This window comes from Alnus glutinosa, chromosome 1 (genome assembly GCF_958979055.1).
Source record: "Alnus glutinosa chromosome 1, dhAlnGlut1.1, whole genome shotgun sequence".
NCBI lineage: Eukaryota > Viridiplantae > Streptophyta > Magnoliopsida > Fagales > Betulaceae > Alnus > Alnus glutinosa.
The window spans coordinates 40,811,990-40,922,004 of record NC_084886.1 but is presented as its reverse complement, the minus strand read 5'-3'; the positions used below and the strand labels follow the sequence as shown (position 1 = coordinate 40,922,004).

At 35.5% G+C, this 110,015-nt stretch overlaps 10 protein-coding genes and 1 non-coding gene across 12 annotated transcripts; 5 read left to right on the top strand and 6 right to left on the bottom strand.

Annotated features, from left to right (window-relative positions):
* Positions 1-2,547: 2,547 nt before the first annotated feature.
* LOC133881497 (serine/arginine-rich SC35-like splicing factor SCL28) lies at positions 2,548-8,047 on the top strand. 2 transcript variants are annotated; one of them, XM_062320443.1, is made up of 7 exons: positions 2,548-2,866; positions 3,102-3,179; positions 4,394-4,558; positions 4,694-4,755; positions 4,907-4,946; positions 6,976-7,203; positions 7,637-8,047. In XM_062320443.1, exons 1-7 carry the CDS (start codon positions 2,682-2,684, stop codon positions 7,644-7,646), a joined length of 768 nt encoding a protein of 255 aa, XP_062176427.1. In that variant the 5' UTR covers positions 2,548-2,681; the 3' UTR covers positions 7,647-8,047. The 2 variants fall into 2 exon arrangements, with proteins under 2 accessions (XP_062176427.1, XP_062176422.1); XM_062320438.1 differs by having other exon boundaries at positions 2,550-2,866; positions 4,691-4,755.
* A 902-nt stretch (positions 8,048-8,949) lies between these two features.
* On the bottom strand, positions 8,950-15,455 carry LOC133881476 (NADH dehydrogenase [ubiquinone] 1 alpha subcomplex subunit 8-B). Its single transcript, XM_062320420.1, has 3 exons — positions 15,315-15,455; positions 14,959-15,165; positions 8,950-9,182 (listed from the first exon to the last, which is right to left on the bottom strand). Exons 2-3 carry the CDS (start codon positions 15,144-15,146, stop codon positions 9,050-9,052), a joined length of 321 nt encoding a protein of 106 aa, XP_062176404.1. The 5' UTR covers positions 15,147-15,165; positions 15,315-15,455; the 3' UTR covers positions 8,950-9,049.
* A 48-nt stretch (positions 15,456-15,503) lies between these two features.
* Positions 15,504-19,191, top strand: LOC133881486 (uncharacterized). Its single transcript, XM_062320427.1, has 2 exons — positions 15,504-15,617; positions 18,767-19,191. The coding sequence occupies exon 2, from the start codon at positions 18,769-18,771 to the stop codon at positions 18,943-18,945; it is 177 nt and encodes a 58-aa protein (XP_062176411.1). The 5' UTR covers positions 15,504-15,617; positions 18,767-18,768; the 3' UTR covers positions 18,946-19,191.
* Positions 19,192-24,352: 5,161 nt separating this feature from the next.
* Positions 24,353-28,729, top strand: LOC133881468 (probable 1-deoxy-D-xylulose-5-phosphate synthase, chloroplastic). Its single transcript, XM_062320410.1, has 10 exons — positions 24,353-24,767; positions 24,980-25,114; positions 25,217-25,381; positions 25,497-25,647; positions 26,078-26,349; positions 26,450-26,723; positions 27,089-27,396; positions 27,548-27,829; positions 27,927-28,211; positions 28,337-28,729. Exons 1-10 carry the CDS (start codon positions 24,651-24,653, stop codon positions 28,484-28,486), a joined length of 2,139 nt encoding a protein of 712 aa, XP_062176394.1. The 5' UTR covers positions 24,353-24,650; the 3' UTR covers positions 28,487-28,729.
* Positions 28,730-46,870: 18,141 nt separating this feature from the next.
* Positions 46,871-47,491, bottom strand: LOC133871511 (heavy metal-associated isoprenylated plant protein 19). The gene is made up of 3 exons (XM_062308953.1): positions 47,459-47,491; positions 47,257-47,338; positions 46,871-47,154 (listed from the first exon to the last, which is right to left on the bottom strand). The coding sequence occupies exons 1-3, from the start codon at positions 47,489-47,491 to the stop codon at positions 46,871-46,873; spliced, it is 399 nt and encodes a 132-aa protein (XP_062164937.1).
* Positions 47,492-51,020: 3,529 nt separating this feature from the next.
* On the bottom strand, positions 51,021-62,443 carry LOC133860145 (uncharacterized). Its single transcript, XM_062295816.1, has 10 exons — positions 62,173-62,443; positions 61,909-62,100; positions 61,565-61,730; positions 60,423-60,826; positions 56,297-56,485; positions 55,817-55,904; positions 54,398-54,636; positions 53,049-53,240; positions 52,740-52,905; positions 51,021-51,696 (listed from the first exon to the last, which is right to left on the bottom strand). The coding sequence occupies exons 1-10, from the start codon at positions 62,386-62,388 to the stop codon at positions 51,284-51,286; spliced, it is 2,265 nt and encodes a 754-aa protein (XP_062151800.1). The 5' UTR covers positions 62,389-62,443; the 3' UTR covers positions 51,021-51,283.
* An 11,317-nt stretch (positions 62,444-73,760) lies between these two features.
* LOC133858917 (uncharacterized) lies at positions 73,761-76,093 on the bottom strand. Its single transcript, XM_062294367.1, has 3 exons — positions 75,948-76,093; positions 75,731-75,827; positions 73,761-74,135 (listed from the first exon to the last, which is right to left on the bottom strand). The coding sequence occupies exons 2-3, from the start codon at positions 75,819-75,821 to the stop codon at positions 74,011-74,013; spliced, it is 216 nt and encodes a 71-aa protein (XP_062150351.1). The 5' UTR covers positions 75,822-75,827; positions 75,948-76,093; the 3' UTR covers positions 73,761-74,010.
* A 4,556-nt stretch (positions 76,094-80,649) lies between these two features.
* On the top strand, positions 80,650-89,211 carry LOC133881462 (uncharacterized). The gene is made up of 8 exons (XM_062320398.1): positions 80,650-80,933; positions 81,966-82,367; positions 82,866-82,986; positions 83,421-83,733; positions 84,471-84,543; positions 84,938-85,028; positions 85,160-85,239; positions 88,793-89,211. The coding sequence occupies exons 1-8, from the start codon at positions 80,877-80,879 to the stop codon at positions 88,922-88,924; spliced, it is 1,269 nt and encodes a 422-aa protein (XP_062176382.1). The 5' UTR covers positions 80,650-80,876; the 3' UTR covers positions 88,925-89,211.
* Positions 89,212-89,581: 370 nt separating this feature from the next.
* On the bottom strand, positions 89,582-97,503 carry LOC133881454 (uncharacterized). The gene is made up of 10 exons (XM_062320387.1): positions 97,378-97,503; positions 97,025-97,165; positions 96,110-96,535; positions 95,659-95,715; positions 91,612-94,280; positions 91,258-91,527; positions 91,090-91,170; positions 90,636-90,747; positions 90,477-90,543; positions 89,582-90,072 (listed from the first exon to the last, which is right to left on the bottom strand). The coding sequence occupies exons 2-10, from the start codon at positions 97,143-97,145 to the stop codon at positions 89,976-89,978; spliced, it is 3,900 nt and encodes a 1,299-aa protein (XP_062176371.1). The 5' UTR covers positions 97,146-97,165; positions 97,378-97,503; the 3' UTR covers positions 89,582-89,975.
* A 68-nt stretch (positions 97,504-97,571) lies between these two features.
* Positions 97,572-97,643, top strand: TRNAP-AGG (transfer RNA proline (anticodon AGG)). Its single transcript has one exon. It is a non-coding gene; the product is annotated as a tRNA-Pro (tRNA).
* A 5,254-nt stretch (positions 97,644-102,897) lies between these two features.
* On the bottom strand, positions 102,898-106,103 carry LOC133881444 (protein DETOXIFICATION 41-like). Its single transcript, XM_062320377.1, has 8 exons — positions 105,758-106,103; positions 105,035-105,579; positions 104,859-104,945; positions 104,304-104,360; positions 103,945-104,183; positions 103,728-103,846; positions 103,552-103,638; positions 102,898-103,227 (listed from the first exon to the last, which is right to left on the bottom strand). Exons 1-8 carry the CDS (start codon positions 106,064-106,066, stop codon positions 103,156-103,158), a joined length of 1,515 nt encoding a protein of 504 aa, XP_062176361.1. The 5' UTR covers positions 106,067-106,103; the 3' UTR covers positions 102,898-103,155.
* Between the last annotated feature and the right edge of the window lie 3,912 nt (positions 106,104-110,015).

The following is a 110,015-nucleotide window of genomic DNA, read 5'->3' as shown; positions in this document are numbered from 1 at the left end:
TTCTAAGCTTCTAGCTGAGCAAATGAACGTAGCTTTCTCTAGACCGGGTGGTGATCATTTTAATAATTCTTATAACCCAGGTTTGAGAAACAATACTAGTGTGTGGCGGCCTAATGTTCCACAATTCAATGAACTGCAAAACCAAGCTTATCAGCAGTCCAACCATCAATTTTATCAGCTGCCACCTAATAGTCGTCCTCCCAACCCACAATAGCAATTAGCCTTTCCACCTCCTAGAAATTCTACGTTTGAGGAAAAGGTGTTGATCAGTCTCAGTAAATTCGAGTCTTAAACTCATATTCTAAATTGCCACTCTCAGTTTATAGCAAAGCTAGAAATCCAACTTGGACAAATAGCTAAGTCATTTAATGAGAGAGAGCCAGAAAAGTGCTATAGTCAGCCTGTTACTAATCCTATGAGTGGGGGGATAGTCATTAAACCACAAGTGGGATAGATGATGACCAAATCAGTAGGGCAATTAGAAAAGGAAAAACTTGCCAAGGGCAAGGGAGTGCAAATTGATGCACCACATTCAAACACTCCCTTCCTTGATACCCACTATAAAACTGAAGAGCCTTATCCACTATGTCTCAAGTATCCGAATGGGCACGAAACGATAAATTTTGCCCAACCACTACTAGACACAAATCCATTCATTAGCAGTGAGTTTTGATGGGTCTGGCTGAAGACGTTAAACTTAGCGCTCCTGGGAGGCACCCCATTCATTTTGTTTCATTGTTTATATTTCATGCTTGTTAATATTTGTTATCTTTCACTTTCTTTTTAGTTTTGTTTTTCAGGTTAAGTGTTTTTACATCTAAGTTTGGGGGTATGCTATGAGCCATACCTTTCCATTCAGGTTTTCCTTATCCCTTAACCATGCTCTCGTTTTGTACACATTGGGGACAATGTATTATTTTAAGTTTGGGGGTATAGAAGTACACTTAGTCCGAATTTTGTACAAAATTTTTTAAAATTTCTTTGTGAATATCTTTGTTGTTTTGTAGAAATTAGTTGGTTTATAACTGTGATTTGCTTTTCATCGACAATTTTGAAATTTTGAACACATGATCACATAATTAGAGAGTTTAAATATGCTTAATTACTTTTGGATATGAATTTCACATGTAGAAATTTGAAAAATCATGAAATACATTGACATATTGTTTGTGGGGTATGAGCTTAAGTCAATACTCTGCATGTTTGTTTTTAGTGTCTCGGATGAAAATTTAAAGACTTGTTAGATGGATGACGTGGGCATAGTTAAAAAAAAATTGAATTTATTTTACACTTTTTTACTTGCACATCAACTTATATGCAAAGAAATTGTACATTATTGGCACATTTATAAATGTCATAAAATGCTTTCACATTTTTCGTGACACAAAAAATTATGAGAAATGCTATAACTCCTTCTACCGTCCTTTTGGTATCCTTCTGGATGGCATAAACTTAATAAAAAAAAAATTATCTCAAAAGTGACATAGGAAATGCAATTTTTTAAGCAAAAAAATTAAATTTACGCCATCCAGAAGGACATCAGAAAGACGCTAAAAGAAGTTCTAGCATTTCTAAAAAATTATATGACAAGGAATTGTAACATTCTTGGCACATATATAAATGCCAGAAATGTTTAGTTTGTTAACTGGCATTTTACAAAGATAAGCCATAGAACAAAAAATTAACCCAGCGTTTTTATAAATGTCAGGTTAAAAACGTCAAGAAGCGCCACTTATTTTGTAGTGCGCTTCAACAAGATTGTGATACACTCTTAGATAAGCACAACCAGGCAATTGGAGTTGTAAATTAGTGACCACGTCATTCAATGCGAAGATGAAGAGTAGAATTACTCAATTAACAAACATACCAAATATAGTGACCATTTACGGATCAAAATCATTTTGAAAATTTTAAGGTATTTTATTACGTAACTTTTATCAAAATTTAACTATGTTTTAAATTAGTTAATATTTTGCTACATTAATATTTATTGCTTTTGAAATATCATTAAATATACTGAGTTTATAAGGAAATAAAATGCTTAGGAAGTATAAAAATGTTTTTTCTTTTTCCCCCAGAAAGTATAGAAATGTTAATATGACTAAGCAAGTGCTAAAACGAAAAAAGCGGGCCTCTGGCAATGACAGTGCCCCTACTGCCGATTTGGGTTGATTTTTCTGTTAGATGCGTTTGTGTATTCATTTGTTACTATGTATAGTCTGCCTATGTATGACTCAAAATTTATTAGAATTTTTTATTGTAAAGGGGTTTAAATGTAATTCTAGTGAGATTTATAATTCTGCCTAGACAGTTGTTTTTTAAGTCAGATTCTTTAATTTCTTTTGGCTTAGAGTGTGAGGGGGGTCTGTCTCTCATTTCTCAACTTGTATGCTTTCGGGTTGTTCAGAATCAATGATAGTACATGCTATTTGTTCAAAAAAAAATTAAAAAAGAAAAAAGAAAAAAGTGGGCCAATCAAAGCCCATGGGTTTACTGTTTACAGGCCCCCAGTATGTACATTACCTTCTCTAGTTTCTGACTTCCTTATCCCTCTCCCTCCAAAACTTTGGTAACGCACAAACACGCATAGAGAGTTAGGGTTTTGCTTGTTCTCTCTGCTCCAGGCCTAGGGTTTCCAAAAACGTTCAAAATCGAGAGAAAAAGCGATAGATTCTGCAGCAATGGCGAGGTACAGAAGCCGGAGCAGAAGCCGCAGCCCTCGCCGGCGGAGCAGAACCCCTCCGCGCGGCCGCAAGCGGTACGACGACGAACCTCGCGATCGATACCGCGAAGGCAGGTCGTATAAAGACCGTCGCTCCCCTGCTCCTTCTGGCTTGCTCGTTCGCAATCTCCCTCTTAACGCTCGGTCTCTTCTCCTTCTTCTCCAAGCGTTTTTTTTTTTTTTTTTTCTGAGAAAATTTTGTATTATTATTTTTATTGTGTTAATTGGACTGAATTTTGAATGTTATAGATGTATTTCTCTTCGAATGTTTACTCTAATTATGCTGAGCCTATTTTGTGTTTAAAACCTTAATATAATAAAATTTTTCTCAATTATTAAAAAAATTGGAATATTTTGGGTTTTAAACTATGGTGCGCAGGCCCGAAGATCTAAGGATCCCATTCGAGCGGTTTGGCCCGGTGAAGGATGTTTATCTACCGAAGAACTACTATACTGGGTATGTTTTGCCATCTGTAATATACATGTCCACACGGTTGGTTTCGAATTTTTGTGTGTGCATCGCATGGCTAGACTAGTTGCTTGGTGATTTTTTCTCCATTAGATCATGATAATTTGAGTACTTAGCTGTGTTATGGAAATCTTGTTGAAATTTGATTGGTGGAGGTTGATTATGCCTGCGTGTTCTTATTCTAACTTAATAGGAGCTATTGAGTTACTTGTAATGAGTAAGTTCATGAGGCTAGAAATGTATCTGATGCTGTCCATATGTTTTGGATGGTAATAAAGCTACTCAAGGCAAATACTTTCCAATTCTTCAGCTCAGCCTTCAATTTCCGGAGCAACCCTCAGCAGTAATGCCTTGCGGTGGAGACTTTGGATAACGGTGGCATTTATGGTGCAAGCAGTACACTTTAGCATTTACAGATCTCTTTATTCGTATTGTTCTTGTAGATTTTATGATTTGCATTAATTGAGACTATGCCTTAAGCTCTGGGTTGTTTCTATTTGTACACACATTGTATCTATGTATCTTTATGTAACACTAACACTAATTGCCCAGAATAAAAAGCATGTCTAATATTTAGATATTGGTTACAAGCCCTGAATAAAACACAGGGGAAGTCAAGTTTTCTTCAGAAATGGATGGTGATATTGGTTACCATCCGCTTGGGTGTGGTCTAGTGAAGGAAGTTTGGAGGTTAGTTCCGTTGTGTTTAAGGTGGTGTCTTTGGCGTGAGAAGAATGCTTGGCACTTTGAAGATGTTGGAGCTACTAAAGCTTTTGCTTAACACGTTATATATATGGATAGCGGCACATCATAGCTTGAGTATTTTTACTTATTCAAATTTATTTATTTTCTGTTCCCACCTATTAGGGGTTCTCTTGTATACTCTCTGTGTACTAGGGTTGCCTCCCTCTGCGCTTTATTAATGAAATGACATTACTTATAAAAAAAAGGTATTGGTTACCAGCCCTAAATAAAATACAGTGGAAGTCATGTTTTCTTCAGGAATGGGTTACGGTAATGATACGGATTACTGTGTGTTTTGGTGCTAAAAACAGTAGAATTCATTAAGTAAATACTTCTGTGAAAATGGAGATTCATTCACTTTGTAAATTTGTTGATATTATGGTTCCATTACTATTTCCATTACTATGAGAGCGTTAAATCTCATGATGTTAAATTGTGTTCTTTTTGTATATATATAGGGAGCCACGAGGCTTTGGATTTGTCAAGTACCGTTATGGTGAAGATGCTGCTGAAGCAAAACAACAACTGAACCATACAATTATTGGTGGACGCGAGATTAGAATTGTGTTTGCTGAGGAGAACAGAAAAACGCCTCAAGAAATGCGTACGACTTCCCGCGGAAGGTATAACAGCATTTGAGCAACACCTTTTCTTTCTTGGAATCTTCCCTTAATTGGAATTAACTATTTACTTGATCAATCAGTTCTTGATTCTGTTTTTCTTTTCTTCTCTCTTCACCCCTGAAAATAAAAAAGTAGTCGACATGGAGGAAGCCATAGAAGGAGAACTCCACCAAGGTCTCCTAGACGCCGAAACCACTGTCAGTTTGAACCTTCTCTTGTGTTTTTAATTTATTTGTACAAATGCCTAAAAGTAGATTTGTATTTTTCTTGGTGTAATGAAACCATGTTTTCTCCTCTAAATTTTCTGTTAAATTATCCTAATTTATTTATTTATTTTTTCCCTCACAGCTTTCTCAAGGTCACCTTCACCAGCTAGGCGTGACTCAAGGTTTGGATATTAACTTTTAGAAGAGCTTCACTAATAATTAGGGATTTTTGTTTTTGTTGTTGTCATTACCTCTCTTGATACTTCAATGCTGTATGATTCGAGTACAGTTATAGTTCTTTCGTATTGTTTATGTTCCATGAACTATGCACAACATCTTATATGTTTATGTGTCTGCAAATCTTGTATTGTTTTATTTCATTTGTTTTTGGGTTTAGAAAAAATGTTTGGAGTCTTTTAACTCTTTTAAATGGGAGTATAGATTCAAGGAGCAATGCCTTTGTTCTGCTAAATGACAAGAAATTGTGTGACACCTATAAAAATTTAACAAGAAGTTCAGAACATTGAGAGTGATGGCATTTCACTAATTTGGTTTTATTATTGCCAATGTGATAATAATCTCAACGTAACAAAGCCATACATTTGACCAATGGTGTTGTTTTGGTTGTCTATTTGGCGCAACTCTTTTCCTTTCCTTATGCTTTGTATTGGCTGCGTATTGCACAAAATTGCTGGGGAGAACCAGTGTACTTGAGTTTAATCATTGTTAGCAGTAATGAGACAACTAATTTTATTTCATATTTGGCATTCTGACGCATTTACTTGAATTCTAGCAAATTGTTACCTATTATGCTTGTCTCTTTGTTTTCTTTTGTTATGTTTCTTGGAGAAATTGTAAGGTTGGTTATACTTCAGAAAGAGAAATATACATTTTGTATAAAGAATTTCTGACATATTCATTTTTTTGTTTGTAGTTGGACAGTAGTATATTACGATAAATTTGCTCTTGTATCTTGGCGATATCTTCACAACAGCGAGAGCTTATCTATTGAAGTTGTAGAAGGGTTTATATAAGAACTTTTATTGACTGAGAATTGCAATTATTTTATTTTTCCCTTTTGTTTTGAGGTCGAGAAAATCTTGTAGGTTTACTGCTTGGTATCTTGGATTTTTTTTTTTACTTAGAAAAAAAAACCTTGGAAAAGTTAAAAGTAATATCCAGTCCTTTAACCTTGATGACCTCCTTTGTTGTGACTTTTTGATGTAAAGAGGTGGTTGTTATCTCTTAGACGCAATGTAGCATGTGTTCCAATGAATAATGTCTGCAGGTGGCCTTGTTTATGCAGATATTAAAGTGAAAAGGGAGACTTTTAAGGACTTCTGGATTAAAAAAGATTAACAAGAAAAGAGAGCATAAAGTGATGGACAACTTGCTTACATTTCTATCAAAGTCTCTCCATAAGTTTATCTATAACCTCACCTTCTCAAGCTATTTCCTACAACTTGCATGTGCTTTCCTTTCCTCCGACTTTTGGTTTGTGAGGCTTGCTTGACTAGCTAAAGTTGGTACAAGAGATGATTTGAATCATTAGAGTACTTTATATTTTCCTTTTTTTAAACTGTTCAAGTAATTTTTTCGTAAGAAATTTGTTAAGTTTGATATCTTGTTTTGCATATACCATCCAGTTAATAAAGAAATATAGAGCATATATTTGGCCAAAGAAAGAAATCATCTTCAAAGAAGGGAAGCAATTCAAAGTTTTTACTGGTAGAGATATGATGACATTGTCCAAGAAAAAGATAGTGTGAGGTTTTAGAAAGTTGGGGCCAAGAGAGCTATGAAGTTATCAGATGCTGATCATCCAGTACATCATTATAGAGCTTAACTCACACTGTTTGGATCCAAGTTTCATATTTTTGTGCAGAAACCCTTGGAAAGGTGCAGGTAAAGGTCATATTTTGATCAATTAGATTTTGAAGAGGATGTAAGTGAATTCTTCTATCTAAAACCAAATGTTTTAATACTTATCAATAAAAAAAAACCAAATGTTCTAATTTTAATTTCAATGACTGTGCTGAAAGCTTTATGGATATATGATATAGACTGGTTTCTGGTTGTGGAATATAGAGTTGCTTCTAGTTGTTGTGATTTATTTAGTATTAATATATCTATTATCTATTATTGTTCCATGTGCTGATTTATCAGCTTCTATTTTTTATTTTTAAAATAATGTCTTTGCCATTGAGACAGGGACCATGGGGCTAGGGATGATTATCTTTCTCCAGTGCGATCTAGGTCAATTTCACGATCTCCTTCTCCACGTGATGAAAGGGACTACAGAAGGGACTACAGAAGGTCCTTGAGTCCAAGGGAAAACGGTCGGAGTCCCCATGATGAGAGGAAATATGCACCAAATAGGTCACTGAGTCCAAGGGGTAATGATCGCAGTCCTTCAAGATCTCGGTCACGATCCTACAGGTAGAAGCATTTTTCAGTTTGTATTCGTGATTGATTTCTCAATGAGATGGCATTGAAATACATGTTAATGCCATCTAATAAACATCTTTTTTTTTTTTTGTTTTTGTTTTACGCTCATCATCATCATCTCTGGTCTTTTATCGGTTTGATTCAGTAACTTATATTTGTGTAATTTAATCTACGAATAAATTCAATAATTTATTATACTAAACATGGGCTTATGCTGGCGATTGAGGGCCATAAAGTTTTGCATATTCCTGAGTGTCTAAATACTTTTGATTTAAAAACATGATTCGACCTACTGATCTTTTGAAGTCCTATCAGCATGAATGATATAATTGAATATCAATGCTTTGGAGAGAACTTTTCTATATCTATTTTGCATTGGTTAATTGAAGAAAGGTGACTGTTTCTTTTGATTTTTTCTGTGCAGTTCTCGCTGATGGTTGTCCTATGTTGCTCTTCGCTGGTTCAGAGCTTACTTTGAGCATTAATTTGGCAGGATGAAAATGTGTTTTTGTATTTTGGAAGGGCATGAACAGTGTGACTTATGTTACTATATGGTTGTGTTTTGTCGGATTTAGTCCTTTAGTTTGTTAATTAAATGACTGCTTTTGACTTTTGGAGGAGCATCAAAACGTTTATATGGTTGGTTTGGTTCTTGAAAATCATTTCCTGTTTGACCAAGCCACCGTTAGCAGCTTTAGGGGAATAGACCAATTGTTGTACAAATTGCAAACTGTAGTTTTTATTTTTAGTTAATATGTTTGTAAACTATATACAATTTATCCCCTATATAAGTGGAGTGGTGATTGGTGCTGCCACAAAACCATCCTTATGATTATTTGATTGGGTTGTGATGTTATGCCTTCTAGTTACATGGAAATGCTCGTTGAAATAACTAGGTTCCAGGTTGTTAGTTGATGCATACAAGGTGGTACCTTCATCCCGAGATCTCTACCACGGACCCTTGTGATTTTAGGTCAAAGGATGTTTTTATGGATTCTTTACTTGTATACCTCTAATATATTATGATGTTGGTGCCCATTTGCATGTATATATTTTGTTGACCTCAATGTTTATTTGTCATTGGTGCCAATATTGCCCGTCCTTCAATTTTGAATCACTATATTTTCTGAGGACCATTGACCGAATGACCAATGGTAGCGTTATCTTTTGAATACAAAAATTGCTTTCCGTTATATACTCCTATGCTGCACCGTCTCTGCAAGCCCAACGAATGAGAGCAATCTATCTTACCTGGAGGGGGACGGTGCATTTATGAAAACCAGCCTAATGAGATAGAACAAAATGTTGGTTGATTGTAGCTTCCATTAGAGACAAAGACAGAAAAAAAAATATGAAGTTTTCGCTTTTATGGCAAGCAAGAGATGCAATTCTCATCATTTTATTATAGTTAGTTGATGCGAAACAGTAAAATAAGGACATTTGAGTTCATTTTGATACCACGTAAAGCTAATTGTAAATATCTTATTTTACATTTTTCCCAAATCTTAATATTGTAAATGTGCATTAGCTTAGGTCACTTCCTGGTTTGTGCTTTTGTTGATTGGCACCAGAAGTCTACAGTAGGGCATTCAGTTATTGTAAGCCATTCTCAACAAGCAGAGTACTTATAAAATATGCTTCCCCGCCGGATACAGGAAAAGAACAATTTTGAATCATCAATAAATTATGCTTGAAAAGAGGGTGCTTGGAAAATCTGAACAGTTGGATGCAAAATGGTTGACAAACAAATAAATTCCATTAAAACTGTATGCAACAACAGTTACTTGCTCAATGCAAACTGTCTATTATTGTGACCTCGAGATTAGGCTTATTTGTCTCATTCCAAAGGGCAGGCTTTCTCAAATGCTTGCTGCTCTTTGCGACATAAATCAAACTCATTTGTGTGGTAATACATGCATCCAACATATGCATCCATCTCTTTTGTGCACCTCTGGTGAAGATCTTTCAGCCTGCAGGGCCAAAGGTTCCCAACATTAGCAATGCAGATAAGCATACCGCTGTGCACGAATTTGTGCACGTGCATGAGCGAAGCAGCAAAAGGTCTAACAAAGTTCCATGCAAATGTTTTGATGGAACTCTACATGGAGATGTTCCATAAAATTGTAACAGAGCCATAAATACGTCATTTTTTTTATTAAAAAAAAATCATGCAACCGGAACTGTGAATTATGTAATTTTTTGCCTGTGAATTATAGAGTAAATAAAATGAATGTCTAAATACAAACAAGTAGTTACATGGCAATAAAATTATAACCTAAAAGAATATCTACTATCTCGTAGAAGGCTTAGTGGAAAGGTTGAGTTCCAATATCATGTTCTAACTTCTAATGAACACGGATGAGAAACAAAATGGGAGAAAATTGGAAGTACTAGTCCAGCATACAAAAGAAACTAAAACATGATTTGTGGAAGATATAATGCTCAACTGTAAGTTCCACTACATGAGATTCAGAACCCTGCAGCTCAGTAATTTAAAAAAGTTCAATTATTTGAAAAGAAAAGGTTAACAGAGAGAGCTCCACAATAACTACTGACAATTGGATAATTTCATTTCAAGCTACAAGGATTTCCAACGAGCTGCAACAAGCACTGGCATTAGCTGAATAAAAGGCATGAGCACCTGGTCGTAAAGTGGTAGTCATAGCTACAACTTAAGAATGAAGAATTCAGATGCCTAGAATGAATAAATTAAGCAGATGAGCAAAGTGAATGTTCAAATAGAAAAAGCAGGGCGTCTGCATAATCAAGTCACGTCATCATGATAAAGTTCTACTGGATATATATTCTGAGAAATGCTAGGTTTTCCAAATTTTTTGGTTTTCAAATGATGTGTCAATCCCATGTGATTTATTGTTTTAGTAAATAGAGGCAGGATGGTGATTGGTGACACATCATTTGAGACCCAAATTTTTTCCTATTTGGGAAACCTAGCATTTCTCATATATTATTAATAACACTGCACACCTTAGTTCATGTTACACATCACAGCTATTGCAAACATGTTATCTGGAGTTCTAATTAAAAAAAGCTGTCTTCAGTGTTATGCTTTATATGCCTTGGTAGTAAAAGGAAAAAGGTTGAAGATGAAAGATTAAATGTTGAGTAGAAAAAATTATAGACAAATAAAAGTAAAAGGTAAAAGGTTAAACAATAAGATTTGAAGATCAACTCTGGTTGAAAATTCATCTTGTGAAGAGTCTATACAGGCTCATCTGCAATCAAATTTCGCAGCAGGAAACTACATGCCAGATATTTTTGCAATTCCTGATGATATTTAAGGTCAATTTAATCAACTAAGCCTTAAATCCAATCAAATTGGGCTAGAGATAGACAAATAATTTGAATCATATTGTTTAAGAAGAAAACTTGTTATTTTTGACTTACAGCCATGATAGAATCTGTCTACCAACTCAATATTTCTTATTCCGAGATGTAGTTAGAAGGACAATACAATTGACTTTTTTTTTTTGATAAATAATAAATGAATCTCATTAAGTGTAAGGCGCCCCTAAGTACACAAGAAATATATAAAAGTATCCACCTAACTAGAAAGAGCACAACGAACAAGGAAGTCACTATAACTCATCATCAAAGAAGACATATACGCCGTTGTCCATATATACAATGTTTCGAAAAAAAAAGATATAATTTCCCCAAGTGTCCTTTCCCTGTCCTAAAAAGTCGGTTCCACACTATAGTATTCCTTGGCCTGCTCGAGGGACCACCAATAGTCATACAGATCAATAATGTGTCTAGGCATAACCCAGAACATCAAAAAACAATTGAAAAAAACACTCCAAATAGCGGATGCCGCATCACAATGAAGAATAGGTGGTCCATAGACTCCACATTCCTCTTGCACATGCAATATCTGTCCATCACGATGACGTGCCACCTCCTAAGATTATCTAAGGTGAAGATCTTGCTTAGAGTTGTCAACCACGCAAAAAGGGCCGCCCTTGAAGCAGCTTGAGTCTGCCATACATTCTTCTAGCGGAAGCAGCTACCTTCAGAAGAAGTAGAGAGCAATAAAAGGATTTGACCTTGAACAATCCTCTTTTTGGGAGGAGTCCACCACAACTGATCTACACGTCTTCTTCTCACTCTAACTGAATGTAACACTAGGAGAAAAGAGACAAAGACATCTACCTCCCAATCATGCACCGCTCTAGAAAAGCTTACGTTCTAGTGGTTGGAGCCGCCAAAAACTCCAAATTCGCCGCAATAGAGGCTCCTTCGCACTAGCGAGACCATATAAAACTGGGAAAGCTACTTTTAGGGCTGCTTCCCCACACCATAGGTCATGCCAAAAGTTGATCTTGAAACCATCCCTCATTTCAAATCTGGTAAAGCTAGAAAGTTTTTCCCACCATTTCCTGAAATTCTTCCACAACCCCATCCTAAAGGCTCATGCAAGCTCAAGAGAGCACCACCCTCCCTATAAACTGCTATTTTTAGAGTCCAGCGCTACTCTCCACCAAGCCTCTCTTTTAAGCCCATAGCGCCAGAACCATTTATCTAAGAAAGCGCGATTAAACACCATCAAATTCCTAATACCCAACCCTCCATTAGAGATTGGTGAACAAACTTTGAACCAACTCACTAGGTGGTATTTGAACTCTTCATCTACCCACCCTACAAGAAATCACGTTGGATCTTCTCAATGCGATTAGCAACACTCGTCGAAAGAGGGAAGAGAGACATGTAATACGTAGGTATATTTGCGAGGGTACTCTTGATGAGGGTAACCCTGCCACCCTCGGACAAATACATCATTTTTCAACTGGCCAATCGATATTCCAGCTTCTTAATAACGCCGTCCCATAAATGCTTAGCCTTAGGCCCCCAATAGTAAACCAAGATACTTGATTAGTAGAGTGGAAACCCCACACACTAGAATTTGGGCCAACCTTCCCACCTGAGTAACATTCCCCACAGGAACCAATTATGTCTTGGCCAAATTCACCTTTAAGCCCAACGCAGCTTCAAAGCAAAGGAATAAGCTCCGCAAATGAGTAGGAAGAGCATAACAAAAGATCAGAGTATCATATGCAAACAAAAGATGAGAGAAGGCAATATTGCCCACTGAGAAACCATCCAACAACCCCCCACTAACCATAGCAAATATCATTCTACCAAGAGCCTTCATCACAAAAAGAAACCGTAGGAGTGATATGGGATTCCCTTGTCTCAACCCACGAGATCTACTAAAGAAGCCCGTAGGAGTGCCATTTACCAAGACCGAGAAGCACATTGAGGAAACACAATGGGCTGTCCATGAGCACCATTTTTCTTGAAAGCCACACCGCCTCAACATATATAACAGAAAATTCCAATTTACATGATCATACGCTTTCTCCAAATCCATTTTACAAATGACACATGGCTCACCAGATTTGAGTCTACTATCAAGACATTCAGCGGCAACAAGATTCGGATCAAGAATGTGCTTGCCTCCAATGAAGGCACTTTGAGACTTGTAGATGATCTTCTCCATTACCATCCTAAGCCTGTTAGCTAAGATCTTAGCAATAATTTTGTAGATACCCCCCCAATAAAACTAATCGGACGAAAGTCCTTGAGTTTGATAGCACTTGGAATCTTAGGAACCAGCGAAATAAACGAAGCATTGAGGCTCTTCTCAAACTTACCTCTAGCGTCGAAATCACTAAACCTTCATAATATACCCTCTCAGCACATCCCAACAAGCTTGGAAGAACGCCATAGAAAAACTGTCTGGGCTCAGCACCTTGTCACCAACCATTGCTGTCACAACCTTCCTCACCTCCGCCTCTCCAAAATCTCTCTCCAACCAACAAGCCTCAGATTCTAGATTGGAGTCAAAAGGAAAGACCATCCACCAACGACCTCCAACTACATTGCTCGGTAAATAACATTTGATAGAACTGGCCAATGTGCTCGTTGAACTCTGCCTGATTGGTAGAGAGTCTACCGCCAATCATTAAGGAGTCTATAGAGTTATTCCTTCTATTTGAGTTTGCAATGGAGTGAAAAAATTTAGTGCACTTATCCCCCTCCTTCAACCACAATACCCTAGATTTCTGTTTTCAACTCACCTCCTCGATGTGAGAAGGGCTTACTAACTCACTGACAACTTCTTCCTTCTTCAATGACATCAAAAACCCGTAATTCTTCTAGAAGATTCCTCTTTTTTTTCCTTTCAACATTGCCAAACACCTCCTCATTCCATTTCTTCAAATCAATTTTCAAAGCCTTGAGCTTACGAGCTAAGACATAACTTGGTGTACCCTGGAAATGGTAAGAATCCCACCATTGTTTCACAAAGCCCACAAAACTTCTCCCAACAAGGGCTGCACGCAACAAATGCCAAAGAATCATAGTAGGACTTAAACCAATTGCATAATCGTATCTCCCATCACCTTTTCTAGTTAGAATGTATACATTCAAATAGAAGTGTTATTTATCTCGATGATTGAACCACCATGCCCCCTGTCCTACATGTAGTGTCCTTATATGAACTAGTCAATAGAAGTGTAGTATATAATGAACATTTTCAAGATCAAATTAGAAGATTCAAATGAAAGTTTGAATCAGAAAGTTGAAAAAACATACCTTTTATTTTTAAAAAACTGAAAAATATGAGAAAAAGAAGTTAAGAGAACACATAAAAAATTGAGGAAATGCATCTTGTAGTAAAAATATTTTTGGAAATTGAGCATAGTTTCATTAAATATAAAAGGAGCAAAGACAAAATGTATTAAGGAAAACAACCCAAGAATGGGTGAAGCTGTTAAAAAATGAATTCGTACTTTCAACAACATTGAGAGAAGTCGAAAACATTTCTGATGAAGAAAAGAAAAATCTCTTTTTTTTCAAAAAGAGTATTCCCATGACTTGGTTCAAGGTTTGTTTGCCATGAACGAAACTCTACCAAATGCAGAATAGAATAGTTTGAAATTTTGGCAAGAGTTATCTAACTGTTTATTTCACCAAGAAATGCTGATACCAAAGTGAAACATAGAAAGAAACAAAGTCCAATGTAGCTTTTAAAAAATCATCCAATCTTGTTCATACTTTGAGAATTTGAATAAACTGTGACGACAGTTAAGTAAGAAGGAGAAGCAACCCGAACTAATAAGAAGACATATGGGGATGAGCTTAGGGCATTGCCTCAACCAATATAGCGTGGATTTATATTTATTTAGCTCAAAATCGAAGCTGCATTAATTGAAAACTTAGTTAAAACAATTTGATAAATATTTAAGAGTCAACTATGACACTATAAACTGAAAAGTCAAAATGCAATAAACAGAAGAACAATGAATGTCTTAGCCAACATAACTACATGGCCTTGCATTGAAATGTAGCCGTATTATATAGACCAAAGAACCTCTATTCGAAAGGAAGAAAGCAATTACAACAAAACTTTCAACTTCAATTTTCAAATAAGAATGTAATTTCGATACCAAAAACCCTATCTCACTTAATTGCCAAGCATTACGAAGAAAATAAAACAAATTATCACAAATATCTGATCTTTTATGTTCAATTTTTTTTTAAAAAAAATTTGTTTTCTGCTGTAATCTGAGTCTCGAATCAGGAAAAATCCAACACTCAATACTCAAATTTCCTATCTTCTTCAACATTTTCTCAGCATCCAAACCAAGCACAGAGTACGACAAATCAGGGAACCAAATCAAATCAAATAATAAAAAGAAGAAAAGATAGAGAGATTGATTTTACAGGCCAAGGACGCAGCGAGTGACTTGCTGGCCTTTGTCGAGGCACTTCTCGGGGTTAGGGTCCTTCTTCTTGCACTTGAGGAACTCCACGTTCTCCGCTTGGCACCTCAGCCCTATGTGCTTCGACGACGCAGTCAGCACTGCCGACGTAGGGATCGGATCTCCCGCCGCATCCACTGCGCTCGCCATATCCTCTTCCGATCAATCTCTACGTACGCCACCCAAAAAAAAAAAAGAGGCGTAAATTCTTGAGAAAAAAAAAAAAAAACCACTCGCATTCTGTTTGGTTCCCGAGAAAAAAGAAAAGAAGAGAAAATCCCATAGGAAAATGAAAAGAAAATAATTTTTTATTATTACCTTTTACTCTGACCTGAAAGATTTTTTTCTCAGCTGAGGAAGCAAATATGAGCTCTGGAATCAGAGAACTCTGTCTGTCTTGTGTGAGAGAGGGTAGACTGTGCTAACGTGCGCCCGGGAGATAAGTTGAGCTGCTGGTAATTAAATGTAAACTTTGAGGTTATTTTTGTCTTTCTGTATTTTTTTAAATTTTAATTTTTTTTTGGGGGTGGGAGTATTAAGTCTACAAAAGCCCTCGTTGTTTAGCTAGGGTTTTAGGTGGGATTTCCTTCGAAAAGCGAGGTTTTTGCAAAGATTTAAACGGTATGTCCTTCAGATTTTGCCAATTTCTTTTTTTTTTTTTTTTTTTCTTCTATGTTTTTGTTTTCGTTTTTGTCATGTTCTTTGGATGAAATGAAGAAGCTACTTGGTAGTTGAAAATTTTTTATTGAAGAAAACCTTTTATCTAGGATTTGAAAGTGTTTTTGTTCTTCCATTTCTTTCTTTTTGACAAAGCATTCTCTTTGATTTTTTTTTTTTTTTTTCCTTTTTTTCCCTTGATTTAATCTCTTTATTCATTCAATATTCACCGTATTCATTTAATTAATATTCAATTCACAAGCAACTTCAAGGGAATGCTGCTTCTATTCTAGTGGTTAATCCCTAGGGCGTTTGGGCGTGCGGAAGTGATTGCATGGTTATATAGGATTAGTTAGTTCGGGCATTTTGTCGAACAGGTGGAAGCCCCCACGGTCTCTCGTCCCAAATCTTGAGATGTTGTCGTCGTCGTCGTCACATGGGGAGCAAAGGCCTAATTAGGATCGGTGAATCCCCAGTTTAGCTGTGCCCCATGTCGTGTGCAGGGTATGGGCTCTTCACAGTAGGAAATGCCTATTGAAAGTTTCGCCTCAAATGGCGTTCTTATTGCGACCCAATCCATTTTGATTCACGGGTTCATGTGCGCATGGAAGAGCTTGCTTTCTACGTTTGTGTTGCGAAGCCTTTCGAGGAGCCATGTATCCTTAAGTGACTGTAGATTATGGTGGAATGGGTTTGAGGCCGTTGGAGCAAACCGCTCTTCTTGGTTCTTGGGTCACTATGATCATCGGCTGAATCTTGTAGGTCCAAAGAGCTTTGTTTGGATATGTGCCTATATGTGTGACTTACCCAGGTTTTTTTATGCATACATCTTTGGTGTCCTCTAGGATCTCTAGCTTTCAGGGCATGTCTTTGTTTCTTGTTTATTTTCTCTTTCCTCCTCAGTTAAACTTATGTTTTAGAGTTTTTGCTTGTTATTCATCGATCTACGCGTGTTGGCTTTGTGAAGTTTCAAATGTTTGTGTGTGCAAAATGTGTTCCATTGAGGTTTTTGTAAGAGTGGACAAAATTTTGTGTTGGGTTACTGTATAGTGTCTGATAACGGATTTGTTCCCCGGATGGTTGTTTATGTTTGCGTTTTTCGATAACCTCTCTCATATTAGCATCCTCTAGATTTTTTAGGTTAATTCAAAAGAACAATGAATTAAAGAAAAATTAAGGATTCTGTTAGAGGTGGTAAGAGTTGAGATGGTAAAATTTGAACAGTTTATTAAAAATAATGATTTGAATTTTAAGAACTTTAGAGTTACCTAGAAACTCTAGAGGATCTTAATTCCCTCCCCTCTCTTCCTTTTCTTGTGGAGGAGGAATTTCTATTTTCAAGAAAATAAGTGGTGGGCTAATTTCTTATGTAGATACCGATACTTTCATTTATTATTTATAGAGGAGATCACAATTCAAGATTAACACAATGTCTATCAACAAGATAGACTACTAAACGGTTAGATAAGATCAAACTATTTTATCAAACTTTTGGGAAATTGAATCGTTGGATTCTTTTCTCTTCGGGTGGGCGTCGGTTCGGCAGGCGGTTAAGTCGGTTAATTTACCGACTTCATTCCGACAAACTATATTTTCGAAAATTTCTGTTAAGTCGGTTAATTCGATTATTCAATTGTAATGAAACGATGTCGTTTTGAGTTTTTTTATGTCGGTTCGGTTAATCGGTCGGTTAAAGTCTTACTCAAACAATGTCGTTTTCGGATTTCGGCAGTTTGATTAAACGGTCGGTTAATGGGCGGTTTGGTTAAGTCGGTTAACCGACCAGCTTTCGGTTAAATTTTTTTTTCTACCGACTACCGAACCGAATTTTGTCAGTAGGCGATTGATGTCGGTTCGGTTGCGGTTCGATAAGCGGTCGGTAGGCGGTAGTCGGATAATTTGCCCACCCCTACTTTTCTCACTCTTTTATACTCTTTGAACCGTCTTCCGGAAGCTATGGATAGCATAGTGTGAACTTCTTCGAGCCGGCATGGTTTTGTAGTAAAAAACTACTATACAATGTTAACTTCTCCTAGCAGTGAAGAGCCTAGTTCATTCTCCTGGAAAAGCATTTGGAAAGTGAAGGCCCCTCCGCGCATTGCTTTCTTCTTATGGGCCACAGCTTTGGGTAGTATCCTCACGGTGGACAATCTTAGAAGGCGGGATTTCAGCTGATTAATCGATGTTGCCTTTGTAAGAAGGATGAGGAAACTATTAATTATCTTCTCTTCCATTGTGAGTTTTTTGTGAATATCTGGCACTTAGTGCTTAATTGTTTTGTGGTCTCTTGGGTCATACTTCGTAACGTGCCTCAACTTATCCATTATTAGAAATTTCTTGGGCATTGACACCTTAGAAGCTATCTGAAAAGTTATTCTCGCTTTCTTAATGTGGAACATTTGGAGAGAAAGGAATTGTCGGCTCTTTGAGGATAGCGAGTCCAATGTGCTACTTTTTGAATCCTCATTCCTGAGATCTCTTCTGGATTGGGCCCTCGCTCATATTCCTAACTTCTCTTCAGGGAATTTGGTAGATCTAATTTGTTTTATAGATTGTTACAGCAGCTAGTTCTTGGTGCTCTTGTTTCTCTTGTATAGTAGCTAGTTTTTTGGTACTCTTGTTTTTTTGTATACTCTTCGTGTACGGGAAATTTCATTTTCTTTAATAACTTATTATTATTCATCAAAAAAAAAAAAGTTGGAGAATATATATGTTCATTTTAGAAAAACCTCAAATGATCAGCCCATTGAATGTAATTGCTTCCATTAAGTTTAGTGGGAAGTCATCTGTACTGTAGTCCAATCAGAAGACACAGAAGTAACATCTGAAACGCTTGCACTTCAAACCATGTATGGTGAAACAGTAATGTGCATCTAATAATTACATAGAGAGCTGTTACACATCAATCTTTTGCTTATCTCTTGTCCATCTATTTTGCAAATTCACCATTGAATCTGTGGATTCAATGTAGATTTGCCCATCTCTTGGATGATCAAAAGATGAAAACCAACATTTCTCAATTACATATTTCTGAATCCTCTTTACATCATCCTGGAACATGTCTTCTCTGGTACTCAAATTCATTGGCTTTCCTTTTTTTTGTGGATGGTAAGGAATGGGTGACAAGAAGAAGAAGGCTGCTGCTATTTTCATCCGACTTGTCTCGACTGCTGGGACTGGGTTCTTCTACGTCAAGAGGAAACCTACCAAGATAACTGAGAAGCTGGAGTTTCGCAAATACGACCCTCGGGTGAATCGTCATGTTCTGTTTAAGGAAGCCAAAATGAAGTGATCATAGGCCCCCCCATATCATAAATCTATGTTTTCTCATCTGCTCTCGTCATAACTTGTGCTGAATGCCTGAATCAGTATAATTATTGTTGATTGATTATGCTTTTACTGCAGTAAATGTTCCCTCCTTCCCTTTCTCTCTCTCAATGTCATTAATTTTAATCTTTTGATGACATGAAGTGAGAGAGATCTAACTGGCATCACAAAGTCCAGGCATGAATTGAATTAATAGGCTGTTGCAAGGTTATTTTTTTCTCAGTAGGCTTTACTGTTCCTAAAATTTATGTAAAAACTAAGGGGAAAAGTATGCTCCGACTAATAATTTTTAAGGAATGCTAGACACTTTTTTTTTATTATTTATTTATTTATTGTTTTTTAGAAATTTGATTCCAACTTAATGTGTTACAATCTTATGAGATCTATCATTTTGAAAAATATGCCACAATCTCATAGGATTGTGACATATCATGTTGGAATTAAATTCAAAAAAAAAATGTTGGGATGTTAAGCATTTCTCATAATTTTTACTTAATGGACTATCTCTCACATTGTATATGATATTTTTCTTTGGGTACATTATTGTAAATAACTAAAATAGAGTAATGTTACATATCACCCTTATGTCTCCCTTTTTGTCAATAATGATCTACCATAAATTCAATGGTGATTTTAAGAGTCACGTCAATTTTAAGAGGACAAAAGGTGGACACAAGGGTAATATGTATCATTACTCTGTAAATAGTATTATCTATTAAAATATTATTTTATTTTCATAATTTTGAAGTGCAAGTTTAACTTCAATTTGAACCCAGTATCAAGGTTGTCTTCATAAATTTTGAAGCCTCCGACTATAAATTTAAGTGAGGGGTTTTTCTTTTTTCATATTAACTAATTAATATATATATATATAATTTAAATTGCACTATAAATTATTGTTCATCTTTCTTTATTTGCATAACATTACCAAAAGACATATATTAAAGTTTCACTTTACGAGGTAATTAATGTTGTTTTTATCATTAATAAAAAAAGAGAAAATTATAATTTAACCTTCTAAACTATCAATTATTTTACAAGTAGTCTTACAAACTGGTAACGCTTGAACTCTGGCCTCCCAAAAAGTTTTAAAAAGACCAATTTTATCGAAATATGCCTATAATACCCATGCCACCTGTCATTTTTCAATTAAAAAATTAAAAATTAAGAAATAATAATTTTTTTTTCAAAAAAAAAAAATGAAAATAGGTGTTTGGGGCCACATGCCACCTTTGGGGTGGCTTGCGCCACCTCTGGTTTGGCTCACGGCCACTGGCTGCTACCCTCCAAACATCAATTTTTTATTAATTTTTTAATTTTTTAATTTAAAAAAATAAAAGAAAAAAATTAGTTTTTTTTTTTTTTTTTTTAATTAAAAAATGACACGTGCCAGATGTATTATATGCATATTTCGACAAAAATGGGCCTTTTGAAAACTTTTTGGTAGTTTGGGAGGCTAGAATCCAAGCGTTGGTAGTTTGTGAAGCTACTTGCGAAACGGCTGGCAGTTTGGGGGGCTAAATTGTAATTTTTCCAAAAAAAATGTTATTTTTAGGGAGTCTATTTTTCAAGAAAAACATAATCGAGCTGAAAATAAAATTGAATAGCAGAAAATACATGCTATTTAGTATACTTTGGTCATTCTTCCATCATTTCATTTTGAAAATTAATCATTGAATCTGTAGAATTCATATGTGAGATAATATAATAAATTATTTCTTATAACATAATAAAAAAAATAAAAAAATACAAAAGATGAAAGAGGGAAAAAAAAGGAAGAGAAATATAAAGAATTACGTGGTTTAGTCTATAATCTAGATTCACATATTAAAGCCTTAAATTTTGAAGCCGACCTTGGTATTGGGTTCAAATTGAGGTTAGGTTAAAAAATTCTGCATGACTTGAAATGTCCTGGCAGAGAAACCATTTTCCTTAAAAAAAAAATTGATCAATTTTAAGAACTCATCCAATACAACGCAAGGCTTTGGAGAGTAAATTACTTCTATTGATTGATTCAATGGTAGGTTTACTTCAAATTTAAGTGAGGGGTTTTCGGAATACAAACGCTATGTTCTCTCTCCCTTTTTATTTTGAGACCTACTTTTTTCTTCATTTTTCAGCCGACTCAAGGAGGAGGGAAGGGCCTCATCTCCTCACTCTCTCTCATTTATGTCCTCTTATTAACCGCCTTGTGCGGTCTCTTGAGAGGATCCGATCACTTGTTGACTAGTTTCCTACCATTTATAATTATTTCAGCATTATTATAGTTTGTTTTGTGTCTATTGTTGAGGAGCTCACCCATTTTTCGTTTACAGTATTGCTTACTTCTTCTTCTTTTTAGATCAAGAGTATGAAGGATTCTCCCCTATAACTATTTTCCATGTTCAATTAAAAATAAATGAGGTTTTTTTTTTTTTTTTTTTTTTTTTAATTTTTTTAATTTTTTTAATTTTTTTATATTAATTAAATTATATATATAAAAATTTAAATTGCACTATAAATTGTTGTTCATCTTTCTTTATTTGCATAATATTACAAAAGACGTATATTAAAGTCTGACTTTATGAAGTAATTAATGTTGTTTTTGTCATTAACTAAAAAATTGTAATTTTTATGGAGTTTTTAATTTTTAAGAAAAACATAATCGGCCGAAAATAAAATTGAATAGCATAACAAGGCTTGCTATTTAGTATATTTTGGTCTTCTCCCTTTATTTCTTTTTGAAAATTAATTATTGAATCTGTAAGACCTACATAAGACCCACGTGTAAATCCTATAGATTTAATAATTGATTTTTAAAATGGGAGAATGATGAAAGAATATAAGAAAACATTTCTTATAATAGAATAAATGAAAAAAAAATTACAAAAGATGAAAGGGGGAAAAAAAGAAGAATAAATGAAAAAAAAATTACAAAAGATGAAAGAGGGAAAAAAAGAAAGAAAAAGAAATAAATACAAAAAATTACTTGGTTCATTCTATAACTTACATTCATAGATTAAACCGTTAAAGCTCTAAGATTATATTGTGCCCTTTATTTCTTAATGAAATTTACAATAAAAAAAAGGCTCTTATTTATACAAAATTGTGATAGGTGAGTATAATACAAATTATGGTATATGTAGATTATATCAAATAAGATTTGAATACAATCAAATTTGTTTACGGTAAAAAACTTATTGTTAAATCTAAGGATCTGGTTTCATTGCGGTAGTTTAAGTGCTGTAGTGGAAAACGGTACTGTTTTCCACTTAAAAAAATTTGCAAAACTTAAATTTAATAATAAAAAATTTATCAAAACTTAAAAATTATAAAAATAATAATAATTAAAAAAAAATATAAAAGCCTAAAATAAAATAAAAAGGGTGGCCGGCATTGCCCAAGGGGGTGGCCGGCCACCCCTTTTTTGGGCCAAGGGGGTAGCTTCCTTGGTCGATTTGGGGTGGATGAATCACCTCAGTCGGCTTTGAGGGTGGTCCAGCCACCCCCAAAAGGCCAAAAAAGAAAAGAAAAGAAAAAGTTAGGGGTTTGGGGGGTGGCCGGACCACCCCCAAAGGCCACCCCCAGATTGGCCGTATGGGGTGGTCGAAACCACCCCCAAGGCTTTAGGGGTGGTCCGGCCACCCCCAAAACCCAAACCTCTTTTTTTATTATTTTTTTGTTGGTTTTTTGGGCTTTTAGGCCACCCCCCAAACCCCTAATTTTTTTGTTTTTTGTTTTTTTTTTTTTGGCCTTTTGGGGATGGCTCCACCACCCCCTTGGCCAAAAATGAGGTGGCCGGCCACCTTTTTTTTTTTTTTTTTTTTTTTTTTTTTTTTTTAGGTTTTTATATTTTTAGTTTTTAATTATTATTATTTTTATAAATTTTAAGTTTTAATAAATTTTTTATTATTAAGTTTAAGTTTTGCAAAATTTTTTAAGTAGAAAATAGTACTGTTTTGTGAAAAAAGCACCCATGCGGTATACCGCATGGAAGCTGGATCCTAAATCTAAAATCAATTAAGATTTGAATTCAAATTTGATCACTTATTCTAACATTTTTGACCCAATGCCATCACATCCTGACACTTTTCTGGCTCTCTTACCAAGCAAAAGTATATATATATAAAATCAGTAGTTTTTTTTTTTTTTTTTTTTTTTGAAGAGATAAAATCAGTAGTTAAGCCAAATAATTGTGATTGGACGGCCAAATTAAAAATATAATAAACACAATTTAAAATAAAAATTAAGTAATTTGTCACATAATGTGTATCACAAAAGTATATTAGAAAAGTTCATAAATATGTGTCAAAATTAATATATTAGCAATAAAACATGTTGGCACTAGTACAACAAAATAGAAATATAAAGTGTTTAAAAATTTAGTTTACGTCTTCTTAGATGAACAAAATCATCAAGTATCGAATCTAAATTAAAACTTTTAACAATTTCCCTTTCAATATAGACAACTAAACTATTAGTAAGAAATTCATTTTCCATTTTGTTGCGAAGTTTTGTTTTAACAACTTTTATAGCTCAAAAGGCTCGTTCGGTAGTCGCTGTAAACACTGGAAGAGTCAAAACAAGACGAATCAACTTATCAATAAGATGGTATGTCTTTGATTTTTTTTGTCCCTACCAATCCTTGACATTATTCTGCAACGGAAGGCAAATTTTATAATTTCGAATTATTATACACATCAAATTTAAAATACTTCAACTGAAATCTCAAATTAATTTTCTCATGTTTAGAAAAATCAATAGGATAATCTCAGTGTATTTCTTAGTCCTACAAAGACTATCTCAAATTTTGACTTTTCCATTTCATTTTCTTATGCATTTCTTGGCTTTTACCACACGATCGAGATTTTTTTTTTTTTTTTTTTAAATTTGTTTTTTATTTTATTTTCTATGTAAAGTCTTGACACTTGTAGACTAGTAGTAGCTTGAGCCTATTGTAGACTTTTTCTTTTTCTTAGGTTATGTCCTTGTACGCAAAGTTTGTCTTACAGATTTACAAGAAAAAGAAAAAAAAAGAAAGTAGTGGGGCCAAGTGGGCTGTTAGCATTGATAAGAGGTAGGACCGTAGGAGACTAGGAGCCATTGGCCCATTAGCTCTAGCAATGAAAATTTGCCAAGAATTCTTTTGTTTTCTTACTCCAGCAGGCGGCCACGGCTTCTGCGGTGGCCCCTGCTGCCTATGAAATATGAATGCATCCGCCACTGTTAATATAAATCATTTTATAATTATCCATATATCTATATCTATATCTATCTCTATCCCTCCGTTTGTGATTTCGGATGACGTGGCCCAATGGGAATTGGCCTTCCACGCTGGTCCTGGGACGTTGGGTGTGGTAAGAGTACAAATACGAAGTTGGGAGTTTAGGCTCCAATTTGTACTTAGACTTGGGACTGTCCATGCTTTCCACTCATTGTCAGCCACATGCTTTCAGCTCCTCCCCTTTTTTATTCAAGTCCACCGCCACTTTATGAAGCACTTCGTTTTGTGTTTTTTCCATTGTATCTAACACTATCATTAGCACTAATTAGTTTTTCCACACTCTCTCTCTCTCTCTCTCTCTGTGTCAGAAAGTGATATGTAGCTTATTTTCTTTTCTGGGTCATCTTCTATATATACTTTGAGCTTCTTGAGCTCTCTACTCTGTTCTTGTTCTTGTTATAGGTGCAATGGCTCTCTCTGCATTTTCATTTCCTGCCCATGTCAACCGGGCGACAGCTTCTGGTTCCCAAAAATCCTCATGGGGAATGGATCTGCTGTGCCCATCTCAGCACAAGCTCAGTCAGGTGCGAAATTATGTATCAGAGTAAATACGCTCATTACATGTTTGAAAGAACACCCGTGTTGTGCTGAACTGTGTTAGGAAAACTGGGTCTTATTCATTTCGTCAAAGATTGAGTTTTTCTCTCTTTTTATGTTGTTTGATTTGGAATTTCAGTTATTTTCAAGTTTGTAAACAACATACGCATAAAACAACTGGTTGTTTTGTTCCGATTAGGTACATGTCAGGAAAAGGCCAGCTGGGGTTTGTGCGTCACTATCAGAGAGGGAGGAGTATCATTCACAGAGACCACCAACTCCTCTCTTGGACACCATAAACTATCCAATTCACATGAAAAATCTATCAATTAAGGTACAAAACCGCAAGCATATGGCTAGTAGAAATTCATTCCAAGAGGAGCTTCCTTTATTTGTATAGAACGTATCTAAATCTTCATACAAATCCTTGATGCAGGAGCTGAAACAACTCGCGGATGAACTGCGGTCTGATGTCATCTTTAATGTTTCTAAAACTGGAGGTCACCTAGGCTCGAGTCTTGGTGTTGTCGAGCTCACCGTGGCTCTTCATTATGTCTTTAACGCCCCTCAAGATAAGATATTATGGGATGTTGGTCACCAGGTACCAACCTCACCTTTCTTAGGTTCTTCTTTGTCGTAGCTTTCGTTGAGCAAACTTGTTTATCCTAGCAAAAACACTAAATATAAATTTTATTGTACCTTTTACTTATTTGCAGTCTTACCCACACAAGATCCTGACTGGAAGAAGAGATAAGATGCACACTATAAGGCAGACAAATGGGTTATCAGGGTTCACAAAGCGCTCGGAGAGTGAATATGATTGCTTTGGCACGGGTCACAGTTCTACCACCATCTCTGCAGGACTTGGTAATTCTTTGTTCTGCTCCAATTAAGTTTTAGAATGCATTAAGTTCAATTGAAAAAATACTAGTATTAGAACATTAAGTTTAACTGAGCTGGATATGTTCCAGTTTATGGCTGTGTTTATCTTATTGTAAGTTGTGACAACAATTATATGATTCTTCAAAATGAAGAAAAGTGGCTTCTTTTAATGTTTGTTTTTTATGGTTATTTGTGGGATGCTGAATGTTTTACATACCTCGTGAACTGATATCATGAAGCTTCTTCATGATATGACGTGCTAACTTCCTTCATAAAATTACCCCACCTTTTCCTTGAAAATACAAACCAATTGACTGTGAATGCTTGCTGATCTCTCAATCTCAATTGCAATTGAGAGAGCATAAAGTTTGGTCTGTTCTTGGTTTTAACTTTTGATATGTTATTGGGCAAACAGGAATGGCTGTAGGGAGGGATCTAAAGGGAAGAAAGAATAATGTTGTTGCTGTTATAGGTGATGGTGCCATGACAGCTGGGCAAGCTTATGAAGCCATGAATAATGCAGGGTACCTTGATTCTGATATGATTGTCATTCTTAATGACAATAAACAGGTTTCTTTACCTACTGCTAATCTAGATGGGCCCATACCACCTGTAGGAGCTTTGAGCAGTGCTCTCAGTAGGTTGCAATCTAACAGGCCTCTCAGAGAATTAAGAGAGGTTGCCAAGGTACACAGAAATAAACATGAGCAACAACAAAGAAAGCACTTTGAATCATAATATCTGATTGAAACTGAGATTACTTTTATTTTGACTGAGATTGTTGCAGGGAGTTACAAAACAAATTGGTGGTCCCATGCATGAACTTGCTGCTAAAGTTGATGAATATGCTCGTGGAATGATCAGTGGTTCTGGATCAACACTATTTGAAGAGCTTGGATTATATTATATAGGTCCTGTTGATGGTCACAACATAGATGATGTTGTTGCCATTCTCAAAGAGGTGAAAAGTACCAATTCAACAGGTCCGGTTCTGATCCATGTTGTCACTGAGAAAGGCAGGGGATACCCATATGCAGAGAAAGCAGCAGACAAGTATCATGGTAAATACAGAACAAAAAATTCACGATAATTTTTTTAATCATGAACAAGGGGGTTGGCTGAGGATCTGGGTATTTACATTAAACCTGATATCTTTTTGATTTCATTTTTTTGGCATTGTTTTTTATGGGGATTTTCTTAGCATTTGAGTGCACAAAGTGTCACTTGTTGTTCTTACTTGATAGGAACAGACTTGGAAGTACCAAAAAATAAAAAAAAATATATAAAAAGTTGTTTATTTCAAATTCTATGCAAAGCAAAAGTGACCTCCTTTAAATGCTTTATAAAAGACTTTTCGTGTATAATAGTGACATAAGAGTGAGTTTTCTTGCCTAGCAAATGAATATCCTTGGTTCTGCTTTTGCAGGAGTGACCAAATTTGATCCAGCAACTGGGAAGCAATTCAAATCCAAGGCTCCTACACAGTCTTACACAACATACTTTGCGGAAGCTCTGATTGCAGAAGCAGAAGCAGACAAAGGTGTTGTTGCAATCCATGCTGCAATGGGAGGTGGAACAGGCTTGAATCTCTTCCTTCGCCGTTTCCCAACAAGATGCTTTGATGTTGGGATAGCAGAGCAGCATGCCGTTACTTTTGCTGCAGGTCTGGCCTGTGAAGGCCTTAAACCTTTCTGTGCAATTTACTCATCTTTCATTCAGAGGGCTTATGACCAGGCAAGCCACATAACTTCTTTGCCTTTTTTTCTTATCATTGTTCTGTTGAGAACTTGATATAATGACATTGGTGATAGTAGTACTAACTCGTTATGCTAATTCAAACTTACGATCAGATTATAAAAAATTTATGCTGTGTATTCATACACAGGTAGTACATGACGTGGATCTGCAGAAGTTGCCTGTGAGATTTGCAATGGACAGAGCTGGGCTTGTTGGAGCAGATGGTCCCACACACTGTGGGTCTTTTGATGTCACATTTATGGCCTGCCTCCCCAACATGGTGGTCATGGCTCCTTCTGATGAGGCAGAGCTCTTTCACATGGTTGCCACTTCTGCTGCAATAGATGATCGGCCCAGTTGTTTCCGATACCCGAGAGGGAATGGGTTTGGTGTTGAGCTACCGCCAGGGAATAAAGGCATTCCTCTTGAGGTAACTTTCAACTGAGTTTATGCTGTCTCAATAGTGAAGAAATATTTCAATGCACATCATCTGAAAAAATTGGAAATGGCTGGCCATTTTCTTACAGGTTGGAAAGGGCAGGATACTGATAGAGGGGGAAAGAGTGGCACTCTTGGGCTATGGAACAGCGGTTCAGAGCTGTTTGGCTGCAGCATCTTTAGTGGAATCCCATGGCTTAAGTCTAACGGTTGCAGATGCGCGCTTTTGCAAGCCATTGGATCGTGCCCTAATTCGCAGCCTTGCAAAATCACATGAGTTCTTAATTACAGTTGAAGAAGGATCAATTGGGGGATTTGGGTCTCATGTTGTTCAGTTCCTGGCCCTTGATGGCCTTCTTGATGGAAAACTAAAGGTATGAATCTAAACACATATTGTAGAAATTGATTGAAACACCAAATTATGTTTTTTTCTCTGGACTTACAATTGAACTTAGCTTCTGATAATTCTCTGTGTGCCCCCCTAATAATACCTTTGCAGTGGAGACCTTTGGTACTGCCTGATCGGTACATTGACCATGGATCGCCTGCCGACCAACTGGCTGAAGCTGGTCTTACACCATCTCATATTGCAGCAACAGTGTTCAATATACTGGGACAAACAAGAGAGGCGCTGGAGATCATGTCATAAGAAAATTTAGAAAGTGGGGTTCAGGTCTCACTCCCCCCAACAATGTACAAAACAAATCTGTATTATCTATCTTTCATGTTTCATTTTATGTATAATAGTAGTGTCAGCATAGAAATGTAAGCTAGCCAATCCAGATTACATCAAACCAACTAGTTAAAAAGAAACAAGGGTTTCAATTATACTCTAATAGCAAAAGCATTAGCGTGTGAAAACAAAAGCTGTTGATGCCTCTGCTTTTTGTTCGATTTATTGATCAGGTGTGAATTGCTTGACAATCCAGTTCTTCTTTGTTCTGAAAGTCCTTGCAGCCGCATTGCCTAAAAGTCATGTCAATTTTGGAATAAATACTGCCCGATGATTGTGGATTGAAAAGATATATATTGGCATATTGCCATACGTTTGCATTTTAGGTATTGGAGGTATAAATCAGGTGAATATTCAGATACAGGCCTAACACAAGTCTGACCTACTTCTTTCAATATCTCTGCCGACTTTCCTCAATAATTCGGCGTTCAAAATAAGTACCCTGATAGCTACCTTAATTACGTGCATTCTATGAACTATTACTTTTGATTAATGAGGCAATCAGCTATTGTTATGTACCTGTACTGCATGTTAGATTATAAGCTTTTGAGATAGGTAGTGATTTAATATGATATTAGAGCTAGAGTTCAAGAGTTCAAATTCTGATTTCATCATTCACCTTTTATTTCAATGAAATATTTCACGAGTTGGGTCTCACCAACTAAAGGAGAGCTTGAACCCGTACATGAGGGAATGACATCTCTTCTTATCGGCTTAAGCTTTTAAAATACGTGATAAATTAACAAGAAGTTGGCTAGCATTATTTTAAGTGAGAGAATAACGCTTCTATTGCTTTTTCTTGTCTTTTTTATGGTGGAGTGGATGAATAAATCCATAGAAGAATGGTGTTTGTTGGCAACACGGAATAGGCAATAATGGAAAGATGTTGCTTGGCACAGAAAAAAGGTCATTTCAGGTTGGGCGAGAGGGGCACAAATTGGGTACAACCTTTTTCACGCGGTGGATCAATCGATTGACACATGTATAGCAAAAGAAAGAATGGGAGGCTTATTAGAGCCAACAAAGAAAAAGATGTCACGTAAGTGGGATTTGATTTATGTATATATATATATATATCGAAGCAATTAGTTGCCTTTTGTCACACTCAGCGTCCAAATTCATGTCAACTATTTAGACCAACACAAACGTTCGACGCGTCCCAAAAGAATCCTCCCCAAACTGGCCACGCGGCCTTTTCCTTTCCTTTCGTTTGTAGTTGAATGTGTCTCATCATTTTAAGTAAACGTGTTACGTGGTAGTGCGTCGTTATTTGCATGGTTGGTAGCGGGGTCAGTTTGTTTCATGGTGGGCCGGCGGTTAAGTTAGAGATAAGATCCCTGCTCAGCACTTTCCACAATACTATTCAAAGTTTTTTTTTTTTTTTTTTAAGTAAAAGGAAAGAACAACAAATTAAGGAACTAAAAAAGTAGAAGAAAGAGTGGGAATGCAGTCAAAATAACTTTTAGTTGCGGTCCAATTTGCCACATGATGAGCACAGAAGTTTGCACTTCGGTTAATATGACTAGCCAGTCAAGTAGATGGAAGAGGAATTATGAATAGAGTTTCAGAGATGATAGGAGCAATATGCTAGTCTTTTGTATGTTATGGTTTTTGAAGAGCCAAAATAGAATCACCTTCTAAAACAAAAGAAGAGAGTTGTAAAGATAAAGCCAGACGAACAACCAATAGTGCAACAGAAGCTTCCCCATAAATAGCTGTGCAAGGAGGACTGATAATAGAAGAGCACTGTATAATAGAACCAGAAGAATCTCGACAAATTGCGGCCTGAGCAGAAAAAGAATCCCTTATAGCAGTTTCATAATTAATCTTTAAAAAAGGAGCACAAGGTTTCAGCCAAAGAGCAGGAGGCTGTGGGCGCCGTGAAACCCATGTAGAATGATGTTCCAAAACAGTCCTGTTAATAGTAGCAGATAGGACAAGAGCATTTGGAACAATATTATCATGATGAGCTTTATTATGTGCAAACCAAATACTATCACAAGCAATGGCAGCAAATATTTGAAATAGATGAATATCTGAGTCAAGAATACTAATAATACAAGGATTAAGTATAAGCTGAATCCAATCAATCATATTAGCAACAGGTAAAGCAATAGCATCTAAAGACCAAAAAGATTGTTGCCAAACAATGCGAGCAACATGATGAGTAAAGAAAAGATGATAGAGAGAGAGAGAGAATCCACTGGATAGGAACACAAAGAGCAAGTAGTATCATAGATAGAATTTGGAATGGAAAGGGAGATACGCACTTTAGTAGGAATAATATTCCAAACCATTTTCCACAAGAAAAACTTTAATGATTTAAATTAAGCTTCCAAAGAGCTTTCCATCAAACTTTGGAAAGAGGGGAGGGGAAAGAAGGAAATGCAGGAAGAGAGACGGTGATGAGCTGATTTTGTGGAAAAAATACCTGTAGTAGAAGGAGTCCAAAGAATGGAATCAGACAAAGGGTGAAGTCTAATTTTCATAATTTCAGAGACAGTGGAAGGCGTAAAAAGAAACTGCAATAAGCTCTGCCTCCAAGTCAAAGAGGAAGAATGGATAAGATTTGCAATGGCTAAAGCATAAGAAGAGCTAAAAGAGGGCAAACAAGGCTTAGGTATAACTTTGAGTAAAGTAGGAACCCAAGGAGAATACCAAATAGAAAGCTGTGAATTAAAATGAGGAATGCTCCAGAAGAGAGAAAAGACACAGTAGATCTAATGCCATTCCAAATCTAGGATCCAGAAGAAAGAGGAGTAGATAAGATATTAGCATATTTAATATACTTCTTCCTGAAGAGAGAAACCCAGAGGCAATCATGATGTGATAATAACTTCCAGCCAAGTTTAGAGATAAGAGAAAAATTAACATCTTTCATAAGACGGAAACCCAAACCACCTTGATCCTTAGGCAAACACAGAGACTTCCAAGATTTGAGGGAGAGATTTCGAGATTTGTCCTTTGGAAATTCCCACTAAATTTTTTTGAAAGCTCTATCCAACTGATGACAAAGTCCATTTGGAAGAAAAAAGGTACTCATCACAGAAGAGAGAATAGCAGAAGCCACCACCTTAACCAAAACCGTTTTCTCTACTTGTGATAGAGTTTTAGAATGCCAGCTTTCAATTTTCCCTTGTACTTTATCCAAAATATCCGAAAAAGTAGCCATTTTGGATTTACCAAATAACATAGGAAGTCCAAGATGTCGAGCAGTAGCAGGGGTGCTAGTATAAGGAAGAATAGTCTGGATAGCAGAGATCATAGCAGTAGTAGTATTCTTACTAAAAAGGAGATTAGACTTTGTGACATTAATAGTTTGCCCAGACCAATGACTATACTTATCCAAGCAAGTCTAAATAATAGAAGCTTCACTAGCAGTTGCAGTTGTAAAAATAATCAAATCATCAGCAAACAACAAATGGCTTAAAGGACCACAGGAATGAGCAATTTTAAAACCACGAAGACTTCTATAGAATAGACGGGAAATAACTTCAGTCCCAATAATAAAGAGAAAGGGAGATAGTGGATCACCTTGCCGCAAACCCCAAGAGGGGGAAAATAAGCCAAAAGGACTACCATTGAGCAGAACCGAAAATGAAGAAGTAGTAATACACAACTGGATCCAGTTAATCCATTTTTCATGAAAGCCAAGCTTCTGAAGAATAACCAATAAAAAATTCCATTCCATTTTGTCAAAAGTCTTTTTCATATCAATATTAACAGCCATAAGACCGCCTTTGCCACGCTTAGATTTAAGAGTATGGAACATCTCATGCGCCAAGATAGAATTGTCCTGTATATGACGGTCAGGAACAAAAGTTGTTTGAAAAGGAGAAATAATATTAGACAGAAGAGGCTTGAGCCTATTATCCAGTAGCTTGGAAATAATCTTGTAAATAATGTTATAGAGACTAATAGGACGATAGTGATGAACAATATAAGCTCCAATCTTTTTAGGGATAAGAGCTATAAAAGTATGATTCTGCTCCTTTAAAAGCTGATTATGCTTGAAAAAAATTCCATATAGCCTGTAGAACAGTATCTTTAATACAATCTCAATATTTCATGTAAAAAAGAGCAGTAAAACCATCAGGACCAGGTGCTTTAGAGACACCAAGACTAGCCAGAGAATCATAAATTTCAAATTAAGAAGGAATAGAACATAGCATGACATTATCAGCATCAGAAATAGAGCATTGAAACAGATCTAGAAGTTCCTCAAAAATAGTAGGAGTAGAAGAAGTAAAAATATCTTTGAAGTGAGAAACAAAACAACCACCAATATCAGTCCGATCAGAAAGCCAACCATCATGTGAAATGTGTAGAAGATCAATGGCATTTCTCCTACGACGAATTAAAGTACTAGTGTGAAAAAACCTAGTATTAAGATCCTTACAGGTGAGCCAAAGTTCTGTAGATTTAGATTTCCAAAGAGATTCTTCTTGAATAAGATATTCATTAATCAAAGACTTGAGATGAAGCTCTAAAGATAAATTATAATCAGAAGGAGAAGCTTGTTGGGTAATATCAAGTAAAAGGAGAGTGAAATCCAACTTACTCCTAATATCGCCAAAATGATACTTATTCCAATATTTAATAGCCTTTTTAGTGATTTTGAGTTTTTGAGCCAAACAAAAAGAAAAGGGACCATAAACAACAGTAGACCAAGCCTCATTAATCACAATACCACAAGTAGGATCACGAGTCTAAAATTCTTCAAACCTAAAAGGTCTCGAGAGGGAAGGAGAAGGAATAGCAGTATCGAGAAGTAAATGATTATGATCCGAAGTGTAATATGGTAAATGAGTAACCGAGATGGCAGGGAAAGCATGCAACCAAGTACTAGAAACGATACCACGATCCAAGCGTTCCTTAATCAAATCATGACCTTGACGATGATTAGACCAAGTATAAGGATTGCCAGAAAAACCCAAGTCTATCATACCAAAAGAGTTCATAAATTGTCTAAAATCATTTTGAGATAAACCATTGAAAGGCTGGCCACCCAATTTATCCATAGAAGAAGTAATAGAATTAAAATCACCAATACAAAGCCAAGGGACCGAGCAATCAAAACCAAAATCAGCAAGCTGTGACAAAAAATCAAAACCACTTTTTTGATAAGGAGGTCTATAAACAAAGGAAATCAAACATTTCACATCAGGAGAATTAGAGAAGAAGTGAACACATATTAGATTATGAGAAACAAACAAACTAGTAAGCTTAATATCAGAGTGCCAAGCAAGCAAAAGTCCTCCTCTAGAACTAGAGGAAGGAGCCTGGACAAATAAAGAGTAACCTAGCTGAAACAAAATAGAGCTAACCAAGTTAGTTTTAGTCTCTGACAAAAAGATGATATTAGGGTGATTACTCCTGATAATAGCTCGTAGTGCACAAATTGTAGAGGATTGAGCTAGACCTTTATAATTCCAGGAAAGTAGAATCATGGGACTGGAGGGGGCATGGTTGAACCAGCCGCCTCTGAAGTGGAGCTAGCAGGAACAGAGCCTGCACCAAGATTAGTATCATCAAGTAACACAAATTGAGTAACACTGCGGGCCTTCCGTGCCACCTTATGGACTTTGCGAGCAACAACTGGAGAAACCATAGTTGAAGAAAGAACCCCCATAGGAGCCAAAGATTTCGGTGAAGAAACAACACTAATAGAAGAATGAGAAATCGGAGCCAGGGGGCTATTTGCCATGCAGATGGGAGAAACAGAGCGAGCCACAGAGACTTCCAAAATCAGAGGCAAACTCACCGTAGCTGGAGCAGAATGCCGAAGAGCTGTCAGAGATGAAGCAGCCAAATCCATACGAGCTTGAAGACTCATTGGAGGACTAGCCGGAGGAGAGAGACGTCGCTTCAGGGGGGAGATGGCATCTCAGCAGCCCCAGGGCCAGGATCACGATTCTGACCAAAAGAAACAGAAGCACGGCTTGGGAAGAACTGCACAAACTCATCTACAAACACCCACTTCTGGCCGGAGATTGCAGGAACACAACCAGAAGAGGACCCAGAGGAGGGGACTAAACCATGAACTGGACCAGTTGGAGTCTTAGGTGGACAAGGGTGAGAGCGAGCTAGGGAGGGGATAGATCCAGAGGGCTCGTGTTTGGGTCGGGGGATAGGGGTATAAACATGAGGGGTAAAAGAGTGGGCTGGGAGAGAGTGAGAAAAAGGAGATGGGTCATTTAAAACTTGAAAAGGCCTAGGGGGAAAAGAAGCAGTTGGGCTATCAGGAAATGTTGATGGGCTAAAAGGATAAGAAGGAAAGGGGCCAAAGAACCGAGTGTGAGAGGAAAGAGGGAAGGATAGGATAACCGATAAGGCCCAAGAAGGTGGATAAAGACTAGGGTCCAAATAAGATAGTTCAGAAAAATCAGCATCAGAACAAAAACCCTTACCTCTGTCAGACACTAAGGGCGAGGGATCCAACCCATACACCGACGTGGCACGTCCAGAACCAAGTGTAGGCAAATAGGAATTTAGAGGGGGCACATGGCTCGTTTTGATCGGTGAGGCAGAGGGCCCAGAACCAGAGACATCCACAACCGAAACTTGCGGAATAAGCTTGCTCTGCAAAGGTCGGTGACTAACCGTGTCATAGTTTGTGAAGAGCACCGGAGAAGCAGAAAGCACAGGAGGCATAGGAGGCGCCTGAATAGCCAAATGAGGAGCCGAAAATGAGCATGGACCCGAAAGAACAAAGGCCCGCAGAAAAATGCCGTACTTATCTTCAGGGCCTTGAGGAGGAGGAGCAGGGTAAAAATTTCGCCGATGACCAACCAGACCACAGAGCACATAGTAATCAGCCAAGCGTTCATACAAAAATTGAACCCAAACAGGAGAACATCCAGGATGAGGGAAAAGAAACCCAGGAGCCAAAGGTTTTGAAGTATCAACCTTAACCTTGACCCGAAGATGATGAGTGCAAACAGTATCCCCATGTTCCACATCTAATAGAATTCCAATATGACTACCGATTTGTGCATCGTTCTGGGCATTCATATTATGTTGAGGCAAACCATGAATTTGAACCCAAAAGGGGCATAAGGTGAGCTCCACCTCATCAAAAGAGAGCTCCGAAGACCAAGTCTTCAAAATAAGTAAGGAACTCTTGACGTTCCAGAGACCTTGATCCAGGATCTTATCCATATGAGAATGTTGAGAAAGCTTGATAAGATATTTCTCCTTTGGCAAATCAACAACCTCAAATGGACAAGCAAACTTCCAAACTTGCGTCAAAATCTCATGCACCCAGTAGGCAGATGGAGGTTTAGGAGACAAGATTCGACCAATAAGACAAAATGAATCCTGCTATGGGTAGTTTAAAGGAACAGTTTCCAGAGAAGAAAGATCATCGCAGTTGAGCGCAGCAGTACTAGCAATCAAAGCCTGAATATTCAACGAAGGAGAAGACATACTTGAAAAGGAAGAAAGCAGTAGGCCTGAGCAAACAAAGAGAAAGAAAAGGTTTGTCCAAATAAAGAAAAATGAAGAAGACACAGAGAGAGAACAAAAGGAATAAAAGACCTTTCACTAGAGAGCACTTGTTGATTTTTCATCATAATACTATTCAAAGTTTAATTTGTCTAAACAATACTTAATAGTAAACCTTGCTATTATCCTTAAAAAAAAAAGCTTTGTAGCGGTTATTTGCATAAAGAGAGCGAAAATGAAAGCTTTGGTTGTAGAGGAGGGTAGGGTTTCGTTTATTTAGATTACGGTAGGTGTTCTTTCTATCCTAGGGCGTCTTCAGCACCTTGGAGGAGAGGGTTTTTTTTTTTCTCATCCTGTTTCTGGGATGGAGAAATTGTTTTTATGTTGTGCTTCTTCTATTGGTTAGTTGGGGCATACTGACGGAGGATCCCGATTTGATGCATGGAGTCCAGTGCCGATGTTGAATCAGAGGGGGTTTTTTTTTCTCGTCCTGTTTCTGGGATGAAGAAATTGTTTTTATGTTTTTTTGTTGTGCTTTCATCTATTGGTTAGTTGGGGCGTACTGACGAAGGATCCCGATTTGATGCATGGAGTCCAGTGTTGATGTTGAATCAAAGTGGGTCTCCATAAAAAGTCAAGATTTGTGTTTCGGTGAAATCTAGAAGAGCGATGAATTCCAAGGATTTGGCGGCTTTGCTTGGTTTTGCTGGATCTGAAGTTATTACAGGATGTGGCTATTGGATTTGTTGGAACCAATGGAGCTGATCGGTGCACAGGTTTTCTCCATGGAAGCCTGCAGCGACGACGGCAAATGGATCTTTGATGGGATGGAGGTTTGGGTGAATGAGCGGTTGCGTTTCTTCAGTAACCGCTCTCTTGCACAAGGGGCCCCAGGCCGAGGTTTTCGAAAAAGCTACGGTGTTGAAACCGTCCGATTTTATGGAAATTATTTCGGTGTTTTAGCAGTTTGTGCACCCAAACCGTCGAGCATTAAGGGGAAGTGGGGGAATTGGTTTTGGCCCCTCTGACCAGTACAATTGAAGGTGTTTCTGTTTCTTTGTTTGTAGTTTGTTTTCCTTTGCAGTCTGCTTTGTTCTTTTAAGATATAACCTGGTCTGTAAAAGCTATTTTATAGCTTTGAATGTATGTCCTCTCCTAGATCAAGTAGAGGTTTATGTCCTATAGAGGCATTTTCTGTTGTCTAGATTTTTTAGTAGCTGTGGTCTGTTATGGTCTAAATCTGACTTTGCCTGGGTGGATGAAACTCTACCCTTTGTGCCTTTGACTTAGTTTATTAAGGAATCTTTGTAACCCTGGACATTTGACCGATTTATTGGAAGGGATCTTTGAATCAAAAAAACACTTACACAATACTGTTGACTTGTATGTTATTTTTAATTTTTTTTCTTTTGGATCGAAAAATGAAACACGCTCTCTCTCTCTCTCTCTCTCTCTCTCTCTCTCTCTCTCTTTGTGTGTGTGTGTGTGTGGAACGGTTCCCGGCCGGTTTGCCTCTGCAACTTCCGTCCAGGAGGAGGCCGTCCTTCTCTCTCTCTCTCTGGTCGGCAGTTTTGTTTCTCCGGCAGATTTGGCAGCCGGATCTGTCTCTGGCGAAATCAAAAAAGGTACTCTCCGACTCTCTCTCTCTCTCTCTCTTCTTTTTCTTTTTTCCCTTTCGGTGAAGATGTCTTGGTTAGGTAAAGGTACCCTTAAGGTCGACCAAAACCAGATGTTGCTGGATGAATTGCATCAAAATTCCTATGATGAGTATGAGCAGATTGCCAGGATCACTTTACAGTCTTTACTTAAAACTTAGAATCAATACACTACCTTAATTAGAATCAATCCCAACAAAGTTATAGCCTGTTGTAAGGGTCTTATAGCCTTTATAACGAGCACCTAGTCTAGTGTTTCTTTTTCATATTTTGAAATTTATTTAAAAGATGCCCATCACTTAGCATGCATAATGGTGATTTGATGTTATGTGATGATTTCCAAGAATTTTCTAACAATGGAATGTGTACAATGAGGAAAACAAATCATGTGTGCATTAGGTGAATTTGCTGATTGATCCTAAAAATTTGTTATCCATATTGGTAAGCCAACACAAATACCAAGAGGCTTTCATTATAGCCCTACAAACTCGTGATGTATCAATTGTGAACAGGCTATGCTCCCAAGTAAATTTTTAGAATGACTTGATAGTATTGTGTTAGTTATTGAAATTTATCCATTTTAGAAGTCTGGATATTGAAGTTGATATTTTTAGGTTGATCTAACGATGGGTCTTGACTATGGATCCTCTCCCTTTGATCCAATAAGTATTGCTCCAACTATTGTAGCTATTACCCTATTGTATCAATACCAACCCAGCCGAAATAATTGCTTGGATGATAGATGTTTTTAATTCCATAACCCCAACTGACCCTGCAATTGAAATACATGTGTGGCCCATCTTCAATGAAATCTATGCCACACTCAACTATCTAAGTGTCCTGCCCATAATTACCGATGCTGTGCGGTCAATTATCCGCCTTCTGATGAAGTCATTACTTCCACGTTGAGACCAATGTAATAAATAGTTAATGGTATTTGATGTACATTTTGGTTGTCATTGAAGATGTGTGTATATTGATGTACATTTTGATAGGCATTTTGATATATACATTTTAATATATATTTTAATATATATATATATATATATATATATTTGATGTGAATGTATATTTGATGCTGAATGTATATATATTTGTACAGTTAAGGTACTGAATGTATATTTAATGTACATTTTAATGGGCATTTTGATATCAGTATTTTGATATACATTTTGATGGGCATTTTGATATCAGTATTTTGATATTCATTTTGATGGGCATTTTAATATATACATTTTCATCAATGCTGCCATATTTGGTGGAAGTGACTACATATTTTTGGGTACTTTATTCCTCTCATGTGTTTTCCTTATGTAGACATGCATACAGTATGTCATCTCTGCACTTGGGATGTCTCAGTAGGTGCCGATAAGCTATACCGACTTACTGAAGCCTTTTGCCACATATTCCAGTAAATGTTGGATCAAGTAACCTATTTGGCATTACTTTTGTGTAAAGTAATGAAAACATGGTTTAAAAGTTTTGCTACTAATTGCTTGTTTTTGGAGTAGCTGAATTCTCTCTCCCATACAATGTGTTTTTTTGTGTATGTTTCTGGTGTACAATGGTTGTTAATGGTGTATTTATAGAATTTACTTTGGCACTAAATTTCCAGTTTGACTTGAGCCTTAAAGGTGTATTATGATAAGCTCAGTATTATAGAAACCAACCATTTTGTTGGCAATCCAACTTGAGCTGTATACTTTGGAATGTGAATCACAGATGCAAATTTTAGTGCATAATTCAATTCTTATTCTTTTCAAACATCAATAGGGCACAAAATTTTGGCATAATCCACTTTGTTTCACTCAAGCACTCTAATTTGGCAACACATCATCAAACTTGACACCAAATTTAAATAATTTACTAAGGTCCATTTAAACTCTGAGGTTCAAATAAAAATTTACTACAAAGACAGAATTTTATCAAAATATAACATAGTAAATAAATTAACAATGAAAAAGTGCACAAGTTTTCATCTTTAACATATTTACATCCATTTACCCGCGGTTCTGAAACCAAACTTCAATCTTTTTGGGCTCAATGTTGTCTTCGTAAAGAGCTAAAACATTACAGAACAAAGATTACAAGAACAAAAAGAAAAAGAAAAAAAGCACAAAATAGTGCCAAAACAACAACAAAATACATTGTAACGTTGTTTGATCTTTCTTTTTTTTTTTTTCTTTTTTTTTTCTTTTTTCTAATGATTATAATAAGCATTGGGAATGCTATAATTTTACCCAATGCGTTTGGTAGAACGGTAGCATTCCTATTGTATAAGGAATTTACAGGGAATCTGTTGTAGATGATTTTTAGTATTTATTTATTTTTTAACATTTTTCCAATATTTAGGGAAAATAATGGGTTATAGGGTATCTGCTAGGAATGATCTTAGAGTCGAACGACTAGGATGTGGGTCTATTATATTGTTAATGCATTTGTATTTAAAGTCCATTCTCCACTTCAATGAGAGTCAATTTGAGAGTCCATAAACATTACTAAGTGTGGAGGCCTGGTTCTAAAGTCCCTCGAAAAGGCTTGGTTTTAATTCCTAAAAATCAAACATAAAATCGGTTACTCAAAAATACATAATAGTTTATCCTCTTCCTCATCCCCTCCCACATGATGTCTCTACCACCAATCTTTTTTGACTGGGTTATCCTTTACTACTTTTTCCTTTATTGTTTTTTTCTTCGAGTTTTGGAGGTAAGATCTATATCCATCCATCCACCTCGGTCATCCATGTGTCTAACTCCTCTCCACCTTCATCGGTCTGCCTTCTTCCTCCATATGGCTTTTGTCCCTGCGGGTGTACCGCATGCACCTCCTTAGCACGCATGGGCTGCAGGTGCCACCTCTACCTTGGATCTTTCCCAATAGATCTAAGGTCTCCTTGCTCTTTTCTAAAAAGCGTTTTTGGTTCCCCAAATTTTTCTAATCTGGATCTGAGCTCAAACAACTTTTGATTTGGTTGGACATCAGATTTATTGTCTTGGTAGGAGATCCCTTAACTGTTGTATATGTACCTCTTAGCCTCTCCTTTTTTATGGGGTTCTCTTGTTAGCACCCTTGGTCAAGCGCCACCATTAGCTTCTCTACCGGCATTCCTGCTCAACCTTTTCTTTTGAAGTCTCCATTTGGAGTAGTGAGGTGCTAGATGTTTGTCTAGATTGGGTTTCTCTGATGTTTGCTTTAATAGTCAATGAATTTGCGAAATTTTGAATAGATCTCACAAAATCAATTGTAATTACTCCATCGGTGTGTAATTGCCTTACATAACTATGCCTTAAACCAATAAGCCTTGATTTGCCATTATAAATATGACTATAAGCCCGTGATAATGTTGTCTGAATATCATAATGTAAAGAAGCAGGAGGCATAGGTTTAGGCCACAAAGGAATTTTCATTAATAAATTCCTTAACCATTTCGCTTCTTTGATACAAGAATCCAATGCCACAAACTCTGCTGTAACGGGAGAGTTCATAATAAAGTTTTGTTTCTTAGAACTCTAGGAGATAGCTCATCCACCGTACCAAGAGTGAATATCCACCCATCGGTTGATTTGTGATCATCGTTATCCGTGATCTAACTAGCATCTGTATATCCTTCCAATACTGTAGGATACCGCTGTACCATATTCCATAATTAATGGTTTTCTTTAAATATTTAAGAATCTTTTGTATAGCAATCCAATGAATATGACTAGAGTTACTAGTATATCTACTCATTTTATCAACTGCATATGCAATATCAGGTCTAGTACATGTCATTGCATACATCAAATAACCAATAACTCTAGCAAATTCTAATTGGTCTACAACTTTACTAGTATTAGGATATAGTTTCATGCTAGCATCAAAAGGTGTAGTCACATATTTACAATTAAATTGATTAAACCTTTTAAGAACTTTTTCAATATAATGTGATTGAGTTAGAATTAAACTTCCATTATTTCTAATAATTCTTATACCAAGAATCACATTAACAACACCCAAGTCTTTCATGTCAAAATTAGAAGACAAAAAAATTCTTAGTATTAACAATGCTATCATAATCAGTACAAAAAATCAACATGTCATCAATATATAAACATATAATCCTTGATTTTTATAAAACTTACTATAAACACATTTATCAGAATCATGGATTTTAAAACTATTTGCAATCACAACTTGATCAAATTTTTCATGCCATTGTTTAGGAGATTGTTTAAGATCATAGAGAGATTTAACCAATTTACAAACTTTATGTTCTTGATTAGGCAAAACAAATCCCTCTGGTTGATGCATATAAATTTCTTCTTCAAGCTCACCATTTAAAAATGCAATTTTAACATCAATTTGATGAATATCAAATTTATAAGTAGATGCTAAATCAATTAATGTTCTAATAGTAACAATCCTAGAAATAGGAGCATAAATATCAAAATAATCCAAACTTTCTTTTTGTTTAAATCATTTAGCAACTAACCTTACTTTGAATTTTTTTATGGTTCCATCTACCTTCAATTTCCTTATAAAAATCCATTTACAACCAATAGGAGTGGAACCAGGGGGTAAGTCTACTAAAATTCACGTGTTATTACCTATTATAGAATCCATTTCATCATTAATGGCTTCCTTCCAAAATGCAGAATCTTGAGACTTCATAGCATCTTCATATGTCAAAGGATCTGATTCCATATTAGGTGATATCATCTTTTGTTTACAAGATGAATCTCTAGATCCTTCAACCAAATATACAATGAAATCTGGTTCAAAAGATTTTTCTTGTCTCATTCTTTTGCTCTTTCTTATTTCAAAAGGCTCATTTGGCTCACCAGATTCATTGTTATTTCTTATAGGTTCCACCATCTTATCATTAATAGATGGAATTGATGTGAACCTATTTTCATAGAGTCCTGCATCTCTGGATTCTATAACAGTATTTACCTCAATAGAAAGATTAGGTTCAACAGCTAACCTTTACTATGTTGTGCATAACCCAAGAAAATGCACTCAATATCTTTTTGTCCCAATTTCTTGATTTTTGACTCAGGTAATCTCACAATAGCCCTACACCTTAAAATAACTAATGTTGGGTTTTCTTTTCTTCCATAATTCATATGCAGTAATCTTGGATTTCTTTTGAGTTATTCCGTTTAACATGTAACACGTAGAAAGTATAGCTTCTTCCCAAAAATTTTTATTTAGGCCATAATTATATAGCAAAGCATTTATCATTTCAACTAAAGTTATGTTTTTCCTTTTTGTAACTCCATTTTGTTGTGCAGTATCTACAATTGGTGTTTCATGAATAATGCCTACAGATTCATAATATGAAGGAAAATAATATTCTCATTCTCTATTGGATCTGAGGCATTTAATTCTAACATCACATTGATTTTTCACTTTTGTTTTGTAAACTTTAAAATTTTCCAGAACTTAATCTTTTGAAAACATAAGATAAATATAACAGTATTTTGAAAAATCATCAATGAAGATTACAAAATGCTTTTTGCCTCTTGCAGGATTACTATCACAAACGTCACCATGTACAAGTTGTAACAAAATAGAAAATCTATCAATTTTTGGAAAAGGTTTTCAAGTAATCTTTGTTTGCATGAAAATTCTACAATTATCAAATATATCATTTACAGATTTGGGAATCAAATTTAAAACAGTTATATCATGCATTCTTTTAGTATTAACATGGCCTAATCTATTATGTCATAAAGAAATTGAGTAAACCAATTAAGTAGAATTATTAACTTTATTAATACGGTTCAACTTAAACATCTATTCAAACAGATAATCCTTCCCAACAAAAGCACATTCTTTAGTCAGCACAAATTGATCTGACTCAAAGACAGACTTAAATCCAAATTTATTAAGAAGACCTCCAGACGCAGGGTTCTTCCTAATTTTTGGTGCAAAATATACATCAGTTAAAGCCAGAACTTTTTCATAAGTGAATTCAAGATTCATTGTTCCTTTGCCCTTGACAACAACAATGGAAGAATTCCCCATAAAGAGTACACATCCATCCTCCATTGTTTCAAAGGTCTTAAAGAGACTCCTATCCTTGCATATGTGCTTTGTTGCACATGAGTCAATCTAGCATGAACCATCTTCCTCAAGCATAAAGACCACGAAAATAATTGCCTCAAACTCTTTCGAGTCAGAAGCTTGCTCATTTTTATTTTTTTTATTTTTTATTTTTTTTCAAAAAACAACAGTCCTTCTTAAAGTGGCCCGGCTTGCCACAATGGTTACAACCACCCTTATTTTTCTTCTCATGGTTCTGGTTCGGCTTTTGGTTCTTAAAGTTCTTCCTCTTCTTCTGATTGGGCTTTTTGAATTGAGAGGGCTGCTTTGAAGGAGTCCCTTCCTCCACCATATGCACTTTCGATGACAGAATTCCTTAATCTTCATTTTCTTTGATTTTCAATTCTTCATTAATTTGAAAGTGCTGGCCTAACTAATCAATAGTTATCTCCTCCTTTTTGTGTTTCAGAATCTTTCTCTGTTCTTTCCAAGAGGGAGGAAGTTTATCAATGATAGATAAGACAACAATTTTCTCATTCATTTTCATGTTATGCTACCCAAATTGACTCAAAATATGCAGAATTTTGTTAAATTGTTCAACAATAGGTCTAGCATCAACCATTATGTAATTCATAAATTTATAGGCCAAGAACTTCTTACTTGTAGCATCTTCTAAAAGATACTTAACCTCGAGTGTATCCAAGAGATCTTTGGCTTTTGATTTGCTTTGGGAGATGTCAAACAGAGAATCCACCATAGCATTGTAGATGTGGCCCTTGCAAATGTAGTCCTCCTGCTCCCATTTCATCCTTGCTCGAGTATCAGCAATCGTCTCGTTCTCATGTGCTATAGGTTCGGGAGTTGTAAGCATATAAGCCACCCTCAATACAGGAAGGAGGATATGCATATTCTTCTTCCATCACTTGAACGAGGATCCATCAAACCTTTCAAGTTTGATAAAGTCAGCAACAAGTTCTTTTAGAGATTGTGGTGCCATTGAAGCAACAAATAATTTCTTAAGATTGTTAGAAAAAAGTAAAAGAAAGCATAAAAACGAAATGCTCCTAAGGCGCGTTACAATGTGGCTTTCCTTAAGAAATTATTTGCCTCAACAGAAAGGTATGCAAAGGGTTACATCAAACATTTTTCTAGGATACAATGGAGCATAGAATCCTCTGTTTGTTTAATTGCGTTTTGCACAAACAAAAAATAAACCAGAATACTTTTAGATTTTTCTATTATAGCAAGAAACAGAGACTCAAAATTTAAATACAGAAGGTATCAGGAAAAAATAGCTGAAGATGAAAGAAAAATTGTTATTTTTTTAATAACTGGACAACAGTTACTTCTGTATTGTGTTGAATAACTACTAATCCAACCGTCCATAACTGCTTAAGTAATAGTCATAAATTGCTATTTTAACAGATACTTAACTCTGACCATCAGATCAAATAACTATCAATGATTATTTAATAATAATCATTAGATCATTATTATTTAATCTCAATCGTTAGATAAAAGGTGATTTGACCTTATAGTTTACTTTAGTGACGGTCCAGTAAATCCAACCATTGGATCTACTTAGATCACTCCGATGCTTCGTGCCAAGTGCGCCACTATCGCCCTACAGCCCACTACTATACGCGTGTCCAGTGCTTCGCACCGTACTAGAGTATACACGTAAGTGCATACATCTAAGCATATATTACTTCAAATGCTTAAAGTGTGTTGAGCCTTATAAATGCTAACTACACTTTTTCTTTTTTCCATGTGGGACTATCTTTATTTAATGTTCTTTAATACATTCTTTTTAAAACATTCCTAAAACACAAGATAAATATATATACATATTAATTTTGAAAATGTTTTAACAATAAACTCATTTGAAGATTCATCATAATGTACTTTTGTGATGGCTTTAATTCATTTAAGTATATATGTGTGTAGCCAATATTGTAAGAGAGAACTTCACTTTTAACCCCTAATCTTTTATTACTTTTGAAAAAATGCATCAAAATTTTAAAAAATGTCAATTTAGGGTATCTATTTTTCAATTTCAACCTTCTGTTAGAATTATCCGTTAAATCCTGTCAAAATTTTCAAAATACCTCTTTTTTTTTTTGAAAAATAAAAAAATTTTAGGTATTGGTAAGAACTTAACAGAATTCGCAAAAATATCCATGTTTGAATCTTTGAAAATTTTAAATTTTTTTTTTTTTTAAAAAAAAAAAAAACATAGGGGTATTTTGGAAATTTTATTGGATTTAACGGAAAATTCTAACGGAGGGTTGAAATTGAAAAAAAAAAAAAATTGAAAGATAGATACTTTAAATTAATACTTTTTAAAGTTTGGGTACATTTTTTGGTTAAATACCCTTTTAGTACCTGAGTTTTGACAACTTTATTTTTTGGTACTTAAATTTCAATAAAGACGGACTTGGTACCTCTATCTATTTTTCCGTCCAATATTTAACGGCCCGCCACGTGTCAACCGCAGCGGTTGACACGTGGCACTATATAAAAATAATAAAAAATAAAAATCTTTAAAAATTTTAAAATTATAAAATTTTAAAAAAAATTGAAAAAAGGCAAAAAATGAAAAAAGAAAAAAAAGAAGAGGGGTGGCCGAACTACCCCCAAGGCATTATTTATTTATTTTTTTTTTTGCCATGGGGTGGTTCGGCCACTCCAAACCGGCGAAGATGGTGGCTGAGCCACCCCTCCTTTTTTTTGTTTTAATTTTTTTTTTTTTAAAAAGTTTTTACTATATTTTATTAAGAGTTTTATTAATTTTAATTTTAATTTTTAATTTTTTTTATATTGTGCCACGTGTCAACCCTCAGACACGTGACAGACCGTTAAATATTAGACGGAAAAATAGACGGAGGCATCGCATCTATCTTTTTTCAAAACCCAAGTACCATTTGCGATACGAATTGAAACTCAGATACCAAAAAATAAAGTTGTTAAAAAAACTCTGGTACTAAAAGAATATTTAACTCTACATTTTTTTCAAAACTAATGAAAGATTTGGGGTTAATTTGTAAATGAATGAAACATACGTTAAAAATTTGCTAACCCCCACCCCTCTTCCCCAAAACATATGAACTATACATTCTGGTACAAATAATTAACCTCTACAAATAGTACTGCAATTTCATCTGTGAACCCTCTACATAATGGAACACGCATTTGGGTTCTCATCGCTAAACATAACTAGCAGTCCGTTGATCTCTTTGCAATAATCAAACGTTTGTGGGTCTGAAACAAGTTTTGAAACTTCTTCTGGAACCAGATCCTCTCCGTTGGATGCAGTCGGTGTCTTTTCTTTGTTCACTACCATCTCTACTCTCTTCCCTGTCTTCTTTTTTAGTTTCTTCAAAACTTTTTGAGGATCAAACCGACCCGTTACCACAACCTTATGCTTGTTCATGTCTGTTATAAACTTCTCCACCCCTTAAAAAAAACAAAAATTATACGACTATAATATTAATTATTGGCTTTGTTAATTAAAAGAGAGAGAGAGAGAGAGAGATCATGAGATGAGAGAGTACGTACCTTTAAACTTGGAGATGGCTTTAGCAACGGTTCTTTCACATGCATTACAATACATTGAGACTTTAAATTCTGCAGTAACAAACTTAAACATAGAAAAGAAGGAAATGTGATTCATTTCGTGAATCTAAATCTTTAAAAATTAAGAAACAAAGAAAAAGAAATAATGGTGTTAATTATAAATAAAAACTAAAGAAATATTTACTTTTACTTCCTCCTTTTTCTTCTTCTTCGCCATCGGAACTGTTATGGTATTTTTTATGTTCAACTTTCCCAAAGGATATGATATATATTTCTTCTAAGGAGATAAAAGCAACGTTTTACGCGCACATTTGTCACAAAAACTGCCTTTAATATATAGCCAGCCAATTTGATTGGCAAAGACCACTTCTTACAGTGGTGATAATAATAGACAATATTCGAGACAAAATGACTATGAAACGACCATCCAATTTAGGCGTTGATGACTTGGCAGTTCTTTCTAATCTGTCCGGTACTGTCCCTTAAGTAATCCAATCGATGGCACCCATTTGTATCAACAAGTGAGCAAAGATAATTAAGGGTGCATTTGGAATTGCGATTCCGTAGATAAAAAATAATATTTTAAACAAAATTGTGTAAAATGAACCGTTTAGAAATTGCGTTTTTAAAAAATTGCTATTTGAAAACGCAGAAAACTGTTTTTTCAAATCGCAGGCAAGTGAATATTTTTTTGAAAACGCAGAATTTTAAAGGCTAGCTTGCGATTTTGAAGGCTAAACTGCAATTTTCTCAAACGTTTAATTGCGTTTTTAAATATCACTATTTTCAAATCGCACATTTTAAAATCTTTATTTTTAAATCGCACAAATTCAAATGGACCCTAAACATGAAGATTCTGAAAAAAATTTGCTATATGGGCTGAACGTGGGTCGGTGAGTAGGTCTTGTAATAAATAATATTTGTAGATTGATATATATCAAAGATGCATGCATATGTTGAGTGGCTTCATGAATGATAAAGCCTTTTTCTAATGAACTTAATCAGGAGGTTTAATTTAGATCGAGCATTGTGTACGTTTTCAAGAAATTTAATTTGCATAAGCTGGATCAAGAGTGATAAAATATAACTGTACTAATAGTGTAACGCCCTGACCCGTTAGGGTTATTAGGTTCATCTACTTCATCGATCTCTCAGAGATGCAAAAAAATTATAAGGTCAATTAGAGCAATATATCTAAATGAATGATTTTAAAATGCACAATAAAAGATACCATTTATTAAAATTTCAATCAATTAATGCCGAAACGCACAATCAAGTTCTAAAATAAATAACAAAATTATTAAAAATCCTTCTTTCTGCAATCACACTTATTTAAAATAAAACTTAGGTTCCATATTGGACATGAACCCTACTCCCACATCTTAGCCGGCCTCCTAATCTTTGCTGTTCATAAATTGAAAACAAAATATGAAAATGGGTGATTTTCGTGGTTTAGGGATCAAAAAATGACTAATTGTTTTGCCTTTTCATTTAATATATATCCGACTCGAAGACTTGTGTCGAGAAACAAAATTTTCTCGTCTTTTACGAGTATACGAAGTAAATTTTTTATTGTTGTTTAATTAGAAACGATGCTAATTTAAAATTCAATTTTAAAGAAAACGACATTAATTTAAAAAATAAAAAAAAAGAAGACATAAATGTTGGTAAGAAATTAAAAACTGGTAAAGCTAGTTGATGGTCTGTAAATACATGCACTAATACTGCCACTTTGACTCAGAAAACAAAAAGAAAAAAGAAAAAAAAAATTGTAAACTAAAAAAGAGGAGAGATGTACACTCCACTGCTTCCTTACTTGATTATCGAGGAGTTGCGGTTGCCCTTGGATCATTTACTTGTTAAATGAGTTGGGGTTGCGCCAGTGACACTTCATGGCTATTTATAAATACTTAAATAGTTTGGGGACGTAACATGGTCAATCCTTTGACCAAGCCAATGGAGAGAAGATTGGTAAGTGAAACATTGAAATTGGAAGAAAGATTATTAGGCAATCACAAAAGAACACAAAATTTACGTGGTTCACCATTAAGAGCTACGTCCACAGATCGAGTTGCAGCAGATTTCATTATGATAGAGAAAATAGTATCAATGACTTTTACAATACCAAGATGTTGATTAATCCATTCAACTCTTGTTGGTTTCTTTTAATTGACTACATTCTGATTGACAAAACCGCTTTCATATCAGGGACTTTCATAACGGGAACACCGTAATTCTAGAAGAATATTCCAGAATTTTAATTCCAAATATTGAAAGAATTGATCAAGGTATTAATCTGCACAGAATATCCCTAAGAAAGTAAGTTCCTTTTGAAGGAAAGATTCTGGAGACTTTACAGCTCAGAAAGTCAATTTTTTCTTATAGCCCATCCGAACACCTAGCTCAAAAACTCATAGTCCTATGAAGGTTCGAACGGCTCAACGGATGTGAGCCACAGAGAGCATCCGTCTGTAAGAAGTCCAGACGGCTCAGTAGACGTGAGCCATAGAGAGCATCCATCTGCAAGGAGGTCCGGACGCTGATGTGATGACTATGGACGGAGGAAATACTTTATGTAACCGTCCAGACACTAGGGTTGCAAGTCCGGACGCGCTTCAGTGATTTCATGAAGTTTTAGTTGCAGGTCCGAACCCTAGAAGCTAGGTCTGGACACCGTTTATACAAATCTGAGTTTGAGTAGAATTAAGATTTCTGAAGCCTATTTAAAGAGGCTCATAAGCTTCGTAATTTTAAAGAATTTAGTGTAGAATTCCAGTATGCTAAGAGAGAGTGTTTAGGTATAAATTGTTAGCTAGATGTGCTAACTCTTTTAGAGTTTTTATTTGATGTTGTATTATTCAACCGTTTGAAGTCTAACTTAGAAAGGAGCTCTAAGTTAAAGAGATCCATTGAAGAACTCTTTAGACATAAGGTCTGGTTGAGAGGCATTCATGTATAGGTACGTGTTAGAGTTCAATGTACGACTATTACAAAAGGGTTTGTGAGTATTACTATCTTATAACTAACTATTTCTTCTGAATAGTGAATTTCTTGGGTTTGACTGCCACTGAGTGGTTTTTCTCTTTAGTGCAAAGAGTTTCCACTTCGTAACCAAAATATCTTTGTCTATCTCTTTATAGCTTTATATATTTTGGTTGCATGCTTATTTACGGTTGATAATTTAGGAGTCATTATTATTTTTCAACTCTCAAATTCTGAAAACCTTTGAAGAACCCTTATAGAAAACCTAGATGAGACCTCTCTGTAATGAGACAATACATATATAGAATGATTAAGGACGAGCTTAATGAGTCCATAGTCCCTACCTGTTGGGATGATGGTGTATTTTGGATGCATTCCACATGAATGCCACCTATGTGAGCGATGATGTGGTGTTGCATTCTATGAGGATATGGTAGGTGTAAGACCCCACTTAAACACAGGGTAATTATTTTAAAATAATTATCGGTTTAGAAACCACAAGACTTTTTAAATATTTATATTTTAAATTAATATGCATGCATATGCATACATGCACAAATGTTCCATGAAATATATGTGTTCAAATGAGTTTTCAAAAATAAATATTTTTAATTGTCACTCAACCATCGATCAATCGATCCTACCATCGATCAATCATTATTGAGACAAAAGTTACAAGAGTTACAAGTACTCAAGAGACAAGCGTTATAAGATTGTTTGTGTAAATTAAATTCATTGTTATTAATGTAGAAATAGAAAAGACATGTAACTTTTAAACTCTTTCTCTATAAATAGAATCTTGTAGACAATCAAATGATCAAGCTAAGAAAGATGTAGCCAAGAAAAAGCTTTGACGTGCGAACGTAGACCATAAGCCGAATCACCTTAATTCTCTGTCTCTCTTTCTTGTTCTTATCTCTTTCCTAGATTATATGATATTACAATCATAATTCAAGAAAATGGAAAATAGACATATCAATATACATAAAATAAACACCATAGCACAAGCAAATAAACCAAACGACTCTCAAGAATTCACCACACTACAGTTTTTCCTTATCTCTCCCTGATCAGTTCCTGTAAGCACTTGAATGGCTCCCATCCTCCTAATTGATTTAGCAAACTCCTTGAAGAAAATCCTGGAGATAAGCAACCTTTTGACTTCCTCGAGAGATTTCTTGTCAGTTAGAAGCGCAGCATCTGATTGAAAAAGACCTTCGTTTTCCAACAAGATTTTGTAGTAATGAGTGTCAAAGGATAAAGAGCTTCCAGGGTCCATTCCAATGCTGGTCGTGTTGTCCGACAGGTTTTTGCATTTGGTTTTCAAGTAAGCGGCATAGCGGGGGTTTAGAGAAGGGTCCTGACCATAACCTTTTCCCGTAAAATTGTATAGTCTGGGGGCGAATGAAGGGCAATGCGACTCGCCAATAGTGTGTGCACCTGATCACAATACATATATAATATATTCCTTAGTTTTTTTTTTTTTTTTTTGGCAACAATTAAGTTAACAAAATTAAGATTAGAAAAACGGCACCTACAATTATTTTACAACTTGTTGACACATGTCAGTGTGTGATTAAAAGGTGTTAATTTTTTTTTTTTTTTTTTTGAGTGGCTGACGACGTAACTCTAATAACATGTACGTTGACACGTATAAGTAAGTTACAAAAAAATTGTAGGTGTAACATTATAATGTTACTATTTGATGGTTCGGATTTTAACCATTATAATCTTTAGCTAGAGTAATTACTCTAGCTTAAGATTATAACTAATAACAATGATAACATTACTCTAGCAATCTAGCTTTATAGTTGCCTTCCACTACTTGTTATAATTAATGAGCTTAATTAATTTGAATTTTGACAAGGGCAAAACCATCATGATCATCTCCATTCTACTTGAAACGGAGATAAGTACTATTGATGGTTTAATTAGATTTTATTTTGTTGCATCTAATGTGTACATAGTGCCATGCACGTTATTTAAAAAATTTAGATGACACAACACTTAATTTCAATATGTAACAATATATATATCATTAGATCTATGAAACATAATATAGATCGTGAAATTGTTCCTCGATCTTCATTTCACTAATTGAAATGATTAGTTTTTTTTCAGTCCAAAGTTAGGATCCTCTACTTTTTTTTTAATAACTCCATGTACAGTATAATTTTTAAAACCTCATAGTTAATTATTACTTTAAATTAATTGATTCAGATATTATATATCACCTTAATATATATTTACCACCTTTAGAGTTTTCCTAATTTAATTATTTCATCTCACTTAATTGCGTGTTAAGGTGATAAAATTCTAACTTATTTAATTTAAAAATAATAGTTATGGTTATATATGGTAGAGTACATTAATCTTCCAAACATGTAGCAGTTAGCTAGGTTGTCTGATCGCTAGCTCACAAAAGTTACACAAATATAAATATATATATCTTTGCATGTCATTTACTTTTTGACGTTCTTTACCTGATAAAACTACAAGATCATGAACGTTGAGGCCTTTGCTAGCGAATCTTTGTTTGAGTTGAGTAAAATTGAAGGTTGGCGGCGGGAGGTTGGCAAGGACTTCAAATGCATGTGATATGGTTCCGTCTCTTCTTCCAAGTAGAACTTTCCACAATGGTCTCTTATACTGCAACATCATCAATCCCATTATATATTAATTACAGAATATTCGAAAACCTTAAACAAAAGTTAATTAAACGAAAGAAAGAAAATTAAGGAATTAATTAGATCCATTAATTAATATATACCAAACTAGTGAAATTAACTTACTTGGAATGAAACTGAGTCTCTAGCAGCTAAGGCCACGATATCAGCACAAGAGACGACTCCAGGGCATGCCTTTTCTACTGCGGTTTTGATGTCCGCTATAATGTCGAACCCATCAAGGGTTAGGTTTGGAATTGCATCCTTTTCAGCTGTATTATTTGCGGTCGAGTCCAGCAATACAGAGGCATCGCAACCCTAACATATAATTCACAAGATATACTTTACAAATTAATACAGTATATATACATAAACATTAATTACATGCAGTTTAAAATAAATGTGATATTAAGGATGCTGCGTAACCCATTTAGATTTTTGAAGGTCAAATATATAGATCTATGCCCACAAAAGAAGAAAGCTACTGACAACAAATCAAAGACCAACAAAATAACATCATCCATGCATGCAGCAATCTACTCCACAACTTCGGAGAGGATCCTTGAGATGGAAGGAAGGAATATATATATATATATATATATGTATGCAGGAATGCCGCTAGTGAAGCTGGTTGGAACGGATTGTATCCAAAAAATTCTTAACTTCAAACCAATTACAGAATGAGTTGTAAAGGTTAATTAAGAGATATATCTGCGAGTAGATAATGAGCTAGTCACCATCTTGGACTGTGAGACAGATCGATGACAACAAAGTCAATGTGTCATATGTAAGGTCTAGATCTGGATCTAGAATCTTCTTTACAGCAAAAGGCTCCTTCAGAAAAGAGCTATAGGAGTAGTGGTAAAGATTCATCAAATCTACCTAGAGAAACAAATATATGATGGAGGTGGCGCATGTAGCCCATGAGCGTTGTGGCAGCACATGGCGTATGTATAGGCGTTGTAACAAAGAATGTTGTTGGAAGGAGAGGTAGCTGGAGATGTTAGAGGGGTAAGTGGCATGTGTAGGTGGGGACGTTGCAGTAGATCTAAGATAAAAACCTCAAACACAAAAAAGCTGTTGAAACCAAAAGGAAAAGAGAGAAGGGAAACCAAAGGGAGGCAGGGAAAATTTATAAGGACATGGCCGGGTGGTGCGGAGAAGGGACGCTCACCTCCATGACTGAGAACGAGAGCAAGTTTTTGCAGCGAGTTTTTTTTTTTTTTTTGAAAGAGAGAGGGAGAGAGAGCTATCTTGAAAAGTCAGGATCGATCATTCCATGTACCTAGTTGAAATGATTGAAATATATATAATTTGCTTTTTTAGCATTTGACAATGCAATATTTTCATGGATGGAAAGACAAACAGACAACAATATTGATCAATTTATATGCTGTTATGATCATGAGACAAATTAAGAAATATAAAGTCAATACTAGAGCGCATATATAAAGTAGAAAGCAAAGATGAATTACCCTAACAAAACAGTCATGAAAATGCAGCCTCAGTAAAGGGGCAGCCAAAGTTAAATCCTGTGCAACATGTTTCCAAGTGACCTCTCTCACAATGTCAAGGACATGAGGACAAGTATATTCATAATACTTTTGCCTCAACTTCGCTCCATGGCAAGCTCCCAAGAGCCCTAACACTACTATCGCTATAGAGATCAACAAGGAATTGATCAGTTTAGAATTCATCTCTCTCTCTTTTCTCTCTGGTCACTGCAGAAGTACTGCCGCTCCAAGCACACATTGGATACTTATAATATCTATTTCCCTATAAAATTATAAACGGCAGGATTACTTCTCCGGTCACCGCAGAATTAATAACTAAAATATGTGTTTCCAGACGTGCAAGTAAAATATACCTGAAAATAACGAATTAATTACGATAATATTATATATCTGGTTGGGTAACATGCGCCGCAACATTCATTTCGTGTTCCATATGGTTCCTTTTTTTTATTATTTTATTTTTATTTTTTATTGAATGAATGAGTAAAAAAAGATAGCAAATCCTATATATGGACTACAAAAATTTCATGTTGTTCGTTCTTAATAGCATTTTAGGTGTTGCACAAGGTGGGGAGCCAGCACAGCTACAGCCACACTAGATGTTTGCACCACGTACACCAATCATTCCAGCAAATATGGTTGAAGTATTCATCAAAAAAAAAAAAAAAAAATTATTGTTGAAGTAGACTGAAAAGAAAATATTTAGTTCATATATATATAATTGGTGCTTAGAGTAGACAAAGCTTTTTTTTCTTTTCTTTTCTTTTAAAAAAAAAATGTAAGTTGTCTTAAAAGTCATATATGATTCCTGTCATATTAGTCTATCATATTTCATAGGTACAAGGTGTTAATTAAAGACGTGCACAAGGACATGATATTTCTTTGAGATATATATTTCACTGCGGGTTTTATATTCTCCTATGCAAAGAAAAGAAAAGAAATTTGCTGAAATCTTAATGCAACAAGAGCTAGGTCAAGTGGATTTTGAAAGGCTTCCAAGAAATCAAAGACAATAGGAATAGTAAATCATGTGAATTTAACTTAAGTATCGATGTGAAATATTACTGATTGATGTTAATTGTTGCCTTTTGACAGTCTTTCGCAAGTCTTATATATATATATATATATATCCTCACTATTTATTATAAAGTAATTACCAAGTTTGAATAACAAGTTCATATGTGTTTTATCTCTTATATTTTCATTTTTATTTTGTTTCGATTTTATCTCTTAGATTATATATTTTCACATAATACCAATTTCTTTTATCAAAAAAAAAAAAAAAAAAGCACATTATTTCTTAGGCACTTATACAGTGCATTCAAATGCATGCGTTGAATGGCCTTTTTTTTTTTTTTTTTTTTTTTTTTTTGTAAATACCACTTTCATTCAACAAGAGCAGGTTACAAGCAATGAAAACAGAGGGGTGGGATACCCCAACAATAACCCAAATCTGATACAGTTGTGCCTATCACAGAAAGGAGGGAATGGGTGTTTTCCAATTCTAAAAGAACCAAAAAAATCCCGGCCCTATCAACCTTGGAAAAAGCCAAGGAATTGTCCAAACAAGTTGGACTAAAGACCAAACCAATGAAGAACAGGGGCATGACCCGATTAAAGGCCTTCCACCCAGTCCAAAACAATCCTAATGAAAGGATTGGGCGAGCACTGATTCGGTAAAGGGAGTAACAGCCCCTATGCAAGGGGCAGAGAAAAGCAGGCACAAGTAATATCAAAGCAAAAGCTCTAGAGAAAGGGTCTGCAAGAGAGACCAAAATCCAACCACAGAAATTATAAAGACAGAAAACAGGTAAAAGATAACAAAAAAACTTGTAAAAGATGATAAAACCCTCAAAATACATCAGAGAAGGCAGCCAAACCACCATCGGAAGTAGGCCTAGGCGGAGGAAGTTGGGGGAGAGCCGCTGCTTCACAAATAGACAGCAGCACGTGGAGGAGACGCTCCGGCGCGTGGGGCACACGCTCCATCGTGGAGAGGTCCGTTTGAGAAGCCGCAAGCAGTGGATCGAAGCTGGGAGGCCATGGAACCTAGTGGTGTGGAGGAAAGAGTGAAAAGGCCTCCTGAAATTAGTAGATCTAATTTGAAAAAAATCAGATCTAAAAATTTCAAGATACCGGTGGAACCATAGCGGAGAACGGGAGAAGGAAGGGGAGACCGATCTGAAGATGGAGAGGCCTTCACCGTTGATGCAGCAGGTGGAGATAAGCTCTGATGCTAGCCAGAGAAAGTTTTGGGAGATGGTTAAGGAAGCTGTATGATAGGTTTTTGTGAGGGGGATGATAGGTGGATGGAAAGGGGATGATGGGAGGAGTTGAATCCGTAGGGAGGGAAGCATGAAGCTTCCCTCCCATGGAGGAAAGACCAACAGGAAGGGCGCTACAGAAACTTTCTAGAGAGAAGGGAGAGAGACGCGTACGGGAGTTTCTTGTATATCTTAATGAATTAGTATTTAGTTTGTGTAAAATTTTGTTATGACATTTCTTCCGTTGAATGGCCTTTGAATGCCTTAGTTTAATGTTTTGTTTCCTCTTTCGTGTAAAAATTTGCATGGTAAAAACTTTGAGGAATCTTCGCTTAATCCTTTGAACCTTTGTTATTTTTACAATTTTACCCTAATGTTTAAACTCAATTTAGAGTATTGAATTTTAATTTCAGCCATCCGTTAGGATTTAACGGTAAATCCTAACGGATGGCTGAAATACTTGGAGAATACCCTCATTTTAAAAAGAATTTAATTGTAATTTAAGTGTAATTTTGTAGTTTTATAAAGTTTACAGAAGTATAAGAGTCATTTTACTTTTTGACCATCTGTTCTTTTTAAAAAAATAAAATAAAAAAAATAAAAAATCTGTTTTTTTTTTTTTTTTTTAGGGGTTTTGTTTTTTGTTACATGTTAAGTTGAGGTGCCACTTTTGTACATGTTAAGCTATTTGATTGCGTATGCTGTGGTATTATGACTACATGTTAAATTTTCTACTAAAAAATCTAACGGCAATGTACAAATGGATCATTATCTAAGGTTTCTGGAAGTGATTTTATGAATTTTAAACCTTAAAGAGTTATTTGAAAAACAAATAAACTTAAAACACAAATCCCACTGCAATATTTTCCCCTTAAAATAAAGATAGTCAACAAAATATTGTCAGAATCTTTGCTTCCTCCTGAATCCTCCATCACGTTAAACAAATTACATTGGATACACTATCGATCATTATCTAAGACAGCTCAAAAAAGAAGAAGAGATCATTATCTAAGGCTGTATATAGCTCACTTTTTGGTCATCTGTATCTTTAGAGTTTAGACTATTATACTATTATTATGTTTTATTCCATGATCGATCTATCTAGGTAGTAACCATTTAGGGACAAGTATATATATTTATATATATATGATTGGAAGTTTGTAGCTGCCATGAGAAGTTTGAGAACTCTAATTGTTTCTTATTACTTTTCATTATGGGTGAAAATGTGAGTAGATAATAACTGTCTGTTTTCACTATCCGTACCTAATTGTTATTGGTTATCTGCATATGTAAATGCGATTTTGGAGTTTGCAAATGCGGTTGATAACCGCATCCGCATTCCCTTTATATATATATATATATATTCACTAAAAAAACGACGTTGTTTTGAATTCGGTAATTAAGTTTATGATCTTTAGATTATGTTAGGTTTTTTTCACTATAATCTCAAAGTTAAACCTCATTATATTTACTTTTTTTCTTTTCTTTTCTTTCAGTAATTCAAATCTCGATTAATCTATGAAACAAAGACCCTTTGTGGTTGATAATCATGAATTGTGTGACAAGTGAAATCTTAATTTATTTAAGCTTCCATATAGTAATAACCGCATTATTTAAGCTTGCATATAAATTTGGATAGTAATTCAAAATGATTATTACAGCGGATAGCGGATAATAATCGCAATAACCGTACGTATGCGGATATCTAAAGAGTAATAACCGCATTACGTGAATGCGGATACAAATATTGCTACTAAACTTATCTACATCTTTATTTCTACCCCTACTTTCACAGATATATTGGGTCTCTGGAATTACTTTCACATATACCACAACACCTACTGTTATTTGACTATTTGAGACGGGAGGTTTAATTGGGAGTCTCTTTTTACTCTTTTTTCCTTATGCATAAATTACTCCTTTTTCCAACTCTATTTTGTTGTTTTTTTTTTTTTTTTGGGACAAATTTCTAGCTCCCTTCTATGAATTCATATAAAAAAGCCACAATTTATTTGTTGATTTGTCTTATTGACAATTTTCAAATGTACCATATTCACAATGAGATAGTCGGTGCTATTAGCTTCCCAGCAGCAGGGGTGAAACGAGAATTTTAGATTGGAGAAAAAAAAAATGTTTTATTTAGATAAAAAAATTAATTTTGAAAGTCCAACCCATAAAAAAAATATAAATTTTTGTAACGACTAGTGCCCCAAAGTCTAGGGTAGTTCTGCCCCTGCCCACCATACAAGTGAGACCGGGTCCATTAATTTGACGTTAAACTCTTCAACAAATTCAAGTCAAATCTAATTTTAAAACTTCTAATGTTATGCTATATTAATAGCCTTTTTTATTTATTTATTAATATTCTTTACTTTGCCTTTTAAAATAATTTCCTCCGAGGAGTGATAAATAAGTAGTTGATCTGTAAGGCACCCACTGGTCTTCTGGAGGTCATCCCACCGGTCTCCAGTGATGGATGTTTTGTCCTCCCAACCTTAGGGTTGTGGTGCTGTGGTCTCTCCCGGACTTAGATCCGGTGAGGCTGGTGTTTTTTCTTTTGTTGTTTTGTTTTCGTTTTTGTTGTTGTTGGTGCAAACAGAGAGTTTCTCAAGCTCTTGCCTATGGGTATGGCGGATGTCGGTAGGTATTCGGTGAAGATGTGTTTTTTGCTAGATCTGTAAGCCTTCGCTGGGTGTCTGTTGATAGGAGCTTTTCTTTCGTGGTCGTCGGCCTCTTCTAGTCTCGGTCGTCACTCGACGGATCTGTGTGGTTCTCTCCTGCGCGGCGCGTGGCCAGCACGCGCTGGGGAGTGTCCTCCCTGGGTGAGCGCGTGAGGGTCACCGTTTGTTTTTCTGGCTTCGTCTTCGTGTCGATCTGGTCTTTTGGAGGTCGTTCGATGGCTAGAAGAGTTTCCGAAGTCGGTGCGTGCTCAACACGCCCTGTGCTCCGGTCGCGGTGCTCATGGTGCTGGATGTTTGGTTGTCTCTGTTTGAATTTGTATATTCTTGTTTCTTTGATCAATACCTCGGCCTACGGCCATTGTTGTAACCTTCGGGAGGTGTTTCTCACCTTTGTTCTTGTACTGGTTCTTAGGCTTTCGCCTTCTTGTAATCCCCTTTGGGGTTTCTGTTTTATCAATGAAGGTTCTGGAGATTTGTTCAAAAAAAAAAAAAAAGTAGCGGCGATTAAGGTAGTTGACTCCCATAAGGCACGTGGAGTATACTTAGGGATGACAATTTGTGCATTTTTGGATGTTAGGTATTGGTCGCGTCAAAGTATAGGCATAAAAGTATATAGGTTAATTTTAATCCGATACATTTAATTAAACGAGTGAAATTCATCAACTTTAACCCTCTAATTTTGTATCGAGTTTGCAGGTTATATAAAAAATTGTCTGTCATTATATTGCGTAATAGGTTCGGAGCGTGTTGAAATATGTGTATGAGAGTATATAGGTCAACCTTAAACTTACCTATTTAATTAAATGGGTCAAACTCTTCAACCCTAACCATATATAGGGTAGCAAAATTAACAGGTTTTCCACTATATATTATCACGCATTGTTTATGAGGTTTCTGAAATATATAATTAATAATACCTTCATGCAAAAATTAAAGCCACGTATATATATACTTTATTCATAGATAACCTTGATCAGAAGGTGACATACTTTATTCATCATAACTCAAAAACAAAGAAATTAAAAATACAGAAAGCTCTCAAGAATTCACCACATTACACTTTCTCCTAATCTCTCCAAAACTTTCCGTAAGCACATCAATGGCTCCCATCCTCTTCATCGATTGACCAAACTCTGTGAAGAAATCATAAGAATCAAGCAGCTCATCAACGATATTGGCAGCACCTTTGTTGGTCAAAAGCGCGGCATCAGATTGGAAAAGGCCTTGATTTAGCTTTAGGACTTTGAAATAATTGTTGTCGAAGGACAGGGGGCTTGGGGGGTCCATTGGTACAGTAGTTGTGTTGTCTGAGAGGCTCCGACATTGCGTTTTCAAGAGAGAGGCGTATGTTGAGTCTAGAGAAGGATCTGCGTCGCCTTTTCCGGTGAAATTGTATAGCCTGTTGCTGAAGAAATTGCAATGCCCAACACCAATTGTATGTCCGCCTAACCAAACACAAAAACCATAACTTTTGTTTGAATAGTGTTGTTAAGTTGAGTTTGGGCTATACCTAAAGCCTGGAACCATTTAGGTTTTGGCCCAATTATTTCGAGTGATCAACCCGGCCAAGATGAGGAATATTGTAAGCCCAATTGGGCTCAGCTTGAAAGAAATGAGATTATATATGTAATAATTAATAGAAATAAAAAACAGAAAATATATGAAGTAAATATTTTTCCAAGATGCAAAGAAGTCCATAAAATTCTTTGTACATTGTCTGGTTAAACCCGAACACTCGATCTTGAAATGATCATGCATGTGTTTGCACTTAGTGCATTGGGCATATACTCTTGATGTGACTTGAGCCTTATAAATGTCAACGGGACTTTCTTCTCTTTTCTTTTTTGTTTCTTCTTCGTATGAGAATTTCTCCTTCTAAGGCTCTTTAAATTAAAACCTTTCATTTAAAACTTTCTCAAACCATAATATAATATATAAAATACTAATTTTGAAAATTGTTTTAAGAGTATGAGCGAGAAATGCTACGTATATGCACTCGATCTCATGATCACATGCACTTTTTGACGTGTACAAGTAAAAATTAGAATGAAAACTTAATGTTTTTATAAAATCATATGATGATTTTTATTATTATTTTTTTTTTGAATAACTTTGTGATCAGCACCTAGTGTTTTCTCTTTTTCATTTTTCCCTATGTTTCGTTTTTCTTATAGAATCGTTACCTGATAAAACGACAAGATCATGGACTGTGAGGCTTTTGTTGGCAAAAGATTGTTTCAGGCTGGTGAAATTGAATAATGGTGACGGAATGTTGGCCTGGGCCTCCGAAGCACGCGATATGGTTCCGTCCCTTCTACCAGTTAGCACTTCCCATATCGATCTTTTGAACTGCAATCATCACAGCAACAAGCAGTTACAATTACACCTTTTATCCTATCTTGTAAATTATTATAAATTAAATTGATCTTGATTATGAATTTTGTCCTAGTTTTTCAGACTAGATGCAACCCACTTGTGTAATATTATATTGTTACCAAATCACTTGAAAATATTTCCAAAGGCTTACTTGGAAAGAAACGGAGTCTCTAGCTGCTAAAGCAACGATATCGGCACAAGAGACTACTCCAGGGCAGGTATTCTCTAGATTGGTCTTGACCTCCTCTATTACATCGAATCCCGCCAGAGATTGGTTTGGAATTGCCTCTTTTTCAGCATTGTTATTCGCTGTAGAGTCCAGCAGTATAGAGCCATCACAACCCTGCAGATCGACATGTATATATAAGATTCATGGCAATGCATGCATGTGTTTCATGGTTTGAGAAACACGTACCCGAACGAAACAATCATGAAAATGCATCCTCAGAAACTTGGCAGGCAGAGTTGAATTGCAGGCGACATGTTTCCAAATGATGTCCCTCACGATGTTCTCAGCAAGGGGACAACTATCCTGGTAAAAGTTTTTTCTCAACTCCCCTCCATAGCAAACTCCTACGAGTCCAAACACTACTGCTATAGAGATGAAGAAGGAACTCAAACTAGTATTCATGATCTCTCTCTCTCTCTCTCTCTGCTGCTACACTGCTGTGCTAACACGCACACATTGCATCCTTAAATACAGACTTAACAGTCTTCTTTCCCCCAGTAGAGTTAATCACAGGAAGGCCATTTGCATGTTAATTAATTGATATATCACATAGGAGAGAGAGAGAGAGAGAGAGAGAGAGAGAGAGAGAGAGAGAGAGAGAGAGAGTTTGATTAGTCTTACTAATTTTTTCTACTTCTTTCTATGCGTTAGTTAAAATTAGCTAGACATAGTCACATAGGAAATAAATTATTGAAGGGAAGCGCGTCAATTGGTTAATTAGAGGACTTTCTTTAAAAAAAAACTTTAGGGAACTCTATAATAGCTTTTTTTTTTTAATTCTTTTTGTATACAATTTAAATATTTTTTTTAAAATAAATGTCAGGAAAGAGAGAAAAAAAAGAGAAAATTATTTAAATATTCTTTCAAATAAATGTCAAGAGAAAGAAAAAAATAAAAGAACGGAAGAAGAAAGCCTCTTTTAAAATAAAATAATGGTAAGAGAATCAAAAGTGCTACCCTTTCTCTTGGTTTAGTGAAAACCATGGGAGCCTGTTGCAAAGACATTTAGGAGTTTTCCTTACATTTAGAGAAGGAAATGAAGTTTAAGAAATATGTTGTTAGTACTCTTATTTATTTATTTATTTTGGATGAATATTTTTTTTTTTTTTGACATTTTCACACAAGAGGGGGAAGGGGGGATTCGAACTAGTTACCTCCGTTTCATGAGACGTGATCACCAGCCGATTGAGTTAACCTTATGAGACATTTTGGATGAATATTTCAACAACAATCAAATGGCAAAAAGAATTTAGGACAGTTTCGAATTTTAAAACATGATGGGCTGGGTGACGTATAAAAACCCCATAAGGCTGCTCCCATTATCAGATTCACATATTGGCCGGGTGAAATAAACTGTTGCTAGTTCTCTTAGATTGGTATATATTATGCAATATTTTTGCTTTTATAGAGGTTTATATTTTTCTTAATAGGTTAATTTTCCATGTGTGTGGCTGCAATAAAATCTTAGTGATTTGATTACCTTATACATATAATATTATCTTTACCTACCAACTTTCCCCAATAAAAATGGGCTATATGCATTGTAAAAATATTAAGAAATAAGAGCATAATATAGTACTTAGGGCAACTTTTAGTAGTGGACGTAGGTATCTAATACTGAATTACCAAAAAATTATCGTTTCCTTTTTTAGATTGCTTTCTCTATTTCTTCATTTACATTTTATTTTTAAACCTTCACACATTGCATCCTTAAATACAGAGTTAGAGGTCTTCTTTCCATAAGAGTTCATCAAAAGAAGGTCGTGACGGTGGGTGCGTTATATGCGGTGCAATTTTGCAAAGATGTTGGTTTTTTTGATGTTTTGTTTGAAGGGAATAACAATACAGTAGTAAGAGAAATTAATTCGGCTCCCCTCTTTTTTAATCTAAAATTGGCCAATTCATTGAAAATATCCATGATGAGTTGCAAAGCTTTAGATTGGCGAAATTCTCTTTTATACCTAGAGAATGTAATATGGCGACGCTCACTTTAGCAAAGGAGGCAACCCGTAATAAGGTCGTTATTTGGTTAGAAGACTTTTCTTTGAGTATTTTATCTATTATAGCTAGGGAACAACATTGTCCCTAGATCCTCTTTGTGGGATCAATTATTTTTATTGAGTATTGATTTATGTGATATTCGAGTTTCCGTTAAAAAAAGAAAAGAAAGAAAGGTCATGACTTGCATTTTGATAACGTAGAATCTTAAGTTGATATTGAGAGAGTGACACAGGGAGAGAGTTTGATAAACTTTTTTAAGAGGGATTGTGTTTTTTGGTTGAAAAATGTGTTGATGTGACGTAAAAGTAAAATGAGTTTTTGAGTTTTTTTTTTTTTGAGTGAAATTGAAAAAAGTTATTTGTTAATGTTTTTTTTTTTAAAAAAGAAAGGACAAGAGTAATGATAAAAGTCTCATTTTGTCCCTAAAAAAATGTTATGATTTTTAAAATTATCATTTGATTTGTAATAAAACACTCTTAAATTTTAATCAAATAGTAATTTTAAAAGATACATCATTATTTGAATGACACAAAAATAATTACCCAAAGGAGAGGAGAAAAGGAAGGGATATCAAATTGACTTTGTCTTACTCATTAATTTTTTTTCATATTTCTTTATGTGTTAGTTAAAATTAGTTAGACATAGGAAATAAATTATTGAAGAAAACAGCGATCACATATGATGGTTAACAGTGAAATTTAGACATAAAATACCTTCTTTTTTTTTCCTGATCAAATATGATGGGAGCGGAGACTAATTAAACCAAAATGAGAGACAGAGAAAATAAATAAATATATATAGCTTCAATTTATTCGATGGCTCCATATTGTTTTTTTTTTTTTTAAAAAAAAACAAAAATAAATAAATAAATCTCTTCTTATTGATAAAAAAAAACACAATTAATTGAGCTTAAACTCAACACAATAGTATAGAAACTTCCTTATAAACAACATCATAGATTGTCGGAGGAAAAAACTTGCGCCATATAAAAGTAAATGTAGTCAAACGTGCTGCATTTATTCTTGGGGGTGGGGTGGAAGATCCTAAATTCTTCTACATTAATTTAAAAAACCTGGTTTCTGGTAGCCGTTAGAACCACTCTTTCCTACAAATGTTGAAATAAGTTGATCGGAAAGAAAGTGAAGACGCCATTTATTATTTAAACACACAAATGTCGACGAATTAGTTGCATCCTCCGGCAGCATAACTTGCTCTAAAAGCGGGTTATCCTATTTTATATGAGAAATGTTAAAACTCTTTACAGTACTTTTTTGGTATATATCCTTATGATGATATGAATTTAATTAAAAAAAAAAAAAAAAAATTATTATCTCAAAAAGATGATCTACGAAATGTAATTTTTCAAGCAAAAAAAATTATATTCAGGTCGTCCAGATAAACACCAAAAAGACGTTAGAACTAGAAGGAACTCTAACATCTCTCATTTTATATATATGTTATTCTCGTGACGTGAGAGCTTGTAGATTCTTAGACTAGTCAAGATTATCGTGTCAAATTAATTAAGACTAATCAAATCAAATATTACCATTTTCTTCTTCTCTAATTTTTTTCTTTTCATTTTATCTCTCCTCGTGTGCCTAGCTTCATTCTTGTCCTTCTTGTTTATCAAATATTACCATTTCCTAAATAAAGCCATAAGGCATTACAGAGACAGAAAATGGTTACAAGACACATGCTTCTAGTTCAAAAAATAAAAAATAAAAAATTACCATTTCCTTTTTTTTTTTCTTCATATTCACATGCACTGTTTATCATTCTTGTCCAGAGGTGAAGAAAATAGAGTGAATAAAATACAATGCAAAAAAAAAAAAAATAGAAAAAATAGAAAAAAAATTTAGTTCAAATGACATTTTCTTTCCCATAAGAATAAAATTGGAAGTGAGAGATTGCACACTAATCAAAATTCACTAATTAAGTACAATAAGAAGCATACAACTTTAAAAAATAAAACCAAATACATATATAGAGGATAAACTTTTCAAAGCTTTCCAATTTTTTAGTATTTATTTTTTAATTTAATGTCAAGATATGCATGTGCCTGCATGCGTTCTACCCCAAACTAACTTTTTGGATGGTATCAAATTTTCTCGCCCATTATGTGACGGTGACTAAAAAATTTAATTAGATATAGTCAATGGATTAATTATGGAGTGGTTTGCCAAACCTCAAATTACGGTGCGGTGATTGGTCTGATCTTAATGTGCTCATCAGCTCATGCTTTCTTGTTTTTCTGTTATATAAAATAATACTTTAATTAAGGTTACGTCTGTTTTGATATAAAATGTTTTTAATTTTTAATTTTTGGTGTTTGATACAACAACAAAAAAAAGGTCAAATTAAAAACATTTGTGCATAGTAGGGAGAAAGAGTCAAACGCAAAATGTAAACAAAAATGACATTAATGTCAATAATGATTACTATATTATTAATGTTTTTTTAATAGCTATATTAATATTAATGTTAGAATACATTATTAACGAGCCTCCAAAAATTCTTACCATTATATAAACACTAAAAGAAAATGCTCTTTCCCAACCTTTTGTCTTAAAAAAAAAAAATGATTCGAGTTGCATAAAAGTTATACAAAAGCTGTAAACGTATCATATCTCTTATTTTATATCCTAAAAAATATTTTGGATTAATTACTTTTAACTCCCGTCAATTACCACTCACTTATATGTTGCCTCCATGAATCACTACTTGCCACACTCAACTTTAATTCTTAAACTTCCGATCGTTAACAAAAAAAAAAAAAAAATTCTTTGGTTAGCCCAAATCGTTAAAATGGACGAAATCTCGATCATGTGCCACGCATGTGAGGCTTATTCATGTTAAAAAAGAAAGTGTGTGTGTCACATATGCATTTTTCTGTCTAATTTAACGATCTCGGGGGTTTTGAATACTGTTTCAGTAAAAAAAACACCAAGAAAATGTTTAGAAGCAGGGGCGGAGGGAAGGAGGTCGAGAGAGGTCAAATGCCCCCTCTCACCTCCCAAAAATTTATCTTACTGTAATGTCCGGAACATTATTTAATGTCTAGTGTGAAATTGGATAAATAAAATGAGTATGATTAATAGGATGTCAGAAAAATGGCTTAAAACACTTAGAATAGTGTTTATGCTTCTGGCGTTCGAACAGTATGGACTAATGTCCAGACGGTCACCAGATAGGCAGCGAAGGGATAAGCGAACACCAACCACCGAGAGCAAAATTTGCTCTCAAGTCCAGGTGTTTGGATAGGACATCGACCATCCATCGAATAGGTACAGTAGTGGACTAGCGTCCGAACGGTAGTAAATCCTGTCTGAACAATGTGTCTCGGCTAATGACGTGGCATCACGTGTGCGCGCGTCCGGACGAGTTACTTGTCTTATCCAAACGACCTTGTACTTAATTGCAAAACTGAGCCCTTTTGGCTCATTTCTCTAATTTTCTCTCTTCTTCTACACGTTTTCTTTAAGGTTTTTCATAGAAAATCCTTGATCCATGAAGATCCAAGGGTCCGATCTCAAATCTGACTTCGAGAATGTGATCTACGTTTTGACCGATCGTTTTGAGGTAAATCATTAAACTCATGATTTGAAGATTTTTGGGTAAAATCTTGTAAATGTGAGTTTAATCCCCATTATTCTTTAGGTGTTTGGCTATTTGGAACTTGATAAAGGCTACCCAAACCTTGGGTATTAGTTTCTTTAAACCCTAACTTATGGGTATTTTGTTTAAGTGTTGTTTTGTGAGTTCAGCCCTAAAGAAATATTTTTGGGTAAACATTATTGTGGTTGAGTTAGTGACTAGAAGTTATGGGTAATTGTCTAAAACCTTTAGAATTTTATAGGTAATTTAATAATGTAGCCCTTAAGTGATTCAAGTGCTACTTTGAGTAATTATTGTCTACAATACTAAATAGTGCAATGTGTTTTATTTTTAGCGGCACTTTGCGAGTTGAACTTAGAGTTGTTTGGAGTTGGTGTACAAGCGAACTAAAGTGAGTATTCTACTCACTGAGAAAACTACGTTCATATATTTATAGAATTGCAAACATTATATTGTTTTACATAACCGAACCATCATTATGTTAATTATATGCTTTTAAATGATTTAAGTAATTTCGATTATATTCAAATTGTATCAATAATGTTTGAAATGATGCATGAATGAAGGGTGTCGAATTGATTTAAAGTGTTTAAATATGTGTCACGATTGCGATTTAATTACATAAAGTAGATTGCTAAATATGCGTATTGATTGATTTATTATTTTGAAGTAAGCATAGTTTGCAAGGAATAGGTTATAGTGGTTGAATAGTAAAGCACAAAGAATTCGAGGGTAAGCCTCACAAAGAAAACTCGAGGGTAAGCCCCATAATAAAGTGAGGGTAAGCCTCATAAAGAACTTGAGGGTAAGCCTCATAAAGAACTAGAGGATGAGCCTCGCAAAGAATAATAAGACTATCATGAGCATGCATAACATTGTTAAATTGTGTGCGATGTTTTCATGATATAGAATATTGTAGTTCTTATGCTAGACGCATTAGTATGCATATGAGTTTTAATGGCAAAGAACATATGTATATTTCTATCAACTGGATGCATGTTTTAATAAGGGCATTGAACTTAGAAGTACATGGATGTTCACATTATCCAGGAATGAGTAATGCAATGTCTTGAGAGTAGGTAGGCAGAATGTTATTTGTTAGTTTTATTGACTACATTCTGTTGACAAAATCACTATCTTGTAAGTTGTTGCTTTAACAGAGATGTCGTACTATTTCAAAGTCTTCAACTATTTAGAGTTTATTTCTCTAATATGGAAAGAGCCTTAATATGACAAGTTTCAATATCCCAAGCATCAAGATGGCTATTTCAAAGTTTCAGGAAGATTCTACGTAATTTCCAACTCAGCAAAAGTCGAATCCATTATTCCCGCCCGGACGGTCCAGTAAAGCATCCGAACACCCTTCTATGTCGAGAAGATTTTGCTAGCTCAACATGCATCCGTTTGGACGACAAGGCAACATTGTCCGGACGCTCTTTAGTGTTCGAGAAGAATCCAGAGTCCTTTCAGACACAGATTGGAAAGACGGCTTGCAACTGTTCGGACGCTAGGGCAACATTGTTTGAACGCGACCTTAATAAGGAAACGCATGAAGTGCGTTATGGAAAGGCGATTGCAATTTACCATCCGGACGATTTGAGCCTACGTACGGACGTGGCCTAGAGAAATCCGAATCAGACTCAATTTAGGTCTTCTAAAGCCTATAAATAGAGACCTCTAGGCATGTATTATACACATAATTCAGTATTGAATTCTCTATAGCTTAGAGATGGTATTTAGGTAAAAATTGTGTAGATCTGTTAGCTCTCTAAGAGTTGTCTGGTGTGTGACTTGATCGTATGAAGTCTAGCTTAGGGAGGCGCCCTAAGCTAAAGGAATCCATTGAAGACCCCTTCAGGTAAGAGACCTGGTTTGGAAGCGTTCGTGTATAGGTACACGTCAGAATGCAAGGTAGGATCGTTGCATCAGGGTATGTGAGTGTTACTAGCTTTGTCTTCTGCATAGTAAAATTCCTGGGTTTGGCTGCTCCGGTGTCATTTTTTTTTTTAATTGAGTTTTTACTTCGTTAACAAAATATATGTCTTATTTAAATCCCGCATTTAGATATTTTGTTACACATTGTTCATACACACACGGTAAAATTAGAAGTCTTTTATTTTTCATTATTTGTTCTTTAGCAACGACGTTCTTGCATATTAGAGTTTCACTCTAGTGCTTACATGATCAACTGATGTTCAAAGGCACGGAGTTGTAATGTCCTGGGATTCGGTGTTACCAGTATTTGGAGAATGAGGATGTCTTTGTATTAATGAGCAAGATGTAATTGTTTTAAGCTTCGATGTACTTAGATGTTTATGCTACTGGATCGGGTAATGCATGTGTTTTGGGAGTAGGTAGCAGGAATGCTAGTTGTTCTTCAACAACGACGTGCTTGCATATTAGAGTTTCCTTCTAGTGCTCGCATGATCAAACTGTCGCATCAAAGGCACGAAGCCATAATGCCCAGAGGCATGATGTTATCTATATTTAGCAGCGTTGGGTCTTTGTACAATTGAGCTATCGATCATAAAAGTATTATTGTAGGTGGGTCTATATGTAGGGGCATCCAAAAGATTGGAACTTCTATATATGTTCCCAGCTGCTGAGTATGCTTTAATGTTTTCTAAAGCTCAGTGTTTACTCTATCAGCTACTTGATTTCAAGAAAAGAAGTTTATAAAAAATGAGTAGCTGTTATTGTAATCATAAGACAAAAGAAAAGTCCGTACTTTGCGAAAACTCAGTGATTTTTATACTACTAAGGTCTTAGTGTATTTTATGCTAAGAAGATGAATTCACAATTTTACCTATACGAATGTGGCTAACACCACAACCGCATAGATGATGGTCTTATGGATGCAGGTACACCTGAGATAGACGACGACCCAATAACGTTGTATTTGAGATATTACGATTGAAGCCTATAGAGACAATCACGATTTCTCTTTTTTGAAAAGTATCATATATTTGTTTTATTTATTCAAACTTTTACGTTGATTACACTTTTATATTTAGATTTCTCTTGTAAATTAATTGTTTATGAATATATGTAGTTTTTTTTTTCCATATTTTAATTGTATGAAATATATAATTGTAATTATACGAGATTATGGAGAAGAAAAATGATGGGTTGCAATTTTGGGCAATTTTGGTCAATTTTGCACCCCTTATACTGAGCATACAATCTACCGTATTAAATATCATATATATATCATAATATTTTAACAAAAAGCAAGACTGCAAGTTTTTCTTGTCAAAGGGAACTTTTAATATTGGGGTATAAAAACTTATCCAAATATCAGAAACTCAAATAGATACCATCGGGAGTGTTAAAACTCCTCTCAGTCTTCACCTTAGAAGCTTGGGATTAGACAGTACTTTGCACCAACAGATGCGATGCAGCGATGAACTTAGGGTTTTTCTTTTTTCCTATTTTCTAAAAATGATCATGATATATATATATATACACACACACACACATATGTCCTTAATTACATCATTTACATGTACCGGGAAAGAAATTAAAAGAAAGGAACTTATGATCATGATGGGTATCCCACTGCCATGCAAGTTTCCCAAAAGAGCCTGTCCTCCATTTCATCCTTAATCATTTCTGTTTTTTGACTTTTTTCGGATGGATCACCCTTACTAATTTCACCGATATTCGTTTCCTCATGATCTTCTCCCTCCTCTCTTGACAAACATCCTAAGGCTACATCTGAAAAGCAGCTACTCGTGCTCTGCACGTAGTGATCATCCCCATGATCACTACCATTGGAAGCACCAGAATCTTGCTCAACACAATCAAGAACCTCATCATGATCATCAAAACCAGGTGTACCATCACTAGCGTCACAGCTGCACGACTCGGCATCCTGGTCATCACGGCCAGCTATAGCATCACCCGCATATATTTTATGATCAGCGCCGGCATCGGTTTGATCAGAATCTGCAATGTCCTCGAACAAAAGAGAGGGAGACACGTCCAAGCATTTTTTCCAGTCCATTAATATTTCTTCTCACCCAAGTATAGGGGAACTTTGGTAGCTAGCTATTTGTTTATATGGTTGTAAACTTGGTACTGTTTGTGGAATTGATAAGACTATACCCATTCATCTCACCTTTCTAGTCAAAAGGAGGTGGTAGGTTCTTGCTTGATATTCCAATTTGATGGTGGGTTTCATGTCATCCATCCACTCCCCTTTAATGTCTCTGTCTTGGTGTTCAAGATCAACATGTCTTAATTGGTCTATTCTGAACAGAAGATAGTCACTAAAACAAGAAAAACGGAAGTATGGAAACACACTGGCCGAGTCGCAAATGATCGTAAACCGAGAGATGGTACTTCAGCTTCGATCTCCTTTGACTAAAGTGCTGTTTAAGCTTATAGTTTGGGGTTTGCCGACGCGTACATTGTATTCAGGGACCAGAGTGATGCTCAGTATCGTAAGCACCACTTGCACCCTCGACAAGCTCCATTGCAATGTGATTAATTCTGAGAACCTTTCATGTCATGTCACTATATAAGCTTTATCTTTTCTTTATTATTAAAAAAAAGAAAAAAAGAAGAGAGCTTTTGAAGGCGATTGAAATAGGGTGCAGTACCAATATGCCACAGGCGCAACCACCCTTAATTACCCGTCTAAGTATCGTGTCGCAACTAGTAGTCTCTCACCATTATCATCATCATTAGGGTGATTGGTCACCCGCTATTTATGAAGTAGATAGTTTGGCAATCCCTCAATTGGCCTTTGAGATAGCCGAATTAAACCAACGTACACTTTTGGGTTGGTCAGACCATCGTTTGGGCAAAAATGGTTGTTTGATCACCTTTACTGATCAATTGGGGTGGCAAAACCAACCATTTTGGGTGGCCAACCACCCTCCGTAGTTGCGGTGGTGGGAGACTAGTAGTTGCAGTCCAACGGTGCCCTCAAGCAGCCGAAAGGGTGGCTGGCCAACAAACCTCAGTAGTCTTGGTTGTGGGAGATTAATAGTTGTGGTGCAGCGTGAGGCGGGTGATGGTGGCAGCTAATAGAATCTAGACCGTTTATTTAAAATTTACGGCCCAAATTAGAGGTATTACACCTAAAAACACAAAAAATAAAATAAAAGTCAGTGTCTAGTTTTCAGGTAAGAGGTTAAATGGCGTAACTATAAACTAGCTACCAATGCACTCATGCGAATCAAGTGACTGTATAAGATGATATTTGACCGATTTGTCTGAAAACCATGGCCGGAGTGTTGAAAAACAAGTCCAAGGACTATATATATTTTTCATTGCAATGATATATATATCTTCGGTCCAGATCTTATCTGCTTCAAGCGTATGGAGCAGGCAAGGAGTAGCTGTTGGGTACGTATGTTTCTTTCACTCATTTTAAAGGAAGAAGCAATAAGGATGATTATTGGAGAGGTTTTGGATGCATTGGTTTTTGACGAGAAAGAAAAGAAGATGGTGGCAGGGAAGAGCTCGATCAATCCTTCTAGAAACTTCAAAGGATGGCATGCCCCACTTCCAAGGTTATGTTTTAATCATGTGCGCTTGATAGTCAAATGTCTAAGGATTTGGGCAATATCAAGAAGAACTCTAGCGTTAATTACACTTTACTCACCTTAAATTTCCCACCTTCAGGTCGAATTGAGTTCAAGTTGTCAACCTATAGGTTAAAAGAGATGCACTTTACTCATATAAGGTCACATCCGAATATAAATCACTTGCCCTCAAATAAAAGAGTAATGCTATTTAATAGACTGCTATACGACTGTCATACAATTAGCATGACGTAACAGTTAAAATCACCCATTAATTATTATTATTTTAGTTTTTTCAAGTACTAACTTGAATGCTGACTTTTACCGTCACATCATCGAGTTGTATAAGAGTCTAATCAAACCAAACTTTCCATACTAATATACTATGGATTAGCAACTCAAACTTGATTTAAAATACAGGTGGATAGAAAGTATAATTTTCACAAAAACTCTATCAAAAGAGCTATAGATTGTTTCCAATACCCAACGGCTTGATTGAACCAAGCCTCTGCAATTTCAGAAACTCCCTGAAATACTGTATAACAGAAGATTTTAAAGGAAGTTTGCACTATTGTTGCCATGGCTCTATAAATTATTAACAGGCCAGTCAGTAGCCTGCTAGACTTATGTAATTGATTTCTTGTATACCTTTATTGGAAAAGAAAATGTAGCAAAGCATTTATTAGCTGTAACGTGCTCTTGAAATTGGAGCAAGCAACAAATTTTGTAGCCATAGATGACTGTCTCAGACAGACAAGTGAGTTCGATGTTGTGAACAGACGCATTGCCCTCTAAACCAGATTTTACATGCCAACATGCCATTAAACCATTAATGAAATAAACCATAAGGAAAGCAAACTGCGAAAACATTAAACTAGGAGTTTTTTCTTGCTTGTGCATCATTTTTTCTCCAAGGATTGAGAGCTTCCCTGATTGCCTGAGCTTCTGGGGAACTCTCCCAAGCCCGCTTCTCTGTCTCCAGGACAGTCACTTTGTCATCTGCAGAATAACAGAACAAGAGCAAAAACAATAATTGTTAGAACAAGAATCAATGGACTGAATGCAACAAGTGCTCTTCACAAAAGGGTCATGGAAGGATTATATCGCTAAAATAGCTAAAGTTTCTGAAAAGGATGCAGTCGGACAGATGGAAAATTTTTGCCACAGGTAAAGATCAACCTTTGTCACGAGTACGAAACCAGAAGCCCATCATCCAAACTCCAACAAAAAATATGACAGTTAATGCCTTATCTAGTTTCTTTCACTACAGCCAGTGAGGCCATCTGACTTAAGTTCCAGAACTAATGACCATTCAAATCTTTAAGGTTGGAAATTTTTCAAAATCTGATTCTGAAATCTCAAACTTTTAATTAGTGAAACAGGCAATCTGCACTGGTGCCAACATGGTGTTGCACAGGAAGTGTGATCCGTTGGTTTATGCCCACTGATCTAATCCCATACAAGTATCATCACTAATAAATGATCGATAAATTATGAGCTGAAACAATTAAATTGCTTCTAACCCTTTCATTTTTTACTCTACAATCCTTGTCCAAAGAGTCAATAGCCAGAAATTCTTTCATTACTTTTCTCTCCCCAAAATCAGATTACTTCAAGATTGGATATAAGAATGTATTTGGATGTAAACCAATACATACATAATTGGAAAATAAAGCAAATTTACTTTATCAAGCAGAGTAAGTGTGTTACGTACATAATTTCTTAAACACGTAATGAGATAATTTGTTAAGTTCTTAGAGGGAACCAAGACCTTTTGACAAATACAAGGTTTGAGGATAATTTTCTACATACTCTCTTATTAATTGATTGTGGTTTAAATAGAGGTACAAGTAGAAGAATAACAATTAAACTGGAAAAACTAGAATGATAACTAGACTCTAACACTAACAAATGGAGATCATACTCCTTGTTGACTCCTAACAGTATCTATTAATTTAAAGAGATGATATACATACACCTCTTGTCCATCTTTTACCCATCTCTTTTGTAAATTTATCATTGAATCTATGGAACCACATGTTGGTTCCATGTGGTCTCACATATTCAATAGTAAATTTGTCAAGTTCTTGTATGGAGATGGACAAGAAATGGGCAAAAGATGGAAACCAAACATTTCTCATAAATCTAATAATCTAAAATAAAATATAATGTCTATTTAATTGAATTCTACTGTAATACAATTTCTACCTTATCTCCACATTACTTCCGTAACAAAGTGTATAAGAATATTCATTGCAGCCCAGTATCACACAATAACAATTCAAACAAAATTTTCTTCTCGGAGGGGGGGAACACCTTGATAATTCTATACATCTGCAGACGCACCCGTTAACAACAAGCTTAGGTAAATCACCTTTCGTATTTTTCTTTTCTTTTACCCAAAATCGGTAGCCAAGGCAATAGAAACAAAATCATAGTGCTTTTAAAATGTTAAAAGAAAGATGCAGTGGCCCAATAACTTGTTCATAATCTATAATTCCAGTTAAAATCATTCAATCATGTTCAGAGGAAAAGGAAAACAAAAGGGTAAGATTGTGAATCAGGGATAAAACCCAAAAGGAGGGTTCTCACACAGAAGTTGGTTTTGATCATAAACATCTCCATGGAAGCTCCAACAAAAGCTGAAACTACCGCAATCTTCAAGTACCAATCCAGAAACTTCATTTCTCACTATAATCATAATTTTTGAAAGAAAAAAATAAAATAAAATTTGAAACTCAGAACTAGCTCAGTAATATTCTTCTGGGTTATCGAGAAAATCTAAAAAGAAAAGAAAAGAAAAGAAAAAACCTGTTGGAGCAAATCGTGAGCGAGTCGGGGTGCCAATGGAGAGGAGGGAGTGACCGCAGGTCGAATTTTAGGCAGACCGCTTGTGGATTTTTAGTTTGTGGCAGGCGCCATGTGTACTACAAGTCGTTTTGAGACAGAAAGTAGGGTGTGTTTAGGAGTCGTTTTTAGAAAGTTTTGCGTTATTTACGAGATTAGGATCTCTTGGATTTTCTGCATAAATGGGTAAAAATAAAATCATAACTATTATTGAAAATATAATGGTTTAGATTTTAACATCTTAATATTTACAGTCTTTAGTTTTTTTTTTTTTTTTTTTTTTTTTTTTTTTTTTTCATTTTATCTTCCTTAATTATACATTGAATTAATAAGATCTAAATCATTTGATCTAAAAATAATAATTTAAGTTTTAAGACTTTAGAAAATGAAGAAAATCCTTATTTTTTATTTTCTCCTACCCAATTCTTTTGTTTTTAATTTTCTGTTAATTATTATTCTAGTTTTCTCCTAAAGGTTTGTTATGCACACTTGATTTTATTTTTTAAATAAAAACTTCATTAAATTTTAATATATGATTAATTGTGTACCACATAGACTTCATAAATACCCATACATTTTCATTTTTTTTTTTAATTAAAACTAATAGATTTCCTAAAAAAAAAATTAAATGAATTAAATATAATGCATTAAGATAAGAAGACTTCTTATTCCACACCAACATGACGTGCTATACATGAGCATGCTCCACAAATTTAACTGAAATTTAACAATTTCTCATTTTCAAGAAAAAAGTGTGATAAGTTGTTTACGCATTTTGTTAATTAAAATAATGTGCAATTAAATTTTAGAAAAAATACCTCAAAGATTCTTAAAGTATTACTCTAAATCAAACCACCCTCAAAGATCTAAATTTTATCAATTTACTCCTTACGATTTCAATCTTTAACAAATTGAACATTCGGTCAAAGTTTCGTTAACTTTTTAATGTTCATGCCATGTAATAGCAATTAAAAGCCAACACGTGTCACAATAACACAATCAACATGTCTACTCATCATATGAATACTCTGACTTGCCATGTCAGTATGACACATCATCATTGTAATTTTGAAAAAATTAACAGCAAAGCACCCAAAACGATGCGTTTTTGTTTGTACCCTAAGTTATTCATTAGCTTCGAGTTTGTCCTTTGCTCTGTCGCCGCCGCTTGTCATGACCATGCCCATTCCGATTAAGTCGGTGCCGTCGCGCGTGACTGAACTATGCAGTCTCCTCTTGCTTTCCTCCTAAAGAAATGAATTCTGTTGTAATCTTTCGGTTTGTATAATACAAAAGACTGAATCCGACCAAGCTTTTTTTTTATTATTATTAAACTCTACCTTATGTAATATCGGGGCATTAATTAATTAACAAAATGAAGTTCAACGCGTCCTTAGTGAGGGTCCATTTGGGTTTGCGATTTCAAAAAGTACGATTTAAAATAACGATTTTAAAATGTGCGATTTGAAAAAAGTGATTTTTAAAAACGCAGTTAAGCGTTTGGCAAAATCACAGTTTAGTCTTTAAAATCGCGAATTTACTTTTTAAAATTCTGCGTTTTCAAAAAAGCATCATCTTATCTGCGATTTGAAAAAGCAGATTTTCTGCGTTTTCAAATCGCAATTTTTAAAAACGCAGTTCCCAAATGATCTATGTTCTGCGATTTGGTTTAAAATCGCACTTATTGTTTATGAAATCGCAATCCCAAACGCACCCTAATAGCAGTTTGGCAAAAACATATTTTGTTTGTTTTGTACATCTGTTGTCGTCCAGATTTACTTTAGTGTCGATTTTTTTTTTTTTTTTTTAAACCACTTTGAATCTTATTGATAAAAGAGAGTAATAAAGGTCAACAATGAGAAGAATACATTCTTTATTAACAATGTCATGAATGATAGGTGTAATTTCTTTCAACTATATTAAACCTATAATATGAGTTACAGCCACTTTAGCTAAACAATGAATCGTTGAATTTGTCTCTTTCTGTACATAAACAACTTGAGAGGATCTCAGAGAGCATAACTCAGATCTTAAACACTTGATGAAATGCTCAAATCTATTAAGAATCTAGTTATCTGAATTGAGCGTGTTGACAATATGTAGAACATCGCCTTCAAGAATAATGTCAAACATCCTCATTTCCTTAATAAATATAACTGCATAAAGAACCACTCACACTTCGGCCATTATGAAATTTTTTGGGTAATTATCCTTCCTCAATAGTAGACGGGTCTTCGGAGTGGCCCAGCCTAATCAGGCTCAGTAAGTTGGGCCGGCCCATTAGTCATGACCTTCTTAGAATAATGCAGTTCTTGTTCAGACAAAGAAGCACCTCTTCGGAGGAAAATGAATGTGCTTGGTGTTCGGAACCCCACGGTTATGCCGAGCACACCCGGCAAACAACCACGAACTGTTTGAGGTGGGAGATCCCCGCATTTATTAGAATCTTTGAACATTTATTAAACATGAGATTAAATTGTCAAATCAAGTGAGAACACAGGATGGACAGCAGTATTGTCACACGTTGCTCCATAGGTTGGCTCATCATGCCAAAATGTTAGAATACTATAAATGACTGTCAATCGTGTCACATCTTACCACTATTCATTCACGCCAATGCACTAGTAGACTGAAGATTTGGGAAGCCCACACGTACAAGTTCATAAAAGAGAGGCATTATAAATAAAAGTCATAAATTTAGTAACGCTTAACTTCTCTGATAGCATTTATTCTCTTTTCTCACAAAATTCTCGCTAACTTTATCATAAGAGGAAATGTCGTTGGCCAATCCTCGGCAAGCCTCTATTGTTTAGCAGATTCTTTCCCACGAGAACTAGCTACCTTCTTCAGACACTCCAATCCATCCCCAGAAGACTACTCGTTTGTTGACGTACACGTCACTGATCGAAAACTGTACTAACAAAATCAATGCTATTAAAAAATTATAGTCGTCCGGACGGCAAACACATGCCCTTGACTATTCTAGCAGCGGTCCCAAAACCAGTTGGGTGTCGGATTTGAGCTTCTTCATCTTTGGTAATATCGCTTTCCTAATTATCTACCTGAACGTGTTTTGGTTAATGAAATGATAAAACCACTTAATGCAGGGGCCTACCTAAATGTTAAAGTTAGATGCTTCCTCTACTCTCTCGAGTACACCATAAAACACCCACTCGCCAGTCGCAAGACTGCTCAAAAAGGCTATATATAATCTAAATTAAAAACATAAAACCATATTTTTTAATATTGCAATGAATATTACTATTATATATAAAATTTAATATTAATTTTTACTGTCACGTTAAAAAATATATATTTTTATATTTAAAAGTATGAGAATATATAGCATTTCTTTCAAGATTGCACCATTTGGTGTTTAATTAGATCAAGTATCAGCTCATTTGCACAATTTTTTTCTTTTTTTATAAGAGCATTAACATTCAATTCATTAAATTTTAGTTAAAAAAATCACTTTTTTTCTTTTTGAAAAAAAAATCATTATCAACCCACTTTTACTATTACATTTAAAATATTCTTTCTTTATTCACTTTCACTATTCTCCAAGTAAAAAGAGATTCTCCTTCCAAAAAAAAAAAAAAGGGTAAAAAGAGTATCAGATTATTTTTTTTTAAAATTTATTTATGCATTATTGAGATACAGTGCTCAGCTTCACTTCAGCTAGACATTTTTTATTTTTTTTTAGCAAAACTAGATAGCTAAAAATGGGGCTATTTTTGCCCTTTTTGCTATATACTAGCCAAAATAACTTTTGATTAGCATTTATATAAGGCTGTTAAAATTGAAATAAGATTTCATTCATTTCAAATGAAATAAATAATATTTAGTTTCTCGTCAAATTTAAAATTTATAGATTTAACAATAACAATGTACTTAATTTTATATTATTAATTTCTTTTTGAAAAATGCTAATATTAACTTTATATTAGCCGTTCTTTTAACCATAAAACGTAAAGTAGTATTGTCCGTTGATGAGTAATACATGCACAATAAAACCCATGAGTGAAAATCATGAGAGTGATACATGCACACGCTCTTAAGGTGTAAGAGTGAGGGCCACGCTCTGCTCCCTTTCACTGTGGTTCGGTGGCGTCCAGTCGTTTTGGTGGCTGACTTGTTGGTAGGGTGTCTTCTTTGTTTGTAGCTTTGTTTGGGTGTTTTCTTGTTTTGTTTATATATTGTCTGAGTTAATTTGCTCAGTTTCGGGTTCACACCCTTGAGGGTGTTGTTTTATATACACCTTTAGTGGGGATTTGTATATATTGTTGGGAGAGTAATAAACATTTTACTTTCTTTTTAAAATAATAAATAAATAAATAAATAAAAGGTGTAAAAATCATTTTCCTTGTCCGTTAAAACCCAACACCAACGCTCTTCAAAGGATTTAAATAACTCATCTTTTTGAGCATTTTGAGGAAGACTACTGCACGCCCTGGTGTAAAAAAGAAGCCAAGAATGCTTTTTTTGCGAAAAAAAGAAAAAAGAAAAAGAAAAAGTGAAGCTACATGTGGACACGTGTCAGGTATAGAGAGCGAGTAGAGAAGTGAAAAAAAAAAACCAGAAAAAAGAATACGTGACAACAGGGGGTGGGCACAATGCGGCAAAGAGACGATAAGTTGGTGTTGGCGTTCAGACAAAGCTTCTCGTCATCTTCCAAGCTGACCCCGACAGAACCATCGTCCCCTTTGCAGACGCCTCTGTTTTTCTCACCCATTACTAAAATACTAAAATAATAACTAAAAAACAATTAAATAATTAAATCCTTTTAAGAAACTCGGCAAGCCTTTCCCTTTTCCTTTTTCCTCCTAAGATATAACTAACTGTTCCCATTTCCAAGTTGCTGATCCGTTTCAAGTTCTTCGGGGTTTGATAACAATGCAAGCAACTCAAGGAATCTCCAGTGGACTTGCAGAAAAATCTCCTCAGGCTCAGGTTACCTCTTTGTCTTTATATATCTTTGTAAATGACTATGTTCTATGCATATGGTGTGCATGTGTGATTTATTCAGAGATTGGCTTTTTCAGTTTCCGTTTTTATGTTCTTTAATTAGTTAATTAATTAATTAATGCTAAAGTGGGCGGTTAGGACATTTGTTCAGTGTAAGGAGCATTGCTAGAGCGACACTGAGCTTCTACGAGTTTTTGGGGTTGAACGGTTTTTATAGTTGGTGGATTTTAAGGAACTGCCTTGAGTACCAAGTGTGTGAGTTTTTAGCATTTTTTTGTTGGTTTGAGATAGAAAGTTTTCCAGTGGATTAATGATCCTAATTAAAGAATATGAATAGCCGTTCAAGGCGTATTCTGGTATTTGAAACAGTAATCTTGGATTTGGTTCTGGAAACCCCACATATGTTGTTCCTGCAGCACTTGAAAGTTCTTATATGTAGAACTTTGTAAATTTTGGAAAGTAGTTTTAAACATTTTCCCTTTGTTCTCACTCATTGGGTATAACAGCGCTCTAATTTAAAATATGAAGTTACCTAAGATGTGGCCTTTTATTACTTCAATTGTGAGTGGATTTTTTTTTTTTTTTTTTTTGGTCGGAATTATTTCTCTCCGTTGTTGGTATATTGCAAGACAACATGAAAAAATGAAGAGAAATGCCATTTAGCATTCTCAGTTGACGTGACATGCTTAATCCACACTTGATTTTTTTTTTCTTTTTAATTAAGATTGATCTAAGGGTGGATGGAGCATGTCACATTATCTGGGAATGCTGGGAGAATGTTAAATAGCATATCTCAAAAAATGAAACTGTTTTTAGAGGAATGAGAGGCCCCTAGAAGCAGCGGATTATTTGAATGACCTATGACCGGGAACTGTAATACAAAATTGTGAGATAGTTGCATCCAGTTTGGTAGGATTTGCAATCAAAATGCTGTTTCCAAATATGAACTGATGTTGATTTATGTATGTGTGACAAAATTTCTGGATACTTATAGAGCAAATGACCTGCTTAATGCAGGCTGATATCCAAATAAAGAAAGGAGTTTCAGATCCAGGACCAAACGGGAGGCGTCCAGATATTTCACTTCAAATACCCCCTAGACCCGCAGGTTTCGGAAATAGCCGAAGTGGAAAGGGTTTACTTCCGTCTCAAGGCTCCTCGAAAGGTAGTTCATCATCAGGAGGCATATTGCGGGGTCTAAGCTTCAAGATTAAGGGAACTGCACCTGATGGTGAGAGAAGCTTCCTCCTCAATTCTGACCCCAAGACAGCTCCTGAAAGTCCTATAATGACCAACCTCAAGTCTGCATTTTCATGGAAAAGATGTACCTCTCTTCCTGTTACACCCGCATCAAACTTGTCCCCGTCAGTTTCCATGCCTGCTTCAGCAAGGACATTTAATGAACGGCATAAGCCACATGTGAGTTGTCATGTTATTTTGCAGTTCTTTCTAATTGATGGGCTCTCAATATCAAAAGTTTTGTGCACTGTCTGGAGCTATAGGATAGCAAATCAATATAGAGAACTTCAATACTCAATTACTTGGCCACAGAATGGTTGATGATTTAATAAAATATAATATGATGCATTGGTGCTGTTATAAATTTTGGGTTAAGAATTTGTCTTGCTATTCATGCCTCATTTGTCTCATTTGGAGTATATCTTTAAAAACAATGGCAAGACCACACTACCATCCCATTGATGTGTGCCCCAGATGAAAGTGCCTTCTAGATCTATATCTATATCTATCAAAATAATTGGAGCTTCTTTTGCAAAGGGGTTGAACCTACTTTTTTCCACCCTCTACTATTGAGGAATGTGCACCTGCTGCTAATTCTAAGGTCAATACTGCCGTTTGATGAGATCATGTAATTATGAAATTGTTGAAGTTTAAGGTGGTTATTGTCAATTTGTGCAGAAAGAGTCTGGGCAAGCTATGGTTTCAAGGTCCCTGTCTGTGCCTGGGCAAAACATCGTTATTGTAAGATCTGTATCGTTTGCTATCCATAATGAGCATGTCCCAACAGATCCTAGTGATGGTATGTTGAAAAACATTTACTCTATTGTCGTGGTTCCTTGTTTATGTTCTTCAATTCACAGATTCATAGGCCAGTATGAATTCAGCCATCTTTCATTTTTCAGTCAATCATTGGGTGATTTTACTCTGATTATATATGATCTATTTCGTTTCGGTCTTCAAATGTTTGTCATGGTTGCTTGTTTCATGTTATTAAAATTTGTATATTCCACAAAAGATTTATGTACACTTGTGTGCAAGCTTAGCTATTAGGCTTTAAACATGTATCAATTTCCACCCATGTGCGTGGTCCCTGTTTGAGTTATATTCAAACAACAAAAAATGGCAGCAAGACTTATGGGCAATAATTTTAACCTGTTTATGTATACTGGTTCTGTTATTGTTGTCCCGTTTAAATTATTTAAGCCTTGTAAGTTCATTTCCTGGCATTTACAGGTGAAATAACTTCGATTCCAGTAGAAAGCAATGATGAAGAGATCCCTGAAGAGGATGCAGTGTGTAGGATCTGTCTTGATGTATGTGAAGAAGGAAATACGCTTAAAATGGAATGCAGCTGCAAAGGTGACCTCAGACTTGTACATGAAGAATGTGCAGTTAAGTGGTTTAGCACTAAAGGAAACAAGACTTGTGAAGTATGTGGGCAAGAGGTTCAGAATTTACCGGTAACTTTGCTTCGTGTGCCTACCTCTATTCAAAGGGATTCCAGACAGGAGCGCGCTCAACAGAGTTTGCGTTCACAATCAATAAGGTGATATAACATCTAATACAATATATAATAGCAGGAACTAAGAGAATGTAAACCCTAGGGTGGCTAAAATTATGACAAGTGGCATTTTAGGGTTGCTAAAATTGTGACGAGTGGCATAACTAACATGCTAAGGATTTTCGCTCATAAATCTCATGGTAGGTACCCAAAGATTCATAGTGAACTTTGATAGGAGTTTCTCAATTCTGACACAAGGTACTTATTAGATCTAATAAGTACATTAAATCTAATAGAATTATTTTGCTGTATCCAAACTAATACCAATCCAACCCATTTCATGAATAAAATGTGACCAATTAACCAACCAACAAAACTACTTGTTACAAATAATATCTTGTTGATAATACATTTCTTGCCTTTACTTTCTTTTTCTTTTTCATTATTATTATTCCTAATTTTTACTATTCTTCCTCAAGACATTTCCTAGAAAATATTTATGAAATTAAATTATAATGAAAAAAATGTACGGGTTATAGGCTAGTAATATTAATGTCAAAGTCAAGGCTTACAAATGCAGCTTAGGCACTTTTGAGCCTACTTTATTTGGTTTTTTTAATTCTTTTTAACATAAGCTTTTAGAGAGAGAGAGAGTGCCAACTAATATCAGCTTTAAATTTCTCTGTTTGGAAAATAATATTTTCTTAAGCACATATCCACCCTTTCTTTTCTTTTTTTTCATTTAATTCTTTTATGTCTAATTTAATTCTTGATTTTGGCAGTGCCTGGCAGGACTTTGTGGTGCTTGTCTTGATTAGCACAATATGCTATTTCTTCTTTTTTGAGCAGCTACTGGTAGGCCATTTTGCTATAAGATGAAACTTAAAACACAAAATATTTTGTGTTTCTGTTAACTCCCACATCATTTGGAGGAGTTGGATATTATCCAATCTAATTTAGGTCAACTTAATGTCTCAACATAGTTGGCTTTTATCACAAAACTCTAAGGCATAGCACATGTTCTGTCATGAGACCTGACACACATAGATTGTTATTCATATTTAATTTATCCATTTACATGATCAAGGTCTATTTTACCATAATCAGCATGTATGATGAAATATGAAGATTGGAAGAAGGAATAGAAGTGGTTCCAGTTACCATTATCATTTTTTTTTTTCATTTTTAAATTACATGTTCAGTAATAATTGGCATAGCAGTGCTAATCCTGTGCCTTCTTGTTTCGTAGATTCATGACTTGAAGGCTCAAGCAATAGTGATTGCAGCACCATTTGCTTTTACCCTGGGCCTTTTGTCATCTATTTTTGCAGTCATCCTTGGTATAGCTGAGCTTCAGTAGTCACAAATTACAAGTTTCTGTTTGAGTTATGGGTCTCTTAGTAAATTTTTTTTTTTTTTTTTTTTTTTTTTTTTTTTTTTTTTTTTTTTTTTTTTAAATTTTGATTTGCAGCAATCAAGGAGTACGTATGGACATATGCAGCTCTCGAGTTTGCACTTGTGGCCATTATTGTCCACCTCTTCTACACTTTCGTGAGTAATGCTATCTAATTTGGAAACCGTGATTTTTTTTTTTTCTCTTTTATTCTTTTCCTCTCTTTGAAAAGTACCCTAATTGTTTTGGATTCTCCTATAAAAAGAATACGATGCGTTACCTAGTAGGTAACTATTGGTCTATAATTTAGATAAAAATTGGTAACTGTTACGGTCCTGAGTAACGAGGGGTGGACGGTGGATAATTGGGATAGTTGGTGCGTGGGATAGTAGGGTATTCGAGGTACCCTAGGCCTTCTAAAGTTAGGATTATTCGAGAAACCCTAAAAAACTCCCAAAGCAACTACTAGAGTTGTTTTATACTAATTTTCTTCTTCATATTATTCATTCTTCAATACCCCTATTTATAGGATTACAAGCTAAAAATACGGAAACAATAAATAAATAAATATTACATAAATAATACTAAACCTAATGGGATAATTAATTCCCTTATTTCCTTCCTAATAAAAAACCTAATATAATGGGATATAAATCCCTTAATTTTGAGATTCTTGCTTTATGAGCAAGACTCGTTATTTTTCTAATTAATTTATTATACAAATAATACCATACTAATAAACCTATTATTCTCTTAAACGATAATACGACACTTATCTAATTTAAAACCTGATTCTAATTACCCTAAGTACGAAACACTCCTATCCTCTTCAAATTCCAAAAAAATTAAAAATGCTGTCAATTGCTGCTGACGTGGAGGGTATCTTCTTTTTTTTCTTTTCTTTCTTCTTCTTCTTTTTTTTTTTTTTTTTTTAACTCAGCATCACAGACGTCGACGATGATTCCCCCCAAATCGTGGCTTCCATGTTTCCCTCATCCGCAATCTTCCATTTAGGGGTAGCAAGATCAGGCAACATATTTCTCTCTACTAGATGCCCGGAATTCACGCCGCCAGTTGCTCTAACGTGCGTCCCTTCCCTTCCAGCTGCAACTTCTTTCCATTTTCCTCTAGCAGATTCTGGGTTGAATTCTCCTGCAGCAAAGAATCCGGAAATCTCGAGTCCAATCTTCAATCTTCCTCCGCCAGTCAAGCCCGAGCATGCTCCTCTGTCCACCTTGCTCACCGGAAATTGTCGATCATTGGCCGGTATCTCTGCATCCATCACAGAATCGCGTGGAGGCTCGCCCCTGTGCGCGATGGAAAATTCCGGGCTGCCGTAGTTTACGCCGGAATCGCCCCCCTTTGCATAATCACCGTCTGGCGGACGTCTGGGTGGCCGCCGGTGACCTGAAACGCCATCCGGAGGAGAACCGCGCTCCTCTGGATCGCTACCCATCCTGCCGAGCCCTGCTCCCTGCCGCTGGCCTGTGCCCGCCACTCTTAGCCACGACCTGGTCTCCTTCCCGAGCCTCTTCCTTGCTGAACACCGAATTGCCGACACCTTGAACTTGAAGCCCCGGTTGTTGGCCCGCCGCACCTGCCTCTTCTACTTCAGTCCCCTTTTGTCCCAGCCCGTGTCTTTCTTCCCACGGCCCAACCGGTTCACACCGAACTTAGACACTGCAAGGGGCTTTCTTCTTGCCAGGAAATGTCTTGTTTTGAACCTTGCCCGTTTCCTTCTTCTGGACCAATCAGTGTGAAAGGGGAGGGTTTCAACGTGGGGGTGGTTTTTTTGGTTTGATCCTTTTGGTTTGTGGTTGACAGTGAGTAGTCTTGAGGTATGGGTGACGCGGGGTTGATGAACTCGTGGAGAGGGTGGCTGGGCATTGTGGTTTCGGGGATTGACATTGTGGGTGATGGATTGACTTGTTGGTCGGTGAACTTGGTAGAATTTTTGGAGGTGATGGTGGGGGCTGAGCTTCCGGTGTTGGCCAAAAGGTATCGTTTTTCTGGGCTTTGGCTGGAATTTTGGGTAGGGATAGTGTTTGTGCCGATGGGTTGTTAGGTGGTGGTGTTTGTGGAGATGGTGGGGGTTGGTCTTTCTTTTGAACGGTGATGGTTTCTGGGTCTTTGCTTGGTGGTGGGGTTGGTGTTTCTTTGGTGGGTTGTAGTTCGGGTAGATTTTCTAAGGGTGATGGTAAAGTCTCTTTTGTGGGTTGCTCTTCTATACGGATGACTTCTGGGCAAGATGGGTCTTCTGCATGGGACGGCTGGAGCTTGATGTCACAGGCAGCCATAAACTCCTCCATTCTTTTGACCATCCGTTCCATCCCATCTGCGAGTGCCTTCACATTCTTCTGAATGCGTTCGGCCCTTGCTTCTAGTTCCTTCTCGTGCTTCAGTCGTTGCACCATTGCTTCGAAACTTGGCTCTGATACCAAGTTGTTACGGTCCTCCGTAACGAGGGGTGGACGGTGGATAATTGGGATAGTTGGTGCGTGGGATAGTAGGGTATTCAAGGTACCATAGGCCTCCTAAAGTTAGGATTATTCGAGAAACCCTAAAAAACTCCCAAAGCAACTACTTTGTTATGGTCCTCCGTAACGAGGGGTGGACGGTGGATAATTAGGATAGTTGGTGCGTGGGATAGTAGGGTATTCGAGGTACCCTAGGCCTCCTAAAGTTAGGATTATTCGAGAAACCCTAAAAAACTTCCAAAGCAACTACTAGAGTTGTTTTATAATAATTTTCTTCTTCATATTATTCATTCTTCAATACCCCTATTTATAGGATTACAAGCTAAAAATACGGAAACAATAAATAAATAAATATTACATAAATAATACTAAACCTAATGGGATAATTAATTCCCTTATTTCCTTCCTAATAAAAAACCTAATATAATGGGATATAAATCCCTTAATTTTGAGATTCTTGCTTTATGAGCAAGACTCGTTATTTTCCTAATTAATTTATTATACAAATAATACCATACTAATAAACCTATTATTCTTTTAAACGATAATACGACACTTATCTAATTTAAAACCTGATTCTAATTACCCTAGGTACGTAACAGTAACCGTTGGAAAGCACCCTATGAAAATGGTGGCATGTAATTGGTCTATAATTTAGATGATGATAGTTCTACAAAACTCTTAACAAGATCAATTTTTTTTTTATAGAATTCTTCTCTTGAAGTTTAATCCGGTGAATTTTTGCCACAAAAATTAGAAAAAAGGGGCTGGTGATTATTTTGTACCATCCCACTGCTAACTTCTCTTGAATTGTGATGCAACACCAAGACCATAGTTCTGGCCATCAATGGAGCCAAAGCAGACATATAGTTATGCCACCATCACTTCTAAACTTAGGGAAGGTGAAGTGAATTGTTTCTTTCAGCTGCAGAAAGTATCTCCAATATGCAGATGTGCTGCAAAGGAAGAGTCAAAAAAAGCATGTTTGAATAATTGTGACCCATAAGAAAAACGGGATTAACTCAGAATAGGAAGTCCTCTTTCAGCATGAATCCTTTTGTCATTATGCTCGACTCTTATGCTAATATTATAAGAAAAGAAATTAAGCCTATCCCTTTTATTTCATTTTTAATTTAATTCTCACACGGCTTTCTAAAATATAACCAAATTTGTTTCTACATGTTTGCCTTATTGGTCCTTTTCTTATTGACTAGACCTCTTTATTTTGATGTAGCTTCATCTGAGGGCCATTTATGCTGTACTGGTTGCATCAGTTTTAGGCTTCGGCATAGCCATGAGCCTCAACTCCTTGTATATTCAATATTTCTCTTGGCGAGTTCAGGTTGCGCAGAACCCCCCAGTGTGATCGGACTCGCAACTGGATTGCAAGGTGTTTTCTACGAGTTGCTTGCTTGCGTATTGTAAATTATTGGTGTACAAATACTAAAGCGTATTCAAGCAATACCCTAAATAGGCTTATTTTGTTATCTTAGAAGTATTTGGCGTGTGTGCCAAAAGGAAGAGGTCACGCGTTAAATGTGAGAGAATTCCTTTTTTGTGGGTCAACTGTCAACTAATGTTGTAAGCTTGTAAAATTCTCTTTGTTCTGTCTCGCTACATCGTTTAATATCTTCATGCTATTGAGGCGTAGAATCTTTTCAGTTCAGGAAAACTGAATGCACTTTGTTCTAGGTATTGGTTTTGTCAAGGTCATGTTGTGCTAAGATTCCTACCAGAGTAGAAAGTTGATACATATTATGTTTGGACGTCAATGTGTGTTGTGTTTTTCTGCTTTCCAGGTTTCCTGTACGCCACCCACGGGTGCTCTCATTGTCTCTGTAGTAACAAGGATGTCTCCTACCTTCAAAATTTTTGCTTTTCAAGCATTAAACTTTGACAACAGATAGAAAACAATATATGCTGGCACTGGTTGGATTCTTTTCAAGCATTTCATGATCAAGTATTTGCCTTCACTCTCCCTCTTAACCATTTTTCATCAAACAAGCAACCAAACTTCAATGAATTCTTAAAAAATATTAGTCATATGCTAAAAGAATCAAATGAGATGTGAAACAAACTTCCACATAATAGCATAATTAATTTTACATGAGAAGCCAAGAGTTGCGAGCATTCACAACAATCAATATTATGTACAGATCACTAGGTACCTGCTGCCTACCGAAAGAGTAATACTATACTTTACATCCATTTTGTCACACCCACTTCACACTGTTGACATGTGGTATGAGCTCAATGAAGGTAGAAAGTTTTGTTTTTTTAAGTGGTCATTCAACCCATGCCACATCAGCCGTTGTGAAGTGAGTGTGAAGAATAGATTTGTTCCTACCAAGAACGCCTAAAAGACAATGAATCGGGAGGGAAAAAAAAATCAGAAGAATAAATGAATAAAATGAATCTTATTTATGTTTAGTCACAGGAAGGAACTGATTGCTGTCTTTTCTCAGCCATATTGTAGAACGTGTTCTTTTGACATCATCAGCAAAGAGGCGATGCCTGTCATCAGGAAATGCAATTGTGTTAGAAAAGCGACCAATGGTTCCCCCCACTGTAGCACACATACATTTGGATCAAGTACCAATCATCAATTAGGTCAACAAAGGAAAACTTGGGAGAAAATCTTGGCAATCATATGGACAACATATTTCAATATCAAAATTGATACAATATCATTTACCATCCAATTACAAGCACTCCTAAGCCAGTAGAGAAGAAATGCAGAATTTTGCTTCTTAAAAGAAAATGCCACAAAATTTAAGGATAAATCCCAGCATGCACTTCTGAGACATAGACAACTTGGTGGCTAAACTAGCTTCTACTTTTGATAAAAGCGTTCATTTATGCAGAAATGATTTACTTATCCATCACATAGATAATGCTCTAATTAAAATCAAACCAACCTTTCATACTCCAACCTCTGAGTAACTATACCATTCAACAACAGCTCCGAACTATAAACTGATGCCCCTGCAAGCATAAACCAATGTTGCCCAATACTTAGTGAAGTTTATGCATTTTATGGATTATTCAAAGACTAACGACACATAATTGTTGTTAACCTTTTTCAAGGAAAGGCACACAGACAGAATAATCTTCTTCACAAGATAGAACCAATAAATCCTCTGGAATTTTATCCTCCTTCAGAGTAGATCTGCCAGTTCTCTCCAACACCTGGGGAGCATTTTGAGAGGAAATCAGAATCAAAACAATAAGTTAGAAAATAAAAAATTATTTAAGCATCTCCGGACCCAGATAAAGTTAATGAAAGCACTGGCAATTGACAGCTCAAATTTTTTTTTTTTTTTTTTTGAAAGGGACAGCTCAAATTAAAACAGGAGAAAATTGAACAAATATGCAAGATTAAAATATCTATGTGCATGTCGGCGGTAACTACTAGAATCTTTCTAGTCATGACTCATGACCATCAAAGTGATCAGAATAAGTTCAAAATAAAAGTGCTACTTTATAAAGATGTAAACATATGAATAATACTATAACCTGCAAACTCTGTACCTGGCCCTGAACAGCTTTAACCAAACTTGAAATTGTTTCTTTACCAGGCTTTGTATTTGGGGTAACCAAAACTCTTCGACCCTGCAAAGAAGTTATCATTTGAATATGGATAAAAATGAACAAGTAGCCAATGCATCTGGTTTAAATCAACATAAACAGAAGACCTACCTTCAAAAGTGGATGCTGGGATGCGCGTGCCAATGAAACCGGCATGCTAAAGCCAAACTCCTTTTCCTTCTTGACATCCCTCAGTATGTAATTTTTCTCATCAATGAAACAGCTAGCTTGCCCACAGCTCTCAAGCCATAAATGTGTCACCACTAGTTTTCCAGACGCAATAGCCTCTAACATATTCCTTGTACGCACAAATTGATCTGCTATGAAATGTGTGGCGTCCGTAATAGAAGACGATATGGAAATTCCTAGCCTGGCCAAAATCTGCAAGACAAGAATAACAGACAAGATATAGTTTGAACCAGATTGCATATTGCTTAAAAAGAGGCCGACAAAATGACAAACTACCTTCTTCTGCTGCTTAATTATATCATCATCTAAGTGTTGGCTGTACAAGACTCGAACGTAAGTCATATCTCTCCTCTTCCTTGAATCTTTTGATGCAGAAGAAGGTTCAGGCTGTGCAGCACTTAAGTTGCGGATTTCTTTCAGAAGGCTCAGTCTTGACAGGTTCGACTGTTTGAAGTATTCATTGCCCATACAAACAGGTGACACAGTATTCTCAGGTGGCTTGCAGTTAACTGGGGTAGGAGTAGTACATACTGAATCAGATGGTTTACGTTTCTCTCTTGGCGATTCATCCAACCTGACATTCACCTTTTCAGTAGATGACGGGCAACTTGCATTACTATTTCTGTCAGAGTGCTTGCCTGTCTTTGACCCAATTAGATCATTAGATATCATTTTTCCATCAATATCACCAGATATGCCATAAATAGGAGCATCCCCTGATCGTGTTTTCCTCTTCATCTTTGAATCAATCAAAGCGCTTTTAGCATCACGCTGCGACCTTTTCCGCTTGGTGACAGATTGTCCAATGTCTTTCGGCGGAACAGATGGTTCAAGTGCACCATCTAAGTTATCAGATTCATTTCCATGAGATCTGTTCCGCCGATTGATATCAGATTCATTATCTAGATTGTTAGATAGCATTTTTCCATCGATATCACCAGACTTAACATAAATAGGAGCATCCCCTGATCGTGTTTTCCTCTTCATCTCTGAATCAATCAAAGTGCTTTTAGCATCACGCCGCGACCTTTTCCGCTTGGTGACAGATTGTCCAATGTCTTTCAGCGGAACAGATGGTTCAAGTGCACCACCATCTAAGTTATCAGATTCATTTTCCTGACCTGACAAATTTCGATGAGATCTTCTCTTTCGATGACAGCTCAATGCATCAATTTTAGAACCATTAGTATTAGCTGTCAACCATGAAGTGGATTGCCCATGTTGACTTGCTTTTACATTTTCAACTTCTCCAGACTGATTAGAACCCAATATAGAAGATTTTTCCTTCAACACTTCAGAAGCTTGGATGCCTATGCTACAATTGCTTTTCTCTTCTAAGGCGCATACCTCCGCCAGATGGCTAATCACTTCCCTATAATCACTGGATGCATTCTCAGCCTTCTTCAAATGATTTACTACCAATGACTGTCTAGTTCGACGAGCAATGGGTGTATGCATACCACCATCACCTTGTAAATGCAACTTCTTAACTGTGCCATCTCCACCTATGGTTGCATTGCCATCACATCTGTGGGACTCATTAGTGCAGCTTCTGTCCAAAGTTTGTCCTGCGTTTCTTTGCTCAATGATCTTAGAAATCATTTTGTCTGAGTTTCCACTCCCATTGGTGATAAGACATTCTTCAGCAATCAAGTTAACCCTCTTGGATCTTGTTCTGACTGGATCAATTCTACTCTGACTCCTGACATTATCAGAATGTTTCTCTGATGAAATTGAAGACTCTTTACTTAATTTGGCACTCATGCTCTTAGCTTTCTTGCACTGTCTTGAAGCAACCCATACTTCAGAGGGGCTTACCCTCTTACGACAAGAGGGTCGTTTCGAATGAATTACATTATCCGTTTCTCCTTCTAGAGAACCTCTGCAAGAACCCTTTGAGTTGTTCTCCATACCTTGATGGGCATCATTAGCATCATGTTTCACAAGGCCCTCACCATGGAATAAGGCTTCCATAGCTTCCGCAGCCAATTGTGTGTCAAAACCTATATTTAATATTCCTGGCACATCTGTCCTAGTAACATTAGTTACCATATGTCCTCTAGAGGGATTGTCATTAAACTGTTCACCAAACTCATTGACAAGATTTTTTCTCAATTTCATTTCATCCGCTGCCTTGTCATTAACTTTTGGTTTAGGACACACTAATTTGGAATCAGAATGAGCTAACCCCATTCTTTTGTTCTTGAAAATTATATGTTCTTCATTGTCTTTATACTCATCAAGTCTGCTTCCTCCAGGCTTCAAAGGTTCGGTAAAGGATCTCCACGCATGTTCTCCAGTAGCAAAGAATTCTTCTTTCCTTCTGCAGAAGATATCTCCCCCTCCTTCATCCTCACGGTTATCATCCCAGTCAAAAATCGCTGCTTCTCCAAACAGGTTTCTATCATTGACTTTCTTGGCAAAACTTTGCAGGCCCTTTGCTCTTGAGACAGAATTTGATTTTCCCCTAGTTTTCTTTCCAAGGTTAAATTCTTGTTCAAACTCCATGGCATTATCTTTAAGGAACTTATCCACAAAATCCAATGCATTGGCCTGAGAATACTCTCCAGGTTCTTGAGAGTCAACATAGCTTAATCCTGCCAATTCATCATCACATGCAGGCAACTGAGGCAACTCTTCTCCTTCAACAATGTTGCTGTTAAGAGGAAGTCCTCTGTCGTCATCATATGAATTCTCAGTGAAAAGTTTTCTAGCTGTTCTACAGCCAACCCTGAGCATGTTTTCATTCTCTGATCCCTTCATTTTTCCGTTCCATTCTACAACATCATGTTCCTGATCTACTTCTTCCCCAACTTTTGTTGAATCCTCTAGGACAGACACATCATTATTTTTTACAGTAAGTACTTCTGAAGCCATGCGAGCTGCCAGACCAGACGCCCGCATTGATGCTGTACGAACTGAAGTAAACCCAAACTGCCGTTTTCCTGAGCAAAACAGGAAAACAAATAAGAAATAGAGCCCCCAGATTGGCTGACAGCTCCAATCAGATATTTATTAACTAGATTAAATATGTCTTCATTCAAAACTTCCCTAGTGGCATGAGAAGACACATCTACTATTCAGGCATAAAACAACAGATGAGAGCAGGTTCCAGCTTTGAGAAATCAACTTCTTTTCGGTGAGATGTAAAAATAAAAAAATGAATTGTGTTGTATTAAAATCGGCATCCTTCTTCACAACTGAAACAGTTGAAATGAAGTTCGACAACTGAACCAGACAATTTCGTCAAGATGTAAACTAGCTCTTACGAGAACAAAATAAAATATCTAAAATGTCATAACAAAAGGAAGGTCTGAAAGTACACAAAATACAAAATGTGAACAAAAGCGTTTTAATCCAACAACTAAAAGGAAAAAAAAAATGTCAAAAGCACTAATTGGTGGTTTAATATTTAGTTGCTTTTGCTGAAACATAAAGCTCGATGAAATATATAGCTACACATGAAAGACGTTCATGCTATTCACATAGAATCTATCCTAGTTCTTTTCCTCCACTGAATCTTAAGAAAAAATTGTTGCTTCATGAAAGGTGGCTTAGTTTGGCAGTTTTCGACATATCTGCGGAACTTAAACCTGGCAAAATCTGGAAGACTGAAAGCAATTACAAACACAAAATATGTACAAAAAATTAAGGGCAAGTTGAACTTTAACTTCTCAAACTACCACCTCATTCTCAAATACACTACGAAATTTTAAATCCTTCCAACTCAACTCCTAATTCAAAGTTTCGGTTTCAACTTGCCCCCTCCGTCCAAATAAGTCATTAAGTTATAGAAAAATGCATGAAATGACTAAATGGTCCCTTAAGTGAAAACTGAAAAAACAAAAACAAAAAAAATCAATGATTCCATTTACCTATTAGACTCATGAGGATCTCAAACATACTGTCTAAATCATTGCCCTTTTTTTCTTTCAAGTTTTTATGTAAGCAACAATTTAGTCATTTTACACATTTTTCTGTCCGACTTAACAGTTGACTTAGACAGAGGGAGTAAGCTGTAAGCTGAAACTGAAATTTCAAATGGGGGGGGGGGGTTTGAAACTATTTAAAGTTTGGTGGTGAGTTTGAGAATGGAAAGGTAGTTTGGAAGAGGAGAGAGTAATTTATCAAAAAATTAACAATTCTACCATAAACTGGCAGTGCATTTATCCATTTGGATGTGATGACATCACCTAAAATAATCAACCTTGCCAGATGTTTATTAAAACTAGAACAGGATGCTATTTACAGGAGTCTTATAAAAATGTGGACGAAGGCATGCATATTCATACTATGCATTGCAGAAGCAGAAGAAACACATACCAGGTTTTTGTCCTGGGGTGCCTTGAACCACACATGTTGCAGTTGATACATGGACTTCTGTAAGACAAAGAGGAAAGCCTAATATTAATTTTCAAGTCCAGTAATAATTTCATCACATGCAAAATTTAGAAGAGGCAAAAAAAAAATTATTTGGACTCAAAATCTTCTACGCATTAATAGAATGATGAAAAACTTGGGCACACAACTACATATTTGATAACAGGATCAAAAAAAAGTACTAGTCTAACAATTTGCACATGATGCATTTTCTTTTTCCACTTTTCTTTCACAGCCAATGCATCTTTGAATCGTAGAGAATATACCAGTACAAGACAAAAGATCATATCATCATGCCAAGATGGAACCTCAGAAAAAGTATTAAAAGGAGCTATTCCAAAATTTATTCAAAACCAAATTTTCATTGTTGTCAACTGTTCTAGAAAAGACTCACCTGGACTATGCTCCTTATCAGGTAAAGGATCAGGCTGCTCCGTTAATTCCTTATTACCATGTTCATGAAGAGAAGTGCACTGAATCCTCTCCCTGTCCACCGAGTGACCACTGCCACTTCTTACTAATTCATCATCAGATTGCTCATCGCTATCAACCAAAACTTCAGTTCCATCTGTTCCCTCCCCTTCAGTATCACTGGCAACTTCATTATCAAAATCATCTAGCAACTGAGTGTCCATATTGTCAATGCAATCTGGATCATCCCATATTTGGGTTTCACCACAAATATCCAATACTTGGGTTTCCCAAGCAAGATTCACTACTTGGGTTTCAAACGCATCTTCAGCGGGAACAGTATCATCAAAACTCAGTGTGTCTCGCAGATATTTTAATTCATCAGCATCTCCAGCTTCACCATTTTCACCTAAGTTTCCATTAAAAAGAAAAGGTAAGCTCATAAACAAGACTGTTCTGTTTGATTACCAGTAATGAAATATCCCATATTCATAAATACTGGACATCAAATAAAGTAAGAGAAAAAAAAAAAAAAAAACAGGCCTGGACATGAAATGATATACCTAAAAACTAATCATATCACAAGACATAACAAGCTTATACATTTGAAATTTTATCAGCATTGAGTCATTATAAAAAGTTTAAGAAAAATACTAGAGCAAACCCACATGCAGGTAATTCAGAATAACAAGCTCACCTTTTTCTTTTCTTTTTTTGTTCTGATTAATCACAATCAAATTGAAGATTTTCCCCAATTACAAGGCAATCGCAATCCACTATAAATACTTGAAGTAATTCAACAAAAATATGTTTTGTTTTTCAATTCTTCAAAACGATCATTCTAAAGCACAAAAGTTTAACATAAATAACAACAAAATCAGAGACGAAAAACCAGTACCAGAAAGTGAAGGAGGTGAAAACTGGCTATCAAGGACCTGGGTCTGGGAATAAGGAATATTGACATTTGGTTCCGTCTTGATTGGTTTAATTCCAGCATCATCGTTCCCAAGCGAGCCCATTTTCAAATCATTCAATTCACCTGCAAACAGAATCAAAATCAATGTTAAACCCTAAAAAGCAATTAACTTTATTTTTCCATAAAATGCAGATAATTAAAAAAAAAAAAAAAAAAAAAACCCAAAGTTCGGGTATTACTGAAGATTATTGGGAAGAAGACAGATTGATTTTTTTTTTATTTAAAAATAAAAAAAGAAAAAAAAAAACAATTGAAGATCAAAAAGAGAAACTTACTCGAGAGGGAGAGAGAGAGAGAGAGAGAGGCTAGGGTCTGGGAAGTGGAGGGAAAATAGGGATGTATTGGGGGAGATTTTGGAGGGAAACTGACAGTAGTCAATGCGGATTTTACTGAGGAAGTGAAAGAATAGGAAGTTCTTTCGTCAGTTGGTTAGTGAATATAATTTAAAATTGGATACAAATACCAACGAGGGCATTTGGTCTAGTGGTATGATTCTCGCTTAGGGTGCGAGAGGTCCCGAGTTCAATTCTCGGAATGCCCCCATCTGACTTACTAAATATTTTTTTTAACCCTTGCAAATGTTTTTAACTGGTAGATGATTTCCTTTTCTTGTTTTTGAAGGGATTTTTCATTTCTGAGTTTTTACTTAGAAGCTAAGGACTTTCGTTCCCGCTTTTACTCTGATCTTTAAATTCACAAAATAGAACAAAGTAAATATTATAAGTTTGCAATTTGTGTTGTGCGTAGGCTATTTCAAAATATGGATATTAAATTATATAAGTCAATCATAATTAGATGTATTTAATTAAATAGGTGAGACATCTTAATCTGAATTCTCTAATATCACATTGAGTTCGTATCAAGTTTGTGGGTCGTGTTAAAAATTATCAATTTTAAATATTACATGTTAGATTCGAATCTTGTTAAGACATGAATATAAAATTATATAGATCAATCATAACCCGACCCATTTAATTAAAGGGATGAAACTTTTTAACAATATATAACTAATTTAATCTTAAATTCACAAATCGTATGAAAAATTATCAAATTCTAATACAGAAGTACAACAAATAAGGGAATGCATTGTTTTTTGAAATTGATGCTTTTTTAGATAATTTATTATTGAAAACGACCTTTTTTATGGAGACTCGGATTATTATAGACCCTGTTTGTTTCTCCCCTTCCCCTCCCTTCCCCGACAGTACGATACATCACCATGTTATGCACATACCTTTTGGCGGAAGGTTTAGTTTTTAATATTCAAACCGAAGAAGAAGCTTCATGTTTGAGTAATTTCTCATTTTACCCCAAGCCAAAAAATACCTTCCTGCAAATATATTTTTTCGCACAGTGTTTGGACCCTCTTGCCCCTAAAAGTTTTGAAATCTCTCATGAAACTATTAACAGCATCCATCTCTTCCTTCGAAGCATCTCTCCCCTTTACCTTTCACAGGCCACTATATTCATATACCTCCATCAATATGTAAGTAAGTCCATCAACTACCCAAAGCCTCCTACATTTACGCATCAACTACTTTGGGATTCCATACCAGTCACCATACGATACGCTCTAGCCATTTTTTCGATCACCTATCGTTTCAATCTACTCCCCCATCAGACCATGCGAATCAACCCTGATATTTTAATTTCACAATCTTGCTTTGTCTGCCTATAAATAAATCTACGTTCTTCCACAAGGCAACAACGACCGATGGTGCATAGTGGGTTGAAGGGATTTTCGTTTACACAGAAAAGTTAGTGCTTTGCCTTCAGTGATGCATGCCCGGCCTGACGAAATGAACTTTTTAAGGACATTGAAATGAGTTTGTCAGTTTTCTTTTTACGCTCTAACATCAACTTTTCTTCCTTTTTAAAATAAGAAAAAAAATCATCTAACGTCGATTTTAGAATAACCTCTTGACGTAGCTCATTAAACTACCAAATGTGCCAAAAAAAGGTCATTTTTGTCGAAATATTCTTATAATACATTTGTTTTCTTAAAAATTAAAATAAAAAATTAATAAATAAAAAAAAACTAATTTTTTAAAAATTAAAAAATTAACAAATCTATTAATATAAAAAAATTAAAAGTTCAAAAATTAAAAGTTTTTAATGAAAAGAAAAAAAATTTATAAAAAACAAGAAGAAAATGGGTGGCTCGCATGGGCGGAGCTAGGGTTTAGGATTTGGGGAGGCCAAATTGAAAAAAAAAAATTGGGGGGCCAAAACTATAAAAAATAATAATAATAATAATAATAATTTAAAGGTAAAATTTTAATTTTCTTTTTTTTAAGAATTTTTTTTTTTTTGGGTGGGGGAGAAACCCCGGGCCAGGCCCCCCCAAGGCCAGGGGTAGCTCCACCCCTGGTGGCTCGACACCCACCCCAACAACCTCTGGGGTGACTCGCAGGCCACCCAAAGTGGGGGTGGCTCCCTTTCATTAAAAACTATTTCTAAAACTACATTCAAATAAGTCAGACAACGTCTAGGCCCAAAAAGAAAAGAGACCTAAAATGTCATTCAAAATGTCGTTTTGGTGGAATTATAATTTATTTATATGGCCTTGTAGACTTTTTAATTCTATTGCAAATTCCTTTATTTATATTTGTTTTGATAGATGCAAATTTTATCTAGCCAGTTGGATTTTCATTTGTGAGGAGAAAATTATACTCATGCAGTTGCCTGTGAACAATTACATAGAATACATTAATAGCGGTTATAAACCATAAGATCCAGTAGTTAAACTTTATTCAACTCCTCTACTTGCTACTTTTTCGATATCTGTCCAACTATCATTAAATATTTTTTTTAAACTAACCATTATATTTGTATTTTTACATTTAAGTTCTACATATCTAATTGTTGATTTCTCTTAACAAAATCAACTTCAAGAGATTATAACTCTTTTTTTTTTCTTTTTTTTTTTTTAAATATCCACACAAGAGGGAGAGGGACGAATCGAATTAGTGACTTATGCTTCACGAGGCGTAATTCTCGGCCGATAAAACTATGAACGAAGAACGCAAAAATTACACTAATTTGTGGGACCATAATAAATATTTTTAATCTAATGGTTGATGCTTTATTTAATCTAGATAGATTAGATTAACACTTTTGGTTTGTTTATAAAAAATTACACCAATTTGTGGGACCATAATAAATATTTTTCTCGTTAGTGGTACCTGCTTTGATAATTGATATAAAATAAATAAAGCATCAACTTGTATGGTACATTTGTCCACGTAAATTGAATATCATTAGAAGTTAGCATGAATTAAATAATGCGAAATATCATCTTCTCAATTTAAGAAGATGGTATATATTATTCAAAATTTAAGGAAAAAATTATATTTAGCCTTTAGTTTTTAGCTTATTTAAATTTAGTCCTTGGGTTTCTAATTTCAAGAATATGGTCTTTAGATTTTGCACAAATTTTAAATAGGTCCCTCTGTCATTTTTTTATCAAGATTAATAATTTGTCATATTTTATGCGTGTCTCAATTGACACATAAGCTTTCATATCAGCACCTAATATCAATGTCATATCATTAAGCATCAAATCATTCATAGAAAAAGAAAAAAAGAAGAAGATCTAACTCTATAAATAAAAACCATCTACTTCGTCATCTTAATCTTCTAGATTTGTAACTTAAATGGAAAACTATTAAATTTGATGCTGACATGGACACTAACAATGTATTGGGTGCTGTTGGGTAAATATCGCTCACCGGCCTTGAGAATGGCACCCATTGTGAGGCAGGCCCAGTTAAGGCGTTATGGTGATTACGTGGCCGAGTTTCAATCATGTAGAAAAAGCGCTTGGACCTTGGTATGAGATGTTTACTCGTAGGCGCGTGGAGATCAGGGATAACAAGGAACCCCGGAATCACTAAGGACCGGAGGCATCTCTGTACTGACGGCCGAACTAAGTAAGGAGCATTAAATGCACAAGATTCCCTTCATTTATTAGTATCGAAGCATTTAATGAACTTTGTACTTGGACTGGTCAAACTGGATCGTACGATTTACAAATTGTTTCCATTAAAGCCAAAATGTCCTCGATGGACCATACCGGGAACGACTAACAACATCCAATTGCCGCCCATGAGGTAATCAGGGGCGGAGGAAAGGGGGGCCGGTAGGGGCCATGCGGCCCCCCCCCCCCCCCCCCACCCACCCTCCAAATTTCATGAAAAAATAAATAAAAAAAATTATTGTCATGGATATAGCAAATTCATCAGTTCGTGGGTCTTTTATTGTTCTTCCCAGTGAGCTATTTCAGAAGCTGGCTTGTGCTGGACCTTATCTTTACCTTGATACTATATTGCTTCAGAAGGTGCATTGTTTCATTCTGATATTCTGATGATAGTATTATTTATATGTTTTTTTCTTACTTTTGAGCTCATAATGATTGGCTGGTCTTGGTTTTTCATGAGTAGGTAAGTAGCTAGAGTATTAAGAGGATAGAGGAAGCCTTAGGAACATGTTTACTTCCTTCTTTACAGTTGATACCTGCAAATCCAGCAGTTGGCCAGGAGATCTGGGAAGTTACGAGTCTCCTTCCATACGAGGTTGGCCTTATTTCAGTGCTATTTGATTCTTCATTTGAGAAAGTTTTAGGTGTGGTAGAGAATTTTGCTTGATGAATCTCGTCTTCTTAGGTGCGTTTTCGCTTATATGGTGAAAGGGAAAAAGATGATGAACAGATTTCTATGGTTTTGGCTGCACGGCAAACAGCCAAGGTATAACTACTTAATTATTCGGTTGAGTTCATCTTGTGCCTTGCAAAGCTTGGTGAGTTACAAGTGTCATTTGCTATTCTATGTTGCTTTACAGTTGGACACTCGAAGAATTTTGAAAAGACTTGCAAAGGAAAATTTAAAGCAGTTGGGTCAATGGTTAGTAGCAGAAAATTAAATATCTATTAACTTGTTTTTTGAGTTATTGTATTTATGCTTATTCTTTTTGTTTTAACTGTAGCTACAAAACGAGTATTTTCAGCTATAAAAATTGTCAAAATTAAGCTTTGCAACAAAATTGAAGATGAGTTTTTGGTAAATTTTTTAATGGTGTATATCGAAAGAAAAGTTGATGCAACAATTAGCATAGATTCAATTATAGATAATTTTCAGGATTCAAAAAAAAGACGAGTTTCGATAGATGTTTTGACTGAAATTTGATGTATTATGAAAACTTATTTTGTATATTTTATTTTGTTTATTTTTTTTGTCAAAATTAAATTGATGCTAATTTCGTTTTTATATATTTATTTCATATTTAATCTTATTATATTTATTATTCATGCTTTGACCCCTATCCATATTTTAATATATTTGTAATTCATGTCTTGACGGCTTGGCCCTTACCCAAAATACTTTCTAGCTCCGTCTCTGGAGATAATCCACAAGTAGTAGCAATTAATGCAGAGAATCTTTAAGATTAGAGTGGTGGGTTTTAGAGAAAAAAACATTGATATATAAGAAAAAGTTTTACACAAATAAGGTAATGAATTTTTCCTGCAAATTCATTTACTCTCCATCATTAAAATCCTTACTGACTTAACTATTAGAGGAGACGTCGCCGGCCAACTCCCGACAAGCCTTTATTATTTTGTAGATATCTACATTCCTCCAGTCGAAGACCCAATTGGAGCTTGACACGTCATCATTCCGAAACTGTCACTAACATGTGCTAAAATGAACCCTCAAGTGTCAAATGAAACACTTGTGACAAATGAAAAATCGTTAACTTTAACATAAAATTAATAGAGGGATCAATTTAAAATTTGGACAAAATTTAATAACCTTATTTTTAAAATTGAAAACCTAATAACTAAATTCAAATCATATAAAAACTTAAAAGGAACTAAATATGATTTTTTTCCTAAATTTAAACTAATACAAAATTACGCTTTTGTCGCTCACAAAAGGACAACCGAATTGGGGAGATCGAGCACCATCATGCGTCGGGCTTTGAAGTTATAAATCCTTTGAAATACAAAATATACTATAACGCAAGTTGAAGAGGTTAATTTGAGTCACTGAAATTCCTTAAATGCTGGTCAGCAAGTCCAAGGTCTCTTCATTTGTAGATTTATTCACACGATCAATTGCCTTTTCAACCTACAAAAAAGCATCATTATTGGTGGGGGCAATGCACTAATCATTCTGGACATGGTTTACTTTTAAATTGGGTTAGAGAAAATTCATTCAATCTCGTCCATAAAATTATTACGTATCTATTGAGTATGTGAGAAGCATATGCCTTTTCAATAACTTATAAACATGCATGCTTTTCACATACTAAATGATAGTGTGATACATGACAGTTTTAGAAGCTGAATTAAAAAAAAATTCCTCTAACCCAATTTTTTTAAAAAAAAAAAAAAAAATAAGAAAACTGCTTTTTTAATATATGAAGATGGTTTATTAAAGATAGCTGTATACCTCGGATTGCCAATTTGTTCTGGCTGTTATAATTAGAAGGGTCACTGTTTGGCAAAGAACTCCAATAATCATGCCCCACCATATGCCCTAAGAATGCCAAAACAACATTTCAATTCAGTGTAAATGAAGCAAAACATGCAGTTACTCTGAGAGAGAGAGAGAGAGAGTCTGCTTACAACTACTCCTAAACTAGTTTTGAAGCCAAGAACACATCCAATGGGGAGACCAACAACATAGTAACATGCCAGGTTAACATAAGCCACTACAGCTTGCCATCCACTTCCAATGGCGACACCTGAAATTCCAAATAAGATCCAAAGACAGAGAAAGTGATGATTAATGAATGGGGAATGTACAACCTGCTTCATTCATTTACCATATTATCCTTATTACCAGATAAGATAGGCTGAATGCCATTTAAGAGGATGGAAATGGCAAGCAATGGTGTCAAATCATACACTGCCTCAAGAACCTCACTGTCGCTTGTGAACAGTTCGCCTAATCCACCCCTAAATATCAACACGACTGCGCTGAAAAGTATACTAATCGCAAGGCTGGTCCCGCTCACCACCAACACTGAAAATTTTGCAACCCTTGGATGCCCTGCCCCAAGCTCATTACTGATCCGAACACTGCAACAATTCCTTACAACTCGTCAGCATTGCTTTTTAATAACTACTAATGACTCGTGTGTTTTTCTTGCCAATAAAACATATGACAAGTCGACAAGAGCAATCTAATCTGTCACAAACCTGGTTCCTGCAGCTAGGCCCAAGATGAAAGTTATGTCCCAGTTCAGATAATTCATGCTGAAGACACAACTTTGACCAGTTAGATAACAATGCTAATAAACAAATTGGAGAAAAGAGAGGGTGTTTGTTGTTGTCAGAATATTTAATTAAAAGGGGAAACTTCGCTTAACACTCTGAACTTTTTCATCACTTTTGCAATTTTCCAAAAGTTCTAAATTTAGTTTATCGAACTTTAAAAAATTTGCAATCACACCATTTCGTTATGATTTCCCGTTAAATCAAACGGTCAAATGGTAGAATGACCCTCATACCTTACAATTACCTTTTCTAAAAGGAAATGAGGGTAGTTTAGGAATTTCTCACCCATTCGTTGGGATTTAACGAAAAGTTCATATGGAGGGGTGAGATTGCAAATTTATGAAAGTACAAAAATGAAATTTTTTGAGATTTGGAAAGGAGAGATTGCAAAACTAATGAAAGTTAAGAGGGTTAAGTAAAGTTTTTCCTTAATTAAATGATTAAATTTATTATTCGCTTGAGTCTCGGAAAACATACCAAATTGAAATGGAGTCCAGTGAGACTGTAGGGTCGGGGAGGAGCCCTGATATAAGCACTAGTCCTTGGCTGTACCATATCTCCAAACTGCATTAACAGATGATCGACCCCACACTGATTAGCAAGACAGAAACAAAAACAAGACACAGACGTGCAACTGTTTTTTTGTAACATACCACAGCATGACAGCAGAAGCAATAGTGAGCTTGAAATAAGGCCAAATTCCTGTGAAGGCTTTTAAAGAGAAGCCAGTCCAAGTTTCTTTGCAAGAAGGGCTTAGAAGAATGTATAGTGCATTTACAATGGAAAGAATCCACCAAGACAGGCTGAGCGTAAGAGCAGCCCCCAGAAGGCCATAATCCAAAATATAAACCACTACCCATGTAAGAAGAGTGTGCAAAAGGAGTACCCCAATCGACATATATGCCAAAGGATTCACAATGTTCTGTGCTTGCAGGAACCTCTGCATAGGGCAGCTTGTAGCAAACGCATAGAGTTGAGGGATCAATCCACGCGCAAAAATTTGGCCTTGCTCTGCTATGCTCTCTGATTGGCCAATGGCTTTGAGGAATGCGCCCGAGTACCAATAGAGGAACGTCAGGAGGACTGCCGCTCCCAAGTGCAAGATGATTGCTCTTTGGCATATCACACCCATTGACCCCTGCCTTTTCGCCCCGTATGCTTGCCCACACACCGTTTGCACCGCGCTTGCCATGCCCAACTGTTTTCCCAATAAAAACAATTAAGAGTTTTAATGGTGGTCCAGAAAAGATTTATGGACCTAATAAATAAAGAAGCCCTCACAATAAATATGATTGCAGAGAACTATCATTTTCCAGTGAGAAAACTAGCAGAGAAATGTTAGCCACAAATGTTTAAGCAAAATCGTGAAACCGTACCATAATCCCATAAGCAAGACCTTGAATGCCTACACTAGCTATGGATGCCCCTGCGAGCTCCACGGAACCCAAATGCCCGGCAAACGTCAGGGTCACAAAAGAGAGCATGTAATTGAATACGGAGACAACAATGGAGGCCCCAGATAGAACCCAGAGGAGCCTTGACTCCCACGCCACCAACCGAGGCCACCATCGGACTGCCACGGGCTTGTGTTCAAAGTACTCTTCGATTACACCCGATTTCAACTCCGAAATTGGAACATGTGATTCGAACCCGCTTAGCAGCGGCTGCTGCTCTTCCGAGGCCATGTTTTGTGGGATTATTTTTTTTTACTTCCAATGTCCCAGACACATGTTGTGTTTTATTAGTGAAGGCGGTCGATAATCCAACAAACATTCCAGTAGCTGAGGAGCCAACCAACCCACTTCCGTGCCGGTGCTGCGAGATTGAAAGGTAAACCTACCATTCGCCTCAATTTCAACAAACAGTTTCTTCACACTCGGGCCCCCCACTTGTTTCCAAAACAGATTTCTTTTCCTGACATCGTTTGAATAAAGTGATGCTACAGATTCTCAATGCTGGACACCTATTTTTTACACTTTCACGAAATTCAAAAATTATTATTAGCTTTGAATATAAATCATTATTGAATTAAAAATTCAATTAAATTTTAAAAGTTATCTAAAGGTATAAAAAAAATAAAAAATAATAATAATAAAAAAAAAGTAATGATAAAAAAATACTCACATTACACACTCATTATATCTTCATTCACATGGGGTAAAATCTATGTAATGATGAGTCCCATCCTATGTGAGAGGACTAAATAAAGTGTGTAATTGGTATTTTTGTATCATCGTCAATGAAGAAATAAGTGTAAAGAAATAAGTGCGTGTAACATTCCTCTTTGAATAATAACAAAGTAATATCACATATATTTTTGTTTTTATTGAATTTATAATAAATTATTATTAAATTTTTTATCCGATGATAATCTTAAAAAGAGAAATCAATTTGAAACCAACACAAAAAGGTTGGTGGACACATGTCACGTGCTTTAACAAAATTCTCTCGTCCTTCCCGTGACAGATTTGTGAATTTTTTTTTTTTTTTTTGTTTTTTTATGCCGCCGCCGCGCCCATCACCACACGAGGGTCTTGACTCTTGGGCCAATTTCCAGTACCCCACATGAGCACCAACTGTCTGAACATATACAGTAGACAAGTAGCCTTCAATGTACCATTGTTGGCTGATTTTTGTGTTTTGTTTTTTTACGAGTAATGTGAAAATCTGTTGTAAGGGTTGATGCATTTTGTAATTTTTGTCGTTTGTGTTGTTATTTATTATATTTTGAGGTTAAGATGCTGTTCCCAACAAAAAAAAAAAAAAAAAATTACATCAAGTTTTTTTTTTTTTTTAAACGATTGAGATTTGATTTTAAGTTTTTTACCAAGAAAAAAGATCAAAATTAATTCTCAACCGTTGAAAGTCAAATCCTATTTATTAAGTGCACACGACTAATTTGACTGATATTCTCTCAATTTTAAAAAGGGAGATGATTCATTTTATGATTAAAATTATGTTTTGTCACATCCAATAATATACATTGTGTAATATTATTTAAAAAATTTAAATAGTATGATTATTAAGGCAAGAGTTATAAGCACTCAAGAGATAAGAGTTACAATATGATAAATTAGATTTATTGTTGTTAATGTAGAAGTAAAAGAGATTTGTAACGTTCAGACTATTTCTCTATAAATAAAATCTTGTATACTATCAAATAATCAAGGAAAGATGTAGTAAAAAAAAAAAAAAAAGAGGCTCTGACGTGTGGATTGATGTAGGCCATAGGCCGAACAACCTAAAATCTATGTTTTTTTTTTTTTTTCTTTTCTTTATCTCTCTTTCAATTATTATTAGTTCTTACAGTAATAACATATACATTATTAAATATGTAAAATCTAAACTAGACCGTGACTGGTCTTCTTGAAATAGAGAGGTTGTTCATCCCAACATTAAACCGGGAATTATATATTATAAGCAGATTCTCACAACTTATGGTAAATGATCGGGAAAACTTCAATTTACCCCCATTAAGTTGTCACTAATTTGCAACTCTAACACCAATGTTTCAATTTTGTTAATTGCACCCCATTAAGTTTCATAAATTTTCAATCCACCCCCTTCCGTCTAAATCAACCGTTTGACTTAACGAAATCAAACAAAAAGATGGAAATACCCTCATCAAAACACAGTGTTTTGTGAGGGCTTTTTTTTTTTTTTTTTTTTTTTTTTTTTCTTTATTCTTTTTTCTTCTTCTTCTCAACAAAACGCTACATTTTGCACTCCCTGTCTCCTTCAACAATCGGCTGACACAAACCCTGGGCCGATGAAAACCCGTTAATCCTCACTTGAAAGTGGTCCTCCATGGAGCGTTGAAGTCTTCTCCAAGCCAAAACGGCACCTATTTTTTCACACTTTTACGTAATTTCTAAAATTATTATTGGCTTTGATATAAATTTTTATTGAATTTTAATTCAATGATAATTTTAAAAGTCACCTAAAAGTGTAGAGAAAAAAAAATAATGATAAAAAAAAATACTCACATTACACATCTAGTACACCCCCACTCACATAGGGTAGGGCTCATGTAACAGTGAGTCTCACCCCCTGTGAGGGGACTGGATAGAGTGTGTAATTGATATTTTTGTATCATCCTCGGTGAAAAAATAAGTGTAAAGAAGTGAGAGTGTGTATCATCACTCTTTGAATAATAACAAAGTAATATCAGATATATTTTTGTTTTTATTGAATTTATGATAGATTAATATTAAATTTTTTATCCGATAATAATTTAAAAAGGGAAAACAATACAATAAAGACTATTTTTTTTTTACATGTCCCACACAAGAAGGAGAGTGACGATTTAAATTAGTGACTTCTGTTTCATGAGGTATGATCTCCAACCGATTGAGCTATCTTTTAAAACCGTACAGAAAAAAGACTTTTAAGTCTTCTGGCATTGATCAGTACGTTTATCTGCCAGGTTGGTGGACACATGCCTCGTACTTTAATAAAATACTCAAACTGTCTTTTCCTTTTCCGTAACAGATTTTTTTTTTATGCCGCCGCCGCGCCCACCACCACACGAGGGTCTTGACACTTGGGCCAATTTCCAGTACCCCACATGAGCACCAACCGTCTGAACATATACAGTAGACAAGTAGCCTTCAATGTACCATTGTTGGCTGATTTTTGTGTTTTGTTTTTTTACGAGTAATGTGAAAATCTGTTGTAAGGGTTGATGCATTTTGTAATTTTTGTCGTTTGTGTTGTTATTTATTATATTTTGAGGTTCAGATGCTGTTCAAAAAAAGAAAAAAAAAATTACATCAAGTTTGTTTTTTAAAAAATGATTGAGATTTAATTTTAAGTTTTTTACGAAGAAAAAACATCAAAATTAATTCTCAACCGTTGAAAGCCAAATCCTATTTATTAAGTGCACACGATTAATTCCATTGAGATTCTCTCCGGTTTAAAGAGAGATGATTCATTTTATGATTAAAATTTTGTTTTGTTGCATCCAATTATATACATTGTGTAATATTATTTTAAAAAAATTAAATGGTGTGATTATTGAGACAAGAGTTATAAGCACTCAAGAGATAAGAATTACAAAATGATAAATTAGATTTATTTTTGTTAATGTATAAGTAGAAGAGATTTGTAACTTTCAAACTATTTATCTATAAATAGAGTATTGTATACAATCAAATATGATTTTATTTAGGTTTCGGCCATAGCAGCCGCTTATAGCCATAGTAGAAGAGATTTGTAACGTTCAAACTATTTCTCTACAAATATAGTCTTGTATACTATCAAATAATCAAAGAAAGATGTAGCAAAAAAAAAGGCTTTGACGTGTGGATCGATGTAGGCTATAGGCCGAACCACTTAAAATTTATATTTTTTCTCTTTTCTTTATCTCTCTTTTAATTACTATTAATTTTTACAGTGATAACATATACATTATTAGATCTGTAAAATTTAAACTGGACCGTGACTGGTCTTCTTGAAATAGAGAGGTTGTTCATCCCAACATTCAATCGGGAATTTTATATTATAAGCAGATTCTCACAACTTATGGTAAATGATTCAAATCAAATTGACCATTACATTAAAAACCCTCATTAATATTTAGTTACATGTGTAGTTTGATCTTGTATTGGAATCTTGAATAAAAATATCATTAAA

Coding starts and splice junctions, on each gene's coding strand:
- LOC133871511 (XM_062308953.1), bottom strand. CDS start 47,491: ATGGCGAAGAAGAAGAAAAAGGAGGAAGTAAAA. Junction 47,339..47,458: donor AGAAAAAGGAGGAAGTAAAA/GTAAATATTTCT, acceptor TCTATGTTTAAG/TTTGTTACTGCAGAATTTAA. Junction 47,155..47,256: donor AGCCATCTCCAAGTTTAAAG/GTACGTACTCTC, acceptor GTTTTTTTTAAG/GGGTGGAGAAGTTTATAACA.
- LOC133881444 (XM_062320377.1), bottom strand. CDS start 106,066: ATGGCCTCGGAAGAGCAGCAGCCGCTGCTAAGCGGGTTCGAATCACAT. Junction 104,184..104,303: donor GGCCTAGCTGCAGGAACCAG/GTTTGTGACAGA, acceptor GAATTGTTGCAG/TGTTCGGATCAGTAATGAGC. Junction 103,228..103,551: donor GAACAAATTGGCAATCCGAG/GTATACAGCTAT, acceptor GCTTTTTTGTAG/GTTGAAAAGGCAATTGATCG.
- LOC133881462 (XM_062320398.1), top strand. CDS start 80,877: ATGCAAGCAACTCAAGGAATCTCCAGTGGACTTGCAGAAAAATCTCCT. Junction 85,029..85,159: donor TATTTTTGCAGTCATCCTTG/GTATAGCTGAGC, acceptor TTTGATTTGCAG/CAATCAAGGAGTACGTATGG. Junction 85,240..88,792: donor TCCACCTCTTCTACACTTTC/GTGAGTAATGCT, acceptor ATTTTGATGTAG/CTTCATCTGAGGGCCATTTA.
- LOC133881486 (XM_062320427.1), top strand. CDS start 18,769: ATGGGTGACAAGAAGAAGAAGGCTGCTGCTATTTTCATCCGACTTGTC.
- LOC133881454 (XM_062320387.1), bottom strand. CDS start 97,145: ATGGGCTCGCTTGGGAACGATGATGCTGGAATTAAACCAATCAAGACG. Junction 91,528..91,611: donor TAATTAAGCAGCAGAAGAAG/GTAGTTTGTCAT, acceptor CTTGTCTTGCAG/ATTTTGGCCAGGCTAGGAAT. Junction 90,073..90,476: donor CAGAGGTTGGAGTATGAAAG/GTTGGTTTGATT, acceptor TCCTGATGACAG/GCATCGCCTCTTTGCTGATG.
- LOC133858917 (XM_062294367.1), bottom strand. CDS start 75,821: ATGAAGTTTCTGGATTGGTACTTGAAGATTGCGGTAGTTTCAGCTTTT. Junction 74,136..75,730: donor TATGATCAAAACCAACTTCT/GTGTGAGAACCC, acceptor GTTATTCTGCAG/ATGACAAAGTGACTGTCCTG.
- LOC133881497 (XM_062320438.1), top strand. CDS start 2,682: ATGGCGAGGTACAGAAGCCGGAGCAGAAGCCGCAGCCCTCGCCGGCGG. Junction 3,180..4,393: donor CCGAAGAACTACTATACTGG/GTATGTTTTGCC, acceptor GTATATATATAG/GGAGCCACGAGGCTTTGGAT. Junction 4,559..4,690: donor CGTACGACTTCCCGCGGAAG/GTATAACAGCAT, acceptor AAAATAAAAAAG/TAGTCGACATGGAGGAAGCC.
- LOC133860145 (XM_062295816.1), bottom strand. CDS start 62,388: ATGAATACTAGTTTGAGTTCCTTCTTCATCTCTATAGCAGTAGTGTTT. Junction 61,731..61,908: donor GAGACTCCGTTTCTTTCCAA/GTAAGCCTTTGG, acceptor TGATGATTGCAG/TTCAAAAGATCGATATGGGA. Junction 52,906..53,048: donor GAGACTCAGTTTCATTCCAA/GTAAGTTAATTT, acceptor ATGATGTTGCAG/TATAAGAGACCATTGTGGAA.
- LOC133881476 (XM_062320420.1), bottom strand. CDS start 15,146: ATGGCGAGCGCAGTGGATGCGGCGGGAGATCCGATCCCTACGTCGGCA. Junction 9,183..14,958: donor ACTCGCTGCGTCCTTGGCCT/GTAAAATCAATC, acceptor TTGGCCCTGCAG/GCTGAAAGATCTTCACCAGA.
- LOC133881468 (XM_062320410.1), top strand. CDS start 24,651: ATGGCTCTCTCTGCATTTTCATTTCCTGCCCATGTCAACCGGGCGACA. Junction 25,115..25,216: donor TGAAAAATCTATCAATTAAG/GTACAAAACCGC, acceptor TCCTTGATGCAG/GAGCTGAAACAACTCGCGGA. Junction 26,724..27,088: donor AGCAGCAGACAAGTATCATG/GTAAATACAGAA, acceptor CTGCTTTTGCAG/GAGTGACCAAATTTGATCCA.